At 35.9% G+C, this 144,179-nt stretch overlaps 5 protein-coding genes across 8 annotated transcripts in view; 3 read left to right on the forward strand and 2 right to left on the reverse strand.

Annotated features, from left to right (window-relative positions):
* LOC131428692 (iron-sulfur cluster assembly 1 homolog, mitochondrial) overlaps positions 1 to 39 on the reverse strand; it is a 13,093-nt gene extending 13,054 nt beyond the window's left edge. The window contains exon 1 of the mRNA XM_058592740.1: positions 1 to 39. This exon is cut by the window's left edge and continues 191 nt beyond it. The gene's annotated coding sequence lies outside the window, so the exon portion shown is untranslated.
* Positions 40 to 169: 130 nt separating this feature from the next.
* LOC131428687 (protein prenyltransferase alpha subunit repeat-containing protein 1) lies at positions 170 to 13,648 on the forward strand. The gene is made up of 3 exons (XM_058592735.1): positions 170 to 514; positions 980 to 1,413; positions 12,501 to 13,648. Exons 1-3 carry the CDS (start codon positions 420 to 422, stop codon positions 13,205 to 13,207), a joined length of 1,236 nt encoding a protein of 411 aa, XP_058448718.1. The 5' UTR covers positions 170 to 419; the 3' UTR covers positions 13,208 to 13,648.
* A 13,786-nt stretch (positions 13,649 to 27,434) lies between these two features.
* Positions 27,435 to 90,289, forward strand: LOC131428685 (GRAM domain-containing protein 2B-like). 3 transcript variants are annotated; one of them, XM_058592730.1, is made up of 9 exons: positions 27,435 to 27,570; positions 31,150 to 32,548; positions 64,118 to 64,261; positions 82,141 to 82,343; positions 84,010 to 84,113; positions 84,173 to 84,545; positions 84,611 to 84,936; positions 84,995 to 85,114; positions 88,087 to 90,289. In XM_058592730.1, the coding sequence occupies exons 2-9, from the start codon at positions 31,749 to 31,751 to the stop codon at positions 88,231 to 88,233; spliced, it is 2,217 nt and encodes a 738-aa protein (XP_058448713.1). In that variant the 5' UTR covers positions 27,435 to 27,570; positions 31,150 to 31,748; the 3' UTR covers positions 88,234 to 90,289. The 3 variants fall into 3 exon arrangements, with proteins under 3 accessions (XP_058448713.1, XP_058448716.1, XP_058448715.1); XM_058592733.1 differs by having other exon boundaries at positions 27,452 to 27,570; positions 31,361 to 32,548; XM_058592732.1 differs by lacking the exon at positions 27,435 to 27,570 and having other exon boundaries at positions 30,786 to 32,548.
* A 16,626-nt stretch (positions 90,290 to 106,915) lies between these two features.
* On the reverse strand, positions 106,916 to 111,009 carry LOC131428688 (probable isocitrate dehydrogenase [NAD] subunit alpha, mitochondrial). 2 transcript variants are annotated; one of them, XM_058592736.1, is made up of 6 exons: positions 110,851 to 110,972; positions 110,542 to 110,661; positions 110,181 to 110,345; positions 109,947 to 110,125; positions 109,540 to 109,891; positions 106,916 to 107,766 (listed from the first exon to the last, which is right to left on the reverse strand). In XM_058592736.1, exons 1-6 carry the CDS (start codon positions 110,875 to 110,877, stop codon positions 107,425 to 107,427), a joined length of 1,185 nt encoding a protein of 394 aa, XP_058448719.1. In that variant the 5' UTR covers positions 110,878 to 110,972; the 3' UTR covers positions 106,916 to 107,424. The 2 variants fall into 2 exon arrangements, with proteins under 2 accessions (XP_058448719.1, XP_058448720.1); XM_058592737.1 differs by lacking the exon at positions 110,542 to 110,661 and having other exon boundaries at positions 110,851 to 111,009.
* Positions 111,010 to 140,209: 29,200 nt separating this feature from the next.
* Positions 140,210 to 141,519, forward strand: LOC131428815 (uncharacterized). The gene is made up of 3 exons (XM_058592854.1): positions 140,210 to 140,970; positions 141,026 to 141,258; positions 141,503 to 141,519. Exons 1-3 carry the CDS (start codon positions 140,210 to 140,212, stop codon positions 141,517 to 141,519), a joined length of 1,011 nt encoding a protein of 336 aa, XP_058448837.1.
* Positions 141,520 to 144,179: the final 2,660 nt, after the last annotated feature.

A 144,179-nucleotide genomic window follows, 5' to 3' on the forward strand; every position in this document is an offset into this window, starting at 1 on the left:
ATAAATAAGTCAAATTCACCATCAGCTGATTTAGAATTGTCAGAATGATCCATTTCCCATTTTGTTCCAAACAGTACACGTGTGGAAATAAGCACGTGAGTGCATGAAAATAAATGAGAAAGGAATAGTAATGATGTATGTATAGCTGTACTTTTCTAATGTCAAATCAAATGTCATTTCAATTAAAAAGTCTGGTCATCAGCACTCTACGCTCTACACATTATCAAAATACGGATGAAACGCAACAACGGAACATCATCTTTTTTCATACATATATATTAGCAAAATTCTCGATAATGGTGTTCATTATTTGGTAGCATTTTAACTTGTGTGGTTCGATACTAGAAGTTACGCTTGCATTAGGCGCAGTAGTTTTTATTGCAGCGCAGAATTTAAATTTTCAAAAGAGGAACATCAAGATGAATTCGGATGCTGTAGACTTTCATGATGATAATGCCTTCTGCGAGAGAATCGTCAGCGAAATCTATGCGGTTTTCCTCAAAGATCCAGACTTGTGAGTATGCACCTGAGGGTTCAATTGTTAATTAATTGGAAGTTGTGTGACAAATGTGATTAATGTAAAAAGCAATAGTTGAGTTTTTATATTCTGATGAAAGATCGTTGAAGCATAATACTATTTTCTGAATGTTAACTGTTTTAACAAAAGATAAAAATAATTACAATTGTAAGTTAGATTTGAATGAATAATAAAATTTAAATGTTCGCTCTAGATAATATTTAAAATTTATATGCTACGTTGTGCCTAAAAATACATGCCCTTGTTATGAAACTGTTCAACAGAATTGACATTAATTCATATCAATTGATTGATATAATTTAGCTCGTTAGTGTTCGCACAGTACACAACACGAAACCTATTGCATGAACATCTTGAAGGATGCGAATGGATGATGCGAATTAAATTTTGCTTAGCTTAAGACAGTTGCGAATTAAACTAAACCATTTATTTCCATTGCAGATCGGGATTTGAAATTATTCCCATGCCCTTAAATAGAAATAAATCACCTGTAGTTCATATGGAGCACAATCTAGGACTTCAGTCGTGGTGCGTTAAGTATGTGTACGAGTATTCCCATCGTCTGATACTGCAACATAAAACCGATTGTTCGAGGCTTCAAGGAGGGAATTCTGCGCCTTGTGCATCTCTGAACAATGGATCTGGTTTGCTGTTGACATCTAGCAATCCAAATAATAATTCAATCATCAAGTACCTAAACTGTGCCATTCTCATCAATCCAGATGTGGCGACATTCTGGAATTTGCGCCGGCAGCTGTTTGCAAAAAATAGGTTGGAAATTACCAAAGAATTTCAATTTGCTACAGTTGTATTGAGCAAGAAACCCAAATCAAACGAAGCGTTCGCATACAGACGTTGGTTGTATTTATTCCAGAGTAAGTGTTATAACTTTTATCTACAAAAACAACTATTTTTTTTCAAAGTTTAATATATACTCACTGTTGTTAGTCATGCATGGATACCAGATTATAATTGTGTGAGGATGGGGGTTGTTCAAATATTGTGCAGGTTGCGCTTGAAGTGCAAATCAGACGTGGCTAAAAAGCCGCACCTATACGTACTTGTGCTGGTACGGATAAAGAAAACAATGCAGCTTTTGCAAACGACGCCCGTTGTGTGCGATTTCCTATTCGCGATAAAGAAAACAAAAACAGATACCGTTGCGTGGTTTTGAAAACTCAACCGAGCCTATTCTTACCGTGATTAAGAAACCAAAACCGTGGTGCAGGTACTGTTGTTCATTACCGGTGTTTGGTTTTAATTGGAAACTGAATAGCGGTTGGGAAAATCATAGCCACTTTACATGAAGTGCGGCAAAACGAATAAAAGAATCTCAATAGATTTGAATTATTTTAAATGACATGCATCGGAACCTCATACTTCCCGATGTAATTTCAATTTTTACAGAAATATCACCAATAGAGTAATATCATCAATAAAAACTGCAAATAATATTTTCATACATGTTGCGATTATTAATCATTATAATTAAAAAAAACAATGATCCAATCACCAAGTATGTTCTCATGAGTGCATGAGAGTAAATCAACCAGCTTTAATTTAAACAAAGTCTTTGTCTCTGTAATCAATATTCAGATTAAAATCTCGATAAACATTAGATTAGGTGCTAAGTGAAAATAACAGATTCTCTGTTTGTTTTTGATTATTACTTTACTCTTAGCAAACTTTCTCTTTAACTATTTGCATAGAATAGTTACTGAAACTATTATCTTTTACTCTGCACTTAAAAAATCGAAAAATGAAAACTTTATCCGCTTGCAGTAAAAAGTTAAATATTAAAAAAATCCTTACTCACGTGAACCAAATTATCAACACTTGAACAAAAAGTAAAAAAATATTATTTTTACTTTTTGTTTAAGTGTTAATAATTTGGTTCTATTTTACAATTAAAATGAATTCCCAAAATAAAAGACTCTTTAAACGCTCGTGATAAATCTCGTGAGCGTTGATAAACTCGCGCATCGTAATGTTCGGCGCGTGTGAAAACTGAAGTGGTTTCCGAATAGGCCAGAAGGAAATATACATAAAAGGAAAGTCCGCGGAATACTTTAATGTAAAATTAGCTTTTATTTCAAACGCATGTTAGAATAGTAATTCAAAAACAGGAAGTTCACTTGTCAATAACAGAACAACAATATACAGAGAAGTACCAATAAATGGGAGCACGCAAAGGGGTAGTAGTTACACTCTCAACACCCCTGCTTAACCACTATGGCTTTCATTTCTTATTAAACCAATTTTCAAACAGAGTTCTCTAAAAACAGCGACTGGTAAACTCTTCGTCATGATGTCCGCTTGTTGATCTGATGACCGCACAAAACGAATTTCAATGATTCGCTGCTGCACAAGGTCACGGATGAAATGAAATTTAGTGTCCACATGTTTCAACTTGCTGTAGTCCTTCGAATCCTCCGCAATCCGAATCGTAGACTGGTTATCCTCAAAAACAGGTATAGCCAAATGTGCAAAGCGCCGCCAGTTCCGCTTCAGTCGATGGCAGTGCCACCGTTTGTTGTTTTCTAGTTCCCCAACTTACAGTGCATCTGTATACCTTGCAAATATAACCGCTAACTGATCGTCGACTCACAGTGTTGTTCGCCCAATCTGCATCAGAATACATTTCTAGCAATGGTACCACTCGCTTTCTGTAAACGAGCCCGACCTCCAACGTTCCTTTGACATATCTCAGCATCTGCTTCAAGTAGTTCCAATGCTCTTCGCTAGGGCAGGTTTGAAATTGGCTAAAGTAGTTGACGGCCGCTGACAAATCCGGTCTAGTTGTTATCGATGCATACATTATACATCCTACTAGCTCTCGATATGGCATATTGGTTCTTTGATTTTCATCCGTTTTATCAAGTTTCAATCGATTCTCAATCGGTGTAGATTTCGGTTTGCATTCGCTCATCCCGAAACGTTTGAGCATTCGTTCAAAGTAATCTCGTTGGCTTATTTTTAGTGTTCCATCATCGACATTTCGTTCGATAGTCATACCTAGAAACTGTTTCACTTCACCTGTATCCGTCATCTCAAACCGCTCCGTTAATCTGTGTTTTATATTTTAAGTGAGGGGCTCGCAATTAAAATATCATCCACCAATAATACTAAAATCACTTGTTTTTCTCCAGATCCGAGAGTATATAGACATTGGTCGTTAGCACTTCGCACAAAACCCATCTGTTCCACAAACTGATCAAATTTATCATTCCATGCACGCGAAGCTTGTTTAAATCCGTATAGTGCTTGGTTTAAACGACACATGAGTGCTTTCTTTTCCCTCAAACCCGTCTGGTTGAGTCATAAAGATCTCTTCTGCTAGTTCACCGTTTAAAAACGCAGTCTTCACACCCATTTGATGAATGTGCATTCCGTTCTCATTTTCCAACGCTAAAACAACTCGCAAAGGATCCATCTTAACTACAGGAGAATATGTCTCGGAATAATCAAAACCTCGCTTTTGACTGAAACCTCTAGCGACTAGTCTTGCTTTGTACTTATCCGGCATGCCGTTGTCGCTACGCTTCATCCGAAACACCCATTTGTATGACACAACTGATTTTTATTTTGGTTTCTTTACGAGTGTCCAAGTATTGTTCTGCTTCAAGGAGTTCATTTCGTCCTCTATGGCAGCTTTCTATTCCTTCCAGTCTTCACGCTTTCGAAGTTCGGCTATCGTATCCGGAATTTCGTCAATATAGTTCATGGCATTCAACGCAAAGCTTGCATGTTCCATTTCAAAGTCTCTGTGTCACGTAGGTGCTCTTCGTTTCCGCTGTGGCCTTCCATTAGTTGATTCGGTTTCTTCAGAATCGCTTCCTTGCTCTATGGATTCGTCTTCAGCAAAACCTTCGAGCTCCTCGTCGAATGATCTTCTTCCTTACCATTCAATTCAATTAATTTCGCTTCAGGAACTCCAATCAATGGGTCGATATATTGATCCATCTTCATCGTTAAAATCGAATCTTCCACGAAATCCACATCTCGCGCAATCATAATTCGTTTCTTCGTTGGGTTCCAGATTCTATATCCGTTGTGACTGTAACCTATGAAGATACCACTCCAGGCTTTGGAGTCCTACTTCCGTCTCAGCTCATCCGGAATGTGAACGTAAACTTTACTACCAAATACTCTATATTAGATCTATATTAGAAACATTCGGTTTCCGCGACTCCCAGCGTTCAAATGGAGTTTGATTCATGTTTAGCGCGTTTGTCGGGCTACGGTTAGTAAGATAGGTTGCTCTCAGCACTGCCTGTCCCCAAAAACACTTTTTGACTTTTGAATCCGCTAACATCGCTCGTGCCTTTTCGACCAACGTTCGATTTAGTCGTTCACTCATGCCGTTTTGCTGAGGAGTATATGGAACGGTCCATTCTATTTTAACTCCTTTGCTTTCACAAAAATTCAGAAATTGTTTATTTTTATATTCTCCTCCGTTGTCGCATTTCAGACGTGAAATTCGCTGTCCAAATTTCGCGGTAATCCACGCCTCATATATTTTGAAATATTCCATCACCTGATCCTTGGACTGCATCAGATATACAGCCGTAAAGTGACTCCAGTCATCCGTAAATGTCACAAAATATTTCTCTCCTGACAGTCCGACCGGCGTAACAGGACCGCACACATCTGTGTGAACGAGTTCGAGAACACGCGATCCGCGTTTACCGATCGACGAAGAAAACGGTTTTCTTGTTTGCTTACTGACAACGCACGATTCACATACGATCATGTCGCGATTGTCACTTGCGAAATTCACATTCATTCCCGATACCATTTCGTTTTGTATTAGTTGTTTCAGACTATTTTCATTGAGGTGACCGAATCGTCGATGCCACAGCTCTGAGTTTTTCCGAATTCGACCGCACGATAACAAAGCATCATCAGTCTTTTGCTTTGCAGTATAAAGATCAAGCTCATACAGTTGCTCTTGACGAAATGCACTCGCGACGATTTTTGAACAGCGATATACATCCAAATCTTCTAAAACAGCACCTGTCGATTTATATTCTCGTACCAGCTTATCAAACCAAAGGAAATGTTCCCGTAAATTTCCTCCTCCGAAACGCAATTGAAGCATTTCACGTTTTAAATGCATTCGACTCGCGATGCTGCGAAGTTAGATTACTCGATGCAAAGTGTCCCATATATCTTTCGGGAATTGCTTACCCTGAATGTATTCAAGTTGTGAATCTTGAATACTTGAAACCAGCAACGATTTACATTTGCGTTCCTTTTTAAGGCGATTTTCCAGCATTTCCGCCTTCGCGGCCTTTACCTCGTTCGTGTCGTTTTCTTGTACAATTAACTCCTCCACTTCTACTGCATACGTTTCAATGCACTCTACGAGCTCGTGCTCTTCCAAGCGTATCAGCATCCGGAACTTCCAAGCAGCAAAGTTCGAGCCATCGAACAGTGGCAACAACACGCGATCAAATTTTTTCTCCTCCATTCCGTAAACGCGAAATAACAGCACTTCGTATTACTTGTACATTCAAGCGCTATCTGGGCCCATAACCTGAAGTGGTTTCCGAATAGGCCATAAGGAAATATACATAAAAGGAAAGTCCGCGGAGTACTTTATTGTAAAAGTAGCTTTTATTTCAAACGCATGTTAGAATAGTAATTCAAAAACAGGAAGTTCACTTGTCAACAACATAACAACAATATACAGAGAAGTACCAATAAATGGGAGCACACAAAGGCGTAGTAGTTACACTCTCAACAAAAAGTACATGTGTGTAATGTCAGAGACATAACTGGATGTCATAAATACGAATAAAACTGACACTCTTACTTTATACTTTAGAATATAAATTAGTTGAGCGATAGCGTGAATTGTGCAAGTTTTGCCATTTTATGCTACAAGAATTTGAAACGATACACCTAAACCACAGACTAACACACATGACAGTATGAGTAAATTCTTATAAAAATATTTTTTCGTGATGCACTAGTTCCACCTATATTGTACTGCGCGAACTGTTTACTATCTGTACACCCCTTGTGTTATGTAAAAGTTTTTTGCCTTTCTCATATAGAAAGGCTATGCAATCACTGTGAAAATCGACTTTTTAACCGAGGCCCGGAGAGCCGAATGTCATATACCATTCGACTCAGCTCGACGAACTGAGCAAATGTCTGTGTGTGTGTGTGTGTGTGTGTGTGTGTGTGTGTGTGTGTGTGTGTGTGTGTGTGTGTGTGTGTGTGTGTGTGTGTGTGTGTCCGTGTGTGTGTGTGTGTATGTGTGTGTGTATGTAACAAAAATATGCACTCACTTTTCTCAGAGATGGCCAAACCGATTTTCACAAACAAAGATTCAAATGAAAGGTCTCATAGTTCCATAGCCTGCTATTGAATTTCATTCCGATCCGACTTCCGGTTCCGGAGATATAGGATGATATGTACCAAAAAAGTGAAAAAAATATGCATTCACTTTTTTCAGAGATGGCTGAACCGATTTTCACAAACTAAGATTCAAATAAAAGGTATTATGGTCCCATAGCTTGCTATTGAATTTCGTTTGAATGTGACTTCCGGTTCCGGAGTTATAAAGTAATATGTGAAAATTTGAGAAAAAGTTTACACTCAATTATCTCTGGAACAACTCAACCGATTTTCGCAAACTTAGATTCAAATGAAAGGTTTTATAATATCCTAAAAGTTTGTGGAACATTTTATCTAGATCCGACTTCCGGTTCCGGAACTGAAGCGTGATAAGTGGAAAATTACCAATTTTATTAGTATTTTTCCACGAACGATGGTTAAAAACAGATACAAATCCCATAAAACTGTCTGATAAATTCTTCCAGTTTGCAGAGCTTGTTAGTTTGTGGGCATAAAAACTTAATTCGGCACTACTGGTCCCCTCTTTTCCTGTTCCGAGAGCACCGAAAGTGGAGAAGAAAAACTCCTAAAACTAAATTCACTTCGATTTCTCTGCGATGCTTGAACCGATTTTCACAAATCTTGATTTGAATTGAAGTTCATACTGTCATTAAACCTACTGTGAAATTTCATCCGGATCCGACTTCCGGTTCCGCAGTTACAGGGCGATGAGTGTCAAAGTTTTCAAATCGCCATATATAGTGACAATATGTACAACACCGAAAGAAGAAGAAAACACAAAACGAACAAGGCGTGCTTGTTCTATTTCGTACACGTTGTGTAGTGATGTCAATAATAATAATAACAATCCTACTACATGTTTCATGCTGCTGATTCATGCTGTTTAGCACGCAGTAGTAACAGAAACGCAGGTTCGTTTCGTTCAAAACTGTTCCAATTTGTAGGTCATATTTGTTGGTAGCAAACGAACCAACTTCGGCTATTCCGTTCATCTGAATCCGGTTTCGGGAGAATTGGAAATTGGGATTAGAAACTGCAAAAAGGATCTCACTCACTTTTCTTGGAGATGGCCGAATAGATTTTCACAAACTTATAGGTTCAAAAGAAAAGTCTTACAGTTTCATACGGAATTGCTTAATTTGTTGTGGATACTACTTTCGGTTCCGGAACTACAGGTTAAACAGGATTTATAGAGTTTGTGAGATTAGATCCGAACAAATTATCCTATTCCTATTCAATAAACAGTTGTTTTTGCGAATTTCACGCTTATATTCATGGTGTAATGAGTAATATGAGAAAGGCATCATTACACCACTAGGTGGATTAAAATAGGTTTTACTAGTTGGTTTCCCCTCGTTTGTCAACATCGATCAGCTGCTTGCAGGGATGCCTGATTTCATCAAAATATTTGAAAATGAATCGTCACAATAAATTATTAGCGGCCCTTACACGAGTCATTAAAAATGTCATTACTAAAAAATAATATCATTTTAATGAACGTGTAATGGTGCACTAATGACGAAATTTCTAACAAATTTGAAATACATCATTACTTAGTCATCATTTAAAATGACATTTTTATTGCTCGTGTAAGGGCCGCTATTGGATTACGTTGATAATATATTTAACTATTTCGCGATGTTGGAAGGTAACCATTAATTTGACTCAACGTTGTTCATCTAGACTTTTTTTTATTGTGTTGGTAGTTTTCACCCGAAATTAAGTGGCGGCAGACCAGAAGCAAGTAAATATTGAATCAAAACGGGTTCGATTCTGTATTGCGTTGGAGGATGAGAAGTAGGCACAATTATGTATATAGTTTTGGCAATATGTATTAAATCTGTATCCTGCATGAAATTCGCATAGACGTATACAAATCAATACATTACAGGTAATTCTGTATGAACTGGCAACTCTGTTGGTAAATGAAAAAAATAAACACACCCACATTATCGAAATGACGGAATGCGTAATGAATTCTTACTCGACTGCATGATTTTTCAGTGCTCGATCGGTTCAGTGCTAGAATTTTCGCCTGAGTTGGCTGCTCGATCAACCTGATTGACAGTAACATTATAAATGTCATTGAATATTCGCTCATTTTATGAATGTGTTAGTGTAAAATGTAGGCGACTTAAGCCATTACATTACACTCCAGCTAGAGGAATGCATGATGCTGACTAAGGTAGGCCGTTTTGTTAATTTCCAGCGAATTTCAACAGTTTATGTTGGAATTCTAAGAAGAACTGGTTATTTACTAGTTCTGTATATCCGAAAAACATGAAGATTTCAATGTGTATAATCAGTTATGTAATGTTTTCATTTAAAAATAAACTGAAAGTCAGCACGAAAACATGCAAAATCGGGAAAGAAGAAGAAGAAGACAAATTGACAATTCAGTCCGCATCTTCTCACTCAATTCCGACTGATTTCCGAATCAACCGGTTGTAGGCGAAATTCATTCGGAATCGGTTGTTGCACTGGAGTTGGAATTGATTCGGAATTCATTATGATTTCCACATGAAATTCCGAATGAAAATTTCTCGCCGATTCGGAATTGATTCGGAATCCATTCGGATCTGATAATGTGGGCAGTCGAGATGACAGACAGGATGTTTTTGATAGGGTAACGTAGCGCCATCATGGCACATGTGAGTACTGTCCTAAATAAAGGAATACTCGGAATGACCGTTAAAATGATTGAAGAATCTAATTTGAGTGTCCTGTCTGTTAGTCTGTGCCTAAACTACACTACAGTACAGTGCTCCCGACGATTGAAGTCCAAATGAAAGCACGACCTAAGCGTTTGAGGATCTATACCACGCAAAAGGTCTGCTTTCATTGCCAACTGCTCCACTGGACGACTGAAGTCCAAATGATAGTTGCGACCTGAGCGTTTTAGATTTTTAACCACGCAGAAGGTGCACTCTCTGAAGCTGCTGGTTGATTAAATCATTCACACGACGTCTGCTTCCATCCAACGCACAAGCAGAAATGATCGATTTTCGACCACGGTTCCCCTTTTATAAGCAGTCAGTTGAAGATATATGCCTGACTACCTCAAAATCGTCGTCCTTGCGCGAAAAACCCAAGCGAAAGTAAAGAGTTTTCCGCGTTGTTTTCAAATTTTGAGAAAACCTAATTTTGGAGTTGTTTGTGGTTTTCTCACACTATTCAAAATATTATCCTAAATTCCTGATCATATTTTTGATGAAATAGTGAAAGAATTATGTTGCTGCCGTTAAAACAAGTTGAGATATTCACGATTAAGTTCTGCCCATTCTTCCATATGGCTAATTTTGAAAAGGCACCCCATAGTAAAGTAAGTCGTATTCACGACAAAATGCAGAACAAAACTTTTCATTTTACAAAAACTTTCAAAAATAATTTTTTTTTCATCGTTACTTTCAGATTATTATTTCAATGATCAAATAGAACCAAATTATCAACAGTTGAATAAAAATGATAAGAATAATAATATTTTTGGGCGATTTTACGAAGCCCACAGTTTGCTAAAACTTCGCACCTCCTCATTCTGCTAAAAACAGGAGTCACCAGTCATCGTTTGAGTTCGGGTAGGCATGAGCTCGGGGCTTGTGACGTAGTATGATATGAGATTTGTCGCTACTCCCGGGATATCGTGCACTTTTCACCTTCTATGTAGATTCTTTGATAAATTAAAATAAAATTCAAAGTTTTTTGAATTAGCTTACTTCCCAAATATACGAGAAATGCAGGAGTACTATTTATAGCTTGCAAAACCATAGCAGAAGCATTATGTTATTGGTAAGAACAAATCAGTTTTATTTTATCTGTTAATAAACCGTATGAAAAAATATCTTAGTAAAAATAATGTCATAATAATAGCATTCAATTTTTGACTTTCTCTCTAGAACGTCTACAGGGAGCATCAGCAGTATTTCAATTCTCATTTTTTCATCGATGTATTGAAAATCTGTTACGCTTGGATATAAAGAGTGACTACAATATTACGAATGGATGTAATTACATTCCTGAACTTCTTTGTAAACCAAAACTACTACAAATTCGAGCATCAACTGGTAAAAGTTCTTGTGAAACCTTTTTCTGTCACTTTCGATTCTCAAAGCTTCGGTTGAATAACGACACTGCATACTATGGGATTATCACTGAAAACCGCAAATGACTGTAAGGGCAAATGAAAGAAAGAACACAATTTTGAAACTACTGTTCCGCTTATATCATTGACTGGACATGGACTTCGTTCTCATAGTTTTCAAGCGAAGCTGACATTAGTTTCTCGTCATTTTCGTCTATTTTGAGTCAATAAAAATGACTTTTATTAGCTCTGCTCGAGACCACTAGTGTTATACATCGTTTGACACACCTCGGCAAGATCGGAAAATGTTTGTTTAAGTGTATGTTCAAGTACCTTTTAAGTTCGTTGTACCTTTCCGCTCAATTTGTTCGGAGAATTTGATTGAACCGATTTCAACAAGCTTACGATCGTTTGGAAGCGACTATTGGGTTGTGGATGATGGAGGTAGTGTGTGTAGGTGTGTATATATATATATGACAAAACGGCACTGTTGTCCCATAAAAATTTCTTAAATTTCGTATGGATTCAACTACCGGCTCCGTAATTACAATAAAACATGTGGCAAAATTGCTAAAAATATACACCCACTTTTCTGGCGAGATGGCATCGAATTTTTTTGAATTTTATTTCGATCTGACTTACGGTTCCGGAATTACTTAGTTGCCAGTAAAAAAACTGCAAATTCAACAGTATACTTTTAAAGAAGAATATGTAAAGCTGTGCTAATTTCTTGAAAACGGTAAAAAAAACTTCTCTAGTTCAGGCCTGGAAAATTGATAACCGAATATACCGGACTCCGGTTAAAGAAGTAACGAAAATAGGGATAAAAATCTGCCGAAAGGAACTAACTCACTTTTCTCCGAAATGGCTCAATCGGTTTTCACAAGCTTTCGCTTGGCCCAAATTAAATCTTCAAATTTTGACACAAAACTACTTGGATTTGTAGGATATGCTAGTTTACGCTGGAACAAACTTTTACGTTTCTTCTCAATGAACATATTTTTAAAGAATACCATAGTAATATTTCTGAGAATATGAATAATATTGGAAATCATCGGATTAAAACAGGATTTTTTCTATACGCTCAATTTCCTCGGAGATGGCTAAACCGATTTAAACAAGATTAGGCTCGTTTGTAAGCTACTATTAGATTGATGATCTAGTTCGAAAAGCATGCGGCTAACACTTGCGGTTCCGGTGATATGAACGTATAAGTGGCTCGATAGACAAATCGCATTTTCCTGAAAGTTGTCAATGAACAAGTTGAAATGTATTATTGCTCATACTTTCGGATTCTGGAATGTTTTCGCATGTTCGAGTTAAGCGCTGAGGCATGCTTTTGTGTCAAAAATTTTCACAATGAATAAAATGTGTTCCATCCGGTACACATGATGCAATTATTTGCTGAGATTACAATTTAGCTCGACTAAGAACCATCTTGCTGTATCCAATCATACACTAAAATTTTTCATTTTATACAGTGACATTTATTTAATCATTTTGTTTAACTTGCAGGTTTTGACGCTATCGATTGGTCGTTTGAAATAAGTCTATGCGAAAAATGCTCCGATAAAAGTACCACAAATTATCACGCATGGTGTCACAGGCAGTGGGTCATAATGAAAGCGCCTCATCTATTGAAATTTGAAATACTCAAAACTGAAAAATTTATCCGTAAGCACATTCACGACTACAGCTGCTACAACCACCGTCAATTTGTATTGACGAAGATGCTTGAGGGTACATATTTTGATGAACATGACGGAAGTGATTTCACAGAGATAATGGAATATGTGGGATCACTCATGGGAAACACTATCGAAAGTGTAGATACATTGCTTCGATGCATTACCCCAAGCGTGAGTAAAGATCAAATTCATGAAGTTAAGTTGCGATCTTTTCTGTTTTGCCTTAACGTTGCGGCGTACGATTTAAGATTTTGCGATGAATTAAAGTTGCTCTACGGCGAATCACAGGCATTCGAAAATCATCGTCGATATATGGTGAAGTATATAGTAGATGGATGTCGTCAGGCTTCGTATTTTCTTACATCGAGTTCGGAGGGTCAAATGTCAGTATGTTGTCAACCGATGAATAAAATGACAAAATTGGATAACCAAGACAGTGCTTTTCTGCAGGCTGTAAGAGATAACGAGAAAAAGCGTGATGCTCCTCAACATAGGACGTGGTGCAAATTGTTTTTGGGATTTGATATTGATTGAGTTTTTACGGTATTTCGGTACAGTGTCGTTTTAGTTACAGCATGCTGTGTTGAACCGTTCCTACTTTATTTTTTTACCAATTCGACCAAACAACTCATCTTTACTAGCGTTACATAGTGGAGGTCAAGTAACAGGTTTTACATTTATGTGTTAATTTTATTTGATAAAATTTTTACTTGTTATAGTTGAAATAACATCTGACGTATCTATGTCAAAGTTAAAGTAGTTACGTATTTTCTTTGGTTAGCAAGTATTACGTTGTTGTGAGATGAATTTTCTCAGCTGTAACTTAAAAATAACTAAACCAGCCACAGATGAAGTCATTATATTAATGATAGTTATTTTGCTAATATTTTCTTTCAATGTACTGTTGAACAATGCTAGGATAATATGTGAAATAGCGAATAGGCTCAAAGCAATAAATAATCTATTGACAATTAATTTGACCGTTTTTTCTTTGCATGAATGTGTATGTATGTGTGTAAGTTATTGGGAGTACAAATTAGTTCGGTCCGTTTCAAATGATGGTTCTGGCTGTTATGAATATTGAACAGTAACAGATGAAGTCGACAGTTTCAAGAGGTTAGACATCTGTCATTATTATTCAGTTCAAATTACTTCGAGTTAAAAAAATCCTTGTTTTTCACTGTGTTCATTATGAGCAACTTTGTGTTAACTGAGCCGCATTTTCGGGAAGTTTTAGTTTTCTGTTTTAATTGGAAGAAAAGTGCAACCGAAGCGCATCAAATGCTTGTGGATGTTTACGGTGAGAATGCTCCAACTGATAAATGTAGGGAATGGTTTCGACTTTTCAAGAATGGAGATTTTAAGCGTTGAAGATAGGCCTAGCTCTGGACAATACAAAAAAATGAAGACAAACAGTTGGAGGCATTACTCGATGAAGATCCGAGTCAAACGCAAAAGCAGCTTGCATAATCATTGGAAGTGACTCAGCAGACAGTTTCTGCTCGATTAAAACCCATGGGAATGATTCAAAAGCAAGGCAGTTGGGTGCCTTATGAACTGGAACCGAGAGATATTGAAAGGTGATTTTTTACCTGTAAGCAGCTGGTTCAAAGAGAACCAAGGGAATGATTTTTATCACGTCAAATTGTTACTGCTGATGAAAAATGGATATTCTGTGATTACCCCAAAAACAAAAAATACTATACGATTTGTCTGGTCAATTGTTGCCAACACCTCAACATCAACACCAAAGCCGAATATTCATGATTCTAAGGTCATGTGCATGTGGTGGGACCAAAAGGGTGCTGTGTACTATGAGCCGCTACAACCAGGCGATACTATAAAAGGCGATTGGTATGGGCTGCAATTGATGCACTTGAGCCCTGCATTACGAGAATAACAGCCGCGATACAAACAAAGACATGATAAAATTATGCTTCGGTCTAATGTCGCAAAAGTCGTGAAATAATATTTGGAACCGATCAAGTGGAACATTTTGCCGCACCCGCCGTATTTTGCTGACATTGTTCTTTCTGATTACTGGTTGTTCCGATGGATGCAGCACGATCTGGCAGGTCATCGGTTTACTTCTTTCGCAGAAATTGAAAAAATTGGCCTCTAACTTGGATCACTTCAAAAGACGCAGATTTCGAGATGGAATTCGAAAATTACCCGAGAGGTGATAGTAGTAACTAGCGCTCGACGATTATATGATAAATATTTCAATTCTTTTTATTTTGAAATAAATGGATTTTTTGACCCCAAAAAAAACCCACCGAATGAATTTGTACTCCCAATACAAGTGAGTACCAATTCCGGCATAAACCCTAAAATCGGAAAAGTGCACAATCTTTTAGAACAAATTCCAAATAGTATGTATTTGCTCTATCTAATCTACCTATTTTAATATTCATTTTGATTTATCAAAACGGACATGATATTTTTTGCTAAATCAAGGGAATCAAAAATCTCTACAACTATTCGGCTCTCATTTGACCATTACATCAGGTAAGATAAGTTGGAAACAGGCTTTTTGGAAATTTATCCACTAGCTTTGATGTTTATTTAGCCAATTATTTAAACAAAACTTTTCGAGGATTATTAATTTAATAGGTATCTAATAATTTGTAATAGTTACATTCAAATGTAATTATATATCCACTTAGTAGCTTTTAATGGTTCATTTTCTGTTTACAAGTAAAACAATTTCGGTATTATAAACTCTTTTTCAATTATTTGCCTCCTTCTCGTGCCACTATTATAAAAAGTAATCAGTACTATATAAATTTATTGCTAACGTAGGTTAAGGATGACCATAACTTTAATGTCAAGCATTCTTTGTATACAAAGTAAATATGCAATGATAGGAAAGTGAATTTATTTAGGTTGAATGCATTGAGAGAACAAACATGCATAGGCGAAGGACGAAACTCCATTCTCTCTTCTCTCGTTTTAGTTGATAGGATGAATGTTCACTAGTTTTAGGTTCATTTCCTTGTATTCAGAGAAATCATATTATATCGGTATCTCTTCCAGTATTTCCATCACAACAATATTAATGGATTTTGTTATTGGATCTATTGATCTTTCGATATTCGCGTAACTTGAAAAACTACCACGCTAACTAGTAATTTTCAGTGATGTGCTTATTTTTCATTCAAAATGAAGATCAATGCTAAGCAAGAGCTAGTAAGAAAGTGAAAGGATGAACGGATTTTCTCTTGTGTAGGAAGAGAATGTCAATATTTTTCAATAATTTTTCGGTGGTGATAATTCAAAAAAAAGTTTGAAAACCTTTGCAGAGCAATGTATTATTGCTAGGAACTCAAAATAAACGAGGAAATCAAAAGGTTTGAGAAGTATTTCCGATTTCAGCTGATATCCTGAGCTGTAGAAGGTCAGTGTCATATCTAATGAAGTATGTCAATTTCTTCTTATTGCTCTTGATTCAATCAATAATCTTGAAATCTGAAGAAAACACAAGATTTTGATTGAAATATACCTCGATATCTGAATCGCTAAGCTCTGACGTGAAATTCATTGCTGAGTGTTACAGAAGTACTATCATATTTATAATTATGTATCAGAATCAGAAAAAATAAACATTTAAATTGTATGCTTTTGTTGTGCATAATCCTAATGTGTTTGCTATGTCTGCTATGCTATCATATCACTCCAATACAGTATAATTACATAAAGTTAATATAACAGTGGACACGCCATGTTGATTCAAATCATGTTGTCTTAATTCTGGATTCATACATGAGTGGGTTTCATCAACCGGTCATATATCAAAATTCAAATAAAGATTGATTACATACATCGAAAGGATCATAAATCACAGCATAAAAAGCGTGAACACTATAGGCTAGTTAACCTACACTGATTTTCCATATAAATACTGGTAACACACTGTATAAAGGGCTAGGTGTAGATATCGTGGGTTAACGGTAGAAACTTGTCATTTCCCCTCTCTCTTTAATACGTTTCTATAAGGTGCCTAGATGGTCCCTTCCGATTCCCTGATGTTTATCAATGTAAAAATAGTTTCAATAAACACTATAATAAGTTTTAAAATCCTATGAAACATCTTGCTTTTCAGTCAGATCCAACTTCCGGTTTAGGGGATACAGGGTGATTAGTATAAAAATGTCTATTTCACATAAATTTATCAGGTTTATCGGGTTTGCAGATTTGGATAGTCGATAACCAAATAAACTTATTTCATTTTTAGTGGTATTCAGTTTTCGATTCGGATTTAATTCGCACTATGATTTCTCAAAGATGTCTACACTGATTTTCAAACATTTTGAAACAAATGTAAACTATACAGCTACTCAGGTGAATTTATCTGACTTCGGCTACACCGATTTTCGAATTTCGGTTCCAGTATCGAATCGTTTCTTCAAAGCTCAATCGTTTTCTCAAAAGAAAAGCCAAATCGACAAAGACAAAATTAATTAATTTTTTCCAATTTTGACTTCCGATTCTGGAATTACTGGATGATGTATTTTTAAAATTCGAACCGATATAGAAGATGACAATCCCGAAAAGCTTTAAAGTTGGACTCGAAACTATTGCAATTTATTCGTCATATGGCCATACAAATCGGTTTGGGTTATGCTGGTTCCTGAATACCGGCTCTGGGAATACCTTAAATAACCGTAAACTCTAAAGTGGAATTTACTTCGACATATCATGGAATGTTCAATCGATATTCACACGTTCAGATTCAAATTTGATCCGATTTGTAGTTTCGACATTACAGAGTAATGAGTAATACAAATCTGCTTAGCGGATCCTCGAGGTGGAATTAGCAGTCCAACATAATCTGCTAATGCACTGATGAGCTGAATGCGAAACGTAAAACAATGATTATTTCATTCAGTGTCCAAACTGATTTTTTTTATTCAGTGTCTTTTTATGGAAAACTAAACCAAACTGAAAGTCTTTAGTTTAAGATTCCATTGAAACTCAATTTGTGAGAAAATTACTTCGAATACCCTATTGCTATAAGCAGAACGTATTAGTGTTGGTTAAGAAAAAGGTTTTGTTAGAAAAACTTTTCTTCCTTAAAAAATCCCCATCTTGCAACATATGGAAGGTTGATAGGGAATAAAAATACTGTAAAAATTACGTATCGAACCCTACACTGAAAATATCAATCTTAAAACAGTTCGCTTTCACATCTTATCCTAGTCAGTCGATAAAACAAAACCGCTTACGTTGGGGACGGAAGAAACACAGTACAGTATTGTGTAGTGAACAATAGAAAGATCTCGAAATGAGTGAGCCAAACGAACAAAAGCTACCGTCGCTACGAAAGAATACAACCATTGTTGACTTCAGGCAGTGCAAAATTCGACCTTCGGTATGAGAACTTGAAGGTTTGCTTAAGGAGCAAATACATCTTGATATTAAACGTGTTAATTTACTTCAATGCAACAAGACGAATAATGTTGTTTACATCCAGGTTTATAAAGAATTGGATGCAATTCAATTCGCTAAAGACAATAACAATGTGCACTATGTGTATCATGAAAACATCAAGTATATATGTAAGATAGTGCCAGAGAAGTGCGTGTGCATGATCTACGCTCCAGCATCTGTGATCGTTATATTCGCCAAACTATGTCCCAGTATGGAGAGACTCTTTCATCGAAAAAAAAGGTGGAAGAACTTTTTGCCCCGGTATTCAAAATGGCGTACGTTTGTTACGCATGCGCTTAAAAAAGGCTATACCTTCTTATGTGATTTTCGGCCATGATACAAGGGTTCCGTGCAAATCACTTGTTACCTATGACAATCAGATAGCCACATGTCAATATTGCCAAAAAGCTCTTCACTGTGTGTGAAAATCTGGACAAGAAGACTCAAATGACAACAGTGCTCCCTCCACACCAACCCCAAAAACCCCCAGTACATCGGAAACAGTCATCAACAACAATGAAGCATCCTCCTCAACGAAATCTATAGCCGCAATCAGGCCCGTGCGTAGGGAGGGGGGGGTTTAAGGGTTTTAACCCATCCCCCCCTCCCCTGGAATATTTTTCAAAGGTAAGTTCCAATAATAATAGAGTACTTTTTATATCAAAGTTCAAATAACTTGACTTTCATTTTAAATTTTTGCACCTTCCTCACCTTTTGAATTCCCCTCCCTCCCTTGAATCCCCACCCCACTTGAACCTCCTCCCTTCTTTTGACCCCCCCTTGAACTCTCTCTTGAAGCCTCCCTTGAATCCCCCCCGCCTCCCCGCCCACGGGAATTATTCCTGCGCACGGGCCTGGCCGCAACACATGCAGAACAAGGTACACCAGTAGCAGCTAACAACGCACCCTACACCTGGACAAATAAAAGTACAAACGATGATTCCAGTGACACCGAACCAATGGATGGGAGCGAGAATAGCGATCTACATCTCCCCCTTAAATTGCTGGATGGTAATGAAAACGCTTCTCCTCCTATGAAAAAGATGACAACTAGATCTAGCCATAAGAACTTTTTTTTATAAATGTTAAATGTCAAGCTTAAGTGCACATGAGCCAAAATATAAAATCTTAAAGAAAAAAAAATCAATATTGAAAATTTTAAGTCAAACTACAAAGCACCATTCTTTATTTGAATCAAAGTCCCAACATAGATAATTATGTTCTCTGTCAACCTTCCATATGTAGCAAAATGGGTATTTTTCAGGGAAATTTTTTTTTAACAAAAATATCGGGCAACTAGCAATAAGGTATTCGAATTTCGTTGAAATCTTGGATAATAATGACTTTCAGTTTAGTTTTGTTTTCAATTAAAAAAACAATAAATAAAATTAATATGGACTAGAAAAAGTTTTTGTAAAACAAAATTTTTCCTTAAAAGAGCACATCTTGCAATGTGTGAATGGTTTAAACATAATTACCTACCTGACTTATTTTGTGAAACTTACTAGTGCAACACTTTGTTGTATGATTTGTCGTTTATCCACAACAACTGTTTGCTTTATTAATTGGATTAATTTTTTTTATATGTTTGAGAAATTTGAATAAGGAGAATTTGTATTGGAAAATAGTTAATCAACTATTGATTGAAGATTGACTAGCTAGCTTATGAAAATCATGAAACATGGCTTCTTATGAGATCATGCTTATTACTGATGATTCTATGAGCAAAATGATGAGTTATTTCTCAGGATATGAATCATTTTGCTTATAGAATTATCAGTGATAGGCATGATCTTATAAGAAGACATGTTTCATGATTTGCATAATTTCCTAGTCATGGTACCGGTAATGGATTTGTATCCATGTAGTGAAACGCTGATCAGTTTTTTGTGATATTTGGATGGTTTCAGTGCCTGAGATTCCTATGCTAGTTTCATGTTCGATGTTTCGGTTGTTTGAATTTCTCAATATTACTCAAATTTGATAGAAAACTTTTAAGATAATTAGAAACCCCCTCCGGGAGCAACTTGAAAACTTTTTATTTCGCGAATTCTTTGGAAACATAATAGTGTTCCGCAGACCCAAACCTTCAAATTTATTTTGTTACATGGAAACAAAATAAGAAAAACTTTTTTTTCAAGAAAATGCAAATTATTATGAAATAAACATCAGTTGAATCGAATACTTGATTAGGAACCGTCATTTCAGTAAACCTAAATCGGAATACATTGATTTCTCAATGAATAATATTGTAAAATGTACGGTCAGCTTTGCTTCAAAAAATATATTGAAATATATTGAAAAACAAAGAACTTTGGTATAACTTTTAAATCAATTTCCTGTTCAAAATATGTGCTTGAAAAAAGATGTTAATTTGTCAAATATTTATAAATTTATATATTGTTATATTCAATTGCAAAAATTATCTAGTGTATACGGAAAATGACAACAACCCTTATTATATTGAAATTAAGATAACACAACAACACGTACTTCTTGAAAAAAGTGTTTATCAGCACCGCTTTTACGTATTAATGGGCCCGGGGGTAAGATTTTTTTGTGTGCCCCTAACTAACTGAATGTCTTTTTATTTTTACTCGGTTGGTCCTCCGGGGCCCCTAAGACCGTGGTTCGGGGTACTTGCCCCCATTGTCCCCATGTAAAAGGTTTATAGCAAAAAAATAAATGGTTGAAACTGATTTGCACCTCTTTCAAAAAACAGCTGACCCTAACAATTTGCAAATATTCTTGTCCAAAAAAAGTATATTTTATTCCCTGAATCTTTTGAAACTGAGTTTACTTTTCAACGCAGAATTTAAATACAAGATCAGAATCGATATTTTATCCCGATGATATTCAAATGAAACGTTGTAGTATCAGACGTATAAAGAGTTCACTTTCATTTGGTATCTGGAAATACGAATCCGATGGTTTACGTATACGGAAAAAAATCCATTTGCGATTTAAAGTCTTTTCGCACTATTCCGGGACGGGACCATCCGGGACGATCCGGGACGTTTTTTTCCTCATCGACGATGATTGAGCTGCAGGCATGTGCATGTATTGGAATGCCGGATCCGATGGTCCGACGGTGCGAAAAACTCGGCGAGGAATATCGGTGGCAGCGAAATGGATTTTATGCCGGATCCGGCATTCCACTACATGCACACGCCGGTAGCTCAGTCATCGCCGATGAGAGGAAAAAAACGTCTTGGATGGTCCCGTCCCGGCCGTCCCGGAATAGTGCGAATAGACTTTTATACATAATCTTATTGATTTGTATACTATCTTGACACTCAAAATCATTCAGCAGTTGCTTATTTTGCAATTGCTATCCATTGCTTTAATTATACATGTGTATACATAGAGCATCTGATGCTAACGCATTTTCCCTTGTGCGGCTATACTTAGTGGTTTCGCGATTGAATGTAGAAAAGTACCAAAACACATTGGTTGCACCTAAACAGTTTTTCCTCATAAGCGCAAGGGCAGCATTTAATTCTACATTTCCTTTTATTTATCGAGTGCTTTTTTTGACTTCCATTGCTTGCGTATTCTTCGAAGCTGTCCTTTTCGTCCAGCAATCCAGTGTGATTCAGAATGCCGAAATAAAAGCATGAATGCGCTGCTTCCCTGATAGGAAATGCTATGAAATAAGATCGCTTTCGTGTTTAGATTGTTTTCAAGAACAATTGAAATAACAAGTGATCTTGCCGTGCTGTAAAATGCTAGTGGTAAAAGTGAAAAGTTAGTTTGATTAATCCCAATTAACTATTTGATGTTCGATGTTGCGGAAGAATCGAAGTTTGGCTGACCTAAAGGGGTTCGTTGATTTCAAATGCTTAATATGATGCCCGTTATATAAGTACTGGAAGACTCAAATTGATTTTTGCATATCCTGCACATGTTTATTATATTGGCCTAGTTTTGTTAGTATTGCTAACAATTGAAATTGTAAGGAACAAGACACCAAACGTAAAAACCTTGTATTTATATGTTTTTGTTTCGCTCAATGTGTGTGAAATTATGCTCAATGTATGCAAAGTTTATTTTCCTAACCAATAATTAGGATAAATCAGAAGATAGTTGTGTTACTAAGTCAATTTGACGAAAGTGTAAATTCGTGTCGTATCGAATGAATTATTTCAAATACACACATGTAAACAAATAAAAGAAAGTAGTCTATTCTAAATTTTTTTCTCGGATCATAACCACATACAAATAGTAGAGTTGTTATAGGTTTGGTTATATTTATTTTTCATATTCATTTTGTCTTTAAATTAGCCCACTTTGTTCGGCGGGACTTATTTATTTATTTATTCGTCAAACAATCGTAGGCACATAATGGCTCGCAACGTTTATTAATATACTAGGCAATATTTCTGTTGTTTGAATCTATCAAATTTTCACCGACAGCATGTGCTTTTTGTGTGTAATAATAATTTATTTGCTCGATAATTGCATAATTTACAGAAATCCTACTTTATGTCGATGTATTTATTGGTCAGTAATTAGTGAATATAGTGTAGGGTGAAGTTGATTCCAGAGCAAGAAAACCAAATTTATTTTCATCCGTGCAAGAAGAAAAAGTTCTTTGAGTTCTGTTCGTAATGTCTACCTACATAATGCAACACTCGTAATATTTGTAACGTAATTTTCATATTCAAGAACTCATTTGTTTTTCCGTAGAAAAATGAATTTTTGAACGCTAGTTTAAAAAAATCTAATTGTTAAAACTCTTGGTTTACAAATTTCGCACCTAATATGACGCTTCCAATATTGTTAAAAGTTCATATTTATTCATTTTTTGTTTTTCGAACACTCACTACGCCATCGACAAATTTAGCTTAACTGTTTGGGTTTATTTGAATTTCTGATTATTCATTTTTTTGTGATTCATGCTCTGCAAATATTTCTTTAATACGAATAGTTTTTGGAGTACTGGCTTTCATTATGCGAACCTATTTTCCGTACCCTCGACACTCTGGAACGCTTCTAAAAATTGTCGATATTATTTGTTATTTTTTTTTCAAGCGTGTCGGGTACGTGTGCCAATTTTTTCATTTTCTACGGGTACGGGTTGGGATCAGGTTGAAATATTTGGTCGGGTTTAAGAACTTTTTTCGGGTTTGGGTCGAGTGCGGCCACTCAGAAAGCAAGTATATTTTATTGGTCGTTGAATGCTTGTTGAACGGCATACTGCACGGAACAATCGTTCAGTTTGCTGGAACGGTTTGTTGTTGTTTATTCTTTTGAAAAAATAGTGTGAAAATTAGGTGTTTCCTTTATATAGAAAGAAAATGTGTTGTTATTCTACTTGAAGTAGAAGTATTGTACAGGTATATAGTATTAGTTTGAAAAAATAAGTGGAAGAAACTTCGAAGATTCTCCAGTAAAACTATTCCAACGGGGCTCCAACTCCTCATATTAAAAATGGTTCTATAGTGGACCTCTGTCTGCGGGTTTTGTTGAACGAAAAAATGGCATTCGGTTCAACGGTCTGTTTCAAAACAAAGGTCCCGTATTGAACGATTGATTGGACTTTCACTGGACCAACGATCCAACGTATTGGACCAACAAAGGACCACCGTTAAGCGTTTTTTCTAAGAGGGTTTTTTTTTTCATCGGGTACGGGTCGGGTTAATTTCGGATTCGGGTTTTTTAGAAGTATTTTATTTTCGACCGGGTACGGGTTCGGGTTTAAAAAAATGCTTACTCGATCACCTCTATTGAAATGAACCTATTCTTGCGGAAATCGGTTCAGTCGTCTCCTAGCAAATTGCGTTTAGTCGGTTACGTTACTTATATCATTTATCTCCGGAGCCCGAAGTGACTGCCAACCGATCTTTGAAATTGAACTCAATATAAAAATAGCTTTCAAGCAAGTCGAAGTTCGTTAAAATCGGTGCAGCCATCTCCGAGAAAACTGAGCTGGAAGAAAATATTTCGTATTGTCGGTTACGTCACTAATATCATTATATCTCTGAAACCAAAAATGGCAGTCATTTGATCTTCGAACTTTTTTTTAAAATAACTATTTCTTGGAATATGAGTTAAAATTAAATTATTAAGATTTAATTTGGGTGTTCAGCCACAAGTGGCGACTTTTCAGCCCTATTATATATATATATATATATATATATATATATATATATATATATATATATATATATATATATATATATATATATATATATATATATATATATATATATATATATATATATATATATATATATATATATATATATATATATATATATATATATATATATATATATATATTTGGTTGTTACCATGAGGACATCATTTGCTTCCACAATTCTGAGATTTTTGTGTAGGGAAAATTCTAAACCTACTTGTATTGTGTAATGGGGAAAAGGAACTTATATACTAACATACTAACTAATACAGAGAGCGAATCAATTCAATTGAAGATTGCATCGATTTTTTTCGGAATTTGCTTATAATATTATGTGACATTACATCTAATGGTTCTATATTTGTGAGTATGTGTAACTCATTTGTACTAAACCAGGGAGGGCGCTTTAAAATCATTTTCAGAATTTTGTTCTGAATCCTTTGAAGCGTTTTCTTCCTGGTGGAACAACAACTTGACCAAATTGGTACTGCATAAAGCATGGCTGCTCTGAGTATCTTCGAACTTGATTCCCATCTAAAGATTAGCTTTCACACGGACCTAAGCTTGTTTCTATAGAGCAAGGTAAAACATGTTTTTTAGAACTGGACTTGTCTTTCAGCTTCTTCTTGGAAGAGAGGCACTTTCATAGCAATTCAACAAATTAGACGAGAACAATGATTCACTGTTTAAGATCTCGTCCATGTTCGGTGTCGCTGTTGTTGTCGGAAGCATATTTTTACAGAAGTAGGGTTCGCTGTTACCGATTGCAGACGTACTTCGTTGTACATTGGATGCTGTTTTGCTGTCTAGTGGATAGGAGGGTAGTGTTGATAAATAAGTATGTTTTAAATGTCCATTGATTACTTGGGGCTGGGTAGAAGATATCTTGTAATCTATTTTCCTTCAAGATTTACCACAGTGAAACGTAAGCTTATGTTACCGGGGAAGTATTTTTCTACACTTACTTTTCGATGGAAAGAATCTCTTCTTGCTGGGAAATTGTTTTAGAATGAATTCAGCTAAAGGAAGATAATACTCACGCATTTCTATAGTTTGTATTCCATACAAACTGTAATGTTATACTTCATGTTTTTATGCTTCAAATAGTGTACATTGTTGTTCCCTTAAGCTAATTCAATGACTTTGCTTTCTCCAAAGAATTGAATATATATATATATATATATATATATATATATATATATATATATATATATATATATATATATATATATATATATATATATATATATATATATATATATATATTTAATAGTTTTTTTTTCAGTTGAAGAAATTTTATTCGATTTAAATCGAGGTACATTTGTTTCTTAAATAAAGTTTCATCATTCAAGTCGAAAATTAGTAAAAAGAAAGTCAATAATGAATGATATTTGCATGATGGAAATGGATCCTTTTGTTCGTTTGGCTTACTAATTTTTCATAACAATACATTATTCTTTGTTTCTGTCATCGACGTTTTATTGTGTCGATTGTATCGGGTAAAGATATTGAAGCGAACGAATTGCCGAAAAACTGTCTTATAAATTAGCAGACATAAAAAATTTTGTAGCGGAAACATCGGCAACAGCTCGGTCTTCTTCAAAGGATATCCCAGCAACATAAAATTAACAATATTGAGACTGGCTTTCACGCTAATTAGATAAAAACATATAAGATAATTTTTTAAAGCATGCCTTGTTTCATATTTGTCGATGATTGTGTAGTTTCGTTATTGTGTTTATTTATAAAGTCAAACTATTTTACAGATCTCCACGGAAAGGCATCGCTCGAGGTATTCCTGGACGAGGAGGAATTGTCGCAGCAGAATGTGTTCGGTTAGATATTGAAGGGTAAGTATTAGGGGTGTTGGTGTTAACGCATAATTGTCTTATGTTGTATAGGATTTCCTTTCTACTATTACTATGGCCGAATTTTCACGGTAGTGTTATGTTCTACCTGTAGTCTAACAATTATTAGTAAAAATGAATAAAATTTTACATATTTTTGAATAGAAAATAATCCGCATTACCATAAAAAATAAGCAATTGGATTCTTTTTTTAAAGAACGTCCAATTTTAATGATGGTGTTTCTCAGACCCGAACGGAATCCTCTAGTTGATATTTGGTTTCACGGTATTTAATGTATTTCCAATGTGTATGGCTGGATTTAAGCATTGAAACTCATTGAAAGCCATTGGGCTTTCCGAAAAATTCTTCTATGCCAACTGAGGTCTTCGACTTTTCCATCGCAAAACAAATGGAAACCCATCTACGGTATACTAATAATGTGATTGTGTTATATTAAAAGTCCATAGGAAATCTTAGAAAATTTGTATCTCTGACATCACTTTTGACACCACATAAAAAACAGCAGACATCCGATAATAGCCTTTAAAAAGCTAAACTACACTAGTTTAAATTCTTATTTTAATTCCATAATCTTAGAATCCCAATCATTCTGTCGAATTGTGCCAAAAAACAGTTTTCAGGTGGGCACACACTGCTTTCAAAGTCAGCTGTTAGTGAAAGAGGTAAATAAAAGACGAGACACTAATACAACTATCAGTTTGAATCGTTCAGCTGTGACTTTGTACACGCAGAAATAAGTTGAGTAAACATAAACTACTTTCTGTTCATTTCCACTTTTTATTGTTAACATTGTGACAATATTTCTGGTTTCATTGAACAATAGTGTGAAGGAATCATGGAATTGCATTCTTGTTTTAATCTCTTATTCACATATAACTACAAAATGTGCTCGTTAAACTTTTCTGTGTGTATTTTGATGAAGTATAATGTGCTTAACAGAGGGATTAAATTAACTCACTGTCAGGCATTTATTGCAATTATTAAACAGTGTTTCTTATCGCATACAGCTGGTCTGGGTCAGTCAGAACTCAACGTCGTTTGAACAGTTAGTATTGCCGACGTCATTTGTGTTAGTGAGAGAGTGAGTTCATTCTGGATCAGGAAGGGAAGCTTACTTCATATCGACTTGTAGTCGCATTCCAATATGTAGATGAATCGTTTCAACGTTGCATATTCGATGGTGTTTTGATGTGCCTCACCGTTGTCGAGTGCAAAAGAAACGGGTGTGAATGAACGCTTTTTCTTCACCTACATTTTCCACTTGCTTTTCTCTCAATTTTTTTTCTCTCTGACTAGAATACTCAAACTTTGCCATCCCGACAATCTCCTATAGTGTAGGTGAGGTACTATCAGTAGCTTCATCATGCGGGAAAACATAGATATATTGCGCGGCTCAGAGAAACTTTTCAAAATTAAAGTGTTAAAGGAATCGAATGGAATACGTTTATATTCTCTGGTATTATGTTTACTGTGATTCAAGCGAGGAAAATGACGATTTGCTGTGTTATTTTTAGCTTTGTCAGACCTGTGAAAACGAAAATGAAATTGTGTTTTATGTGTGAAAGCTGCGCTGGAAATCGTGCCTCTATTTGATAGTGTGCATTGAGCATGCCAGTTGTGTTCGTGTAGATTTCGTTAATATAGCAATGAAATCATATTCTGGAGGGTCTTTTAAAATTTTGTTTAGCTTGTTAGATATGTGATGAGCTGATTATTGCTAGATAAAACCATTAGTTTGTTTGGTCGGACTTTAGCAACATCAATATATACAAAAATAATGTGTAGGTGATAGAAATGGAGTGTCGATTGTTTGCACATGCTCGTAGATTTGTGTGTAACGGTGTTTGTTTTTATCATCATTGTTGCCAATTTAAATTTTATTCAAAAATTTGTAATCAATTATGTGGTGTAAAAAAAAAACAACGTAAAATTTATCAAAAATTTGCAGTTTGTACATTATAGTGTTATGGATGGATAATTTAGAATTATGTGAAAATGATTCCAAAAGATATGAAGACAAACACGAGAAAAGGTCCTAAGTACAAATGAGAGTTTCTTTTTGCTTACTTTCTCTTTCGAGTATTACGGCTCAATCAGCAATCTTTCCATCTAACACCTCACATAGGACAATAGCAAAAACCATCAACTTTCGATAGAAACTGTAGAATTTGTTGGAAATTACTGGAATTTACAGTAATAATTGAAAGAGAAAGTAAACCAAGAGAAACTTTCATTTGCTCTTGGGACCTTTTCTAATGTTAATCGAGATATATTTGTAGACAGTTTATCGGCCGTTCTCGAATAATGTGTCTCACAAAAACTTTTATGAATACACTTTCACTTTAAATCTGTATTTCAACGTAGAACTGTATTCCAACATATGAGGTTCAAAATGTTGGAGATATTACTGGGAATATTGCTTTGAACACACAGAAAAAAAGTCATTTGAAATAGTCGTGTAGCTATAGTAAAAGAAACATGAAGTGATTTAGTCTAAAATCATGTGCTAGAGGTGTAGGGTTCTAAAAAAGTATCATCGTCAGTAGGGTTGGTAAACATTTTCCTGACAGTGGGGGAATTTTCTGTTTATCTGAGCTTTCCAACAAAACCCAACTTAATATTTATTCATTTTATTTTTATTTGCCTATTAAGAAAGGCTATGCAATCACTGCTAAAAACGATGTTCGAAGGGCCGAGTGTATAACATCCTTCGATTTAGTTCGTGGAAATCGAAAAATGTCTGTATGTGTGCGGAACGGAAATTTGCACCGATTATCACAAACTTCGATGCGACTAAAACGTCTTATAGTTTTAATGTAAATATTTAGTTTTCATCTGGATTCGGCTTCTGGTTTCGGTATACAGGGGGATACTAGCAAAAATATTCACTCCATTTTCTGACAGATAGTTACATCGATATTTCTTAAATTTAGATTCAATCAAATGATCACATATAAAATTACAGTTTTTTTGGAGTCCGACTTATGGTTCCGAAATTACAGGATTATAAATATTCAAAATTCCAATTTCTAGAATGTTTTGTAATAAGCAACTATGTAAAAAGAAACGGTTTCCTTAAAAATTTCTTTGGTTTGAAGAACTCGTTAGTTGATGAGCAAATGAATTCAATCCAGTTATACCAGTTACACCAGCCAAACTTACCGCTTTCGGTTATACCGGTTCCCGTTTTTCATTTCCGGTAGTACCGGATTTTAATGGAATTAGATTCAAATGAAAAAACCTCATTCCCATAGGTGAGTATTAGAGATGGCTTGAATTTGGGCAACTTATTGCAACTTTTAATGAATGCGGATCGGGTTTGGGGAATCAGGTTAAGAATTTGCATATAGAGATCCGGGTTCAATTATCTGAATCCCTACCAAAAAAAAAACTTCACGGGTTCGGGTAGAGATTTTTATTTTTATTCGGGTATGGGTCGGGTTCTGGTTACGAAAAAAATCGGGTTCGGGTCGAGTACGGGTGAAGATTTTTATTTTTTAATCGAGTACGGATGCACTTCCACACTCGACCATGCAAGTTTCAGTTCCGATATAATAAGAATAGAGGTTCATCGCTCAATGTGACGATGCAAATAACGTATAAACATTTTGAAACTGCACTTGAAACTACTCTAATTGGAGAAATCTGTTAGTTAATAATGTTAACCTAGAATCCCATAAAAGATCTGATGATCCCATATTTTGCTGTTAAATTGTTAATTTCTAAGTGACTAAGACAACATCCAATGGATACATAATACCTTTGATTGTATTCTACCAATAGCTCTGTGCAATCTTTAATAAATACTTCTGGAATTGCAGGAATCATAAATTCCCGAAATGCTTTTATTCGGTCATCAACTATACTGATCACTCTTTCTGGTCAAGGTAAAATGCCTTTTCCAAAAGTCTTAGAATTGCATAAAACGTGATTTAGTGTCATATCGAAAAAATTTTTTTTGAGAAAATTGACTTTCTGCATAAATCAAATAAACATAGATTTCCCAGTGTAATAGTAATGTAGTTGAGCAACCCGTGACACCAAAAGCACCGTCTGGTGGAGAATGGGTGCGTAAATGCTCCTAAAATGCATGCAAAAAGTTGCCTGCGCATTTAACACAACCACAGTAGCTAATGGAAAAAAGTACACCCGTTTGTCACTAGAGGTGCTGTTAGTGTCACCGTACAGTGAGAAATCTATGTTTATTTGATTTATGCTTTCTGGGATTTTTATTTGCCAGAAAGTCGATTTAAAAAAAATTTTTTTGAGATGACATCTCGACTTTTAATGTAATTCTAAGACATTCGGCATCGAAAATTTTTTTTTTCGATGTTAGAAATTCCATGTAACTTCCCCCTATGGTGCTTTTTCAAGATCGAAAATGCCAAAGTTTGTTAAAATCGGCTTGAGCTGTTAAAATATCTTTTAAAAGGGTACACACATACTCACACGCACACATACATTTTCCGATCTCGTCTAGCTGAGTATAATGGTATACACCATTATGGGTCTCCGAAGCTCCGTTCGAAAGTCAGTTTTTTTCCAGCAATTCTAATACCTTTCTATAGAGGAAGACTAAGAGACTCGTTGGAAATTTTTGTAACATGCTCTAACTCTTCAAACTTTGGCGACGATTTTGAGCTAGCGTTTGTTCAGAATAGGGTCTCGAATCCGCAACTTTCTTCTACCCGAAGAAAATTGTTTTACCAATTAAACTACTCTGATCACAATAAAATGTTAAATGTTAAATTAGTCGAATTTCGTAGAACTTTACACACATTTTCGACTTTACATGACCGATATAATTTTAATCAAAATTTCGAATATCATTATCCAGCGGAGGCAAATGGCAATTAGATTGGTGATTGCATGTGGAATTTCTTTTTGCGGAAAGATAGCATATATAGGGACGTTACAAACAAACAAAAAACATCTCATTTTTTTCGATTAGGCTTTAGTACAAAACACCTGTGCAATTAGCAGTTTCGTTGTGTAAAAAGGATTAGTTCAACATCTATTTTGTTTTACTTACCAGAGATATCAAATACTCTAGTAGTACGTTATGACACGTTAATATATCAATACGGCAATAGATAAGTTTCACTTTAGATAACGCTACGTTAAGGAAAAATTGAAAAATGTACATTAAAGTGAATGTGTTACTTTTTCCTATCGTGCTACTACGAGAATTGCTGAGCGGGATGCGTGTGTTGTGCTGAGAATCAAATTTCATAATTATTGCCCAGGGTTTTATGAAACGCACATTACTAGACCAGCCGTGCAGTGTAAATTCAGATATGTGCCATGATAGACGTGGCTTTACGGCACGAGTAATTGATGCGGTGGTGGAACTGTGCTTGAAATGTTATGAATTAGCACAAGTAAACAATCGACACGTTAAATTATATGTTCGCGTAGTTTTTGAATAGTCTCAACATGAGGATCGATTTCGGGTACACCATTAGTACAGGAAGCTGACTAGAGTAAGCGAAAAAAATCCATAAAAATAGTTGGAGCTGATAAATTTCGGTGCAGACAAAAGTGTTCTTGGAGACAAGCCAATATCGATCGCTCTTGAAAAGCCTTACGGGAGTGTTGCAGAGTTGGTGCGGATTTGTTTAAAGTATCGGCAACATGGTTTCACTGTCCGAGGAGTCTAGTGGTACACAGCGAAAAACAAAATTTTTACCTCAGTTGGCACGCCGGCTAGGAATTGGTAAAAATAAAACTACGATTAAAAGTACACCTGAATCTGAAGAGGAAGTTTGCCTGAGGAAGAAAATTGTATCGTTCGATTGCAATAATGTAGATTGTAACAACTGTGATGGTTTGGGTGCAATGAATCATGATCGACCATCCAGTTTGCCGATGATTGTAAAAAATAATGATGTAGTTAGGATGGATGGTAGGACAGAAAAATCAATAAGTTTTGGTTATGAATCGAATGTCCGGTTAACGTCGATACTAAAGCTTGGAAATCAGGTAAATGGAATTGATAATAACGAACGGGAAGCAACGGTTAAAGTTAAATCAAACGGTCGGATGTTAGAAGAGTTTAGTTCTGGTAATGAGTCTTCTTCATCGCCATTCAAACGAGGATCTTCATTTCGCCAAAGTCTCAATTATCTTTTTAAACGAAATAAGTACAAAATAAAGGATCGATCTTGTACTAGTGATAGTGATTCCAATGTAGTTCTTGAACTAGACGAAGATAACGTTGGCTCCACACCCAGTGAACCGTTGTTAGATGCCTTTCTACCTGATAAAGTGCCTAGTAAACGTGCCAGTACTGGAGATATTTTCGATGATATTGTGATTCAACTAAACGACGACTTTGGTGTGAAAAATAGGAATAAACACCATCGTCGAATGTATTCGGACTCACTGTATATTGGAAATGGCAACTTGTCAAAGATAGACGGGTGCTGTGACAGGTAAGTGATTTATGACAGCACCGAGCTGTAGTTGTCTTCGGTTTCATTCGTTTATTTTTTCGGTGTAATGATGCCTTTCTTATTTATTCATAATGAAATTAATATTTTTTTCTTTAAGAAACTATAACAAAATTATTCATTTGTAATTTTAATATCAAACCGAACATACGGTTCAGCTTCTTGTATAACTTGAACCTCTGGATCGCAAGACCCAATTGTATGGTTAGCGGTTCAAGTTGAACTGCTACACACAAATTTAAATCATTCTTGTAAAAACCTTTGCTATTTAAAGAATTACTTTTTATGAATTGTGTTATATGTGGGTTTCCGTCACCTGTAAATTTCATATATATGCATTGTTACCTGGTTATGTGCACCCAAAACAGGAAATAATTATTTTGAATTGAATCTAGATAAAAAATAGGGAGAAATTGGAACATACATAACATAGGCTCGAAATATATCGTTATTTTTTATTTTTTCATAAACGCATGTTAAATGAAAGGATTTCTAAAATTAGTATAAATCATTTGTTTTGTTCATTTAAGGTTTACAGAGAAATTACGAAAAAGCAAAATTTATCCAATGAAGAAATTATGTTATTTCAGCGCAGTTCAATTCAGCTAACTTTGCTTAGTTGACCGCCCGCGAGAATCCCGTGATTGATCATAAACCGGTTGAAATGGCATATTGAAACAAATGCATGACACATGATAGCTCAACGCAGTCACGTACCCAGAGGGGGGGCCCGAGGGGCCCTAGCCCCTCCCGAAATCAAAAATAGATATATAATTATTTAGAAGATCTCAGACATGTGTTACAGAAAAAACAAGACAGTAAACGTAAAGAAATGTAACACAATAACAGTTCCAGTGGAAAAGTTTATGGTGTCTGTTAAAAACACCCGTAAAAGGCACACCGAAAATTAGGTACATAAGCAATCTTCAGTAACATTATATTTTTTATCTTTGGGCCCCTCCTGGGTACGGGCCACCATAACAACTATTTCCGGAATCAAGATCAGAAATGAGTTATCAACTAACAAGATATGTTAATTAGAAGATTTTATCAACCAGTTTCAGATAATCCAATCGAATTTTTTTCGATGCTCAAAAGTCGGTCAATCAATGTCAAAATTAAAGGAAATGGTACGGGATGACCAGAAAGTGCCATGAGGATTAATACTGAGCAAAATAATCATACTTTTAGCAAGATTCAGCGAATGAAAAAGATGTCCTGCCGCTGGATACCGCACTTGCATAATCAGGATTAAAACGACGAACGCGAGCCCACGTCGGAAGCATGTCCGCCTATGCTGATGATGTCGGTTAGTTACTGTTGACGAAGTCTGGATCCATTATTATACACCAGAGAACAGAATGATTAACCGACAATAGACTGAATTCGGCACGAGTGCTCCGAAGTGACCTAGGTAGGCTAAATTGGGCGGAATGGTTATGAAGTCGGTTCTTTGGGTTTGTCTCCGTATACTTTTCGTGGACTACCTCAAACAAAGAAAAACACCTTTGACAGCTAGTATAAGTGTACATTATTGGAGCGATTAAAAATCGGTTTTCGAGACAATGCACAGAGCAGAGTGTGAGCTTCATTTTGGAGTTCTGACCGCTTCTTCCGAACCTGTTCCGAAACCTGGAATTGGATAAAATAGCATACAAGTCTATGAATCCATAAGACCATCCATTCTTACATTTGTGCAAATCGTCCTAGGCATCTCTGAGAAATTTATGTGAGTTCCATTTTGGAGTTTTTGACTACTACTAAGAAGGTTTTTCTGTTATAGCATCGTCACTTCCAATGACGAATTCAAATTTTTATACTCATCACCCTGCATAACCAGACCAGAGATGTAAAGTAAAAATTTTTAATATATTCATACAGGGTTAAAGAAGTCTGTAAAAAGTTTGCGAAGTTGTCTTCAAAGAACGATGTAAGGAATTGGTATAGTGAACAAAAAAAGACCTCGGCGATTACGAAAGTCTGTAAATTTTTACAAACGTCTAAAAAACGTGATTTTTAAAAGCCTACAAAAAAGTCTGCAACTGAAACATGTCTGCAGCTTATTCTATAAATCTGCTGATTTACAAACAAATCAGCAGGTCTGACATCTCTGATCCAGACACGGAAAATGACTCGATGAAATTAAATAGGATCATCCGGGATTATAAGGCACTTCATTTGAATATAAATTTATTTTATTCTGCTCGACCATCTGTTCGACATATAATCAACAAATTTTGCAAATTAGAAGAGCTTGAATAGTTTCAAAATATTTGTTTCTTTTTACATCGTGAACACATAATAACATCCTATTTACATAAAACACACCTTTAAAATTGAAGGTTTCAATACTCATCACTCAGTTTTTCTGGAACCAGAAGTCTATGCCGAACTATGGGACTGTATTATAAAAGAAATGTAATAAATCGATCCCTTCCCTTTGACACATATAACTTCTTGCTTCAATCCGTCATTGTCCAATCCAAAATATGTGAGTACAAATTAACTTAAATTTATAATTACTTGCACTCACCCTTCAAAAAAAAAAAACAAAAACTACTTAAGGCACAAGAATCATCAGTTAGATGCGTTATTTCTTATTTGTGGGCCCCTCCCGAAACGAAATCCTGGGTACGGGCCTGGCTCAACGTGCAACCTAAACCCTTGCAGGTCACTGTGGGAAGGGAAGGAATGTTAGTTCAACACTTTTGATATTAGTGATCGAGGAATTCTCTGCATCATCGCAAGTATCACAGGAAAGGAGTGGCGTTAGTGGTACCAGGAAATGATCAGGATTTATCTTGATAGATAATACTATCTAGTTATTTGAAAACCCACCTCAAAATGAATAATATATAAAGTTTGAATTCTCAGGGCGGTAGTCAATTGATTTGAAACCTACCGAATCCTCAATCGTACCTCGAAACGCGAAATCAAGGGTAATGATTTTATAAGAACAATCCACAAAAATGGAAATTAAAACTTATATATAAGACGTGTCTGATTTTAAATAGCGCGCGCGCGTGTGTGTGTGTTTTTCGAAGATATTTTAACGCGCTCAATTTTCTCAGAGATGGTTGAATCGAACCAAGTTCGAAGATCAAATAGCTGTGACTTTTGGTTCCGGAGATATAATGGTATAAGTGACGTAACCGACAAAACACGTTGTTCTGTATCGCTCTAATGTATATAAGGGTGCCCATATTTTGGGATCACCTCTAATTTCGTTAAGCTCAAAAGTTTAAGCATCTCGAAAAAAGTCCCCATGCAAAATTTGAGCTAAATCGGACATAGGTAAGGGGTGCTACCCGGCGCACAGTGATGCCAAGGTGGCAGAAATCCAAAAAATAAATTTATTTTTTTCTTGCACTGCATTAATTTTTTTGAATTCTCAGATAAGTGAAGGATTACAGTTTAAAGTATAAAAATTTTTGAATAAGAAACAATCTCTCCATATCCTCTCAAAGATAGGGTATTGTAAACTTTGATTTCATCCTTCCATACAAAATATATGGCGCAATGATGGTGTTTTGCGATTATAGTTCTATATATGTAGGAAAGGGCTGCCACTGTTGAATAGTATTTGATTTTATAGCATTTTTTCTCTACTTTTCGAAAACCACTATGCGATCCTGCACATCTCTGCACCTTGAAAGTTATTTTCAATTGTTTGCGGGGTCGACAATAAAAATCACAAAAACAAGGGCTATACTTCTGTAAATGAAGTCGGTGCGAGTGAAATTTAAATACACTGAAGTCTTTTTTTATGCGAGTTTACGTACCGCATAAAAAAACGCATATAAAAAACCGCATAACTCTGAAACTTTGCATTAAAAAAACCGCATAACTCTGAAACTTCGCATAAAAAAATCGCAGAAGGGAAACCGCATAACTCTGAAAATTCGCATAAAAAAACCGCATAACTCTGAATCTTCGCATAAAAAAACCGCATAAAAAAGACCCTAGTGTAAACGGCTATATTATAAATAAAATCAACATTTTTGTAACATACATAACATAAAACACCTATTTAAATGGTTTTATATAGATCTATATAGTTCTTGATATAGAATATATCAGGCGTTGGAATAAATTAGTAGCGTTCTTTCTGCTAAGTTTCATGATTTTCAGTGAGAGTGTCATTGCAGTACCGGTTTTCAAAATATAGTCCAACGTTATGTAATACTTACTGTCATCTTCCTGGTAATACTCGGATACCACATTTAAAAAAATTCCTTTTCCTCAGATTCGATGAATGAATCGATCCAATCTTTGGTGGTGTCGTAGTTTTTTAAACTGACCTGACAAGTTATGCGCCACATTTAAAAATTTCGAAACATGGAGTCTTGCATTGTCATGAATTAAAATTCTATTCCATGCAATGCTCTGTCCAAACGCAACAAGTGTAATATGTGATGGTGTCACCTAATTTGAGTAGCTTATAATAAATAGCACCTAGTCGATCCCACCACATGCAGTTTTTTTGTTGACCGAAACTTTCTTGTAGTCCATACAAAAAATTTCTAAATTTGAACCGTGAAAACCACTTTATACATGCTTGCTCAGCGTCATTTTTCATTTTACATTGATTGATAAGAAATTTTAACATAAAAAAATCCACTATTATTAGTAAACCGATAGTATTCAACCAAATTCTGTTTTGTACTTCTTTTAATGAAAAGTTTGTGTTCTTTCATAAAATCGAGTCGAAAAACTTAAAAAATGCAAAATGCAGAACATTTTCCAAAAATCAATATTTTAGTGAAAAACAAAATAAAACACTTTTTCGTTTGTTACTCTCCCATCTATACTCATAGTGCAATAAACGTCATCAGCTGTAAGTTACATCATATCAGAAAATAAAAATATAAAGATAAGCCCTTTTGGAGAAAATTGATGTTTTCAAGATACAAGGAAAAAGTTTTTTTTTCAGTGTATACATTTTCCACACAGGTTTAATCATTATCTGAAACATTAGTGAAAACTTCAAATCAATCACGAAATAAAAAAAAAACACCCAAGTTAATTTATTTAAAAAAAGTCGTCATTTTCCGGTCCGTAGCGAATGCATCATGTCACTTTTAGGTGGATCGAATATTTTTTCATAAATTATCAAAATGGAAATATATCCAAATTATTATTAAAAAATCATCCAGCTGACGTTTATCGACGAATTTATGGTTTTTGCCAACTTTTGTATGGAGAGGCATCACTGTGCGGCGGTTAAGGTTTGAAAATTTTCGATCTTGAAAAATTACCATAGGGGGGTGTACATGAGATTTCCGAAAGTTTTCTTATTAACATGCCCGTCATCTAAAAAAAAAAAAAAGATTTTGTTCTAAGTCCCAGAAAGTCAAATTTGAAAAATTAAACAGTCTTCAATGAAGGCTCTAAAATCAGTTTCAGAATCAATTATTTGGTAGGTTAGGGTGGTCCTATCCCGATCTCCCGATGTTTCTATGTTCACGCACCACCACAAAATTAATCGATGGTAGTTTTTGAAAGCTTATATATTACTGACAATTTGGAAGTATGCCGCCAATTTTGGAGCCAGAGGAAATTTGCGTAAACTAGCGTACTACTTATAATCACAAAATTCCAAACGCATGTTTTTTTTCGATTTGCGCTCCGAAACTGACCTATGGAGAGAAGTCCGAAGTCGATCCTCTCGATTTCCCACTTACAAGATTTGCCCGAGTATGTTTAAGTAATATTTTTTAAAAGACTTCCAAAACACATACTTTAACATCGGACATAGAGTTCCAGAGAATCACAGAAAAGAATAAATATCCACCCACCTGCAGTTTGCAGTTACATAGAGGTGTAACATTGTTATTAAATAAGTTACTCGAAAAACAAATGTAGTCCACACCAGTGCCGCTTTTACGTATTAGTGGGCCCGGGGGGTAAGATTTTTTTGTGTGCCCCTAGCTAATAGAATGTCCTTTTTTGCTCGGCTGGTCCTGTACGGGGCCCCCTAAGACCGTGGGCCCGGGGCACTTGCCCCCACTGTCCCTATGTAAAAGCGGCCCTGGTCCATACTATAAATATAAAATTATTCTACAACCATTGTGTTTCTCTTCAAACATGAAGGATCCATTTTCATTGTTATTTATTGGTTTTTCTTTAGTTTAAATTGATTGTATTGTATTTGAATTTGTATTGTTCATCTCGTCGCGACCTGGTAGGAAAACATGCATATTTTAACAAATCACAGATTGGGAATTATAGCTGAAAGTTGAAGCTACACAACTTACTTATAGTGCCCGCCATGTAGCTTTTTTTTTAAACATGCAATAAAACACAAACGGTTCATCCGATTTCAAAATTTATTTTTTCATATTAAAGTACAATCCTTCCGGTTAATTGTGGAATATAATTTCATTCAAATGGCTGCTTCGGCTGGCCTTGCAGTACGTCATACGGTCGGTCTAGTTTTTTAGTACATTTTCGATTGTATGCAGCTTTATTTCAGCTATGGCTGCACGAATGTTGTCCTTCAAGGCTTGAATGGTCTCTGGCTTGTCCACATAACACTTATCTTTGGCAGCCCCCCCCAAAGATAATAGCGAATTTCGACTGATAATTCGATCTTCGAAGACTGTACGCAGAAGATCGATCGTATAGCATTGGTTGTGTGGCACGGAGCGCCGTCTTGTTGGAACCAAATGGTGTCCAAGTCTTCCACTTCAAGTAACGGGAAGAACCAATCGCTAATCATGGCGCGGTAGCGCTCGCCATTGACCGTGGCGGCGGCTCCTGCCTCATGGCTTCTCCATGATAACGTGCGGATTTTCCGTTCCCAAGATGCGACAATTTTTCTTATTAACATACCCGTCGAGATGAAAATTTTCTTTTAGATAATTTTCGCACACATTCCGCAAAATTACCATGATTTTCAAAGTAAAACTGCACTATTTTCACGCGTTCCTCAAGCGTATACACAACCATTTTCGTTCAGCGGATGGATAAAACTAAGTTTCTGTCAAATCAGAAGTGACATTAAGGTTACCAATGTCGAAAAAACCGCTAGTTAAAAAAAAGTTAGATGGCGGACCCTGTTTAATGGAAGTTATTTTTTATTAAAGTTTCCGGTTTAGTTCCGGTCTCTGCTACATTTTAAGTCATCTGCGGAATAGTTCGATTATGTCATTGCAAGGGAAATCATATTCTCCCGGTGACGATAATCGAGCTTACATAATTTCTTATTAAATTTTGATGTCCCCAGTTTGTCATACTAAACAAACAGTATGACAAACTAGGAACTTGTCCATTGGGGAATTCATGGTGCGGGGAAACATGCATAATTTAGTCTGGTACTCTATAATGATTGCTTCTCGGTTCTGATGTGAGTTTGTTTGTTAGATGTGTGCGCGATTCCACAACGCGTTTTGTTGGTTACGTCACTTATACCATTATATCACCAGAATCGAAAGTGACAGCCTTTTGATCTTTGAACTAAATCAACAGCCCAATAAAGCAAATAAAACTTTAAGGCGAGCCTTAGCTTGAGAAATTCGGTTCAGCCATCTCTAAGAAAATGGAGTAGTAAAAAAGCAGCCGTCTTATCGGTTACGTTATTTATACCATAATATCTCTGGAACAAGAAGTCACAGCCATTTTATATTGAAACTTGATTAATAGCCCAACAGTAGCTTTCAAGTTTACTGAAATCGGTTCAGCCAGTTTCGAGAAAATTCGGCGGTAAATTCGTTGAAAGATGCACGTATAGACACACACACACACACACACACACACACACACACACACACACACACACACACACACACACACACATACACACAGACATTTTCCGATCTCGTCGAGCTGAGTCGAGTCGATTAAAAAATACTATCCAATTTAGCTTGAATATCATACGCAGAAGTAACAGGAGCGCAGACTATTCAAACGTTGCGCTAACTGTGTGTTCGAGGTATGCAAAATGCTGCACTCCTGTTACTTATATAAATCAAATTCATTTAAAATAGCGTTTTACTAGATTTAATCTAAATAGTGCAGTGTAATCAACCAACCTTTCGTCGCTATAATCACTATTCTGAATGTGGAAAAAATATGGTTCTCTATGTTGACCACCTTACGTGCATCGAAAATATCGCAATCATTATTTCTCAGTAGTGAATTTATTCTGTAGAGATTGTTTTATTGATGACAATATAATAATTAAATCCAGCACGAATCACCTTGGTGTCGACCTGAAGCATAGATGAACATATACAGAAATTTTGCTCAATTTGGTCGAATTATGCGTTGTGTTTCATATGCAGGGTAGTATAATTGGTAAAAGGACTTCCTAGGATGGGAAAAGTTATGGGTTCGAGTCTTGTCTCTAGGGACTTGGTGGTGTAATGATGTCTTTCTCATTTTCATTTTCTCCTGTATATTATAGCAGAAATTCCCCGAAATACTAAAATTTAAGATAAGTTTAGAAAAGAGTTTTTTATCCCGGGCTGGCGGTTCAATGCATAGGGCACTTGTCTTACAAACCAGTTGTCGTATGTTCGAGCCCCGACCTGGAAGGATTCGTAGTGTCAGTAGGATCGTAGCACCAGCCATGCAATGGTTATGTACACTCTGAATCGGCTGTGAAGTCTGTTGAAACAGAAGGTCAGATTCCACTACAGGAATGTAATACCAAGGTTTTTTAGACATAATGAAGATTTCTATTGTATAATACTACTATATCGATATACTACATTTGAACTTAAGTTAGTGAAAATCTATTCAATCATATGTAAAAAGTGAAGTGAGCTCCATTTTATCACATTTGATTATTATTGTCGGTACTTCCGAAACCGAAAGCTGGATATCGGCAGAGTGACGTTCGGTTCATTTAACCATACACTAATATGACCTACAAATTTATTTACGATTCGCTATGAAGATTCGAATTTTGGAAAACAATGTACCGGTAGTCGGACTAGGATAATAGATTCAGTAGATCAATCATGAGATTATAAATGGTTTGTTTGGTTAAAGACTCTCATGGTCTGCAAGCTAGGGAATTAAAGAGGTAATTCGGTAAAGCAATCTCCGAGAAAAGTAAGTGACATTATTTTTACATGAACACACACAGACAGTTTGTCGAGCTGAATCGAATCGAATCCAGCTACACCCAGACATTTTCCAGGAGTGGAGTTCAGTATACTCCCTATAGGGCTTCCGCTGCCCCTGTACACTTGGTGCCTCCGCAAGTAATGATCAAAAAGCGTCGAAAAGAAACTAACATTGATTTTTCATCTATGTCAATGAGAAGGCCTCATTGCACAACTTGGAGGATTGATTTAGATTTTTACTTTGGTTCTTATCTTCTGCGCGTCTTATGAGGAGCTGTCAACATTGAATAGATATTTAAAATCTTCTAACTTTCAACAACCTGATTATGATTAGGTTCAAAAGGCTTGGTCGGGCCATTAGATGAATTAAAACGTGTTATTAATATATTGTTATTTAAACCAGCAGGTTTGGATACGTCATTACTCAATTACTTAATTGAATTGCCTATACGAGTATCATGTAATTTTGATAGCAAAGTACTGGATACTCAAAGAGGCTCAACTGTTCATATGGAGTCACCATTAACTTTTTTTAATTTGTTTACTAAAATTACGATTTCTTGATCTGTGCTGAAGAAGGTGAAAAAAAAACGTTGAAACGATAATACCATACTAATCAAATAGACGCACTCATTTGCGGATCATTTGTAATGTATGTCTTCATGTATTCATATGTTTATGATTTTTCGTGCAGTAAGCACTGCCGGCATGGACAGCGAAACATCAACATTGAAACTAGGTATGGGTGTTATAATTGTAGGATTAAAGTTGAAAAGGAACTGACAACATGTAACCTGTCAGTGATAGACCTACATGCTGTTTCACTTGTTTGTGTGTTTGCGTTAGGGTTTTAGTTGAATTATAATCAGTGGTGTTCAACATACCTTTCAACGCAAAGGAAATATTATGTTTGATCCTTTTTTGTGCGTGGTAGTAGTCTTTAGTTGACATAAAGTCTGTTTCGTTCAAGGTCTGCTACTTTATCAACTTGATTTTAAATTCTTAAAATATTGTGAAATAGAACCCATTTTTTCTTTCAAGCTGTGAACTCAATTTTCAAGGAACGAATTTCAAGAATTAAAAATAAGTTGTAAGTTTATTTGTACAGAAAATTTCATTGTGGTGAAATCAGTTATTCGTACACATTTTCGATAAATATCTTATTTTCTAAAAATATACAACAATAATATTTTTTTCCTTAGTTATATTTCATTCTACAATAAACTTAATACATCCAATTTCGTGAATTTATAACCATTATCAACCATTATCACCATTTAATCAACGATGGGAAGTATGCGGCATTGTAAGTAAATAAAATATTCGACTCGATAAACATGGCCAGACTTATCGCGTGTTAAATACCACTGTTTTAAATGTAAACCGCTGAGCTACTGTTGATGGTCGTAGCAGTCAGCCGTTAGTCTGAATGTGCCTGTGCTCGCTTTGGTTGGCAAAAAGTAGCGAGTATGTTGTAGCCGGTGTCCACTTCAGTGTTCGGTGTTTGCTCTTATAACATTTTAATCGGTTTTAGCAGTAACATGGGCTCTACATTTACGTACACAAATTTTACTAATTTACCGTTACATAAGAAAGAATGTGAAAGAAGTATGTTACGGCGATGAGCTAACTTAAAAGTGATTCTAATATGTATTGATTTTTGAATCTGAGTGAAATAGTGCGCATATAGTACTCAACTTTGAACGAAATCTGATTCGAAAAGTAACCTAATTTATCAATGTTTATTGAGATATCCCGGATCGTGAAGCAAAATTTCTACGACGCTCATTCTTTATATTGTAAGAAAATGAGTTTAGATAATGTGAATATTAGAAAATCAGAATGCTACTTTCGTGAAAACTAGTATATCAATGAATAGTGATGACTAAATATAATGAAGAGAAAACTCGTTTTTACGGATTCTATTGCAGCCATAGTTTCGGGGCATTTAATCAACCAAAACACACTAAAATCAGCAGTTTATAACTATTTCAATAAATGGTGAAAGCCTTTTACTATCCGGCATGCAAGAGACCCATATGATTTGCATTGTTGACTTTTTGCTTCGAGGTATATTTTTTAGAGTGCCAATCGATTTCTTGAAACTTCTTCTTCGACACTATTTTTGTGCAAATAACATTTTCCGAGATACAATGATATGAAAAATGTGCATATAAAAATTATTCGACCGTTTTAAAAGTCAGTCTTATTTTGAATAGGTCTCTACATCCGTGAAAAATAAATGGTTTGTCATCTTGAAGAACAAAGTTTCATTTGAATCGGAGTATATGGAGTCTGCTACACAGTTCTGGAATTGCTCATAGGGGTATTGTACCATTAGTTGAACCACCACCACCACCACCAATATTTTACTCGACCTGCAACCAACAGATAGTAATGAATTGACGTTTTTAGTTGTTTGACAGTTCAAAGGTGTAATAATTACTGAGCGAAATTAATGTCGTTTTCGCTTGAAGCTAAAACTAACCCAGTGGCAACCCTAACTGTTGTTAAATCCATGCATTCAACAGCAGTTAGTGTCGAAACTGGGCTGGGTTTTGCTTCTAGCGAAAACGCCATAAGTGTATAACAACGATGCCTTTTTCATCTATATGATTTGAAAGCCAGCTCTAGGAATATGTTGTTAGATTTCTCTTGTGCTCTAAACGAGTTTGTAGAATATGAAAAGAAACAAATATATCACAGAAAAGGCTATGTTTATGAGTATGCCATTTCCTTTAAACAAATCTATAAGATAATTTTTATGACTTTCATTAGAGAGATGGTTGGGAGTACCATCACCCTAGTGTTGTAAAAGTATTATTCTTTGATTTCCGGTTAGTTCCCAGAGTACATTATAACAACGAATAATTAAATATATTAGAATAAATTCAGATGTATTTATACAAAACATTATTTTACGTTCGCCAGAGCCAAGGAACTTAGTCCATTATTCGTTTTTTCAAATGCCAATTCCTATTCATAACTTTTCATGGAAGAAGCGTTATTTGATTTGTAGTGGAACATGTTCGGTTGCCGGCACTCCACCGTAACTTTTGACATGAAGCAGATAGCGTCATTCCGACAAATGGCATGTGTGTGTGTAATAGTAGCACGTTCTTTTTGCGCCGAATACCAAAACAAACAGACGCTTGTAGTTTTTGCTGCGTTCAAAACAAATTTTTATTGCGTGAAAATCAACACAAAAGTTTTTTAGGACTTTTTTATAGTATTATAAATTGAAAAGCATCAATCGAAAAGGTGAGGTGGAAAATTGAATATTTATGAGGTGAAATCGGTCTATATCGTGATTCGATACCAGATGCTATCAATATTTTCGCAACCAAAGTTTTTTCCGTCATTTTCAAAATGTCTACCGATTTCGCTTACCGGCACCCCATTTTTTCGACAAATCGGGAAAAATTGTCAGTGATATGCAGATATGCCAAGTCTGCAAATTTGTCTGTAAATTTTAGAATTTCCTAGTTAACATGTAAACCTTTTTTTGTCTAAAGACTTTTTACAGACTTTTGAAACTTCGATTTTCGTCAGAAATTATAGAAAATTGGCGCGATCTTTTCATGTTTGCTTGCTAAACTTATTGTATTACCTGGCATCTCTGGTGAACAACTTGACGGTTTCAATACATCCGTCATATACGTATAAACTTTGGTTCTCTGGTTCTGTTAGCCATGGCGACTTCAAACAAATCGTCCAAGTCAAGGAAAATGAACTTTAATGCAGTGTTTATTGCCATTAAACGTTGCTTAGTGGATAGAAGCCAATAAATTTGACTGCAGCAACGTATGCAATCCCACGAAGCCGGTGGAAGACCGGCCTAATCAACACCAAGGGGGCCACCATCCAAATCATTGGCCAAGAGAGCCAATGTGAAGTTATCATCAGACAATGAAGACTTTTGCTCAAAAGGCCTCCGAAAAGAATAAAATCCGTTTTTTCTTTGAATAATTGCAGTCTTTACTTATATTTTTCCATTTTTAACGAAATTTCTTAGGGTGCCGGTAACTGAACACCTTTTTTGAAATGGCCAAAATTTATCACTTAACTAAATTGATAATATTTTTTTTCAATTTGCTGTATATATGTCCGCATAATGTGCACTTATTCAGAAGTTATAAGCTTGATAGAAAAGGGTACCGGTAACCGAACACTCTCCCCTATCATTTTGATAGTAAAATCATAAATATTGGTCATGATTCCAGATGATTTTATGGAATCGCGAAGTGACGTTAACCATTCAAATTAAACTGCTTATACACTGATGTATAAAAAAGATAATTTTGTTTTATTGTACCAAAACAGAACAAAACGACAGAAATCCAAAAATATCTGTAGATATGAGGTTGAGGATATAAAAAATATTTTTTAATAATGAATACATTCAAATGAGCATAATAAATTGTCTTCTATTTCGAACGCTGTCATCCGAAGTTGAAGTGTTGTATATAAAAATGAAAAACAATATTAACCAAGAGACTTGACTCAAGTGCGTAAACCTCAAAAACTATATGAATTTTCAAAATTGATATATGAATGAGAAACTCACATATAGATGATTTTTTATTGTTACATCCAAGGTTCTCGGAACGGGAAACCTGAAGCGGTATGATCAAAGCATCATCCAACAAATTTCAAACCAAGTTCTGAAGATGTCATTCCTATTATTAATTGAGTTCTGAAAATTTCTTGCCCATTATCAGTCGTTATTTTGAGCATGAATTACACTGTAAATTGGGAACCAGAAATCGGGACCGAATAAAATATTATGGTAACCTAAGGAACCATGAAACCTTTCTTTCGTGTTTAAGTTTGTGGAGCCATATTTCAGAAACTGATGTGAGTTTAACTTCGTGTTATTTTCTCTAATGTTTTCGATCTTGATAGGCAATCAACTAACAAACTAGAATGTAAACTAGAATAAAATACTGATCAGCTTCAAGAATCAAGATTTTATCCTATTTACATTGTCACTGATAGAAACACGTTTTCAAAACTCATAACCCTGGTTCCGAAACTGATAGTTGGCTCCACACTTTCCATACATACACTTCTTTTCTAAAGTTTGAGCGAATTCTATACCTATTTTTAATATTTATAAAAAAAGGTAAAAAGGGAAATAATAAAAAAACTTTTGAGATTATAAAAATAAATCATCCGAGAACTATTCGCTTTTGTTTTATATTCATTATTGCCAAAATGGTAAAAGCCGGAATAAAATAAATTATATATAAAAAAAATTCACTATTGTTAGATAAAATGTGTACTGTGAAATGTACTGTATTTTTTTTATTTTTGCGCAAAATGTACTGTTTTTCGTGAAAAAACATAAAACATGCGAGCGTTAAGTATGCATGGTACAGGGTGGCAAGTGACCGGGAAAAAGTCGGGAATTTGATTTCACCGGGAAAAAGTCGGGAATTTTAGTGAAAAACCGGGAAAAATATTACTAACTCACCTATGAGTCACAGTTGTTAACATAATGATTTTTTTTTCAACAATTGAAAAGTAGGAGACAATACCCAATTTTGGGTTTGAGCGAAATGTTCAGTACAAGTGTTGAAATAAATTATTGTCCATTGGAAATTGGGCCAACACCCCATGTCTCGTCCAACAATTTTTTAGAGGCTTGAAGGCAGTTTTAAATCAAACAGGAAACATTAGAGTTTTTTTTAGTTGTTATCAATAACAGTAAAATGAAAGCTCATTTTGAAAAATAAGGATAATTTGGATGCTTCTGTTAGATTTTTATTAAATTTTTGAATAAATATTCAACACACCTGCAAAATTTATGACAAAATCTCAAGGTAATATAGGGAATATTTTTAATAAAATTATTGAACATTTTCAAGAGCCTTCATGTTTTTAAGTTTGCTAATGATTGCCCTTGTTTTTCATAATTTGTCTCAGTAATGTCATCTTGAGACAATACTTGTGTTATGCTGTGAGATGTCAAAAGGACTCACAAAATTGGAAAAATTTTCGATTTTGACCTTATTCACCGTTTACAGGAAGTATTTGAGTTCCTTTTTTGAGAGTCGAAACTGGTTTCTGAGGACCAGTATAGAATCTTAGAAAGATTAAGAAAATGGATTGATTTGTTCAGTGAATCTATGTTTAATTTTCTTTTAAAGGTCCTCAACTATTCCATAGTAGGATCACAAGAACGTTGATATTGATGTAGATGAAGGTGAATTGAATTTGGTTTGAGCTTTTGGAACTTCAATAAAATAACGGTTTAAATTATATACGGCTATATCTATATTTCCCAAAACAATTTCAGGGTTTACATTCGATAGTATTCTAGTCTATTAGTTCTAAGCTTGTAGAATATATAACTAAATTGCTTAATTTGAAACCCTGAATGTTATTGATTGGTCTGCTACAATCAGATCAATTGTAGAAAGATTTCTCATATAAGATAAAATAGTTAAGCTATTTCCAAAATAAAAACTGGTAGTTTGAAGTGGAAAAGTTTTTTACCCCCAAATTTATGCCAAGCGCACAAAACATATAAAAAACTGGCTTAAAACCAGCTGAGAGTTCATCATGAAAAACTCGTACTTTCTGATTATTTTTCTTATTACTCTACGAGCAATTGAAATCTTATTGAAAAAAAAAAAACAGATCGATATATTGTGCATTTTAACAGTTATCATTTGATTTATTTGCCCATCAACGCATTGAAATCGTAAAAATTGTTTATTGACTAACAGATACATTAGAAAAAATGGTCGAAAAAAGAGCAAGTCGTGGTAGCCGAACGGTTTTACGACATCTTAGGTATACGTACATCAAATGGTTTTAAATTTAATTCTATTTCATGAAAATTTCAAATTTTTGGTATGACAGGACTTTGTTAATAATTGGTTTTCATCACAATCACAGCATGATTATTCATATGAGGGTATCGTTCATTGAACAGATGTGCTTGCAAGCGACATAATTTAAACAGTATATGTCCATATAACAATTTATATACCATGGCTGAAGCCCTGGCAATGTTATGACTAACTGATCTAACATAATGACGACATTATGTTAGATTCGCTGTGCCATTATCAGTGTTGGTGATTGCCGATAATTTGGCAGAATTTGCATGAACCGTGAGAAATTTTTTCTACATTTCTTCGCTCCCCTTCATTCTCTGAGCATTTCACAGCCCTTAACAAAATATATACAGCCCGGCAATGATCGACGCTGTGAGGAATTTACCAAGAGAGAATCGCAAGTTGATAATTATCGTAGATAATTCGACTTGATGATTCTCATAATACGTAACAATATACAATATTTCAAAACCCTGGTCTGGAGCATTCACAGTTATTTTCATAGATACAAATTATACAACGGTTATAGTTACATAGCACATAGTTAGAATAAGCGGTAATAGTAAAATGATTCTATCGTAACTATCAACTGCCCGTATAGAATTGGATCGCAAAACGAGAATAAGCGACCGTTTGTTGCTTCAGAGAGAATCCCCACAGCAACGTGCTAACTCGTGATGCTCAGACAGGTCATCGAGAGAAATTCGCTTTCGCACTGGTGTCCATTCTATGTTATATGAACCATGACGGTGTTTTGTAGCTGAGATGATATCCGTCTCACTTTGATGGCACTGATTGAATCGTGTGAAGAGTTGGTAGAGAACGTTCTTTGATACGATAAAAGCCATCCTTGGCCATCATGCCGTTTATAATTTTCCCGCCGAACTGAAATTTGCACTTTCACTTTCGGAAGGAGCGAATAGAGCTCTTTACAAAACGATTTGAAGTTGCAAGTTTAGATTGTTGTTATTTTTTCCGAGTGGCAAGCGTCCGTTTTTGGGATTGTCTGGAAAGTATTTGAATCCTCAATTAGTGGGCCTATTACAATGATCCTTTTTGGACATGGGATATCTGTTTAAAGTTTGAATTAAAAAAATATAAAAAGAACTAAACAGGGGCGATTTGAGCCTATTCCAAAAACCGGGAATTTTTATTTATAAAAAAACGGGAAAACCTGGAAAAAACCGGGGAATTGAAATCGGCTATACACTTGCCACCCTGATGGTAAGTGAGTGGAGCATAGGTATGGAATTGAATGAAAGTATCGAATATCTGAGAAATTAACAAGCATTCTACAACGCAATCTAACGCATTTAACATGCAACCAAACTACTAGGTGTGCAGATTTCTGACGATGTCGTACACGCAGTTTGCGTCTCCCATAGGTAGCAAAGAGGACATGATTCGGTCATTATAGGGACAAATTACTGCCAACGAGAAAAGCTTTGATTTTGGTATAGTGTGATGGGTTAGTCGATGCCTTTCACGCAACCTGCCAGGGTTCGATTCCCAACCCTATACATAGGGTAAGAAAGTTTTTCTGGCCCGAGAAGGCGAAGGACTCTAAGGTTAAAACCTCTATAATCAAAAACAAAAACTAAATTTGATTAGTACATCGCATCTCTTCCATAGATCAAAGCGTAGTATTTGTTCTAGCATGAACGATGTCTCTCAAGATTAGTATACAGGATCCGGCACTCGAAGTGTAACCAATTAAAAAGGCCATAAATTCAGTTTGGAAAATTCTTTTACTTAATTCAAAGTACAAAATGTGTAAAAATAATACAAAATTCAGAATCAATTCACTTTTGCTCGATATGACCACCTTTTGCCTTGACTTGATGACTTGAGAGAGCGAAGGAGTTGCTTCGTTTGGCCGAAAGCGGTCAATTTCCGAACATTGTATTTTCTGACGAGAAAATTTTTCCAATTGAGCAATTCGTAAACTCTCAAAACGATAGGGTTTACTTGACCGACCGTTCATACGAGAATTTGAGTAATCGATTGGCCACCAGGAGGCAGATAATGGTTTGGGCCGCTGTAACCGCAGATGGGCGCTCTCCAATCGTTTTCATCGAGCCTGACGTCAAGGTAAATGCGACATATTATCGGGAAAGTATTCTGGAGGTTGCTTTGAAGCCGTGGGCAGACAAACATTTCGGTGGCAGACCATGGACGTTTCTCACAAAGCTCGAATGAACCAAGAATGGCTGAAAAACAACGTTCCGAACTTCATCACGTCCACACAATGGCTCTCGAATTCACCAGATGCGAATCCAATGGATTATTCTCTTTGGGCCAAGATACACCAGTCTCGAGGCGCTGAAAAAAGTTATTGTCCGCGAGTGGGCCAAAATACCTGCAAGTCACATTCGGCCAAACGAAGCAACTTCTTCGCTCTCTCAAGTCATCAAGTCAAGGCAAAAGGTGGTCATATCGAGCAAAAGTGAATTGATTCTGAATTTTGTGTTATTTTTACACATTTTATACTTTGAATTAAGTAAAAGTAATTTTCCAAACTGAATTTATGGCCTTTTTAATTGGTTACACTTCGAGTGCCGGACCCTGTATTAAAAACAACGAATATATTCATTTTATTGTCTTCCTTCTGTGCCTCTTTTTATCAGAAATCACTCATGGCACCATTGGTTAAAGTTTGAAAATTTTCGATCTTGAAAAATCACATGAAATTCCGGAAATCGATTTTTTTTTGATGTCAAATGTCTTAGAATGGTCTAAAACGTTGAGATCTAGTGTCATGCCTTGGAATTACATGACACGTCGAGATTTTGTGTTATCCTGAAAATCTTTAAATCGAAGAATATATTACCTATATCCGATTCAGTTCATATTTTGCATAGGAACTTTTTTGAGATGCTTAAACCGCTTTACGAAATTAGAGATGACCCCAAAATATTGGCACCCTAGTGTGCATCCTTCTCCGTTTAGTAAAGATACAGACAAGCTCCGGATCGTGACAACATCATTCAATCTGTCTCAAGGTTATGCTAATGCCCAGGGATAAAGTTTTACAATGTCAAATAAAATCATGAACCAATTAATAATTTGATTGAAAAAGAATCATTTTTTTGGCACGTAAATGTTTCATAATAATTCCATGATCTTCTAATTCCGTCTGCAAATACTCTACTCAGTTTGCTCTACTCTTTTCATACATCTGGGGTTCAATTGTAATTTTATTTATTTGATTGCATACTGCACCACATATAGTATTACCTTCAATTTAAAGTGCATAGTTCTTTGCATTCATTGAACTTGATATACATATATGATATGCTCATCTATCGCTTCGAATGTATTCAGCGAAAAATCGCGCAACGGTAAACGTTTGCTAATAGACTCTATCAAATAGAATTTGCATGATGCTAGACTTCATACAGGTAAATATTCAGTTGATTTATTATGTTTTGGACTGATTTTAGTCACTGCCACGATAAATCAGAACACCAGTTTCGATTTCATAGATATAATCGGTAGAATGGAGAGGTATTTTGAAAACATCTAGGTTAATTTGCAATCAAACAAGTTGTTCCTAGGTGGCGACCAGTTTCCGGAAACGGTGAAATTTGATTGTGTTGAAAGTAGCCTAGAAAGAAGAAGTGCATTCACAAATATGATCAACGGTGGTTGGATTAATTATTCATTAGTTTTTTCGGGTTTGGAAGTTATACCATTCAGTCACATACAACAGGTAGTGTCTTTTACCAGACAAGTGTAACGGTGTATAAGCAGAGAGGTGAAACCTTGTAGCGTATAGTCGTCATTAAGATAGATTTTAGTTGAACGAGGTGATGGCTGTGTCGTAGTGGTCTGATTCTGCAGGATTTTCTACGCTCACATTACCGGCTACGAATCGTGTAGTACACACTCTGCTGATGTGATCGAGTGAAGTCGAAGAGAAGTAAAAGTGCTCGAAACTCACGTTTTATGACTCGTAAAATTTCTACGACAATGTTGTGTCTCGTGCAAGGTATCGCCGGAGCGACGACAAGCGAGCGAAATAGTAAAATTAATTCCTCAGATGGATCGCATGTTGAAAAACTCGACAGTACCAATGGTCACAGCAAATGGGGAATGTTGCGAAAATCAAGGTATTTATACCTAATAGTTTTGTTTCTTAATATTTTGATGTTATGTTGTAATATAAGTTATCATTTCTATTGATTTAATCTAGGACTCACTTATTTTTATTTCCATGGCTAAACGTTTATCTATTAGGGATATTTTCTTGAGAGTTTTTCTCACCGAGACGTCATTTTTGTTCACATCTAATATTGAAATTTAATTATTTCTTTTTATTTGTTTTCATGTTTGTGTTTATCTTCTAATTTAAACAATAACTGCATGTAATACAGGAGAGGGAAGAGAAAGCTATAACCGTAATCATGTGACATCAGTCCCAAAGGGAATTGATATCGTTGTACCATGTTTGAACGAGCTTGAACTGGAGGCAATTTTGGCGAAATTTCAAACTTTAATCGGAAGTGTTGAAAAATTAGTTTCATAATTTTTCGACAATACCTTAAACAGCCCCCTTGTTTCCAGTCCAAGCTCTTTCAAATGTTGTGTTGAAATATGAACTTTCTTTGGGAGCAGAATCTCATGCTTACCCGGTTAAAGCCTTTAGATATTGTGATAAACATATTATTTATATTGAAATTGGGACTTGTGTTTTCTTAAGCAAATGATATATGAGGATCATGAATGGGAGATATCATCATGACAAGCCAGAATGACTCGAAAAGGACTATTTTCTGGTGAGTTATAGTATATCTTATGTTACAGTTCTGGTGTTGAGGTATAATCTGGATATCATATTACCAAGAATGGCTGAAAAACAACGTTCCGAACTTCATCACGTCCACACAATGGCTCTCGAATTCACCAGATGCGAATCCAATGGATTATTCTCTTTGGGCCAAGATACACCAGTCTCGAGGCGCTGAAAAAAGTTATTGTCCGCGAGTGGGCCAAAATACCTGCAAGTCACATTCGGCCAAACGAAGCAACTTCTTCGCTCTCTCAAGTCATCAAGTCAAGGCAAAAGGTGGTCATATCGAGCAAAAGTGAATTGATTCTGAATTTTGTGTTATTTTTACACATTTTATACTTTGAATTAAGTAAAAGTAATTTTCCAAACTGAATTTATGGCCTTTTTAATTGGTTACACTTCGAGTGCCGGACCCTGTATTAAAAACAACGAATATATTCATTTTATTGTCTTCCTTCTGTGCCTCTTTTTATCAGAAATCACTCATGGCACCATTGGTTAAAGTTTGAAAATTTTCGATCTTGAAAAATCACATGAAATTCCGGAAATCGATTTTTTTTTGATGTCAAATGTCTTAGAATGGTCTAAAACGTTGAGATCTAGTGTCATGCCTTGGAATCACATGACACGTCGAGATTTTGTGTTATCCTGAAAATCTTTAAATCGAAGAATATATTACCTATATCCGATTCAGTTCATATTTTGCATAGGAACTTTTTTGAGATGCTTAAACCGCTTTACGAAATTAGAGATGACCCCAAAATATTGGCACCCTAGTGTGCATCCTTCTCCGTTTAGTAAAGATACAGACAAGCTCCGGATCGTGACAACATCATTCAATCTGTCTCAAGGTTATGCTAATGCCCAGGGATAAAGTTTTACAATGTCAAATAAAATCATGAACCAATTAATAATTTGATTGAAAAAGAATCATTTTTTTGGCACGTAAATGTTTCATAATAATTCCATGATCTTCTAATTCCGTCTGCAAATACTCTACTCAGTTTGCTCTACTCTTTTCATACATCTGGGGTTCAATTGTAATTTTATTTATTTGATTGCATACTGCACCACATATAGTATTACCTTCAATTTAAAGTGCATAGTTCTTTGCATTCATTGAACTTGATATACATATATGATATGCTCATCTATCGCTTCGAATGTATTCAGCGAAAAATCGCGCAACGGTAAACGTTTGCTAATAGACTCTATCAAATAGAATTTGCATGATGCTAGACTTCATACAGGTAAATATTCAGTTGATTTATTATGTTTTGGACTGATTTTAGTCACTGCCACGATAAATCAGAACACCAGTTTCGATTTCATAGATATAATCGGTAGAATGGAGAGGTATTTTGAAAACATCTAGGTTAATTTGCAATCAAACAAGTTGTTCCTAGGTGGCGACCAGTTTCCGGAAACGGTGAAATTTGATTGTGTTGAAAGTAGCCTAGAAAGAAGAAGTGCATTCACAAATATGATCAACGGTGGTTGGATTAATTATTCATTAGTTTTTTCGGGTTTGGAAGTTATACCATTCAGTCACATACAACAGGTAGTGTCTTTTACCAGACAAGTGTAACGGTGTATAAGCAGAGAGGTGAAACCTTGTAGCGTATAGTCGTCATTAAGATAGATTTTAGTTGAACGAGGTGATGGCTGTGTCGTAGTGGTCTGATTCTGCAGGATTTTCTACGCTCACATTACCGGCTACGAATCGTGTAGTACACACTCTGCTGATGTGATCGAGTGAAGTCGAAGAGAAGTAAAAGTGCTCGAAACTCACGTTTTATGACTCGTAAAATTTCTACGACAATGTTGTGTCTCGTGCAAGGTATCGCCGGAGCGACGACAAGCGAGCGAAATAGTAAAATTAATTCCTCAGATGGATCGCATGTTGAAAAACTCGACAGTACCAATGGTCACAGCAAATGGGGAATGTTGCGAAAATCAAGGTATTTATACCTAATAGTTTTGTTTCTTAATATTTTGATGTTATGTTGTAATATAAGTTATCATTTCTATTGATTTAATCTAGGACTCACTTATTTTTATTTCCATGGCTAAACGTTTATCTATTAGGGATATTTTCTTGAGAGTTTTTCTCACCGAGACGTCATTTTTGTTCACATCTAATATTGAAATTTAATTATTTCTTTTTATTTGTTTTCATGTTTGTGTTTATCTTCTAATTTAAACAATAACTGCATGTAATACAGGAGAGGGAAGAGAAAGCTATAACCGTAATCATGTGACATCAGTCCCAAAGGGAATTGATATCGTTGTACCATGTTTGAACGAGCTTGAACTGGAGGCAATTTTGGCGAAATTTCAAACTTTAATCGGAAGTGTTGAAAAATTAGTTTCATAATTTTTCGACAATACCTTAAACAGCCCCCTTGTTTCCAGTCCAAGCTCTTTCAAATGTTGTGTTGAAATATGAACTTTCTTTGGGAGCAGAATCTCATGCTTACCCGGTTAAAGCCTTTAGATATTGTGATAAACATATTATTTATATTGAAATTGGGACTTGTGTTTTCTTAAGCAAATGATATATGAGGATCATGAATGGGAGATATCATCATGACAAGCCAGAATGACTCGAAAAGGACTATTTTCTGGTGAGTTATAGTATATCTTATGTTACAGTTCTGGTGTTGAGGTATAATCTGGATATCATATTACGTACATCTTTTGATCGTCCTTCGAATATGATTTAAAATGGTATTTTTTTCGCTTCCGTTTAAATCTTAAGATCACTAGACCCGAATCCGACTTTTTTCTGCTTCGGCTGTGGCTAAGCAGCACATGTACAGCAGAAAAAAATCGGAGTCGGGACGGCCTGGTGCGGATTGATTTAATCACCAAAATGCACTGCAATCACTTAAACAAATGTGGGTGCCAGTTCGCTTTCACATCTCATCCAAGTCAGTCGATAAAACAAAACCGCTTACGTTCGGGGCGGAAGAAACCAAATACAGTATTGTGTAGTGAACAATAGAACGACCTTGAAATGAGTGAACCAATCGAACAAAAGCTACCGTCGACACGAAAGAATACAATTGTTGTTGACTTCAGGCAGTGTAAAATTCGACCTTCGATACGAGAACTTAAAGGTTTGCTTAAGGAGCAAATGCATCTTGACATTAAAGGTGTGCATTTACTTCAATGCAATAAGACGAAGAATGTTGTTTACATCCAGTTTTATAAAGAGTTAGATGCAATTCAATTCACAAAAGACAATAACAATGTGCGCTATGTGGAGCCCTAGAGCATTAAGTACAACATTCCAGTATATATGGAAGATAGTGCTATAGAAGTGCGTGTGTATGATCTTCCCTCAAGCGTCACCGATTCATATATTCGCAAAACTATGTCCCAATACGGAGAGATTCTCTCTATAGAAAAAGAAAAGTGGAAGAACTTTTTCCCCGATATTCTAAATGGCGTACTTTGTTACGCATGCGCTTGAAGAGGCCTAAACCTACTTATGTGACTTTCGGTCAAGATACAAGAATTCCGTGCAAATCACTTGTTACTTATGACAATCATATGGCCACATGTCAATATTGCCAAAAAGCTGTTCACTACGGTAAGCCATGTGATAAACTGGACAAGGAGACAACCACACCACAGGACAACGGTGCTTCCTTCACACCAATCCCAAGCAATCCCAGTACATCTGTGACAGCCACCAACAACAATGAAGCATCCCCTTCAATGAAACCATCAGTATCCCCTATTGAACACCAGCTGCAGTTAGCAATTTACCCTCCAACCAACCAGCAACTGCAACTAATGTACAACGAGGCGCATCTACAGCAACTCTCAACGAGCCCAAGACTACGATCAACAAGGAAAACGAAAAGAAAACGGAAATTACACACAACACCGACGATGAAGCAATGGATGATGAGATAAGCCGCGGACGAAGTGACCCCCGATCCTCGTTTGATGGAAATGGAAACTCATCTCAACCCCTAGAAAAAGGGTGACAACGAGATCCAATAGTAAAAAAAATTTAAGTAACAAAAATGTAAATGTAAGTAAGTAAAGCTTCTACGCAAAAGGCCAGAATAAAAATTTTATTATAAAAAAAAATGTGGGTGCTTTCAAGTTCATTCATACTTAGGCAGAGATGTCTAGTCCCCGTAAGAAAAAAATTGTCCAACGAGATCCCTTTGTTGGACCAATGAACGTGCAGACTCGATATTTTGGGTGAGATTCCTTTCATGGGAAGATTGAAACATTTTTACTTTTCTCTTATAGAAAGGTATGAAAACCAAATTTAGAACCGAGCCCCGAGTGTCATGTACCATTTGAATCAGTTCGTCGAGAAAGGAAAATGTATATATGGGTGTATGTGTTTATATGTATATATATGTAACATTTTTGTGCACTCAATTTTCTTAGAAATGGACCCGATTTTGACAAACTTAGATTCAAATAAAAGGTCTTGTCACATACAAAGTTCCTGAATTATTTTAGAATCCGGTTCCGGAATTACAGGGTAATTAGTGTAAAAATTACAATTTCAAATTACTTCCTCACTTTTCTCAGAGATAGCGTGACTTTTAACTTATGTTAAATGAAAGTACTAATGGTCCCTGACAAAACACCCAAATATCACCCGGATTCAACTTCCGGTTCCGGAATATTGAAAATTTCAAAACTGGGCTCAAATCATTTATAAACGATAGGCCTTGTCAGTTGACGGCGAAGCGAATCGACTTTGGCTTTACCAGTCCCTGGCCGGGGATATTGTTCACAAACTTTAAAATCGAACTCACTTTTCTCAGCGATTGCTTGACCTATTTTCAAAATTATTTGCAACTGAAAGGTCTTTCGAGTCTATACCCTAGTAGCACGTTAAGTTGCTGTCTTGTGTTTTTCTACAGACTGTGCAATTTATCAAATTAGTTCATATTACTATTCTAGTAACTGTTGTGTTATGGAAAAAGCGCAATTTTTCTGTGTTGTGCAACATGTCTTTAAGTTCTTCCGTTGTCACGAACATTTATTCACAATTATTGTGCAACCAATACAAAAACTCATGCATCGACCCCATTACAAATGCAGCAATTAAATCAGCGAAAAAACAATTGCGAAACTCATGGAAACAACTACGTAATGTAAACAAGAATTGAATTGATGTTAACAAAAACATAGCAAACATAATTTCTAATGAATAAGTTTCACATTTGATTTTCAATACAACTGCCCGTAACACAAACATGGAACTTTAAAAATATTCTGCACATAAATAAATGGTGATACTACATATTGTAGAATTGATCTTTTATGTTTTAGTAAATAGAAAATCGACAACGAACTGCATTTTTATGGTGAAACACCTTCGTACGTTTGAAATTTTCAAGCGCCTTCGAATGTACGTGTTTTGATGATTGCACATCAATTTCTATGAAAATAACAATCTATTCTTTTCAATGAATATGATCGGGAGAGCATTTGAAATATGTATTAAACATTCATACGCCTTTTCAGACGATTTTAATCATATTGATGTTTCAATTAATCTGAAAAATCTTGAAATGATTTTTCTTCAATATTTTACAATATGGCATCGAGGATAACAGTGTGTTTTAAAAAAAATGGTTCACCCAACGTAATGATTTATTTTGCCTAAACAAATAGAAATATAAACATGTAAATATTGAAAAGAGAAATTTTTGTTTTTATTTTTATCAAAATAGTTGTTTTTATTTTTATCAAAGTAGTTGACTTAAAAAACAACACAGTTTAGTCATTCATCTTAGTAAATTCGACATTTGTGATACGCACTGTAGGTATTGTTTTGGTGAACCCATGTACTTTAGTTGCAAAAACAAGTTGCTCAAGCGGTAATATATAACTATGAGAGTAACTATGATGAACTTAACTTTTCGTTCAATATCTTTGAAAAGTGATGTCAGGTCTGTTCATTTTTTCGCGAGATGAAAACCGAATACAAATTATCTGATTTGATTTTTGTTTTCATTGCGTATGTAATGCTGTATTTCTGAAACTTTCATGATAATATTTTCATGTCGGCAAGTTTTACGTTCATTTCAAGCAGATAAACCTGGCACAACTTATTTACAAGTTTCAAATTGTTTTTCGAAAAATGAAGAAAACTGCACACACTGACCTAAAATTTCATAAGGCAGTCAAGACAATGCGGACTCGGCAGCAAGATAGTTTTTATTGCGAGGTTTTCAATTCGGCTTATCCGTTTTTGCCATATCACTATTTTTTCTTCACAAGCGATATACAGCCATTTCGGAATATATTGAGTCCGATACAATTATGACAGCCATTTGGAAAATTTCTGATAAGTTGAACAATTGTTTTAGTTACTTCGTTTTTACATGACGATGTGAAAATTCTGGCAGGGCTTCTATTACTACTAGTGCAACGTGGGCAAGTTGGTGATTTGCTGCACAATTGTTTTAAATATACTTAAAATTGTTCTATGGTGATTTTTTCGGTATTATCGTGAAACTTAACAGGTTTAAGTTGCACAACCGATTTTAATATATTTAAAAATCTTTTTGAGCATATCTAACATAAAAAACAATTCTAAAACAATTGTAGAACCTCTTGAAAGTTACATTTGTTACTTGGGTACGGATTTCCTGAATTTTATCCTGATCCAACTTCCGGTTCCGAAATTATAGGACTATGAGTTTCAATAATTCCAAACTTTCATATAAAGCGCACCGGTACGTACATGTGCTGGTACAGAAAAAGAAAACATAACACAGCTTCTACGAACGATACACACATCTTTCTGTGTTCGATCTCACACACGAGGTAAAGAATACGAAAACTGACACCGATGCTCGGGTTTGAAAACACAGGCGAGTCCATCGAACCGAGCGCGAATGAGCACAATTTTTCAACCATGTCGATGAAACATATGCGCTGGAAGACTATAAGCAGCTTCCCGGAATGTCTGACATAATGCATTTATAATATTTTTTAAATTTGAATATGGGTTTTCGGTCAATTAATTTATTTTATTTATCAAATATTAACTTCGAGTTGCTGGCTTTCGTTTCGTAAGTTTATTTTATCATGTTTTGGGTAGAACAACCCAAATCATTTTTCGTCAAGTAGTGGATTGGCATAAATCTTCGACATCATCGTGTGAATCTTTTGGTGATAACGTCAAATTTTACAGTATTTTGTAATGTAATTTATAATTTGTCACTTTACAAACGATTTCCAAAACTTAACACAAGAACATAAGAAATATAAAATAAAAAGCATGTAATGAAGTTGACTAGACATTCCTTGTAAACTATCCGACTTTGATATTATTTGTATTGTAAATATGAAATGAATAAGCACCCCAACAAAAGCGAGAGACATACAAAAATAAGTAGAGTAAATCTCGCTTGAAACGTTCATGAGAAAAATTGCTCAAATTGCCTCGATAATACATATCGTGACATTTTTTCTGATAAATAATCTATTTTAAATTTAAGCTATTTGCTCAAAATTACTCAAATTCTTTCATTTAATTAATATATCCAGCACAATCACTATGCCTAAGTTCACACTATATTGACATGATTTTCATATACTTAGTTTTAAATCTGTAGAATGATTTTCATTCTCGACGTCACGAACAATTGAGAAAAATTTCTCAAGTGCAAAAATACGCAGGGTGGCACATAGACTTTCGATAGGTAGAGAGAAAATGCTACAAATTCAATTTCTAGTGAACAATTACAGCCGTTTCCTACCCATTTAAAGTTCTAGATACAAAAAATCGTCTTTGTGCCATACATTTTACATGGAAGAAATAAAATATAACTGCGATTATAACATTTTGGAGAGATTATTTCTCATTCAAAACTTTTCAAATTTTGAACCACGATTATTGATCTTAATCTTCGAAAATATAATAGCATAGCATAGAATAAAAAAGCTAATTTCCCCAAAAAAATATTTGGCATGTCAGGCAATATGCAGCTGTGGTCGAGCAAGCCAAATCTTCATCTTTACCGGAACGTAAACAAGAAAATATACCGTGAAGAATGTCTAAAGACGCGATGGTTACCGTTCCTACGCTGCTATGACGCTCCCTCGCTATTATGAGCTGATTTGGCATCTTGTGACGTCAAAGATAATTTGGTATTGGGCTCTCGTAAAGAGAGAACTCTCCCCATATACAAGACATAGAATGGCAATATTTAGTGCACTGAAAATCCATTCGCTTCACCAATTAGTCAAAATTCAGTTGTCAACAAAAACTTGATAATTTTTTGGACGAGAGTGAAAAATTTTGCATCCTTTGCGCACACTTACTACGATTTTTCTGAATCGACCAACATTGCGTACAATAAAATTATGTTTGAAAAATAGTACACTGAGGTCTTTTTTTATGCGGTCTTTTTTTATGCGGTTTTTTTTACGCGACTTTTTTTATGCGAATTTTCAGAGTTATGCGGTTTTTTTTTATGCGAAGTTTCAGAGTTACGCGGTTTTTTTTATGCGAATTTTCAGAGTTATGCGGTTTGCCCTTCTGCGGTTTTTTTTTATGCGAAGTTTCAGAGTTATGCGGTTTTTTTTTATGCGAATTTTCAGAGTTATGCGGTTTTTTTTTATGCGAATTTTCAGAGTTATGCGGTTTTTTTTATGCGGTACGTAAATTCGCATAAAAAAAGACTTCAGTGTATTTAGGTTACCTTTTGCCTCTATATTATTTTATTAGCTCTTTATTTAATAACAAAATTTTAATGGCACATTGCTTAAGCTCTAAGATGCCGAGAGCAAATTCTATTAGTTGTAAGCCCTACGGGTTTATTGATTCTTCAATCTTCTATAAACAGACTACGCTGTTATCAGTGTTAACGACTTTGCGTCAAGAAATAATACTACCGTTAAATGTGGAATACATGCTTTCAGCGGGAGCAAAAATTCGATTAGAGTGCATCATTGCTTATATTACGATTTGAGCCGAATCGAAGGAAATAGATGCCACAACGGTCCTCGGCGAATGACCAATAATGGTTAAAACCGGGGTGATAAAAAATAACATTACTAATAATTAATGCCAAATTCTAAGATCAGGTGAATGGAATGTTTTTATGTATTCAATCATGCATTTAACAAGGCTCAAGATTCGATAAGCTATACAGAACCGAGTTATCATTATACATTTTATAAATAAAAAACATTTTGTTTTTCTGATCACTGTGAGAACCAACTTCTGAACCTAGTATGTCATATATTTTTCGAATTAGTTCGCCGAGATCGCAAAATGTTGTCTGTGTGTGTGCGTATATGTGACAATAAAATGCACATGATTTTCTCGGACGTAACTGAACCGATTAACACAAACATACACCCAGGTCTGGTGGTCCCCTTAAACGTTGATGATTTTCTGGATACGTCTCCATGTTCCGTAATTACGAAGTAAAATTTGAAAAAAGATGTTCCTAAACAATATACTACTAGCTCTCTTAGAAGTGACTGAACCGATTAACCGATTTTTATTGCTTTTCGATTTAAATTGAAGGCCCTATAATCTTATAGAATATATGACTGAACCGATTTTACAAGCTTGGATTAAAATGCATTTTTTTTTTATTCAATAATATAATATAATATTAAGGCACACTGCTTAAGCTCTAAGATGCCAAGGATATTTACTAATCTTAATTATCGTCTAACTTAAAACTAGAGTAGTATCATTATGTAATATAGTATCTGGCGATCGGTAGTGGCCGATGAATTGAATTTAGGATGAGATGATTCCAGATGGCGATGGTAATTTTCTATGTTGGCCGCATTCTTCGGTCCGTGAGGGTCCGCGGACCACATTAAAATGCATTGTAGGTTTGTACTAGAGATGGTCAGGCAAGCATTTTTTCAAACCCGAACCCGACCGGACCCAATCGAAAATAAAACACTTTTACCCGTACCCGATGCGAACCGGAGATTATTTTTTCTTATATACCCGAATTGATAAAATATATGAAAAAATTACCCGTTATCGACCCGAACCCCGAAAAAATACAGAAAACCGAAAAAAACCCGACAAAATTTTTTAACCTGAACCCGAGCCGTGCTCGTTGAAAAAGAAAAAAAATGGTATCCGCACCCGACTAACATATCTTTATTATTTACCGGTCGGGTTTCGAGTACAAATACCCTAAACCCGACCATCCGATATCGTCGTTTTAGTTATCTTCTACCTTTTAGTCATTTATTTTATTTTATTTTTTGGTTGCATGGGTACTTTTTTGTCAATGTTCTATCCAGGATTATCGTAGTCAGCAGGTTACAGATATTATTGACATGTAAACACACACAAAATTTCATTCGGTATTTTTTTATCTTTTGACGAGTTTAGAACAGCCGTACTACCAAACACTCTCATTCCACTGATATATTATCACAAATAAACCATTAGTTGACAGCAGTACCTTAAGGTACCGCTGTGATGAAATATGGCCCAATAGTAGCTTTCAAACGAGCCTAAGTTTGTTGAAATCGGTTCAGCTATCTCTGAGTAAATTGAGCGGTAAACATATCTTCGAAAAGTGCACACATATATATACAAACACTGACATTCGACCTTGTCGAACTGAGTCGAATTGTATATAACACTATGGGTCTACAATGAGCGACAATAGAAGGTATAGCTATCGTAACTCGTGTCACAAAGCATTATAGGTATAGTGCGTTAAGTTCATTCCACTAACGTTTCTATTTTCTAATTCAGAATTCAAATGGATTTTGGATAGATAATGTACGCAAATCGAAATATTGTTGATTATAAAATTTTAAATGAATACCGTTTACATTCGTTTTACAGATCTACAAGTAGCGTAGGTTCGGGACTTCGGACGCTTCCTATTTCGTCAACCATCGAACCACTGACTTCCAATGTTCATAGCCAAAGTAACAGTCAACTATCACGAAGTCCGAGCCACAACACATCCGTGAAAAGTGATCAAAAGTGAGTATGCATATCTTACTACAGATGATTGAATCGACTGTCGAAGCTCGGTAGTCGGAATGTTGAAGAATGGAAAACTCAAGTCCGAGCGGTACGATTCGTAATTGAAAAATTCACTGCTGCGAAAGTATTGATCTTTCCACTCTCAAACTTTGCCAGGCTTTAGTCCAACTCCTAAGGCTACTTCTTTGAAATAAAAACAAAAATAGGCCTAAGTTTGAAATTTATTTATTATTTTGTTTGTTTATGAACGTTTAACTTTTTTCATTGAATAAATAATAAGGATGTTTTTTGGAATCGCTTATTTGCAAGCTAAAAGAAAGACACACAGTTCATGGCTTGGACGAATTTTAGTATCTTCATTAGATTTTTCAGTATTGTGGAGAAAAGACCCGTTTTATCTTTTTTTATATCAATAAAAAATAGGTATAGAATTCGCTCAAACTTTAGAAAAATTTCCCGAGGCCCGGAGGATCGATTCGGCTCGACGAACTGAGCAAATGTCCGTGTGTGTATGTGTGTGTCTGTATGTGTGTTGTCAACAAAGAGGTCAAAATTGCAGAGATGGCTAGAACGATTTTGATCAAACTAGTCGCAAATGAAAGGTCTTCCCGTCCCCCTGAACGCTATTGAATGGTTTTGAGATCGGATGTTTACTTTTTGAGATATATAAAATTTTATGTCAAAATTTTCAGTTTTTTGACAAGATCTGTCACCTTGAATTCAGAATATTTTTTTAGACTTAGATTCCACACGGTAATAGCTATCCAACAAGCCATAGATTGTTAAAATCCGTCCATGTTTAACGGAAATATGGATATTTTTGTGTAAGCGACTTTTTCCCCTATTCCAGCAGTAGGAGTTTTGAGCGTTGTATGACAAAGCAATGCTTGGGAGTAACGGGAAACACGATTTTTTTATACTGTTACATAGAATTGTTTCTAAGTACCAAAAAGTCTGTGTACAACATACTTTTTCATTAAATTTTGCCTCGGGCCGATTTTAGCACGGTTCGTTTTTGGCAACATAATTGTTCGAATATGATATATGTAAATCAGATGATGGTAAAGATGGCATTTCAGTCTCAGCGGTATTCAGTTTTCGATTCGGAAATTTAATTTGCATTACGATTTCGCAAAGATGTCTGCACTGATTTTCGAACCTTTTTAATCAAATGTAAAATATACAACTCCTCAGGTGATTTTCGAATTATGGTTCCAGTATCGAATAGTTTCTTAAAACGCAATCGATTTCTCAAAAAATCCATATCGAATTTCAAAACAAAAATTTAAATTAAACGATTTATGGTCCCATGCAAAATTAATGCATTTTATTCGATGCTGTTTTCAGATTCTGGAATTACAGGGTGATGAGTTTTTTAAAATTCAAGCCGATATAGAAGATGACAATTCCAAAAAGCTTCAGCTTCAAAGTTGGACTCAAAACTATTGCGATTTCGTCATATAAAATTTTTGGCATACGAATCGTTTTGGGCAATGCTGGTTCCTGAATACCGGCTCTGGAAGCACCGTAAATAACCGTAAACTCTTAACTGGAACTTACTTCGACATCTCATGGAGTGTTCAATCGATTGTCACACGTTTAGATTCAAATTCGATCCGGTTTCGACATTAAAGGGTAATGGATCAGGGTCATTTCGCCGAAAGCCATTTTGCCGAAAGGGTCATTACGCCGATTTTTGCAATTGTCTTAACATTATAATTGGAATTGATTAAAAATAAATACAAATGAATGATAATACGTTAACGCCCGTTTTGTTGACCTACAATTGTACTTCTTGAATAAAGATTGATTCATGAACCTCAGAACGAATTCGTTACGTTTAGACTCGTCAGTGCAGAGCAGTTCAAATTGAACTGCTTATTGCAAACTTAAACAGTTCAACTTGAACCGCTAAGCAGACGTAAAGTTAATGCTACTTGCAAAACACATTTATTTAGTACCGAAGTACCACGTCTTTCCTGACGTGCCGAACGAAAACGTTGTTTTCGGCATATACTGGCTGATTCAGGTATGGTCATTTAGGGGTTCGCCTATGTTTGTGCTTAGGGCCATACCTAGCACTAAATTTCAAATGACAGCTAAATGGATTCCATCCGCACTCGGAATACGTCGTCTAATGTCCAGTTTCGGGGCCAGTTGTTTCAGCTTGACGGCGTAACGCCCGAGCAAAAATTTAAATGCATGAACATGTTCGGTTCTTCTGTGCAAATTGGGTTGATTTCAGTTCGGTTGTGTTTTTTGCTGGTACTCGGTTATGTTTTTTTGTTGGTACTCAAATATTACACGGTACATGGTTTAAAAAATAAAAAAACCGTAACGCGGCGTGGTGTACACGTTACTCGGTTGAAGTTTCGTGTCTCGAGCTAAACACAACCGGCTGCAAAACCGAACACGGCGTGCAGTAGACGAGAACATGTGTTGAGAGTAGGTAAACCGTACCGTACCGACACCCGGTATTTTTCCCAACTCTGCTGCAATGACGTAATGAAAAGTCATCTTCCTGATTGCTCACGGATGATACGTCTTTGTTATACTTGTCTAAAAAAATGCTTTCTCTAAACCTACAAAAAACTAAATACATGATCTTTAGATCGTCAGCGATAAATTCTTCCAAATATTCTCGGAACTTTTTTCTTCTGGTTATGAACTGCAATACCATCGAATAAGTAGAGGTTTTTTAAATATCTAGGTATCCATTGTTTTAGGAATATCATCATTTTCCAAATTCAAAACGTGTTAATAACCACGTTCTTACTTGCGTTCTATTTTGCCAACATTCTCATCTCGCTAGAGCTTTTTGATAATTATTTGGATAGAGCCTGTAAATCAAAATTTAAATACTTCGAATTTATCAAAACTCTCATAATATTACGAGTACTTCTCATTTGTGTTAAATATTATGTCTTATAAGCTTATTATCGATTTCGAAAAATCTTTGTAGTATTTAGTGACTTTATATATCAAGTTTTTGTATAATTGTAGTGTTTGATAAGTTCATGAAGTGCAAGTTTCGTTATACGTTTAAAAATACACTATGGAAACACTCATTTAACAGTTGCAATTCGTATTTTTCAACAGGTGTTGTTCAAAAACCTTCATGTGATGTTCCGAAACGAACTTATAAAACGACTAGGCAGGTTATATTCATGGTCATATATATGTGGCATACCCGGGGCTTTTCAATCAGATCCGTTGATGTACAATCTGCATTCCATAAATAATCGTTTGTTGATATTTTGTATTACTCTCTGATATTTTGGCCAGGTGTTCGAAATTGTTAAGACAATGACTTTTACAACTCATATAAACCAGATCCGTTTGATTTGCTGTTAGAAAAAGATAAACAGTACAACACTTTTCACCTGGTGTTTTTCAGTCGTAATCGATTCATTGGGTGTGGTTCTTCTGAACGTTTCGAAAATCACCACTTCGGATGTGATTCAATTTTCCTCATGCATAAGTTGCGTTCAATCGACGAGCATCTGATAAGCTCTATCTTATCAGTCTAGAGGGACTTCCTAGACACATTTCAGTGGTCGTATGGTATAGTGTGGTGATTCTCATTTACAGCTCATGATCATCGGTAATGTTAGAATTGAATTTAACTACCAGTTGTGTTGCTACTTTCACAGCCGGTGGTTTATCAGATTCGTTCTTGAGATTCGTGATTAAGGTTGTTCGCGCATTCAGTCTACTTGCACATGTGTTTCTTTTGTTTTATCTAACAAACAGGTGTGATGATAAGCAACGAAAATAACCAAAACCTTAAAGAGCAGCATATGATAAATTTGTAACTACGAGCAAAATACTACGATTTCTGTGATCTTAGCTGTTAACAATTTAATTAGGAATATTTGTAAGAATTACTAAAGGATTAGTGAAACATGTTTAGTAATAGTCCAGTGAAAAGATAACTGTAACATATGTATATATATATATATATATTATATATATATATATATATATATATATATATATATATATATATATATATATATATATATATATATATATATATATATATATATATATATATATATATATATGTATATATATATATATATATATATATATATATATATATATATATATATATATATATATATATATATATATATATATATATGTATATATATATATATATATATATATATATATATATATATATATATATATATATATATATATATATGTATATATATATATATATATATATATATATATATATATATATATATATATATATATATATATATATATATATATATATATATATATGTATATATATATATATATATATATATATATATATATATATATATATATATATATATATATATATATATATATATATATATATATATATATATATATATATATATATATATATATATATATATATATATATATATATGTATATAGATAAATGATGTCAAATTACAGTATTGCTATTAGCACTTAAACGTAATTTGAAATACTAAACGGAGTAGTTTAAAGGAATAATCCAAATCAAAAAGCATCAGCTGAACAACTTTTCGTCCTACATAGATCCTCCTGTCGAATTTCAGTCTAATCAGAATAGTTTTCAGCAAACCAAAACAGAATCGTTTACTCATTTATTTTTTGATTCTTAGCTGTTAGCAATTTAATTAGGAATATTTGGAAGAATTACTAAAGGATTAGTGAAACATGTTTAGTAGTAGTCCAGTGAAAAGATAACTGTATCATATATATATATATATATATATATATATATATATATATATATATATATATATATATATATATATATATATATATATATATATATATATATATATATATATATATATATATATATATATATATATATAGATAAATGATGTCAAATTACAGTATTGCTATTAGCACTTAAACATAATTTGAAATACTAAACGGAGTAGTTTGAATACTCCGTTTAGTATTTCCAATCAAATCAAAAGCATCATCTGAACAACTGTTCGTCCTACATAGATCCTCCTGTCGAATTTCAGTCTAATCAGAATAGTTTTCAGCAAACGAAAAAAGAATCGTTTACTCATTTATTTCTTGATTTATTGGATCATTGTTATAGAAAAATTTAAAAAAATGTGAATTATTTTCTGATTGAAAGGTTTTAAATTCCACCGCCTAGGAAGATGAAGTTTTAGAAGAGAGCACAAATTGATATCTCGTTTTGTGCAGAAGCAAGTATTTTTGGAGAAATTTGTCACTAAAACATTTTGTCGTAACTCCTGAAATTTTCGGCAGCAATCGAAATGTCTTTAATGTAATTATAAATTGTAGTGATCGTCTTAGTTGTCTCATTGTTTGTAATCAGGCAAAATTTTCGCATATATTCAGACAGGGTTGCAAAAGTCTGTGAATCCAAGAAAATGACTGCGGGCTTTCATTTCTCTATAAAGTATGACAAACAAGACTGGACTGGCGAGCAAAAAAAAAAAAAGAACAGCGCGACCAATTGAAAAGTCTGCGAAAAACTCGATTCTTAAAAATCTGCAACAAAATATGTCTGCAGAACTTCACAAGAAATCTGCAGAAAATCTGCAGGCTTGGCATCTTTGTTTGTGATTACCGTTGTGATCTGCCAATGCCATGAATACCTACACTAAAAGCCACTTATTCTAAGTTATAATCAGAAACGCGCAAACGAGCCAAACGAGCAAAGTAAGCAATATTTGTTGTTGAAAAATTCATTCGGAGTATTGTTATCAAAGCTAAAAGAAAAATCAGCCAAAGAATTTAATTAATGAAATGATAAAGAAAAGATTTTGTTTAAAAAATATCAACTTCATTTGAATTTATTGTATTGATAATCAAGTAACATGGATCAAGGTGCGTGTTCACTGAACCAGAATCAGAACTAATTGGCTCAATTGGCACGTTCCTCTAGTTATTTGAAGATTTTTGCCTCGTGGTAGAAATTATTTCTGTAAAGGTAAGCTTCAACTAGAATTGGTTTTTAATAATGGTCATAGCTGGATAGCTTACCAAACGTTCGCTTAACTTTGTTTTGAAACCCTCGATAGCGATATGTAATCAGCTTGACATACATGATTAACATTTCATCCAATGCATAATACCGGTTGGAACATTCCGCCATTTCTTTTGTGACTCTGCACCTGCATTACAAGTGAGCAAAATGGGAACAAACCTCTCGTGGTTGTTTCTGTAAACACGTAGCTCCTTGAACCAACATTACTTTTCTTCCTTCGGAAGCAATATATAAATCACATTCATTGACGTGCTGACTAAAATTTTCTGTTGATTCGCCGGAATGAAGTTTACAAAATTGTACCCATTGATCTGTTAAGTTTGTATTTTAAGTAAATAGAAACGATTTTTTGTAAAATTTAACAGTCTAACTATTATATTTTCACTTTTATTCTAGAATATCAAACCAAATACGGACACGAATTCAAGTATTTAAATTTCAAATCAAGAGTGATTTGAAGTTCACCAAATTAGTCTAGTTGCCACAGCAAATTACAGAAAGATTGTGCAATGGGCGGGGTCCCAGCTTGACAAATTTTCTCTGTGCATGACTCCAATTATAACAGGGACTCTGGTACGATCACCGACTTCAGGTTTTTGTTTTTCTCATATAGACCGGTTATGCAATCACTGTGAAAACCGACTTTTGAACCGAGGCCCGGAGGGCCGAGTGTCATATACCATTCGACTCAGTTCGTCGAGTACGCAAAATGTCTGTGTGTGTATGTGTGTGTATGTGCGTATGTGTGTATGTAACGTTTTTTTGCACTAACTTTTCTCGGAGATGACTGTACCGATTTTCACAAACTTAGATTCAAATGAAAGGTCCTGTGATCCCATACGTAATTCCTGAATTTCATCTGGATCCGACTTCCGGATCCGGAAATATAAGGTGTGTTAAAAATTGTATACCATCACTGAAAAGGGCGAAAAACCGTAAAAAGTTTTCTAAATCGACCTCAAATCTTCTCCAATTAATAGTTTTATCCGTAGACGGTCAAACAAACCGATTTCGGTTATTCTTTTTAGGAATCGAAGAAAATTATTTTGAAGAATACCACAGTATTATATATGATGGTATGATTGATATGAGAAAGGCATCATTACACCACTAGGTGGATTAAAACAGGTTTTTTTAGTTAGGAGAGCACTGAACCGTAAAATCATATCGTAACCGAAAAAAATATCCACTCTTCGATAGGTATTGGTTTATTATATTTTACAGATAAACCCACAATTTCTGTTCTAGTCAGTATAACTAGGTGTACTCCTAACTAATTTTCGGTTTGTTGAAAACAAAAAACAACACAGTGCTCTAGCATAAAATTTGGCTAACCTCTGAATGAACACAGTAATTGTTAGGGAATCGTTCTGTTATTTCTTTCGAAGTGTTGAATACGGGTGATAGCAAATAATGTTATTTTAAATTAAATGTGCTGTTTTTGATCAATTCAGTTCTTGTCTAAACATTTGTTTTGCGTTAGTGACCAACGTCTCGAAGGTTATGCTTTCATCTTCAGGCAAAACAACTACAAATATTTTTCGTCAAGTATGAATTTTTTGGATCAGGTTTCATATCTCATCCAAGTCAGTCGATAAAACAAAACCGCTTACGTTCGGGACGCAAGAAACCAAGTACAGTATTGTGTAGTGAACAATAGAACGATCTTGGAATGAGTGAACCAAACGAACAAAAGCTACCGCCGCTACGAAAGAACACGATTATTGTTGACTTCAGGCAGTGCAAAATTCGACCTTCGATACGAGAACTTGAAGGTTTGCTTAAGGAGGAAATGCATCTTGACATTTAACGTGTGCATTTACTTCAATGCAATAAGACAAACAATGTTGTTTGCATCCAGTTTTATACAGAGTTAGATGCAATTCAATTCACAAAAGATAATAACAATGTGCACTGTGGTATTTCGGTCAGGATACAAGAATCCCGTGCAAATCACTTGTTACCTATGACAATCAGATGGCCGTATGTCAATATTGCCAAAAAGCTGTTCACTACGGTAAGCCTTGTGATAAACTGGACAAGGAGACAACTACACCAAAGGACAACGGTGCTTCCTTCACACAAACCCCAAGCAACCCCAGTACACCTGCGACAGCCACCAACAATAATGAAACCATCAGTAACCCCCATAGAACAAAGTACACCAGCTGCAGTTAACAAATTACCCTCCAATCAATGAGCAACTGCAACCAATCTACAAAAAGTACCTACATCTACAGCAACTAGCAATGACCTCAAGGTGGAAATCAACAACAATACCACCGATGCGGCAACGGCAACGAGACGAGCCACGAACAAAGTGCCCCTCAATCCTCGCAGGAGGGAAATGGAAACTCCTCTTCCCCTAGAAAAAGGGTGACAACGAGATCCAATACAAACAAAATTTTATTCAAAATATCGGTTCAATCGGCCACGTAAAGCTTGTACGCAAATAAGCCTGAATAAAAATATCTTTTAAATTATAATTTCGCCGAAAGCTATTTCGCCTAATGACATTTCGCTGAATGCCATTTTGCCGAAAGGGTAATTTCGCCGAAAGCCATTTCGCCGCAAGGGTAATTTCGCCGAATTCTTCATTAGTCTTAATCAGAGCTTGAAATTGTCACGCATTCTCAATGAAAGAATCCAATCCAACAGCCTTATTTTCAATATTTTACTGTCTCTTTCGTAAATGACCGACACCAGAAAAAAACGAAGAGAGAAATGAGAGAGAATAATTGCCAACGTCACTCTTTTCTCTATGACAAGACGAAACCAAACTAACGTCTTCAGGTAGCATTAGCAGAATTTCAATTCTTATTCTTTCATCAATGTATTGAAAATCTGTAACGCTTGGCTATAAATAGTGGCTAAAATATGACAAATCGAAGTAATTACATCCCGGAACCTCTTTGGAAACCAAAACTACTACAAATTCGAGCACCAAAAGGTAAAAGTTATTGTGAAACTATTTTCTGTTATTTTTTATTCTCACAGCTTCGGTTGAATATCGACACTGCATACTATGGGATTTTCACTGAAAACTGCAAATGACTGAAAAGACAAATGAAAGAAAAAATACAATTTTGAAACTACTTTCCCGTTTATGTTATTGACTGGACATGGATTTCGTTCTCATAGATTGCAAGCGAAGCTGAGAGTGATACTAATTTCTCGTCATTTTCGTCCATTTTGAGTCAATGAAAATGAATTTTTTTTAGCTCTGGTCTTAATATCGTGATTGGAATTGATAAAAAAGACAAAAACCAGTTAGTTTAACTTCCGTTTAGTTGACCTTCAATCGTACTTCTGAATTGATCCAAAGACTTGAATAATTTTTGTAGGTTTATTCATGATCCTCAGAACGAAATTTCCAAAAAAGCTTGTTGAATTTATTAGTGTACCTATCAGGCAATTGTTTGCGGTGTTTTCTGATAACTGAGTGCAGATGAAAAATATCTAATGCGGCTTCGCCACATGGTTTTGTTTGTATGCTATCCGACATGGCTACAGCTCGTTCGAATTTAACTGAAGCAAAGAAACCTAGCTTTGAGTAGACCGGGCAAACGAGGCGGTTGCAGGTTTGTATGCAAGAGGGTACCGCTTCCGACGGCAAATCGGCGGCCGACTCAGCTGGCGTCCATCTTAGCTTCGGTTATGTGGCTGCGCCATATCAATTATCCAGGAGATATAAAAAGAAATAGATATTTTTGGTGAATAACCAAAGTTTGCAGTTTCCTAATAAGTTATGTTATGTATTCAAAATTACCCTTTCGGCAAAATGGCCCTTTCGGCGAAATGGTCCTTTCGGCGAAATGGTCCTTTCGGCGAAATAACCCTTTCGGCGAAACGACTTTCAACGAAATTACCCATTCGGTGAAATGACTTTCGGCGAAATGACATTCGGAGAAATGACCCGCTCCCAATATTTTAACCCTAACCGACCCGTACCCGTTGAAAATGAAAATAAATAGGCAACCGTTACCGACGAAGACACTAACAACGCTTCTAGTGAGGAACGGCTGTACTTTTTTGCTTTTGTGTATTCAATTTTTGTATTGTGTGTGCAGGCAACTTTTACATACATTTTAGGGGCATTTACGCACCATTTTTTGCACCAGACGGCGCTTTTGATGTAACAGACTGTTCAATTACATTACTATTATACTGGGGAATCTAAATGTATTTAATTTATGGTTGGATTCAGAACACATAAGATTAGTAATTTTAAAAATGGTTTGATTATAGTTGAGTGCGCAGTAAAAAACCTGTTTTCATCCACCTAGTGGTGTAATGATGCCTTTCTCATATCAATCATACTATCATATATAATACTGTGGTATTCTTCAAAATAATTTTCTTCGATTCTTGAAAGAATAACCGAAATCGGTTTGTTCGACCGTCTACGAATAAAAACTATCAATTGGAGAAGATTTGAGGTCGATTTAGATAACTTTTTAAGGTTTTTCGCCCTTTTCAGTGATGGTACAAAATTTTTAACGGATCCGGATGATATTCAGGAATTACGTATGGGACCACAGGATCTTTAATTTGAACCTAAGTTTGTGAAAATCGGTTGCGCCATTTATGAGAAATGTTAGAACACATATTTTCATTTTTTTGCACATTTCACCCCATAATTCCGGAATTGGAAGTCGGATCCAAATAACAGTTCGACTGAAAAGTTCGTATCGTTTAATAGAAACACACATTTTTTTGCCAAAATTCGTTTTTATGATTCAACATAATTGCCATCAGAGGCGATACAGCGATTATAGCGATCTTCCAACTTTTCGATACCATTTTTGTAGTACGATTTGTCCTTCGCCTCAAAATAGGCCTCAGTTTCAGCGATTACCTCTTCATTGCTTCTAAATTTTTTACCAGCGAGGATTCTCTTGAGGTCTGAGAACAGGAAAAAGTCACTGGGGGCCAAATCTGGAGAATACGGTGGATGAGGGAGCAATTCGAAGCCCAATTCGTTCAATTTCAGCATGGTTTTCATCGACTTGTGACACGGTGCATTGTCTTGATGAAACAAAACTTTTTTCTTCTTCAAATGAGGCTGTTTTTTTGAAATTTCGTCCTTCAAACGCTCTCATAACGCTATATAATAGTCACTGTTGATGGTTTTTCCCTTTTCAAGGTAGTCGATGAAAATTATACCATGCGAATCCCAAAATACAGACGCCATAACCTTACCGGCCGATTGTTGAGTCTTTCCACGCTTTGGGTTCGGTTCATCGCGTGCAGTCCAATCAGCTGACTGTCGATTGGACTCCGGAGTGAAGTGATGGAGCCATGTTTCGTCCATTGTTATATATCGACGAAAAAAATCGGTTTTATTTCGATATAACAGCTCCAAACACTGCTCAGAATCATCAATTCGTTGTTGTTTTTGATCGATTGTGAGCTCACGCGGCACCCATTTTGCACAAAGCTTTCTCATATCCAAATATTCGTGAATAATATGTCCAACACGTTCCTTTGATATCTTTAGGGTGTCCGCTATCTCGATCAACTTCACTTTACGGTCATTGAAAATCATTTTGTGGATTTTTTTCACGTTTTCATCGGTAACAGCCTCTTTTGGACGTCCACTGCGTTCATCGTCTTCGGTGCTCATATGACCAGTACGAAATTTTGCAAACCACTTACGAATTGTTGCTTCGCCCGGTGCAGAGTCTGGATAACACTCATCAAGCCATTTTTTGGTATCGGCGGCACTTTTTTTCATCAAAAAGTAGTGTTTCATCAACACACGAAATTCCTTTTTTTCCATTTTTTCACAATAACAAAAGTAGCTTCACTCAAAATGCAATATCTCACAAATTAATAATCAGACAGCTGTCAAATTTATACACGTATCTTTTGAAGGTTGGTACTAACTGAAAATGGTATGGATTTAATTCTAGTGGCGCCCTCTCATAGAAACGATACGAACTTTTCAGCCGATCTGTTAATATTCAGAAATTTTGTAAATTTTGACAACTGGTTTGTAAGACCAGTGCCCTATACAATGAACCGTCAACCCGGGACTTAGAGGATGCATGCAGATGGGAAATTATGGAGTTGCATACAACTCTTCAAGTTCAAGCGAACGCCAGTTTCTGGAAATTATAGAAAACAGGTGGGAGAATTTCGTCGATTTAGGTGAACTATATATTGTTGCTGGAGATTTCAGAACATTAAAAGATGTACTTGGTGTTTATTCAAATGTGAAACCCGATTGCGAGATTTCAGATCATGAACCAACTGCAATTTCCGTAACGAGTAGCCCGAGAAAGTCGCCGTCATGTCTCGATTTGTATCAAGAAGCTTGGGTTGTACACAGTTGACTAGAAATTTGGATCGCAAGGCATCTATTTTGACTTACCGAAACAGCTCAAAAAGTTGGTACTCAATAGATCTCTTACAGTTGAAACGAGAGAGGGATGAACAGTAACAGATCGGTTGAAAAGTTCGTATCGTTTCTATGAGAGGGCGCCACTAGAATTAAATCCATACTATTTTCAGTTAGTATAAACCTTCAAAAGATACGTGTATAAATTTGCCAGCTGTCTGATTATCAGTTTGTGAGATATTGCATTTTGAGTGAAGCTACTCTTGTTATTGTGAAAAAAATGGAAAAAAAAGGAATTTCGTGTGTTGATGAAACACTACTTTTTGATGAAAAAAAGTGCCGCCGATACCAAAAAATGGCTTGATGAGTGTTATCCAGACTCTGCACCGGGCGAAGCAACAATTCGTAAGTGGTTTGCAAAATTTCGTACTGGTCATATGAGCACCGAAGACGATGAACGCAGTGGACGTCCAAAAGAGGCTGTTACCGATGAAAACGTGAAAAAAATCCACAAAATGATTTTCAATGACCGTAAAGAGAAGTTGATCGAGATAGCTGACACCCTAAAGATATCAAAGGAACGTGTTGGACATATTATTCACGAATATTTGGATATGAGAAAGCTTTGTACAAAATGGGTGCCGCGTGAGCTCACAATCGATCAAAAACTGGAAATTATAGAAAACAGGTGGGAGAAATTGAACGAATTGGGCTTCGAATTGCTCCCTCATCCACCGTATTCTCCAGATTTGGCCCCCAGTGACTTTTTCCTGTTCTCAGACCTCAAGAGAATGCTCGCTGGTAAAAAATTTAGAAGCAATGAAGAGGTAATCGCTGAAACTGAGGCCTATTTTGAGGCAAAGGACAAATCGTACTACAAAAATGGTATCGAAAAGTTGGAAGATCGCTATAATCGCTGTATCGCCTCTGATGGCAATTATGTTGAATAATAAAAACGAGTTTTGGCAAAAAAATGTGTGTTTCTATTAAACGATACGAACTTTTCAGCCGAATGTTACAAGAGGTTCTGTAGAACTAAGGATGATAGTAGCTGGGGTGGATATTTATTCACGCGCCCTGAAGAAGACTAAAAGTGAAAACATACAGAGTAAGATCGATCAAAATCAGCAGAACAGCAGAGAGTTATGGAAAATTTTCATACAATTGATCAAGCCTACACATAGTTCATCGAAAACCATAACTTTTAAAGGTATAGAAGAGCATATCAGAAATTTAAGCAGTTATTTCATAAATAGTGTTCAACAGATAAATCACAGTATTGAATTGGTAGGTGAACTTGTTGAAATAATACAGCCGATGAACTTTAAGCAACTGAAACCAAATGTCGCGAAAACTAAATATATGATTATTTCTTGCTGATCATGACGCCAATGTTTTGGACAATTGGTTTCTCGTCAAAATATCTATTATTCGTTAACGACCAACGTTATACCTTCATCTTCAGGGCAAAACGACTACAAATATTTGTAGTCAAGTATGGTGTAACATTTGAAACAGTTGATTGAAAACGGCTACTCTACAACAAGTGCTTCCCACGCACCGATGTGCGTGTTAACTCCCCTTGAATGACTCCTGCACACGGGCCTGATGTATTTCACACATAAAATCAGTTTTGTAATCAGATCTCTAGTTGTTTTGTAAAATTTGATTTTTGCCTTTCTCATATAGAAAGGCTATTATATCACTGTGGAAAACCGATTTTTTAACCGAATCCTGGAAGGACAAATGTCACATACTTTTCGACTTAGCTCGACGAACTGAACAAATGTGTGTGTGTGTGAGAGAGAGAGAGAGAGAAAGTGTGTGTGTGTGTGTGAGAGAGAGTGTGTGTGAGTGTGTTTTTGTGTGTCTGTTTGTGTGTGTATGTATGTGTGTAGATTCAAAGAAAGGTCTTTGGGTCCCATGGATTGCTGATTAATTTTACCCGGGAATAATGGGGTAAAATGTGCAATAAAAATAAAGAAAAAGTGCACTCGATTTTCTCAGAGACCGCTCGAACGAATTTCTTCAATTTAGATTCAATTAAATTTTAATTTTGTCCTACTTCCGGTGCGAGAGTTACGGAGTAAAATGTGCAAATTGAACTAAAAAAGTGTACTCGATTTTCTCAGAGAACGCTAATCCAATTTTCACAAACTTGGGTTCAAATGAAAGGTCTTACAACCTCATATAACACTACCAAATTTCATCTGGGTACCGCTTTCGTTCTCGGAATTACAGAATTACGTTAAGCAAGTTGCTGATCAAGCGAAACGATTTCAGCTATGCCCGTTCCCAGCTCCCGGTTCCGGAAGTACCGGAAATAGTAGCCGAAATGTATGCCGAAACAAACTTTTTTGTTCCTATTCAATATTAAAAGAAATTTTTTTTATGAATCCTCTAGTAATATTAATAAAAAGATGAATTATATGAGAAATGCAATATAGCACCACTAGGTTGATTAAAACACGTTTTATCTTTCTTACGTATTGTTTTTTTTATTTATTATCGTAAAATGTAACAAGTTATTTTATTTGGTATGATGATGATGGATTTTTATTTTGTTTGAGAGTTAAAAAAAATGAGTAGTCTACAAACATTTGAGCTTCGCGCGTGAAACCGTTAGATACTATTTGGAAAGTGAACATGACTGATCTCTCGTTCCAGTTTTCTTATTATCGAAGAGCTTTAGTAAGTGTCAAGTTTGACTCCTGACCTTGATCGAAAAGTTTGATTAGTAATTTGTTGAATAGATTTAGGAAACTTATTGTGATAGAAAGTTGTTCATGGAATCGGGCTTGGCTCTGCTTATCCGCAGTCTGGTTACTCCATCGTAGCCGATGTTTTCTAGCGATGAACTGATCCGGCGGAAAGGGCCAAATGAATTACTATCTGATACTGGTAAAGACATCGGGTTCAATTTACCATGAGGGTCAAGGATCTTCTCGGGTTGGAAATTTTCTTGATTAACCCTGGATATTAATTCATAAATATTTAAATGTTATTTTTTGTCAGTCGTCCTTTTGAAGATTTGTGCTTTGTTTGGGTCTGTGCACGAAATTTCATGCACATCGAAGCTCAAACTTTCTGCGAGTCCATGTTCAAGTTCATCTCTAGCTCCGTACACGAACGAAAACAGTACGTGCACATGCATCGTGTACGTATATCGGGCACATGATGGTTAGGTCAGACCTTGTCAGCTAAGAGCAACAACAGTCTTCAGTTCAGCTACGCAATCGCATGGCATCACATTTCATGTCAATTGTATGAGTACGTACTATTTTGGCACGCACGGACTTGGCATTTCTCTCGCCTACTTGTATGTACGAGTATGTCGCTTACGATTTTTTCGTATAATGTGAGAGCTATATCTTGATAATATGATGTCTTTGGCACGGTTGAACCAGTGCCCGCTTGTGAGACATTCTGGCAGCTGGTAGAATTCTCTCTGCGGACGTGTGTTGCAAATGCGCATTTGGTAGTGCAACAGTTATGTTGTTGCCCTTCATATATATATATATATATATATATATATATATATATATATATATATATATATATATATATATATATATATATATATATATATATATATATATATATATATATATATATATATATATATATATATATATATATATATATATATATATATTTCTTATAGAAAAAACATTAAACCAAAGGTCGGCGAACGACCGTAACTAGGTTAAAGCCGGGTATAAATGAACGATATAAATAAAATAAATAAAACTAAAAGCATTAAACATTTTGAACCAATTGAAAACGGTTCTGCCTGTATCGTATGGGAAGAATCTGACAGAAACAAAACCTTTAATAACTGCTAGGCAAAATTCTCTGCCGGTAACGGAGTATAATGGGGGCTTAACAAAACTGAGGATGTCAGTGTTGCCGTTTATTTACATTCATTTGACACAGGAAGAAATCCAACAGCAGTGTTTCGAATTTTGTTTAAGTTCAGTAACGGTACCGTGTTCTTTGAATTTTTAGATCTTGAACTGGAACGATCTAAAGTATGATTAAAGCGATACATCATCCAATAAATCGTTCATCACGAAACCTTCAGAGAATTAATATTGCACGATTTGGAAGATACTGAGAGGTTTTACTGGAATCATTATTTTAGTGATCATTGAAACCTTCGAACATAACAAGTGCGAAGCTCTGAGTTTATTGAGAAAATGAAAACAAAATATATTCAAACGGCAGTAAGTGAAGTAAATGTTGATTTCATTTTTCATTTTCTCACTTGAAAACTAATTTGTATATATTGCTGATATACTTGCCTATCGCTAGTAGCCGTTTGGAAATTGTTTGTTTTAAACTTCGAAGTGTTTGAGCATGATCAGCATGATCTTGTTTGAACACAAACAACAGAATGCAACCAACCGAAAAAAGATAAAAATCAATTAGGAGCACACCGGGTTTAACATAAGTTTTTAGGATATAATTTCTGTATAATTTATATGTAATGTTTTTTTTAATTTATTTATTATATTCAGAGCCTTCCGCACTCTCCGAAATTATTGAATATTTTGTAATAAATCAATCCTAGCATACAATCAATTTACACTAAGGATCTATTTCTCACAAAGTTTGAAAGATAACCGATTTGAAGGCCAACAAAAGAAATATGCCTATGACTCCTGCATACTCAACACCCAACATAAATATTTCGTCTAACTCCGGTGATGAGGAGGGAGTTGTCTTTAGGCGTAAAAGTTCTGTTTTTTATTACGGGTAAGTCAGTTTTATTTAATAAATCTTTTTTCAAACGAAATCACTCAATTGAAATGTATTCGTATTATCAATTGGCTAATATTCGCTAATGTTTGAAAATAGAACAATGACTGCACGAGGCGATTGCAGTTCGACGCGTCTTGAATTTATTTCAAGTAAATATTTGATATCGCATTGACACTATGGATTTTGTATTTGCATTTGTTATTGTCGGTCGCTAATGAAGTGGTAATGAATTATTTTAACCAACTCAAGTATCACATGTTGCAGTTATTTATTGTGTCTTTAGTATGCATATGGATTTTCAAGTATTAATTTTCTTATAAGATAAAAGAAATATATCAGATGAACCTAATCGCAATGTTTATAATTTTATTGATTAATGGAAGTTCAAAAACGAAATAAAAAGCGTTCGGATAGTTCCGTTTTATTAACTTTGGAAATTCCGCACAGAAACTTGGCATACGAAACAAAGCTTTGCTTGACGTGTTAATGTATTGCTATAGATTGCTTATCTCTAAGCACATGTGCTCTATGTCATTCCATTTGTCTTGTTCATCATTTTTATATCACCTACTCAATCAATACTTCACTGTAAAGAAAAATGATCTTCTAATTGCAGTGTGGGAGAATTTTTTGTGATGAAATATGCCGTTTACTTTGAGTCCCTGCAATACCGATTATTTGTACCATTAATCTTTAACTAATCTTTATGTGTCATGTTCTGTTTTATCATTTCAGATCTCTAAAATCCTTAACGTCTTCTCCACTAACGATATCGTCAAACATAAGAAGCTCCAGCCCTTATCCACTAAAATCGGCCACAAAGAATGATGGCCCTGAAAAGCCCGAGAAAGAGAAAAAGAAAAAAGAGTTCAATAGCTCGCGACAGAAAAAATTCTCACGCCATTTCACTCAAGTGGAAGATGAAAAAGTTATAAATTGTAAGTATGAGTATATAAAATTAATCTAGAATAGAATAAAACCGGTTTTAGAAATTAACAGCGAAGTCATCGATGCCTTTATTTCACAAAAAGACTAAAGAGAGCATTTGTACTCTGTATCCCACGATAACTAAATAAAAAAATGATGAAGGAAATATCAGAAATGAAAAATCTGTGTTAATTAATTTCAATGTCATTTGATATTTCTCTAATGTTATGTATGTTCATTAGAAAAGTACGTAATATATTTACGGCTACTCCGATGTTCATTAGTTTTGATAGGAGGGGGAACATTGCGTGCTACTGATAAACCGCACTTATTGCCACTAATTTCAATACTTTCACTGAATGCAGAGAAGGACTTTCTTTAAATTCATAAATGCTGATCTATAGCATGTAATATAGGAAACAAAATTTCTTCAACTATAATTGTTGTTTTAGTGTAGAGTAAATTGGAGAATTTTAATCGAAATACAAAATGGCTTACAAGGCAGATGGTGAATTTTAAATGGTAAGTAAAGTAATGCACGTTCACATCTTCTTCTTCGTTCTTTGTTTGATTGCAAAAGGTTACAATGACCATACATCCAGCGGTTTCGTTTATAGTCACATGGACTTTACTGTACGAAAAAACTTTCTTCCCTTTTCCCGAATTATTCGAATTTCTAACGCATTATCCGCAAATCAACGGTCTTACACGTTGAGAGCTCCACCGGAAGTGACGTGCACATCAAATAACTAGATAAATGACTTTGCAAGTCATTTGGCTTTGGTGTCTGAGTTTATCGAAAATAGTTAAAAAATTCCTGAAACAATGCCATTTCAAATATAATATATAAAACATAATGTTGAGCAGAGGAATAAGCTGACAAATATTTGAACCATGACAAATGTTGTTGTTACTCTGAAAATAATTTGCACGCTAGCATCATGTGCAAAGCATTTGAGCTATCACCAAATACAAATAAAAACTCGTTAAAGTACATTGTCACTCTGACAGTGTATCATGACAGTGTACCGCACGATGCAAAATGTGTCCTTGAAAATTTGTCGAAGTACTCCGTATTATAATTTGTATTTGCTATCACTACTTGTAGAACACATGAAATTCATGGAAATATACACTTAACTTATAAAATGAATGTAAAAACTGTCGATATTTAGTGGAAATCATGTTACCTACATTCATCTGAAATGCACATCAAACCGATAAGATATATTGTTACCTCTAGATTCTATATACGAACGAATGTCACATTGTTTTCCATACAGATTTCAGTTGAAACACAGTTGACCGAATCAAGTGCACATACATTTGTGCTGTACTCATTTCTACTAGAAAATGAAGTGTTTAACACATGTAGTTCGATTCAATAGCAAAACACATCACATCCAAAGGAAAAACACATCAAAGCTAAGCGAAAAATTATCTAATCTTGCATCTTAATGAATTTGTACATGAAATCTTAAAACAAATAGCTTTGGTTATGTATTGAAATGAACAAGCATATTTAATTGAAGTGCTGTTTACATATGAATCGATCGTGAAAATTTTTATCAGTGTAGGGTTTGTCAAATTCGAGAAAAGGTAGTTTTAAACATTTTATTAAAACTCATCTGAAACAGTCAGATTTTAAAATAAATTCTTAAACCTGTTTCTTTTCAGATTTTTCCTGTGCTCTAGTAAGTGACATTTTATTGCAAGGTCACCTTTACATTACGCAGAATTATTTTGCATTTTATTCCAATGTTTTCGGATACGTAACCAAAGTAACAGCAAATGATTTTAAAAACACTTGTTCATTGCTAAATATTTGTTGACCTTTCAGCTTCTAATACCTACTGTTTCCGTGGTCAAAATTTCTAAAGAGAAGACAGCAAAAATGTTTCCAAATGCGGTTGGTGTGCAGACCTGTGACGATCGACATGTGTTTGGAAGTTTTATGAGCCGCGAAGCTGCCTACCGGCTGATGTGCAGCGTGTGGCGTCCTGTCGCTCCACCGGAAATAGAAGAACCAATCGCACAGAAGGTGCCCGATGTCGAGGTGTCCGAAGGCTCGATAGAGGATGACAGTAGCTGCTCAATTAGTGGTAATGAAAGTTCTTCCCACATAAAAGATAAAAAGTCTGACGTAGTCGATTCGGGAGACTCTATAAATGATAAGCTCACAGTAATAGATGGCACTAAACGATCCTCAGACGGTGAGTATATATTTTGATAGTCATACTCAATTGCTGGAGGTTGATTATGTACAACTTTTTTTCAGTCACGAAAAGTATTAAATCAGTTCAAATAATAAAATCACCGGTTGCATTAATAGCATCTGCAGCAGTTCTGAAGACAGCGGGAAGTGTGATTAAAGAAACCTCCCGTATTAGTGATACCCCCTCTCAAAGTAGTACTAGTTGTAATGGCAACCATAGCATGCTAACGAGAATTAGGACTAGGCTACAGCAAATCTTTCCCTCCGATTTTGGTGTTATACACGTAGGAATAATTTTAGCAATAGTTCTAGCACTATTCTCCTGTTTTCTCATGTACAAAATACACTATCTGCAGTCTCGCATCTATAACTTAAGCAATTTTCGTTGGGTAAGTCAATGTAGGTCTGACACTTATATTCCATGTCAAAACCTTTTTATTTTTGTAGGGAGATGATGATAATATGGATGTGTATGCAGAAGTGTTGAAATGGCAAAAACAAATGCAGGATAAAAGCAAGCAAGAGGCTCATATAGTTCTTAACTCTAATTTAGAACAAATTGCAAAGGTATGTAAAACATGGATTATTATTCATCAAATTACTCTATTTTTATTTGAAAATATGTGTACTGTAACAACTGTCCGTCAACCATGAAAAGATAACAACGAATGGCTGTTTTTGGTTTGGGTCTCCGAAGCACTGAGATTATTTGTGAATAGGTGAATAAATGCTATATAATCACTGTGAAAATTCAAGACTTGGCGCGAAGGGCCTAGTGTCATATATCATTCGAATCGGTTTGAATCGTTGAGAATTTTCTTCGATTCTTGAAAGAATAACCGAAATATGTTTGTGTGGCCGTTTACTGATGATGGCTACCGACTGGAGTAATTTGGAGACCATTTTTTAACGTATTTTGTTTCGCCGCTTTATGCGACGGTATATCATTTTTAATACACTTTACCCTATAATTCCGGAATCGGAAGTCGGGTCCGAATGAAGTTCATAAATTCCGTATGGGACCACAAGACCGTTCATTTGAACCTAAGTCTGTGGAAATCGGTCAAATCATCGCCGAAGTAAGTTAGTCCAATTGGTAAAATATGGCCACTATTTCCGGTGCTTCTGGAATCGGATAGTCTGAATTTGTTACGCCGTCTACTGTTAATGACTTCCTGTTTTACCCCTAGTGTTGTAATTATGCCTTTTTTATGACTACTATTCTCAACAATATACAGGGTCCGCCATTTAACTTTTTTTTAACGAGCGGTTATTTCGACATTGGTAACTTGGTAACTCTAATGTCACTTCTGATTTGACAGAAACTTACTTTTATCCTTCCGCTGAACGAAATGGTTGTGTATACGCTTGAGGACCGCGTGAAAATAGTGCAGTTTTACTTTGAAAATCAGCTTGAAGATCTTCTCGGATGAGGCACATTTTCATCTCGGCGGGTATGTTAATAAGCAAAATTGTCGCATCTGGAGGACGAAATCCCCGCACGTTATCATGGAGAAGCCGATGCATCCTCAGAGAGTGACGGTTTGGTGCGGATTTTGGTCTGGCGGACTCATTGGGCCATTTTTCTTCGAAAATGAGGCAGGAGCCGCCGCCACGGTCAATGGCGAGCGCTACCGGGCCATGATTAGCGATTGGTTCTTCCCGTTACTTGAAGAGGAAGACTTGGACACCATTTGGTTCCAACAAGACGGCGCTCCGTGCCACACAGCCAACGCTACGATCGATCTTATGCGCACAGTCTTCGAAGATCGAATTATAAGTCGAAATTCGCCGTTAGACTATTATCTTTGGGATGCTGTCAAAGATAAGTGTTATGTGGACAAGCCAGAGACAATTCAAGCCTTGAAGGACAACATTCGTGCAGCCATAGCTGAAAAAAAGCTGCATACTATCGAAAATGTACTAAAAAACTGGACCGACTGACCAGCCGAGGCAGCCATTTGAATGAAATTACATTCCACAATTAACCGAAACGATAAAATAAATTTTGAAATCGGATGAACCGTTTGTGTTTTATTGCATGTTTTAAAAAAATACATGGCGGACCCTGTATTGTGGTATTCTTTAAAAAACTGCTTCCTGTAGTTTCGGATTACCGTTTATTTGTGAAAATAGTTCTGTTTTGTAGTCTTTGGCCACAATTTCAAGGGACCAGGTATATCCAAAGTCAGTTTATATGACCAGCAACTAATATGACCTACAAATTTTGGGCCCAAGTTAGAAGTTTGTTTCTTTTTTGCACCGACGGATTGAAATTTCAAACACCCTGTAATTCCGGAACCGGAAGTAAGATCCAGATCAAATTTTGCAATTCTATAAAGGATCGTAAGCCCTTTCATTTGATTCAAAGGACTTTCTAGGGGACCCGGAAATTCGAAGATTTGAAATGTTTTTCATTGCTCATAATCAAATCATACCTTGGGACCTTTTTTTGTTCGTTCAATCATCCAGAGAATATATTGCAATTCTACCATGATCAAAAAGTTTCCGGAATTAACACCGTGTGGCGCTTTCAGTCACCCGATTAGATTTTTTTAGATTGCCTCATCTGTCATTAATATTCTATCAATGTCATCAAAATCAGTATGATATCTGGACATTTGTAAAAGTTACGCTGAATTGAGTACATCTGCGATTGTGCGTGTCCTAGATTCTGTACAATTTTCGAAATGGAATCGAATTTGCAACAACGAGTTTGCATGAAATTTTGCGTTAAAAACGGTTTCAATTGTGTGACGACATTGCATATGTTAGAAAAGTGTTTCGGTAACGATACTCTGAAGCAAACAGTCGTTTATAAGTAGCACGAACGTTTCAGAAGTGGCCGTGAAACTGTGAATGATGATAAGAGAGTTTTCAGTCGAAAAAGAAGACGATGTTCATAGTTTTCATTCTACAAGGCCAGATCGTCAACAAGAAGTATTGTTTTAGCGTTATGAAACGTTTGCGTAAAGCAATTCACCGAAAAGGCCAGATTTGTGGGCAAACAACTCGTGGATCTTGCACCACGATAACGCATCGTCACACAATGTCATCGTTATCCGTGAGTATTATGCTAAAAACGAATCGAATACCATTTAGCAACTACCGAATTCATCTGATTTTCCTCTCTGCGACCTTTTCCTATTCAGTCGACTCAATAAACTGCTTCGTGGAACGCGTTTCAGAACCCGAGATGAGATTTTGGCTGTTGGTCATACCGAAAACTGAATATAAAAAATGTTTCGAGGATTGGATCAAGCGCTGGCATAAGTGTGTTGCAGTCGACGGGGAGTACTTTGAAATGGACAGTATCGATTGTAATGAATAATCTTGTCTTTTTAATTTCCTGAATAAATTTCGAGACCTTTTTGATCAAGGTAGTATTTACAGTAATAGGACCCAATGAAGCATCAATGATATGATACATACACACATATGTACCTACTTTATAAACATATTTATTGCATAGATTTATACATTCACTATTTATATAACTTTTCATCAACAGTTTAATATTGTTTCATTTTGGTTTTTAGGTTCGTAAAAGTTTAGAAACTTTGTCAATTCTTTTACACGATTCCACGAAGCGATACGGTGTCGCGGCAGGTGACTCAGAATCTAACAGCACGCCACTGGCAACAGACAGTTCAGTTCTAGAAACTACATCTGAATACGGAACGTAGCGAGTATCCAGTTTCGGTAAGCTTTTGGTTTTGGTAGACATTAGCCTTCCTTGTTGTATTTATAACTTATTGTCGTGATATTCGTGATAGATTATTTTAAGTATTTATTAGTGAAGATGCATTTAAACAGAGCATTATAATACAACATACAACCAAGAAACATACGCTGGCTCGGTATATAATAACGACAGGAAAAAGTTAACAGGCATGTAAAAGACAGACGATAGATAAAATATCATGCAAAGGGTAGTTAGTTATTATTTCTTTTGGAATCTACTCTTTTGTTGAACAAATTTTGGTAATTTGTTCTGTTTCACCGAACATAATCATGATTTTCCTGTACGATACTCTGAAGTAACAAAAGGAATATAATAAAACAAACTAGTCATAAGTAAACAGTATGACCTAAGTGAAGAGTCTGTTGTAGAGTATAGGATATTGGCTTGATGTTTTCGATAGTTACATGTTATTATCAATGAAATGGTAACATACTTCAATCGATTAAGTGTAACCTGCTTGAACCTGGTATCAAAAGCTTCATGAAAGCTATATTAAATGCAGTAAATGATGCGACTTGTCCCATATTTCCGAGTACCGTACACCAAGGTTAGAAAATATTGGTAGGATCGATTATCCGCTCTTATGTTGCGGTTTTGAAAATCACAAAATGCGACTCTAAGTGCTCAAAACATCGTTTCTGAAAAATGATTTTTCTGAATGTATTTATTATCGTATTGATTATGAAGAAAAAACAATTCTATGCGCGATGACGATGTTTTTCACTACTCTGTAGCACAGTTAATCGAATTTTGCAACAGTTGAATCTAATTTCGTTGCCAAAGGACGATAACATATCGCCTTAGGGTCGTTCATGCATGACGTAGTAAATATAGTTGGCTGAAGATTCTTGTTACAAAATGAAATAATACAAACGAGGCTGCTAGGTATAGAACTATAGAAAACGGACATTAAAATTCTTTCCAGTTAAATCAAAAACATTTATACATTGGATTCCGTAGAATAAACTGTTTTATTCTCTTTTTTTCCATCGCGGACTTCATGTGAATAGTATTTAATATAAAATGCAGAGTTGGACCTACTGATCAAAATTTTTATGCTATAAAATTGGAGATAAAAATGTATATTGTATAATTGTATGTAAATTGCTTACATGCACACAGCTGCATATGAAGCTCAGCCATAGCCGCAGCAAAAAATTGTCGGAACGATCGGATCGGCCTAGTGCGGATTGATCTTAAGCGTACATAATAATTACATGACTAATGCTATGATTTTTTTCGACATTATTACAAAAAAGAAAAAAGCTTTGGTATTACAATCCTTTTGTGGAATTTGACTTTCTGTTTCAACAGACTTCGCAGCCGATTCTTAGCGTACAGAAACATGCATATTCTCGAATATACGACAACTGGCTTATAAGACCGGTGTTCTATGTATTGAACCACCAATCCGAAATAAAGAAAAAAATGGAACTACTACGCAAAATGCCGTCATGACAAAATAAAAAGGCTACGTCATTAATGCACTACCCTACTAGGTCTGATCAGTCTATACATCAATCTCTGTAGGATTAACCAGAGTATACCCACCTAATAACTATTGTTTCGATACAGTTAATATTCGTGATCCAATCTAGGTTGAAACAATATAAGAGCATTTAATCATCAATGTGAAATTAGCAATTTTCCAAATCCGTATTAAATTGTTTGTTGCAAGATGGTTTTTCGAGAGTTTTTAAATTATCACAAGTTTCGAAATTTTTGGAAACTTATTTTTTCAAATTCTAATAGTATTCTTGATATTCATTTTTATGTAATTTAATGTAATTAGTAAGTTACCCAAACATTTCGTTGGCGAAAACCTTTTAAGAAAATCGCTGAGAAGGTTGGTTTAGAAACTGTGTAATCAGCATTACAATCTAACTAGTACGACTCATCAATATTAATATGTTTGAGAGGCTTTTTCACTGAAATGTGTTGATCTTGTTACGTTTATCTGTATCGTGAAGTTATGCAATAGAAAGTAATAAATTCCAGTTCGATGTCTTTTCTATTTTCATCCGAAATCCATGGCAAAGGAAATTATATTACCTACAAGTTACTCATTTGAAATTTTTATCAATATTCTCGTGGGTCAAAAAATATTATCAGATCGAGCAATATTGGTAAAAAGACAATATTTTTTCATAATTCGGATTGTCTGTTTTGAGTTAAATATGCACAATTTGGTTCTATACTTTATTGCCATTTAAAGCTTTATGCCTCTCTTATAGAAGTCTCGGTCTCTGTGAATAATCTCGTACTTGTTTTTCACAATCTTCGTATTTTTTTGTTTTGATTATAGAGGTTTTAATCATAATGTCATTCGCCTCTTCGGGCCAGAAAAACTTTCTAACTCTATGTACGGGGTTGGGAATCGAAGGCATCGGCTAACCAAATCACGCTATACCCGTCCCCAATCTTCGTATTATTCCCTTTTTATCAGGAAGGAAGTTTCGCTATGCAAGAATAAGATTTTAATCGCATGGTGGTCGGTTCGGACTATATGGAGGATGTTTCATTAACGAACCAAGCTACCGGAGTTTCTGACAAGTCACTATAAACGTGTGTGGCCTGGTATTGTCCTGGAGGAACATGGTACCTCTTCTGTTTGCCGATTCTGGACGTATTTTTGGACTGTTTTTGGTTCAGTGTATTTCGAGTGAATACAAGGTCAAATTGTCCGCTCTACAAATAATTGTCAATATACAGTGTTATACTACTCCGATTACACTAAAACTTATCCCGTTAAGTGAATAAACGCGCACCGGTGACATAGTGAATCCGTCCGTCGTGTATATATTGTGAGCATTTATCAGAAATCATTTATTCGTTCGTTAATACAAAGGCTGCTATTCGCACTCATCAAAGACGATAGCACTCACGATCACTCAACGAATCTCACGCATCTGACATCTGTCCAACGCATACCACTACAATGACAAAAATCAAAAGAGATGCCAACGTTTGTTTTGCTTCTTCTAGTTCGCGAGATGCCAAAATAGTTTGCCGGGTTTGCTCTAATAGTTTCGATGTAAAGTGCGCTAACTTGAACAGCTCTCTAGTTAAATCCATTCGGGATTGCCTGGGAGTCTACTACCAGTGCCGGATATAATCGCATTAAAACAAGTCAACTGATGCTACTATGCAGTTGATCCTCCAGTGTACTACCTCAGCTCTGAAGTTGATCGGCTCCTTGACAGATACGATGCAACTTTTCTGTCGCATGTACTCCAACACTTGTATCCGACCTAGCTGCATGAATCGCTCTGGATTACGAGACCAACCAGATAGCTCTATCAACGATGGTAATCGCTTTTTAGAACGGCTAGACGATCTTCACCTGGACCTCACTAATTATTTCGAATCGATACTCGATGACAACAAAAAGCGACCTCGTACTAGCAGCACCAGTAGACGATCCATATCTCAACCTGACAAAATTCCGCGATTCGAAGTTCCATCATGTACTCAACGCACTTCGAATTCTATAGTTCCACTCGTTTCAGACCCGAACAATAACGACCACTGTTGCAAACGCTTACACTGCTGTCATTCGCAGCCACCACTCGCTGTGCTCCTCCACCACCGCCAAATACTACAGTTTTACCACTAGCACCTACCACTACCAGTACCATCGTTTCAAACTTATCATTACCGACACTCTTGACCAGCAACCACATCAATACCGCTCCACCTCCTCCGTCACCCGTCAACACCACTACGACTATTAATACAAAAAATATTGTCATCTGCAACCAACCCAACACTGCCACCTGCAACAAACAATCCTGCCGGAACTATTGTTTATTCAACTTCACCACATATTACGCCTAATCCTGTCAACTTCTCGCAAACCGATTTAAGAACTTCGTCAACATTTCAGCCGTCAGCTACTCAATTTAACACTAACAGGCATGCCAATACCATTTCTATAATATCTAATGTGCCTTATGTAGGACCTAGTCAACTTAGGACTTTTAACTCGTTAAATGAAAATAATAGAATGAAAACTTAGAATACTCCTTTGTTAGTAGCATCCACAGCACAAGTGCTTCCAAATACTTGAGCAGTGTTTTCTCCGCAGAAACTTTGACGAATCAACAAATCCACATAGCAGCCAACAATGTTCCTCGCCATCCTTCGATTGTGTCTCATCCTATAATTATGACAGACATCGTCGAAAACGCTTGTCTTAAACTATCTTAAACATCTACTAACGCTGGCCCTGTTGGTATACCATCTTTCGTTCTGAAGAAATGCTCAAGAAGTCTCCTAATGCCATTGACTATAATGTTCAATGAATTTTTCCTGCTTCATGGAAGAACGTTTACATTTTCCCTGTAGTTAAGAAAGGTGACAAAACTATTATGTCAAACTATCGAGGAATTGCTGCCTTATGAGCTGTATCGAAACTATTTGAAATAATAATACTGGACTTCATCACTCTTCACTGCCCCAGCTATATATCTGATACACTACATGGTTTCATGCCTAAACGGTCTACGTCCATGTTGTATCAGCGTTCAGAATATTAAATTCTTTCTGTGTAACTGCGCTTTACTATGAACTATTTATCTAGATATTATGTAACATTCAATTAGTGTGTTTACGACAATGACTACCTGAAAATAAAAGATAAAAGTATGGTCTGAGAAAGAGCCGGTCTCTTCTTCGATTGGACTTCAAGCAAACAACATGTTTTATTTAACAACTACCGAAACACCCGAAAAGTTCTTCCAGATAATTATTGTTTCGGACATAATAAGTGGCGACGAGAAAAAGTGTTTTTTATTGCGCGTGTATGGTTGTAAGCTACGAGTAAAGATTTTCGACGTGTGAGGAATATTTATGAAACGGCCATACTCTGTGTGTCAGAAGAGGATATAGTGGCATGAGTTTTCTTTTTCAACGGCAGTGGCTGTGTATTATTTTTTAATTGGTAACGGAAAAGGTTCCAGCCAGAAAGTTAATAAATGTACGAATTATTGTTCGAATTGGAAGTGTTTCATTGCTTCGATCACTTTTATTGCGACGTCAGAAACACTAGTTTAATTTTTCTTTCCATTGGTAGCGGAAAAAGTTCCGATCAGGAAATTGGTGAGTGTTCAATAGTTGTTCGACAGAGGAAAGGAAGTACTCAACATTCAGTGACAAAGCCGAAGTGACGATTTTTTGTATGTAGAACGCCATTTTGTTCAGTAGCGTCTTTTTGTTAGTGTAGACAGTGGATTTCTTTTGATGAGTATTGCCGAGCCATTTCGGAATATGACAAAGCATTGCAGCTAACTGGCTAAGGACAATTCCAATTGAATATTGTTTGCTTGTTTGGATCTTTTAGAGGTTTTCAAGGCTTCGTTCAACGATTGTCACAAAGATTGGTGACATAAAAGTGAAGAGATATTCACCAACTCTTAAGGAAAGGAGTGTGGTGATGGTTCTTCGAACAACTAATAGATTGCCTAATATGTGGGGCCGACTGAACGGAGGGTGGATGCTTTCACCTTTGACACAGCAACTGTTTGTGACTGTACAAAACGCTAACGATGTTTCGGAGTTCATTGGGACAGCCATAACGGAAACAAATAGGAAGGTGTACTCACCGAAGCAAGAATCAAAATGGAAACAATTCATTTGATGGTACAGATATATAATTGTAATTGTGAATTCTTAGTTCAATGATTATAATGGTTAAATGTATTCAGATTGTGAATTTTGTAATATCTCCTTAAGGGGGAAGAGCTGTTGTATCAGCGTTCAGAATATTAAATTCTTTCAGTGTAACTGCGCTTTACTATGAACTATTTATCTAGATATTATGTAACATTCAATTAGTGTGTTTACGACAATGACTACCTGAAAATAAAAGATAAAAGTATGGTCTGAGAAAGAGCCGGTCTCTTCTTCGATTGGACTTCAAGCAAACAACATGTTTTATTTAACAACTACCGAAACACCCGAAAAGTTCTTCAAGATACATATTGTTTCGGACATAATAGTCCACAAATCTAGTGTCGTACACATCATACATCATATAATCTATGCAAGCGCATAATCAAGTCAAGTGCCATTTACACTGATTTCTCTGCTGCTTTTGACAAAATTAATCACCAGATTGTAGTTGCAAAAATCGAAAGGCTTGGGTTCAGCGGTTTCTTCCTCAAATGGCTTGAATCATATCTGACAGGTCGAAAAATGACTGTGAAAATAGGAGACAACGTTACTTCACCATTCGTTGCGAGTTCCGGAGTTCCACAAGGAAGCCATCTGGGACCGTTCATATTCTTATCGTACCTCAACGACTTGAATTTTTCATTGGAATGCATGAAGCTATCATTTGCGATGATTCCAAATTGTTCCATCTCATCAAGGATTCTGAAGGTCCCTTTTTCTTATAAACTCAGTTAGATATATTCTATAAGGGCATGTTCAGGAATGTTCTAGTTCTAAATGAAGAATTCATGTCAGTTTAAAAATTTAAATCTAGAAATTATAACAAAATAAACGTTTTATCTGTGTTTCAAATATAGAAAAATAGAACGGCAGCGTATACCAGTTTTAAATTTGACAGTAGAATTGTTCGAATAAATAAAACTAAAACGACTGGCTGGGGATATGTTTGTTTCAGTTTCAGTTATAGACCACCCATATGAATCATGCAGCTGCTGAATTTTCTCTAAGGGCATATTCAGGAGTGTTCTATTTCTAGATGCATAATTTAAATAAGTTTTAAAATTTAAATATAGAAATTATAACAAAATAATCTGGCAGCCCCAGCAGCGTTTTATCTGTGTTTCAAATATAGAAAAAATAGAACGGCATTGTATACCAGTTTTAAATTTGACAGTAGAACTGGTCGAATTATTAAAACTAAAACGGATTGCTGGAGATACGTTTGTTTCAGTTTCATTTACATCATAGACCACCCATATGAATCTTGCAGCTGCTGAATTTGCTCTAACTGGTGTAACGTTAACAGGATGGTACTAAATGCCTCAAAATGTTCCGTCACCTCTTTCTATCGCAAACGAAACACGATCACGTATGACCACTCGACAGCGGTCTTGGAACAGGTTTCATCAATCAAGAATTTAGGAGTGTTATTAGATTCTAAGCTCAATTTCAAAGATAATATTGAGTATACTATATCTAAAGCTTCTAAGATTCTAGGACTTATGTTCCGCATTTCAAAAACCTTTAACAACATGTTTTGCCAGAAATAGCTTCATTGCGCTTTAGTCCGCTCTATTCTTGAGTACGCTGTCGTTGTTTGGGCACCATATTATCAAACCGATAAGCTTCGCCAAACAGCTTCTATTCGTCCGTTTTGCTTTCCGTCGTTTGCCTTGGAGAGAAGCTTTGATCGAATCTCGAACTGATTGCGTGGATCTTCTTCAGCAGCTAAACTTTAATATCCATCGTCGTAGCTTGCGGTTAAACTCTTTCTTCAGAATCCCTCACTGTAAAAACTTATTTTCAAGATTTTTCGCCAGCCAGCTTTTCTTATTAATTGAGGGTTAAATTATGGATATTTAGAGAAGATAGTATGATTAGTTTACTATAACGTGTAATATGTATCATTTGGATAAATTTAATCTGTTGGTACAAAAGATGAGAAGGTTTTATGTCTGATGGAGAAGGAGATATAGAATCTCAACTCCACTGGGCTTTTGACTTGCTCCTAAATAAATGAATAAATAAATAAATAAAAAGGTATCAGACACAATCGAACACTTTCTGAACCGCAAAATTTTGAGTACTTTCTACCTAACTTCGGGGTTCCGTTCAATAACCTAATTTTTGGTAAAGGTGTTCTAAGTACTTTCCATGAGGTAATTGCAAAAATATACTGAAAAGTGAATTATATCTACTCACTCATAGTATAGTAAGCTATATTTACTCAACGGTTGAGTATTATCAATTAACTCAATTTCTGGCTGAATATTACATACTTTTAGCTTATTGAACAAAATTCTGTCTATTGGGTAATTTGGCTCCTTGTGTTTTAACAATAATGGAGAGAGCGAATGAAAGAAAAGATTCCAAACAACTTAAACCTCCGTCTGGCAGATATTTTTATACCTTCGGTCTGACTCATGGGTCTGGCCAGACCCCTATTCATTTACGTGTATTTTTACGCATTTCGGTGTAAATTAGAAGGTTCATTTCTATACAAACCAGGTATATTTCGCGTCTTACATTTCTTACTTGTCATGCCATATGATTTTCTGAAACCTTGTAAAAGTAAAGATATTACACGGAAAAATAGTAATAATAAAACCAATAATGTTTTTGAGCGTTTTTAAAATCTTATTTTATAGAAACGTATATTGAATTAACAAAAATAGATTTTTCATGAAATATAATCTGAACATTTTTGTGAGTTTGTCGTTGTAGTAATTATGCCAACAAAACATATGTATTGAACCTTTGAATGCTAGGCTCGCTTGGAAGATGATCATTGATCAAGTTGGAATGGCGGACACAGCTCTGGAAATATAATGGTATCTTGATTGAAACAACCACAATCGGATTTGTATCTACGATATCTATGATAGCACATTAGTTGTTACAAACAATAGGGATTTTTCTGCGTATAGTAGAAAGTCTTTCAATTCCGCGAGGAATGTACAAGAAGGACAACTCAAACGAAAGCTTTGAATTGATGATTATATTTTCAACATAGGTCCGGAGAACTGTGTGTATATGAGATAAATATGCATTTAGTTTTCTCAGCGATAATAGGGCCTAAGTTGGAGCGATTCTCACTAACTTGGAATCAATCGGTTTGAGGCAAAAATTCTTTCGGAATCGGTTGTTGCACTGGAATCCACATTGATTCGGAATTCAAACTTAATTTCATACTGAATTTCACATTCATGAAGGAAGATTTTTCGTACATTCGTGTTTCTCGAATATATAGACAACACTCACTCGAATGCCCTCTTTTACCTCACACCGATTTTGTGCGGTATCGAGTTGTGTGGGAAATGTAGAATACGTTTACACCCATTTTCAATGGAATAATCGCTGATTCAGCGTGATAAGTTCACTGGTTGAAATCTAACAAGGTATTATCTCTTGATTTGACATTATCTATAATAGCATTTTTCTATCTCTGAAATTGTTAATACACATGAAGCTGACTTGCGTAAATAAACCGATTAGTACTCAATGTTACTGGCAGACGCCATAAGTATATATCATGTCGTTTACAGAAAATGTTAGAGTCGTGTACTATGTGTCTTGTAAGTATGATAGTAAATTATTTTTGGTATTCAGGAGCATAGCTACTTTTCAGGAGCATAGCATAGTTTTGATTTTGATTATGTTAAGCTCCAGAACACTTCAAATTAATATTTGATTGTTTCAAGTGTTTTCACTAATTTTCAAATTGTTAAGAGACAATTTACAATCTTAGGAAAACGGCTATTGTTTCAAAACATAAAAGCAGTTTTCTTAGCTGTCGTTGAGAGCAAATTCAAAAAAGAAACATCAGTTTGTTTGGGATATTTTTCTGAATAAACTAATCTTTTTCTTAAAGATTATTCATCAAGAAAAGCGCGTTGGGTTTTTGCAACAGTGGATGTTTTTCCTAAGATTGTAAGTAGAACCTTGAACTTGAACAGTCGCTCTAAGTATTCATTTTAATATGTATGTTCGAAGCGTAATGGAAGGCACTCTCATCCAATTTTTAAAGTTTTGTACAAACTAAATGGGAGCTCTAGAAGGTCTAGAAATTATACGTTATCGGAAACACTGTGTCCTAATTATGTGCATTTGGAATCGAACCTTAAAAATTTAAAATTAGGTTTTGCACGATGATGACACAAATGAACTGCCGATGAATCAAGTTCATCTTTGACAGTTGCCGTGTACTTGTTTTGTTTTGCGACTGCAAGTTAAAAATTGAAACAATGACGAAAAAGAGCCTGTTAAAAACGTATTCCACAGTGAAAATAACTAAAAAGATTGCCGTGTATGTGTTTCCAGCATCAAGGAGCGATATATGTATGAATCTATTGAGTGTGGGGCGACTTGCAATTTTTACATTCGAACGATGAACTTCTGATGAACTTTTAAACTGTAAACAAGTACACGTCGACTGTCAAAAAAAGTTCATTCTGTTCATTTTTGTGAGGTTATGTCATGTTCATGCAAAACCAAATTGATATTAGGTCACTGCTAACCTCAATCGGATGAACACATTTTGACAGTTCAGCGGTACTGTTTGTAAACAGACTTTTTTTTGTGTGCAACCGTTCACGGTCCATGTCGCCTAAATAGAGTTTAAAAACATTTGTTAACGATTCGATACGGTTCGTTGCAAAGATTCATTAAATAAAAGTGGCTAGTTGTGAAGTGTAAAGATGATTTTTTGAGATATGTTCCTCGATTTTGTTTAAGCTTGTTTGTAAACAGTACCGCTGAACTGTCAAGGAAGATTTTTTGTTCATTTGTGACGTCAGTTGAAAAATCTAATGTTCAGTTCAGCGATGTCAGGTCATTTTTCCAAAAATCTGTATTCGGCGCAAAAATCTATCTGTACCATATCGGTATCAGAATCCCGTTGCATAAGTACCAGGAAAATGTCAGGTCTCACACCAACCTTTTCTCATGTGTATCCAAGCTAAAAACGAAAATCGGTATTTATCTGGACGATCCGTGAATTATCGGTATTTTGGGAGTACAAATCTGTATTGCGGTATAGAGGTCAAATATCTGTATAAATACCGAGAAATTGGTATACCTGGCAACGTTGGGTCAGTTCCCAACCTCACAGTTCGAATTTTTTTGTAATTCGAGAGGCCACAAAATAAAAACAAACCTTTAATCCAAATAATAACAACCTGTTTCAATCCATCTAGTGGCATAATGACCTGTTTTATCACTACCGTGAATATGGAGCATCGATGCAATTTTCTTTTTTTAACACTATTTCTGATATTCCCGGAACTGGAGCCCAGAACGGACATAGCCGAAGTAAGCTATCTTCTAACAAGACTCACGTTTGAAAATGTTTTAATGATTTTGAAGTTATTTTTAACATCTTTAAATGGTTCATACTGGAAGCCAGATCTGGATAAAATCCTATAACTGCTCATATGAAGTAAACAACTTTTGAAATGCTGAGGTCTTCGATTTGAGTTCGATATACGATCACTAAATTCAGTCGTAAATCATTCGAACTGAGTGCCTTCAAAGTAGCTGGAGGTTGGAATCAAAATAAATTCGTTTACCACTCATAATCACTTAGAACACTGCTTGGTACACAGCTTCCACAAGTGAATGCGACTCCTCTAATCTAATTTCACGATAGTAGACACCAACACCTTCACGACCATCCAACAGAAGTCTGTATGACGACGTCGTTTCAGTATTTCGATAGCATACTATTGAAAAAATGGTTGGAATCGACCTATGTTTTCATCCACCAATCCCTGTTGTACAAAATGACGTCAACTTCTTGTTCGGCATAGGAGGCTTTGCGTCATGCATAAAAAACACCTCATCGTTATGCGTAGTATGAAGAGAAATCTATAAATATAGGCTGCACAATATTTCTTTGCCTAGTTGATGTTTGACTGTGAATGAAACAAGTAGCTCGTCCAGTGAGCTGATGACTGGATTGTATATGCGTTCACTTGCTGGATTGTCGCTTTTGCATTATGTGTTGGTGAAATTTCCTGTTGTCTGTGCAACACCGTGTTCGCTTGAGTATCTAGCTATTGAAGAACCCGATCAGCGTGGTTACCGATTCTTTTGAAATATCCCATGTATTTAGTAAATTTTTGGTCAATTTTGCTATTAAAAATGCCTTACACTTCGCTTCCCGAGGCTGGGTGTCCATTTAAAACATGCAAAACCAATCGCGTAACCTTTTTCTGTCATAATTTTGAACGCTTAGAACTTAGATTAATATAATTCAACAAACAATCGATTCGAAAACATTTAACTTAAACCTACGAGATAACGTCATTTGAATATTTCTATTGCATACCATTGAAAAATTGATTTGAATTGAGTATTTTATTTTGGTTCTCTGGTAACTATCAGGCTAATTTAGAATTATCGGCGATAGATTTTTCGGATCTAATTTGCAGCGCTTGTTCCTCGATGATTTGTCAATGGATTTTCCTAATTTAAATGATTCCAAAGCTTCAATATTGTAAGCTTAAAAATGTTTTAATTTGTCAACGGATCGGTTTGCATACTTAAATCTCCATTCCCATACGAACAAAACGTGGCAATGTGACTGAACAAGTTGTTGTCCCACCAGGAATTAAACGCTTCAAAAGATTCAAAATTAAATTCTGAAACTTATCTAGAAGCAGTCTCCTCGGTTTAGTAGTATAAATGAGTTCCACAGGCTCATATATACAGTACAATTAGATGCAATATCATATAGTATCAAAGATAAACTCAAGGTAAGTTTACCTACGATTTTACATGTATAGTTTTAATAGGAACCCTCGTAAAATTTGGTTAACCGCCAGTTTCAGTTCAATTATTATTTGCTTCAAAACAATAAGCGTCTGATGGCTACACGCGTTGTAACTATGACAATGTTCATTCATGTGTTAATAACATCAAGTTACAATATAAACAAAATTTCGGAATTTTGTTGCGTATCCATTCCGTATATTCCTAATATGCCAAAGCGAAAATCAATGTAAGTAACTAAATATTTTATGCGGACTGTTTCACATGTTTTCTTCCTCGTATTGTTGCCATATTATTTACCGACACTTTCCGAAGATTATCGACGATTTTGAAGGATTAATAAAATTACACCATTACTGAGATTACTGGTACAACATTCTCATGGATCGAATAACTGTTTATAAAATTAATAAGTTCACCCAGTGAACGACCATTATTAGGTTAAAACTGGGGGTAAATAAACGACATAATACAAATCAAATTAATTAGTTTGTACGTTTCTCGAAAATTATCATCATAAAATAAAATAGTTTCATTTGTTCAGTTTTAAATCTTTAGGTTGTTTGTATCTACAATTGAGATTTCAAGTAACTTTGAAGTGTAGTGAAGTTTAGTGTATCATCATCATTATCATCTTTATTTTTGTATTTATTACGAAGACCCTAGAAACGTTTTATTTTTAATGTTATTGTGCTCGGTCGTGTCTTGAATACAACCCTCTAATTTTTTTCAAATGAAGGCAGTCTATTGTCTTAAAGTAATATTCAGTAACAATTCGTCAATAAGTGCTATCAAAAAAAAACTTTTTCAGAACTCTTTGCGTCTCGACCTCGACATCGCGATGAATATTGAGTGAGGCGGCAAGGCCATTCAGCCGGTCTTCAGACATTGTCTACCTGCGGTAAGTTCTAAGGCGACGCAATGTTGAAAAAGACCGTTCATTTGCCGCCGTTGTTTCGCCGTTTTCGGACCAGTCGGATAAGATTCAAGAACCATTTTCACTGGGCTGTCGTCCGACATCCTTATGACATGCCCAGCCCATCGTAGACGTTCGATTTTAGTTGTCCGTACGATAAGTGGTTCTCCTAGCAGCTGTTGCAATTCGTGATTCATACGCCGTCTCCACGTTCCGTCTTTCATCTGCACTCCGCCATAGATGGTCCTCAGTACCTTTCTTTCGAAAACACTGAGGGCGCGTTGGTCCTCTGCCAACATAGTCGAGGTCTCGTGGCCATAGAGAACAACCGGTCTAATGAGCATTTTGTAGATGGTCAATCTCGTGCGGTGGCGTACGTTTCTCGATTGGAGGGTTTTTCTGAGTCCAAAGTATGCACGATTCCATGCCAAAATACGTCTATGAATTTCTCTGCTGGTGTTATTATCGGCAGTCACCAGTGAGTTCAAATACACGAACTCATCAACCACCTCGATATCGTCTTATCGCGAATTTGTGATCCGTAGTGGCGCGGGCTCCAGTTAATCCTGCTTGGTACGGCCCTACGAATTCCTTAGCTATTGGTGATAGACGACGGCAAAGGATTTGGGAGAGTACCTTGTAGGCGGCTTTCAGTAATGTGATTGCGCGGTAATTGCAACAGTCTAACTTATCGCCCTTTTTGTAGACGGGACATACCACTCCATCCATCCATTCCTGCGGTAGAGTCTCCTCCTCCCAAATCCTAGAAATCATCCAGTGCAGCGCTCTAGCCAGTGCCTCTCCTCCATGTTTCAGCAGCTCGCCTGGCAACTGGTCTTGTCCGCGGCTTTGTTGTTCCTCAGCTTGCCGATCTCCTCACTTATCTCCGACAGATCAGGGGTTGGGAATCTGTCGTCGGCTCAGCGTGCACCCGGATTGATTCCTGTGTCGTTCTCTGTATCCTGTGCTTCGCCATTCAGATGCTCGTCATAGTACTGCTTCCACCTGTCAATCACCTCACGTTCGTTCGTGAGAAGGTTTCAGGAATCAGGAATCAGAACAAATTGGCTCAAATGGCACGTTCCCCTTGATATTTGGAGATTTGTGCCTTGCCATCAATTTGTTTTTAGCATCATTTTCCCGATATATAAGAAGGAAGGATTGAAAGGAAATGGTAAGGGTTGGACTAGGAGGATGGGAAAAATTGACGACACAAAAACACATAAAAGCAGAAGTAAATTCTGCACCCCTAAGAGATGCTGAACAATCTGCTGAGGATCACATTTAGTGAAAGCAGAAGGAAATTCTGAACCTCTACGAGGTCCCGAACAGTCTGCTGTTAATAAAACCTCCAACCCCCGAGAGGATTTAGAGATCTTACAAAAGCGACACCATTCTGCACTCCCGGAAGAATGCAGAACGATTCGCAGTATGTACGAGCAGAAGTAAATTCGGTACCCCCTAAAGGATGCCAAACAATCTGCTAAACCCTATTTAAGGTGAATACAGAAGGGATTCATTCACTCGAGGAAGAACGATGAACCCCTCTGACTATAGCGTCTTACCACATTGGGTGAGAAACGAGAGAATATCCTTCAATTTTAGCTCCGCATACACAGACCATGTATGGAGAACCAAAAACCCGGATACGTAGCTGCGTCAATGCGGGACAGTTACATAATCAGATGATATGAAGTACCATAATCGCATTCACACAAATCACACGAATAATACTCAGCACGTTGAATAGTAGCCATGTGATAATTGAGTTTGCAAAGTCCAGTCAGAGCTCTGACCAGAATACTTCAATGATACTTAGAGAAATGCAGTAGACACTTTGACATTTTCAGATTTAAATCTGGTAGAAATGCTTTTGTCTGAGCGCAAGTTTGCAAGCTGCGCCAGTAGCTGGCATGTTTGGATGCAGCCCAGGAACGTATCTTGTGCTTTATCCAACTAGTTGAAAGTGGTAAAGCTGGTTCAGGACCAACGAAATCATTCATTGCACCAGCTCTAGCCAACTCATCAGCCCATTCATTTCTAGTAATACCAGAATGGCCGGGTACCCATAAGAAGTAAACAGCATTTGAAATGCTGAGGCCTTCAATTTGAGTTCGACATGCGATCACTAGATTCGACCGTGAGTCATTCGAACTGAGTGCTTTTAAGGCTGCCTGACTGTCGGAACAAAAATTAATTCGTTTACCACAGATCCTCTGCTGAAGTGCCGATTGTACTCCACACAGAATTGCGTAAATTTCTGCTTGGAACACAGTACAGTATCTACCAAGGCAATGAGACTGCTCTAGCCTCATTTCACGACAGTAGACACCAGCACCAGCACGACCATTCAACAGAGAACCGTCCGTATAACAAACTATGTGTTCATCAAGTTGTCGTTCCAAACAACCAGACAACCATTCCTCACGAAGAGGATAACTCACATTGAATGTTTTGAAAGGAAAACTGCATGTGAGAGTTAGGTCACTAGGAGCGAGTAAATACTCATCCCATGTAACAATTTGAGACCACAAGCGAGTGTGGCTGGTAGCATAATCTAATGGGTTACTGCTCCAAAGCCCTGTAACCTTAAGACGGTATGCACAAGATAATGCTTTTTGTTTTAGGAACACATGTAGTGGTTTAATGTACAGTAGCGCCTCTAGAGCAGCAGTAGGAGTTCTCGTGAATGCTCCTGTCATCGCCATTAGGATCATCCTTTGGAGATGATTTAGCTTTGACTGAACTGTCGCCACTTCTCCTTTCTGCCACCATACAAGACATCCGTATGCTAAAATTGGTCTAACGATAGTTGTGTAGATCCAATTAATATATCTGGGTTTGAGTTCCCATGATTTTCCAAAAGCTCGTCTGCATTTGCCGAAAGCCATGCAAGCTCTTTTAATCCTGAAATCAATGTGAGCAGACCAATTCAGTTTTGAGTCAAGAATAATCCCGACGTATTTAACTTGATCGACCACAGTAACCTCTGAACCGAAGAACTATAACGGACGAGCTCCTGTGATTATCCTACGATGAGTGAAAAGCACCATTGATGTTTTTCCCGGATTTACAGATAATCCACCCTGACAACACCATTGTTCAACAGATCGCAGGGTTTGTTGCATTATATCAAAGAGAGTGTTAATGCTTATACCGGTCATCAATATATGATAATTGTCGGTAAAACCATAAGTCGGAAATCCAAGGTTATTAAGTTTCCTTAACAAACCATCAGCGACTAGGTTCCATAAAAGTGGGGATAGTACACCACCTTGAGGACACCCACAGACACTCAGCTTTCTAATCTCTGGCCTGCCGAAGCGATGATCAAAGAAGTTGATTGCTAAGCATTGCGTGTATCCAGTAAGGGAAAAACCCAAGATATTCCGTTCACGACTGCAATGTTTAACCTCCTGCAGCCATTCAGCCATCGGCACGGAAATACACCTTGACTTAGGAGTTCCTATTTTTGTGGCCTTTTACGACATGGAACAGGAAACCAGTGGATCAATTCTTGGTAAAAAATAATTCCGCCGGATGCCACACGGCTTACCTGTTTGGTGGACTTATACCACCGGTACAGGTGGACCATAGCGTTATTCTTAGCCAGTTGGGAAACCGCTACCGACACTACACGGCTATCTAGGCTGCTCAGAGAGAGAAGTTAATATTGATGGTCAACTTCCTTCCATGGATGGCCGAGCAGCCTCGTGAGCAGTTCGTGAGAAGGTTACCACTGATATCTTTGCACATTTCGGCCTGTGGCGTGTAGCCTCTACGTGAGCGGTTCACCTTTTCATAGAACCTTCGTGTGTCATTTGCGCGGTACAGTTGTTCCTTTACTTCGCGATCTTGGTCTTACTGGTGGCGCTTTTTCTTCTGGAAAACCGTGTTCTGTCTGTTCCACGCCTGGCTGTATCGTTCCTCGTTCGATCTAGTGCGGTGTTGCAGCATCCTACCCTTGCTGCATTCTTCTCTTCGACCAACTGCTGACATTCGCCGTCAAACCAGTCATTTCCTCGATTCGATAACCTCGTACCTAGAACGGTTGCAGCAGTGCTACTCACGGCGGACCTTATGTTCTTCCAGCCGTCTTAAAGAGTCGCCGCGCCAAGCTGCTCTTCCGTTGGTAGCACTAGCTCCAGTTGCTGCGCGTATTCCTCTGCAGTACGAATGCTACGTAGCTGCTCGAGATTGAGTCCCGGCGTTCCTGTTCGACGAGTATTGTAATAAAAAAACGAGTATCATTGTAAAAGAAGCTATCGATATTAACGGAGTAAACTGATTGAATTTTTCAACAATGTCTGTGTAGAAGCGAACAATGCGTGCACACCAGAGAAGGGTTTACTGAGTATGTTAGGCATGTTCAAAGGCAGAATGTATTGTATATGTTGAAATATAATACTTTTGTTTCTTTTGCGTTAAAATCATGACCTGTTTATTAAATAATTAAAGTGCTTAGAAGAGTTTGGAACAAGAAAAAGGTGGGTGGGTGAAATAAGACTTAACCGGATTGACGTAATTATAATAATAACAATGGCTCGTTGAAACTCAAACTTTGCCCTGCTAAAGCACGATATCAACAGTGAGTGAGTTTTTTAAAACATATATAATAATGATAAGTTCAATATCAAATAACATACAACGAAAGTATAGGAAATATTCGAAAAAGGTTCTTTATAATAACGCATGTGTTATCCAATATAATAAACATTTAAACTAGAGTATAGTTCAAAACATTGGAAATATTCTGTGAAGAATACCAAACATTGCACCATAATTTTGAATTTTTTATGATTATGTCATACTACTGAGAATGTTATCATGAATTATTGATCATATTTCCGATGACATGTAGAAAAAAATATGTTGATAGGTTCGATACAACAAGAGAAATTTACGATCAAAAACTTATCACTCTCTCAGAGGGTAAATTTTGAAAAGGCGTCCCATAGTAAAGTATTCACGACAAATTTATCAGTAAAATTGCGTTGCATTCTCCCTTATTCGGCATTTTAACCGAATCGGAATATTTTGATCGAATGTAGAAATTTCCATTCTGAATTTCGATCGAGTTGTGTTGTATTGTGGAAAACTCGAACTCGACCGAAATACAGAACGAAAAATCACATATTCCATCGAAATATTTCGATTCGATAAAGATACAGAATAGGAATAGCTCGCTGTTAGACTATTTTGACAAATCAGCCGAGAATTGTTATGGATGAATATGGGCTTCGAAAGTAGTAAAACGGCATAGTTTCATACGGATTTGTATTGTTCGAATAAGTAACATTTTTTTGTAATTTGAAATAAATTAGTTTCCAACGTCGCACATTTTATACGCCTTGCTTAATTCCGTTGATAACAATAATGCTTAACAGTTATCCTGGCTGGTCATCAGGCAGAAAATTAAAATTATATTCCCATAGGAGTAAGCTGACTGCTCAGTGTCAGAGATTATTGTCTGAGAATTTCTGCAACCTAAGAAAAATAGTAGGTAACTAATCGGAAGGTCGATTCTATTTAGGACGATACGGTTCCGTAATACTGCCTGCTCGAAATAAATATTTTGAAGTACTACTGCGCGGTATATAGGTCAGATTCTGGCATTGCTCGATCGAAGTACACTAAAATATTTCATAATAAATATTCGTTCATCGTATTTGGCGGCGGGTACGAGTAAAATTAAAATAAAACAAAAACGACTCCAACGTATTTTAGCTTGCTCTTGTTTTCCGAGCACTGATAGAAAGATGGCATCGTTTTCTACTTAATCCGGTCACAAATGGCGTTGGTGTACTCCGAACACTTTGCTTTGCCTCCTAGATCACCGGTCAAATATTTTGCTTCTTTGATAGTTTCAAAACAAGCATTCTGTATTTTATCGGCATGTTGGTTCAACTCCATGTGCCTCAACATCATGACCGCAGAAAGTAGAAGGGCAGTTGGATTCGCTAGATCTTTTCCAGCAATATCAGGCGCAGTGCCGTGAACGGACTCAAACAGTGCTCCGTTGAGTCCCATGTTACCGGAAGGAGTTAGACCCAATCCGCCTACCAGACCAGCGCACATATCAGACAGAATGTCACCGTATAAATTTGGCATGACCTGCAAAAAAAATTGATTATGCTTAGATAGAGTTATAACATGATTCTATGATTTTGATAGAGTTATAATATGATTCTTATGAATTTGTACATAGCATTCCTGTTAGCGGGAAGAATCAAAATAACCATGACGCACATGTCATGTGCCGGAGATGTTTCTGGATAGTACATGATGCGAAGAATATCAGTGGGAACATTTAAAAAAAAGGTGAAATAATAAGCAATGAAACATCAGCTCTGAGACTGTTCTGGTATTTGTTTCAAATCTTTTTCGAGGGTTGTAATTTATTTCAATCCGGAATCCGTGAAACACAAGAAATTTGAACAATATTTTTAGGATATGTTTACAACAAATTTCACTGCAGTTTGTAAGCATTTTTATCCCGTACACCAATTCTAATATATAGGTCCAATTAAAAATTCGGGAGCAGGGAATTTTTCTGTATCAATTATCTCGGACGACATTGCTGCAAAGTTTGATACGCCGAAATGTAAAAAATTACCCGGCCATTCGAGTATTAGTGGAAATGGATGAGCTGATTAGTTGGCTAGCTTTATCTCTGTCAACTAGCTGGGCTTTTTTCTTGGACTTCATCTGAACATGCCAGCTATTAGCAAAGCTTGTAACCCTGCGCCCAGACAGAAGCAATTTTACCACATTTTAATGAAAATCCCCCGGTGAACGACCAAAAAGGTTATAGCCGGGGTAAAATATATGATATAAAAAAATCTGAAAATGTTAAAATGTCTACCGCATTTTTCCAAGCATCATTGCAATACTCTGGTCAGAGCTCTGACTGGACATTGCAAACTCACATGGCTACTATTCAGCATGCTGAGTGTTATTGTTATGATTTGTGTGAATGCGATTACAATACTTCGAGTCATCTGACAAATAACTGTCCCGCATTGACGCAACTGCGTATCCCAGTTTTTGGTTCTCCATTCATGGTTGAATCTGTGTATGGAGCTAAATTTGAAAGATATTTCATCGTTTCTTACCCAATGTTACAAAGATCTACAGTCAGAGGGGTTCAACGTTCTTCCTGGGGTGAATGAATATTGACCTTAAAAGGTTTGAGCAGATTGTTTTAGATTGTATGAAGTACCGAATTTAGTTCTGCTCATAAATATTGCGAATCGCTCTGTAGTCTTCCGGGAACACAGACCAGTGTCGTTTTTTAAACCTTTCGGAGATTGTTTTTATTACATGTGCATTTTGGCACCTGCAGATCATTTAGCATCCTTTCGGGGTGCAGAGCGATTTATTTCTGTTTGTTTCGTGTTGTTTGCCACCTTATCCACTACACAATTCCTCTCCATGTTCCTCTTAGCCATCCCTTCCTATCAGAAAAATGATGAGAAGCTACGGCGAGGCACAAATTTCCAAATAATCAGTACTATAAATATCAATATACATTAACTCATTTCAGTATTACATATTTAGTATGTAATGCGTTACATATTTTACTTATGCCGAAAAATGATGCATTATAACCAACCAAGGGGCGGTCGCTTAGAACAGTGAGTCAATCACAACTTAACACACATGTCAGTAATGCTCTGGCACTAACCAGACAATTTTTTCTCATAGATGATACACTTGATCACATTCGTTCCCATTCTGAGGTACAATACGTATTACTCTGAGACACAATATCTGCAACAGTGGCACAACCAAGAGCACAATTTAGCAGGTAACCGTTTGTGTTAAGCGGTTATCCCTTGATTATAACTAATTTGTTATTTTTAGAAATAGAAATCTTCCACTTACCAAAACATCAAATTTGCTTGGATCCTGCACCATGTTCAGGCACACCGTATCCAGATATTTTTCTTCAAACTTAATATCGGGGTATTTTTTAGACATTTCACGGCAACACCGGAGGAACAAACCATCAGACATACGCATTATGTTTGCTTTGTGAACAACAGTAACTTTTTTCCTGTTATTGTCCTTGGCATACTTGAACGCATATTCGGCTACTCTGGTGGAAGCTTCCTCCGTAATCAGTTTGATACTCTGCACAACACCATCTACAATTTCGTGTTCAATGCCAGAGTACTCACCTTCCGTATTTTCACGAATGGTCACGACATCCACGTTATCGTACAATGTTTTATATCTGTAATATACAATGATCGCTAAATTCACAAGCTATTTTAGTATAATAATCTTACCCTTCCAGACTTCTACATGGACGTACGTTGGCGTACAGATTGAATTCCTTTCGGAGCGCTAAATTGAGTGACCGGTGACCTTTGCCGACAGGCGTCATTAAAGGCCCTTTTAAGCCAACTTTGTTGCGATTGACTGAATCTATGGCACCTTGCGGAATACCGAATTTCCCATCAGGATTCTGGAACCATGCAATAGTAAATTTTGCTCAGCAGATCCAATCTATCTTTACTTACCCTAACCGGAGTAACATCGACCGCCTCCCATTCGATGGGCACACTGGCAACTTGAAAAATTTTTTGTACTGCCTCGGAGATTTCCGGGCCAATTCCATCGCCAGGAATTAATGTAACTTTTTTGATTCCGGAAGCGTAGCTACGATGTCCGAAAGGCGTTGCAGACTATTAAGAGTTTATGATAGTAAATAAAAGGTAACGTGAGCAATTAACAAGGTCTGTCGTAGCATTCATATTGTCACACAATGGTTACGTAATGTTAATTTTGTACAATGAAAATATGATTCGCTGTATAGATTTCTCATATCGTAGCGGTTCAGGTAATCGAAATAACTAGCATAATATTTAAAAAAATATTTACATGGACAATTGGCTCGTTTTTATTATTCCTCGGATCGGAAGACGAGGTTATGTAAATTTTGACCCAATTGTCCTTCAGTTTTTTTGAAAAATTATTCCATTGATTTGGAAACGTTTCCAACTAGAATAAAGAAAGATGTAGTGAGGAACTATACAATTGTATCAAAAGTAATTATTCACTATGGTTGGTTTACATAAGATTTATACGAAAGTTAGCTTAGAATTAGGTTTTTCTGAAGAACACAACTATATTAAAATTTAAAATTCTTTTATCGCTTTTTAAACACTGGTGTAAACAAAGCTTTCTTACGAATTTCTTGATAAAATGTGCTGCCATTATGTGCACTATTTTTTACACCAGCTAATGCAATAGTACTACACAAAAATTCTTCAAGTGTAATCCAGAGTTCTGATGGCAAGAAACTGATCATGCATAAGGATAAAAAATGACAGACACGGAAAACAAAATAATGAGATAGAGAAATGGCAAATGTCAATTACCAGTTGGCGTGTTTCACCCAGCGTTATGTCAAAAGTATGGTGTACGGATTTCCCAGGTGGTATATGTTTTCGGTACACTGAGAAAAGAACCATAGTAACCGCAAACTGTTTTTCATTGTCATTTCTACTATGCGCTAAAATAGTAGCAAAGAGCATGATATATGACTATTCACCATCTGTATTGTATAAATTACTAGACAACAAAGACTACGACTTGACTAAACTATTTGTATTTATGACTTTTCTGGCATGGTCATACTGACAATGGTAGTCATCTCAAATATAAGAACAAATAGTTAAACTCACAATTTCTAGTAAGGTGAAATTGCTCTTGAGCCTTGATATATGAGAAGCGCAATAGTTATTGCTACCATGTGAATTTGTTCACAGTATAATAATGTTACCATAAATAGATACATGGTTTGATAGACGATTATGAAGTTTGAAAACACTATTCATGTAGTCCATATCAACAGAATTTATGTAGTAATCACATTATCGTGTATTTTTTGTTTTTTAACCGACTATGTATTTCATTTGTGCTGACTATACAAATTGTCAATAAACGAATGTTCTATGTTATTGTCACATAAAGTTTGATTGATATGAAAAAAATATTTTATATGATGACTTTGTGTAATTTGGTAGGTCTTGCAGGTGAGTAAAGTTTGTAGCCTTAATAGTTTCCGTCATTGAAATTCAATTTTTCAACCATATTTCCGGCAACGGCTACGTTTTCCAGTGAAATCAACGTCTCGTATACGATTTATTATTCATTATCGGTCGCTGTAGAAATAACATCCAACATATCGCAGGTGGGTAACGAGGTTTACATCTGGACTTGGCTATTAATTTCTTTCATGCTGCTCATTCCTACTTCAGGAAAAAATCCACCGGACATCAGAGCCTTTGATCAACTGCTGCTACCAAACAATGCTCCTCAGTGTCCACGTTGCTATTCAACATTTCACTAGGCATGTCATCATTTAATATGATGTGAAAATAAAATAAAAATCCATGAAACTATTTTGTTCTTGTTCTAGAATTCAAATTCATAAAACTTTTTAACATTAGCTCATGTTCTGCTGATCTTCAGCATTGTTGAATCAACCACTGCCTTTAGTTTCGAAATAACTAGAAGTGAAATGTTTAGAATACCATGGCTCTGGTTATAGCGAAAACTACAATGTAAATAAAGATTCGGTCATGGTTAGCCTAACCATCTCAATCGTATTAGTTATTCATACAATATACTGTTCAATATTACTATTCTAGAGCCGATACCATTTATAGTAAACATGAACTTGACTATTGTTGAAATCATCTGATTTAATAGTCGGCTGAAAATCACTATACTCGCATGGTCAGGTTGGCCCTCTATATAGTAACTGTTACCATAATATTTTTCTGAGTGTATGAGAAGCAGGAAAATACCAGCTCGGTGGCAACAATAAGGCGCTCCAGCTAGTGCTATCGTAACCAACATTTCAGTCCTTCGGGGCCATCAAAGCTAGCAAATCGGTGAGAGCAAAGTAAACAAAATGAAGTAAAATACAACACTTCATTGATTGTGAAAGTCAGTATTACAATTTGGCAGCGCACGTTTCATAACGATATCACATTTATAATCAAACAAAAAAATAATAAACTTTCACAGCTGAATATCACAGATATTTAGCAACAACGAACTTATATACTTCTTCGTTGTTTTCGTCTTTGCGGAAAAGATGATGGTCACGAAAACATGGCGGCCTAGCAGGGACTTGGAAAATACACCTTATATAAAATGAGTTTCTTGTTTTACACTCATGCAAAAAAATATATGGAATTTCATAGTGATAACATATGGTTTTTTGCCACAGGAATATCGTATGCGAATCATAAGATCGCCCAATGATGTCACGAAAATTGAAATTCCAAAAAAAGCCTTATGAAATACATACGAAATTTTTTTGAACACTATGCACAATTTCTATGACAAACATAATTTCTATACTGTGGAATTCATAAGTTGTTTGTAATAAAAATAGAATAGTATTAGATGAGATGCATATTGCAGAGTCTTAAACATTATAAAAGTGGCATATTTTTCATATTAAATATATTTTGAAATGCTGATTTTGGGCGATTTTCCTTATGATTTTCACTACTCATTTTGCCTGTGTATAAAAAAAAAAGAATCATAATATTGTAATTCCCAATCGATGTGAAAAAATTACAGGGATCGGCCCCATTGATGTGGAACAAGGCAACCAAAATTTCTAATGGTCGACATTTTCAATCAAACAGTTCAATCAATCGTGACACTTTCGAATCCGCATTTGGATGAGAGTTTGCTCAGATTGATCTTTATTGGAAACCAACACCCAACACGCGAACCCAGAATATAGACTCTGTTTGTTTCGATTTAAGTTTCTTTTTGCCAAGCTTGTGTTCAAGTTTTGTATGCACACAGTTATTTTTATAGTGTTAAGCTTCTCTACCATTATTACCATTCTACGATTTCGGTAGAAGCGATAAACTTTTTCTCATTATTAATCGTCCATCTTATATAAACTAGAAATTAATCTGAAGCACTCAAAATTTCCAGAGTAATTAATCTTAAGCACTCAAAATTTCCAGAGTAGTTGCAAATTTCTCAGGCAAACATAACATGGAATTTCATCCGAATTCGCATGAAACAGGATCAGGTCATACCAATTAAGCTTCAAATAGTTTTAAAGCATGCTGGCATGCTACACGTAGGCAGTGATGGCATTTCACCAGAGTGATACACGCTGGCGTCAGATTTTTGTCTACACCGGGGATGCAAGAAGCGAAAGAGGAAAGCGCACTTCTTCTCAGTGTTGAATAGACAGCATTTGAGTGTGTGCTTGTGTCATGATGAGTGAAAACTTTATATAACAATGGTGTATATGTGTGAAAGAAACGAGCTCTCGTTGATGTTGTTAGTGCGAGGGGAGAAATTATACTTGCTCTTCATCACACAGAGGAGATGGACATCTCTGCGCGTTGGACTGAGACGTTAGCCATAATTTTGCTTATATTTGTAGATTCGCGTGCTTCCAACAGCTTCGCTTTTGCATCGATACTCCATCAAAACCGTCGTCTACGTTAGAGAAATCTGGTATGCCGGAGATTTTTAGCAGATAAAATAGGACACAGCTAGCTATTAATCAATATTTCAATGGTATATAATTGAAAATACCTGGCAATGAACTTTCAAATCAATATGTAGAAATATTTCCTATCGGTTAGTGAAATAATATTACTGGTTGAAACTAAACTGACTAAGTTGTAAGTGTACAAAAGCTGACCACATTGCTACTTGCATTTATCCTTGAAATTCTAATTTGCACCCCTATATATAAAACAAAGATGTGTTCCACATCCGAAATTTAGACGTACTGAACACTTTTGTGATATTACATCGATATTGTTGCATATAACTACTCACTACTGATGTTCAGCAATTATGATGTAATATCACATTAATTTCGGTGTCGCAAGTCTATTGTAAGTCTATTCGCAACGCTGTGATAGATAGATGGTCTAAAATGACAGGCTTTCATATAATTTAAAACTGTCAAAAATAAGCTTGATGATCTCAACACGAAGATTTAAAATTTGCTCTATATTTTCTGTAAATGTATTGATGTTTTTTTTTTCAACTCACTATGATGTTTTAAATCAGATATAAGCAAACAAAAAGTATGATCTCGAAAACGATATGAATTTTTGGCACGACCTTCTAGAAAAATTTCTGGATGATAGTGAGTGACTACATCTAAATGAAAATGTATTATTCAGTGCAAAATATTTCGTTGTACATACTCAAAAAAACTAGATCTCACGTAGATATGTTTAGTCTTAGATCTAAAATAGGTCAGCCCGCTTGAAATAAAACAGCGTTGCAGACAACCTAATATTACACGACAAAATGCATCATTTCTTATCCGAATCGTATCGTATTCAGTCAAGTTGATATAATATACACGATTCTACACGATTCAGAATTATCTATATCGGTTATAGAAACTGGACGTGATTCCAGAGAAAAATTTCAAATATCTTCAAACAGGGTTGGAAAAGTCTAAATATCCGAAAAAAATCTGCAGTCGGCAAGTTTGTCTTGCTGGCAGCCATTTCTATATAAAGTATGATACGCTAAACTGATTTGGCGAGCAAAAAAGTAAAAGTCGCAACAATTTCAGAAGTCTGTAAATTTTGACGAAAGTCTGCGAAAAACTCGATTTTTAAAAGTCTGCACAACAAAAAATGTCTGTAGCACTATGTACGAAATCCGCAAATTTACAGATAAATCTGCAGATCTGGCTTATCTGCGTGATTCAACGGATGATCCTGAAACGCTCGATGTTTACACGTCTTTTCTTCCCCAACAACCGCACTCACACATAGAAAAATTTGCCACTTGTTCATTTACCATCGTGACTCAATACGTTGTTTCGATGTAATAACGTGTTTCTTATTTGCAATGTTTCTCGAAAATAAAATTATTGCATTTAATGTTCAGTATGTCAGCACGTCGATTAAGCATCACATCGAGATTGTTACAGTTCATTTCTTTACTGTGTAATTAGAAATTCATTGTTGACAATAAAGAAACTTTGCAGAAATAACCCGGCAATCGATCATTTATGTTTAACCCGTTCCATCTATTGCAAGTGAACGAATTACATACGGCATGCGGAATAAAAATTTTGAGATGCTCTTGGTGGATCAGTTTTTATTTAATTGCATATCAATTTTTATAAAATTGTGAGTCTTAGAAACTGCAATAAGTTCAAAGAGAGACATGGGCCTAGTTTCAAATAACCAGCTATATAGTTGTATTTGAAATTCTGTTTTTTATTGAATCAATTTTAAAAATTGTTGGTTTTAAACAAAAGTTTACAGTTGATCCAAACAGTTTCAATGGGCTTCAAATCACATACTCAGAACAATATAATAGTGCTTCTTAAAGTACTAGATTTTGCATTTGAAAAAAAAAAAGAACAACTGTGGATCGGAGGACAAACACAACTAACCAAAAGTTCGGATAAAAGGAATTGATTTGGCTTAAGGTTCTATTCACAATCTTAAGAAAACAACCATTGTTGAAAAACGCAAAAGTAGTTTTCTCCGCGTCTGCTAGATGAACTCTCAAGAAAAATACATCGATTTATTAAGAAAAATGTATCAAATAAACTGATACTTCTCTTTTGAATTTACCCTAAACGACAGCAAAATAAACTGATTTTGCGTTTTGCAACAACTCCGGAAGCACTTTACTGACGAAATGGATTCCCACCATTTCAGTGATGCGTCAGTCGATAGCGATACATCGGAGCCGCAGGTTGCGCAGAGCGTACACCTGTTTCCGGTGTCAAGTTATTCTGTTCTGCTGACCAGAGATGGCATTTCACCAGAGTTATACACGCTAGAGTCAGATTTTTGCCACACCGAGGATGCAAAAAACAAAGCACCGCACAAAGAGGAAAGCGCACTTTTTCTCAGTGTCGAATAGACAGCATTTGAGTGTGTGCTTGTGGTTAAAGCAGCTGGCGCGAGTGAAACACATTCTCTTCGCATGAATCGCTCACACGCGCTCTCGTCTAAATACACCCAAGTGACCACTGGCGCGTGATGGTGAGCGAACACTTCTGTGAACTTCAATTAATAGAGAGTAGATCTGGCCTTGCTATGAAAAATTTGCAAGGAAAGCCGAAAATTTTACGATAAATTGTTTTATTTTGCTGATTTTGCGTGTCCACGCTTCATCTACGAAAAACATACAGCAGAGTGCTCACCGGCGTGTATACCTCTGTGAAAGTATCTGCATCCACCTCAGAGAATTTATTAGCTAATGCTCTAGCACTTTGGTGCGATTCAGTGGAAGAGGTAAAAGGAAATAAACAAACGCACTCATGATGCGTGCACACTTTATACAACAGTGGTGTATAAATGTGAAAGAGAAGAGCTCTCGTTGAAGTTGTCAGTGCGAGGGGAGAAATTTTGCTTGCTCTTCGTCACACAGAGGAGATAGACATCTCTGGGGGTATTCACAGTAGATGCCCCTCATGCAGCTTACGAAGTTCATGAATAGCATTCTAAGCAGCCCGTTTTTTGAATAATTACCCACATGAACGAATACAATAAACTAACTATAGTTTATTACGCCAATCAAATGGTACTTTTACATGTGGGTATCAACACCTCAAAGTTCGATGCGACGCGATCGAATGGACTTCTAAGCAGCTTCTAGAATACATTATTTAGTTTCCATGCATCGAGGAAGCTCACGCATTGTTATTTTCAAATTGACAAAAGTTTCACACGTACTTTTTTAAAATAAATATTTAATTGTGTTTTTTGCTGCATTTGATGCAATTTTCCATTTTGACAGATAATCACTGAAAATATTTAAGCTTCTTTGTAGGCGACTGCAGATCACTCTTATATTTCGACCTATGGCTAACAGACTTGTGTCGTCATAGAATAGCGATTTCTGACAACCAACGGGTAGATTTGGAAGATCAGAAGAGAAAATATTATACAAGATTAAATCTATGCTCGAACCCTGCGGAACACCTGCTCGTACGGGTAGCAATTCAGATTTACAATTTTGATAGCTAACCTGGAAAGTACAATCAGTTAAATAATGTTGAATCATTTGAATCAAATAAACAGGGAGCTGGAAGTCAGACATTTTTGCTATTAAACGTTTTGCCATACACTGTCGAATGCTTTTTCCATGTGACACTTCGCGTGACGCTTGCATTCTGGTAGCCTGCAATCAAAGACATCATATTAACAAGATATCCAGCTCTCACATTTCCCGAACAAATGATTCTGATCAGCTATTATGGTACGGGAACCGTGTACAGATTTTCACAGACAGGTTTCTGGCTTGATCACAGATTTTTGGAAAAATGACCTGGCATCCCTGATTCGTACGTGCCAAAATAGCAGCACTGCGCACTCATACAATTGACATGATATGTTGAATGAGACGCCGTGCGATGGCGTTGCAGAACTGAAGATTGATTTCGCTCCAAGCTGACAGGGTCTGCTGCAATGCCAGATAGTTGTAATGTCATTTCCGTAGATTGACATTTTCCTCGGAAACTCTAGCGGTGCAAATCATAAACCAACCTTTTTCTGGTCGCCATGCAAACAGTTTCCTTAGATTCCCGTGCAAAATACCACTTCAGGCAGATATCCGTAAAAATATTCCAATTTTCGTTGATTATATTTACGGATCCGTACATCCATAGACAATCTCGGAATTCGTAGATCTACGGAAATTTCCGTTGATCTGACATCGCGCTGTAGCAACCTTAAGCAGCGAGAAAGCTCACGCGGAACTTGTTCTGTACTTCCCAGCTGTCAAAAATAACCACGTGTTTTCTTAAATAGCAAGAATGTTCGTTTTTCGCTGAACTCGTAATCATGTTGTCATTTCTTTTTTCTGTGAAAATTAGAACTATCAAGAAGAATGTGTCAAATTTCTACATCAACCGCACTACAAACCGAAACTTACCAACATATAAGTGACGTTGCTTATTTATTTAAAAAAATAGGAAATAACGAAATAGAAATTCTGTGTATTAATAAAACATTGACTTTTGAAGGGAGAAAACCGTGCAAGCATGACATAGATCTTGCCTTGTGCCTTGTTGGTTCACAATCGAAAAAAAATCGCATCAACGAATTTTGAATTCACCATTTTCCTTCGTAATCATATAAGCATTCAGACGGGGAAAACCGTCCAATAGCGCAATAGATAAATGGAACTATCATCGCATCAGGCTATATATGCTCGAGGTATAATTAACATCGACTATCTTGAAAAGGAACGTACCATCAAAAGTAATTATTGCATTGAATTATTGATGAGTTTAAAGCGCGAAATCGAGAAAAAGAAAAAGAAATAATCTTTACCCAATAAATATTCTGTAATCTGTTAATACAAAAGATGATGAGGTTTTATGCCTACTGGAGACATAGTGATGGATTGATAATAACTTATCTCCAGTGGGCTTTTCCTTGCTCCAAAAATAAATAAAAAAATAAATTTAAAAAAACTAAGACACGAAGCGTTGTCTTGATAAAGGATAGTTTAAACTCATAGATGCCTACACGGAAAGACCGAAATCAGCATTTTGGCGAAAAAATTAGTTGATTTTCTGATTTTGATTAGTTATTTTTTGAGACAAACAAAAAAATCTTACTTTTGCTAATTTAGAATTTTTAATTCTCATTCCCTTAATAATAATCAAATATTTGTTGAAATGGCTATTTTCTTAGTTCAATTAAACGTGCTGTCATTTCATAGCTAAGGCACATTTCATTTCCATTCAACTAATTTTTTAGTTGAATCAGAGAAAGAAAACGTTGTTTACAACTAACATAAATGGTTGAATTGGTTTCTGAAATTTGCAGCTATATGGCGCACTGTCACCGAACAAACGTTAATACCGAAATGACTACTAGCCACTACATGGCACACTACTACCGAAAAGAATTTTTCAGTCGCGGTTGTCTTTTCTATATTGGCAGGTATAAATACGATGTTGTATTGTAGAAAAGACATAAACGAAACTTAAACTTCTTTTTGAAAATTTTTCTTCTAAATCGCATTTTTCTTCATACGACTTCGCGGAATCGACTCTCTCACTGAAAACTTTGAGCACTCGAAAAACAAAAACCGAATACAAGTAATACACCGGACAGCGTATCCCGGAAGTTTGGAAGATACAAAAACATCATTTGACATATACAATTAGATTGCAACATTCGAAACTCACTTCACTGTTCCGCGTAAAAACGTTATTACGCACAATCGCTTCAAATGCGCACAAATTCTGAATAAATACACTTTCCACTACGAGTTTACTTCATCTTTACATATCGGTTTAGAAATTTATATATGGATATATCGTAACACATGCTAAAACATCTAAACAATTTGCAAGCAGTTTCATTAAGACTGGCATTTTTAGCTTTTTGATGGATTGTTTTGCTTTGACACTTCTCATGAGTTTTTGGCTAATAAACTAGTTAATAAAACCAATTTCATTTTTGTTTTCTTTGTGCTGTCCTTCAGTAATGATGGTGATAGATAAATAGAAACAAATTTTCTGATTTTAATAACAAAATTAGTTGTCAATGAGAATTTCGTGTTGGATTGAAATGTTGCTGGTTTATGTCCAGGATATTCGCCAACTAAACACATTCTCTAAAAATAAGAATTTTTTCAGCAAAGTAAATTCTCAATTTTAACTAATTTTACAGTTATTTTGGAAATTTTGTTGTTGAAATCAACTAATTCAAAAACAGTAATACGAATTAGGCGCAGAGCTAATTTCGGTCGTTCCGTGTAAAGATTTTCCATAAATATCCAAATATTCAAATGCATCGTACCACTACTAAATCGAATAAATCCCTTTTTTTCGAGAAAACAACATCGCATTTATTTTCTTCCTTTTATTTCATTCGACTTTCTGGGAAACAGTATATAACAGTATATAAATCTTCTTTGATATAATCCATTCTGTAATTAAGATTTCAATAATTAAACTCTCCAATAATATCGAATAATTCCTTGAACCGATCGACGATTCGAGGTAAAATATCTATTCGCGGGAGATCTTTGAGCGACGTATCGTCTTTCATGGCGGTTGATATTGTAGATAGTGTTCCACGGTATTTGATAACCGAAGTAAACTGGTCGTGAAGCTGATTTCACTCGATTAATAGATGCAGGTTGAATTATGTACCAGTTGATTATAGTACGTGGTATTTGATTATTTGTAGGAGGTGGCGTAGAAGGACTGATTACCACTGGAGTGTCAGTGAGCACCTCGTAGTTACTATAATCAACAGTCGTATCATCTAGCCCGGGATCAACACCGTTATTCGTTATGGACGTGCCATCTGATTGATCATAGTCTGACGTTATGTAATCGTAGTCCTGAGGGTTTTTTGTGCTGATATCATTGTAGTCATACTGAGCAAAACAATAACTCTGAAATATAAACTCATCTGTTAAGTAAATTAAACATGGAAATAGCAAATTAGTTGTTACCGCCAGCATGCTAACGAAGATTAGAAATGATCTGATTTGTCCGTACTTCATTATCATACCGAGTTCAACATCACACTATTGCAAATAGCACTTGATTTGATGGTACGAATATTTACGACTCATTTAAAATCCATTACACTTCAATTGAATGTAGCGAATATAATTTATTAAAAGCAAAGTCCATTAACTTCGAGGCTTGGTTTCAGCTAAAAAAAAGTCTAATATTCTTGTTCAATGCATGACTAAGAAATTTATTTGGATCTGACTTTCGGTTCCGAAAGTAAAAAAAAAACAATCGATTTCAAGGGTACGTTTCTATACATGGATAAACGAATGAATCATTTAAACTAGCCATTCCAAACCGTCATTTAGAGCACCGTACAAAAAATATACAAAAAAAAAAATTGTTTAAATTTTGCTCAAATATTTTACAAGGTTATGTTAGTTTCTGGCGAAACGAGGTGACTTCGGTTATACCGATTCTAAGTTCCCGGTTCCAAAAGAGTCGAAAATGGTAAAACTCCGTTTTATTAGAAATGGAAGAACCGCAAAGTTCGGTTAAAATAAAAGGTCTTGCGGTAAAATAAAAGGTAATGACATTATTTTAATGACTGTCGTTTTAAACGACAGTTTGAAATTTCAATCACTCGTTAATATGAACGTGTGACAATCGATTGAGCATTCCATGAGATGTCGAAGTTATTTCCACTTTAGAGTTTTTCATCATTATTTACGGTTATCTATATCGGGGTAATTTTAATTTATGAAATTCGATTTGATCTATTTTGAGAAAGCGATTGAGCTTTGAGAAACGATTCGATACCGGAACCGGAATTCGAAAATCGGTGTAGCTTAAGTCAGTTAAATTCACCTTAGGAGCTGTATAGTTTACATTTGATTCAAAATTTTTGAAAATCAGTGTAGAAATCTTTGGTAAATCGCAGTGCGAATTAAATTTTTCTGTACCTTTCGGATCAAAAATTGATTACTAGTCATCAGTGCTGAAAATGATCGAGCACTTTCAATGAAAGAAACCAATCCAACAGCTTCATTTCCAATATTTTACTGTCATTCAGTAAAAACCATTCATGCGAAGAGGTTGTGTTTTGATTATACTGCTCGTGAGTTAACGGATGCAGGTAGTTAAAACTGCTGGTGCTAATCGCCAAAGCAATATTCGGGGCGTTTCCCGACTGGAAAGCTAGCAGCGAAGGCCATCCCGTTCATACGCACGGAGGTGTAGAGACACTGAATAGAAGTGACGAGTCACAGAGGTGCCATCGCATAAAGGTGCGAAGACGAAGGGGTGCAAAGGCACAGAGGTGCTAAAGCAAACCAATGCTGATCTACCAGACACCAACATTTGTACGCTGCGTAGGATCGAAAGAGACGACATATATCGTGAGGTGCTACACTGCAAGGATCACATTTGATCGCCACCAAGAGCAACATCACTGTTCCTGGGGTCAGTTACAGGCAGCACACCAAGTTCAGTGGTGACCACAACGATGGCAGAGCAACTGAGGTAGCAGAAAACGATACCAAAAGACTGCCAATTGGAAATCGTTGGATGATTTTCACGTCGTTCCTTACGATAGAGGAACAGAGACAACAGCAACAAGGTAGATTTAATTTAATTTATTTTTTTCTCTTTTAACTGAAATTTTACTGTACATAAGTTTTCATTTTGATATTATTAATTAAAAAAAAAACAGTTAAGTTAACAGATGATCTTATGGAGGATACTAACAGATGATCTTATGGAGGGTACCACTGGGCCATGGATAGTCTATTTTCGAAATAAAAGAAAAGGTATTAAATTTGATGCAAATTACAAAGGAATTGACATCACATTTTTCAAAAGTTGAAGAAATCTCTAAAGTTAATAGAGATAAAATTCGAGTTGTTGTTAACGATTTGAAACAGGCGAACGAAATTGTAAGCTGTAAATTATTCGCTGTTGAATATATAGTTTACATTCCATCGAAGGAGGTGGATTTTGACGGTGTTGTCACTGAATCAAGTCTGACAGCCGATGATATACTTAAAAATGGAGTTGGTCGTTTCAAAAACTCCCTGCCCTCCCTGCTCCACGATTGATTCTGGGAGATTTCAATTCGCACGGGATTATGTGAGGTTCCGTTTACAATGATAACATATCATCCTTAATATATAATATTTGCGACAAGTTCAGCATGACGGTATTAAATATGGGTAGCATGACACGGATCCCAAGACCTCCTGTACGCATTAGATTTATCTCTTTGCTCGACTTCAATTCGACTAGATTGCACCTGGACAGTATTTCCTGATTTACACGGTAGCGATAATTTACCAATCATCATCTCAATTAGCAGTAACAAAGGCATTGCTAATTCAGTTAATATTCTATATGATTTGACAAAAACTGTTGACTGGATTAAATACCAAAGTAGTATCTCAAGTACCTTGAACTCAATGGAAGAGCTCCCCCCAGTTGAAGAATATGACTTCCTCGTTTGTTCGATTCTGGAGGCCGCAGAACAAGACCAAACCAAACGATTGCTTGGTCCATCGTCTAACAGAAGGCCTCCAAACCCTTGGTGGGACAAAGAGTGCTCAGATGCTAAACACTGCAAAACCGTTGCAAGATACCTTAGATAAATTGTCCGTTTGGCTGTTCATCTGGGCATCGAATTCTCTGCGGAGAAAACAGAGCAGGTTGCCTTTTCAAGAAAGCATGATCCCGTGCAGCTTCAGCTTCATATGATGGGAACAATGATCCAACAGGTTTTGACTATCAAATGCCTCGGGGTGTGGTTTGATTCCAAATGCACGTGGGGAGGACACATTAGGTATCTGATAACAAAATGCCAATAAAGAGTAAATTTTCTTCGAACAATTACAGGATCTTGGTGGGGTGCTCATCCGGAAGATCTAATAAAATTGTATCTGACAACGATACTTTTAGTGATGGAATATGGATGCGTTTGCTTTAATTCCGCTGCAAACTCTCATATTATCAAACTGGAGCGAATTCAGTACCGTTGTTTGCGAATTGCTTTAGGCTGCATGCATTCGACACATACAATGAGTCTTGAAGTTCTGGCGGGAGGTCTTCCATTGAAAGATCGTTTTTGGGAGCTTTCATCGCGACTGCTAATAAGATGTGAGGTACTGAATCCCCTGGTTATTAATAAATTCGAAAGGCTAGTTGAGCTTCAATCTCAAACAAGATTCATGAAAGTATATTTTAACCATATGTCACAGGAAATCAACCCTTCAAGATATATTCCTATCCGTAAAGCCTCCTAAATGTCCCTGACTCAACTTTTTTTTTCGACACATCGACATTCGCGCGAAGGGCGTGGAATGCCGGAACACCTACGCACGATAGAAATCCCAAAAATATTTACAAGTAAGTTCAGGCATATTGACTCTGAGAAAATATTTTACACGGACGGATCACGAATAGAAGAGGCTACTATATATATGGTATATTCAACAATAATGTTTCGGCTTCATTTAGGCTTCAAGAACCTGCATCTATTTATATAGCAGAGTTAGCAGCAGTCCATTATAGTTTGAGTGTAATCGTTACATTATCTCCAAACCATTATTTCCTCTTCACAGATAGTCTGAAAGTAATTGAAGCCTTTCGCTGAAACGCTGCCAGCTGGCAAGCTTCTTGGGATAAAGATGATCTGGGTCGGTGGATTAATTATTCCCAAAATATTGACAAAGGCATGATTCAGGGGACTGGATGTGAGTAGGGACTTCGTTCGTGTGATGTTCAGACTCATGTCCAATCACTACACGTTAGATGCACATCTTCTTCGAATTGGACTTTCCGAGACTAATCATTGTTCTTGTGGCGAAGGCTATCGCGATATTGATCACGTCGTTTGGACATACGTGGAGTATCGTGATGTCAGATCTCAACTAATAAATTCCTTGCGTACCCAATGTAGACTATCCAATGTCCCAGTTCGCGACATTTTTGCTTGTCGTGACCTTCCTTACATGAAACTTCTTTATCATTTCATTAAGTCGATTGGAGTTCCAATTTAAATTTTATTTTATGTTAGACTGTTTTCTCTTCCATGAGTTCAACCAATAGCCAACTTGATATTGAATAGAGGTGATGAACTGAAACAGTTCAAAGATCATGTACAAAATAAATGTGTTTTATTTAATGTAATTTATAATAGCAACTCGCTTGATAAAAACAGTGTTCAGATTAACTAATGAATACCAACATACTAATATGATATTCGAAATGTATTAGGTTTAAAGTACCATGTATTGTGGATGCCACGGCGAAGAAAAACTTATATTGCCTATGAAATAAGCGTATTTATAGATAAAAAATATTTTACTGTCTCATTCATAAATGACTGACACTAAAACAAATGAAGAGAGACGAAGCATTTTCGTTTGTCATTGAAAAAAGAGAGAGTATAATTACCAATGCAAATAAAAAAAACAAACTTATAAAACCGATACACTGAAGAAGGATGTAAGTAACATTCCGAAATACGCGTATCTGTATTGTAACGTTTGTTATGCTTCATTAAAGTATAGTGACTTTGTGAAAGTGTAATAACGTGACAGTGAAATAGTGAAATTAAATGGTACAAAAATAGTGCAGCTGTTTAAAAAAAAGAACACAATTTTAAAACTACTGTTCCGCTTATGTCATTGACTGGACATGGATTTCATGGTTTTCATGCATTCATAGTTTGCAAGCGAAGCTGAGAGTGGCATTAATTGCTAGTCATTTTCGTCTATTGAGTCAACTGACTTTTATTAGCTCTGCTAGTCACCTTGTATCTCCTAAACCGGAAGTCGGATCTGACTAAAAAGTAAAATGTTTTATAGGATCTTAAGACCTTTCATTTGAATCTTAGACTTAACCATGGTATTCATTTTCAAAATCTGAAATGGTATGCTGTCTCGATATTTGTGTGATCGAATTGAAAGAGGAACTGATTTGCATCGGTACAATACTAGAAACGCATCTGACGCTAGAACACCAAGCTTTTTGTTAGCCAGATCGCAAAACTCATTATAATAAGTTTTTTCAATTCGATGTCAAGACAGATCAAACTCGCAACGACATTGGTGGAGTTCAAAAAGTTATGTATTTCACACATAAAGTCCGTTTTGTAGTTAGGTAGTTCAAATTTTTTAAATTTTTTATTTTACGTATTACGAAGATTGTGATTTCTTTTTGTTTATATATGTTTTTGTGAGACGTATTAAGTTACTGTGTTCGGTAACACAGTAATTTATAATAGCAACTCGCTTGATAAAAACAGTGTTCAGATTAACTAATGAATACCAACATACTAATATGATATTCGAAATGTATTAGGTTTAAAGTACCATGTATTGTGGATGCCACGGCGAAGAAAAACTTATATTGCCTATGAAATAAGCGTATTTATAGATAAAAAATATTTTACTGTCTCATTCATAAATGACTGACACTAAAACAAACGAAGAGAGACGAAGCATTTTCGTTTGTCATTGAAAAAAGAGAGAGTATAATTACCAATGCAAATAAAAAAAACAAACTTATAAAACCGATACACTGAAGAAGGATGTAAGTAACATTCCGAAATACGCGTATCTGTATTGTAACGTTTGTTATGCTTCATTAAAGTATAGTGACTTTGTGAAAGTGTAATAACGTGACAGTGAAATAGTGAAATTAAATGGTACAAAAATAGTGCAGCTGTTTAAAAAAAAGAACACAATTTTAAATCTACTGTTCCGCTTATGTCATTGACTGGACATGGATTTCATGGTTTTCATGCATTCATAGTTTGCAAGCGAAGCTGAGAGTGGCATTAATTGCTAGTCATTTTCGTCTATTGAGTCAACTGACTTTTATTAGCTCTGCTAGTCACCTTGTATCTCCTAAACCGGAAGTCGGATCTGACTAAAAAGTAAAATGTTTTATAGGATCTTAAGACCTTTCATTTGAATCTTAGACTTAACCATGGTATTCATTTTCAAAATCTGAAATGGTATGCTGTCTCGATATTTGTGTGATCGAATTGAAAGAGGAACTGATTTGCATCGGTACAATACTAGAAACGCATCTGACGCTAGAACACCAAGCTTTTTGTTAGCCAGATCGCAAAACTCATTATAATAAGTTTTTTCAAATCGATGTCAAGACAGATCAAACTCGCAACGACATTGGTGGAGTTCAAAAAGTTATGTATTTCACACATAAAGTCCGTTTTGTAGTTAGGTAGTTCAAATTTTTTAAATTTTTTATTTTACGTATTACGAAGATTGTGATTTCTTTTTGTTTATATATGTTTTTGTGAGACGTATTAAGTTACTGTGTTCGGTATGATGATGATGGATTTTGAGGTTGTTTGAGAGTTGAAAATAATGAGCAGTCTACAAACGTTTGAGCCTCGCGCGCGAAGCAGGTAGTGACTATTTGGAAAGCGAACAGAACTAGCCGAAGAGCCTTAGCATTCAGTGTGTGAAGTTTGACTCTTGACCTTGATCGTTTGGTTCAGTGTTCGAGTTGATAGAAGTTGCAATTTTTCGCTCTAGTATTATAAGCCTAATAATAGTGTTAAACCACCGCAAACTTTCAGTTTTTCCGTTGCGTTGAGTGTGATAAAGCCTATTTTGCATTCGAGTCATAATTCAACCGATTTGCTGGACATATAGTGCGCTATTGTTATTCATTGGTGAACTCACAAGACTGCAGTTCTTGTTACGCTTGTCAAGGTTGCTACCACTCACACACTCGAGCGAGTATTTATTTGACATCTACCGTACGCCGCAACCAATGGTGAAGAACAAATGTGATGCCGTCGTATGTTTTGGTTATTCTAGTACCCGAGGTACCAAAATAGTTTGCCGTTTCTGCTTTAAAAGTTTCCACGGCAAGTGTGTCAATTTAAACAACTCGTTTCCAATCGCAACGAGTTATCCGATGAAACTATACAATTGATTCTCCATCGTACTACCTCTGCCTTGAAAATGCCTGCCTTGACGGATACATTGCAGTCGTTTTGCCGCTCATACTCCAATGTTTGTACCAGATCAAGCTGTATACATCGTTCTGTACATCGTGACCCAGCCGAACGTTATGTCAACGATAGCACTCCTTTTCTCGAACGTCTGGATGACCTACAGCTTAACCTAACCAATCTTTTTGAATCTATAATGAAAGACACAAATAAACGGCCTAGAACTAGCAGTATCAGCTGACCATCGCTATCGCAACCTGAAAAAATTCCGAGATTTGACGTTCCAATTTCGAATCTTTCTACCTCAAATACTATAACTCCACTCGTTTCAAATCCGAATATAAACAATCATTCGGCTAATCTGATAACTTTCTCCACTGATGAAAATGTTACTTTGACAACAACACCAATGCCACCAGCTACTGCTATGACTATTGAAAACATCAATACTGATCTTCCGTCGCCATCATTCGCTGCTACAATAGTACATCCAGCACCTATCGCTACCTGCAGCGCTAAAACCGTCCTATTGCCACCGCCAAGCATCACTACCATATCTACCAACCCCACATATGATCATATCAACGCTCCAGCACAGCCCACTACAAGCACTGTTAATTTAATTCCACAACCACCGCCAACCGATATCGCCTCTGTGACAAGTAGAAATTCAGCAAGCATCATCAACACAGTGAGTACATTCCATGGCCATGGACTCGCCGAACCTAAGTCGCAAATGAATTCTATTCCACGACACCGATTCATCTCATAGCAATCGGATTACACAAATTCCTATGCTACAAACACTATGGTATCATCTAGTGGTTCCAGACCCACATCTGTTATCTCAAACATTCAATATGTAGGCCCCATTCAGTTCCATATAGCTCCTACAAGGCAGAAACAGATAAATTCTAAAGTTACGCCTAGCCCATCACCACGCTGAATAGCACGCAGGCCTCAATTAATACACAAAATACTACTCTTCTAGTAGTTCCAAACCAGACACCAAGCAACATAATCAATCGAAACTGGTACTATCTAACTAAATTGTTAGCAAGTGAAACAGAAGAGAATATTATTAGCTATATTCAAAATGTAACTACTTGCAACCGTAGCGACATTTTGTGCTTTAAGCTTGTTAGTCAGCACCAGGATAGGCCACTGTCGTTTATTTCGTTTAAATTAAGTGTTCCGCAAGCTTTTGAGGAACTTTTCACATCTTCTAATTTCTGGTCAAATGGAGTGACAATAACCCCTTTTTAGAGCGCAAATCCGAAAGAAGAGCAGAATCAACTGTACAATCGTTACCTCTTCGCCGACCGAGTTTCTCTTGGCCCCTACCCAAACGATCGCAAAACTATCGTATGACCAGCACTCAAATTAAATCACCTCGACTGCTTCCCCCCGTTCCTCGTCTCATTAGGCAAACCGCACCAGTTCTTCTTCATGAAATCGCCCCCCACACACCATCGATCTACTCACAATCACCGACACCGTATCAGGCAGTAGCAGAGACACTGGTTTGAATATCTACTACAAGAATGTTGGTGGAATGAATCGCTCTCTTGTTGACTACTATCTCGCCTGTTCCGATGCTGCTTACGATATTTATGCTATCACTGAAACCTGGTTGAATGATAACACGTTAACCAAGCAGATTATCGATAGTTCCTACTCCGTGTACCGACAAGAACAAGAGCGTAACGAAACTAACAGTTGAAAAACGAGCGGCGGAGGTATTTTGATTGCCTGTTGCTTCAAATTCAATTCGCGCTTGATATCTTTCTCAAATTGTGGCAATGTTGAGCAAGTTTGGATTGCTCTTTTGTTCTCACATCATACGTTATACATGTGTGTGCTTTACTTTCCGCCTGAGTTTAAACGACAAAATCGGTATTTTGTGAGACTTTAATCAACCTGGCATTAAATGGATTCACGGCTCTTGTAAATATCTTCACCCAGATGCTACATCTTCTTCCAAAACGAATATTACGTCACGGCTCCTGGACGATTACAATACTGCCGGGTTAGTTCAGCTGAACGATAACTACAACAGCAACAATCGGCTTTTGGACCTATGTTTTGTCAGTTATGAATTATCGGATAAATCGCTCAACGGTCTGCATTAAGGAAATTATCTAAACGGCCTTCGCTTCAATTACGATCTCACTATATCTACCTCAACAACCGCTATAAACGACTGAACAGAATGTTACACGATGCTCACCTCCTTCGAGTACAAAATAATCTAAAAATCAACCCTAAAAGATTTTGGAATCACGTGAACAAACAAAGGAAAGAATCAGGACTACCCGATCCGATGTTTCTTGATGACGTTGAATTATCGGCGGTATCTGATATTTGCTACTTATTTCAACGACATTTCAGCAGTGTATTCTCCAATGAAATTCTTTCCAGTGATCAGATCTCCAAAGCTATCATCAATGTTCCTAGACGCTCTCCAACTAGTTCTTACCCTTTCATAACAACTGCTATGATTGAAAAGGCGTGTATTAAGATGAAATCATCTTCCAAAGCTGGGCCGGATGGTATTCCTTCGTTAGTATTGCTACGTTGCTAAATTGGCTCGAGTCGTATCTAATTGGTCGCGAAATGTTTATGAAGATCGGAGACTTCATTACAGTGCCTTTCGCTGTCAACTCTGGAGTCCCTCAAGGCAGTCACTTAGGACCATTTTTATTTTTACTCTGCCTCAATGATCTCAACTTCATGTTGAAATACCACAAACTATCCTTCGCAGACGACTTCAAGCTATTCTATTTAGTTAAATGTCAAGAAGACACTATATATTTGCAGTCACAGTTAGACTTATTCACAAACTGGTGTCAGGATAATAGAATAGTTTTGAATGCCTCGAAGTGTTCCGTTCTGTCGTTTACTTGTAAACGCTCACTGATTACCTACGACTATAGCATCTCGCACAATATACTGGAACGTGAATCTTCCGTGAAAGATTTGGGTATCATTCTTGATTCCAAGCTGGACTTCAAAATTCACATCGATTATGTGATTTCAAAGGCCTCCAAGCTCCTGGGTTTCGTCTTTCGTGTTACCAAGAGCTTTACTAGAATACTAGAATATGCAGCTGTTGTCTGGGCACCTCACTATCAAATCGACATTGCACGCATCGAAGCTATCCAGCGTAAATTTGTTAGATTCACTCTGCGCAATTTACCTTGGAGGGATCCCACTAATCTTCCTAGCTACAAAGATCGTTGTAAGTTTATTGACCTGGATCTGCTATCTGTTCGTAGGAATGTCTCCAAAGCCGTTTTTGTTGCTGATTTATTACAATCACGTATCGATTGTTCCGAACTTCTGCAATTGATTAATCTGGACATTCATCGACGTAATCTACGCTCTCATCGTTTTTTGAGTTTACCAATTGCACGAACAAATTATGGTTACAATGAACCATTTTCCAGTATGTGCAGAACATTCAATAGCTGCTCCAATGTTTTCGACTTTCATATATCTCATATATAAATATGATCAAACGATTGTTTCATTGTCACTTGTTAGATTAAATTTGGATCAGGATTAGTCTGTAACTGTTTGTATTTTTGTTCAACCATCACTAGATCTTTCTCCCATCACCGTTGGAAACTAATCAGATTTGCTCGCTGATACTAACCCTTTCACTTCCCCTCTCATTTTCTTCGTCTTCTTTATTTCTATTAGAAACTAATCAGATTCGCTTGCAAATACTAACCCGCTCGCACTTCCTTCTTTCCTCCGTCTTCCACCATCTTTTCGATCACTAATTAGATCTACTTGCCGATTTTAATCCCGTCTTTCTCTTCGTCTTCCACAATCTTTTCGATCACTAATTAGATCTACTTGCCGATTCTAACCACGTCTTTCTCTCCGTCTTACACCATCTTTTCGATCACTAATTAGATCTACATGCCGATTCTAACCCCGTTGTTCGCCCACGCTTACTTTCCACCCCCTCCACCTACCTTCATCATACATTTACCTATCCATTTTTCTCTTCTCTCTCCGTCAGTTTAAGCAAGAACACTATTGCTGCCCAGTAGTGCTTGGTGTCATCAACTAGATATAGGGTTATAGGTTTAGTTTTAATTATTAGTTATAATTGTTAGTGTTAAGCCTTATGGTATCTGTTGGATCATTGTAATCTGTTTATACGAAAGATGAGGACGTTTTATGCCTGCTGGAAAGAGAGATTGCCAAATTTCATCTCCATTGGGCTTTTCCCTGCTCCCAAAAATAAACAAAAAAAAAGCAAGGTTTGATAAGTAATTTATAGAATAGATTCGGGAAATTTAATACGGATCGACAGTTGTTGATGGAATTGGGCTTGGCTCTGCTCATCCGCAGTCTCGTTACTTCATCGTAGCTGATATTTGTAGCAATGAACTGGTCCGGTGGGAAGGGCCAGGTAAATTACAGTCTGATACTGATAGATATCGGGTTCGATTCCTGATGTGATCAAGGATCTTCCCGGGTTGGAAATTTTCTTGATTAACCCTGGATAGTAAATCCGAAATATTTGAATGTTATTTTGTGGTCAGTCGTTCTTTTGAAGAAAAATCTATACCTGCTAGATTAATCAGATCGTTTTCTTTAGTTTACTGATTAAGATACGTGCTAAAATATTACTTATCATTTAGATAACTCGTTCTGCTCACACCTTTGTATGGGTATGAGGTGGGACCATCATCATCATTATCGTCATCATCAGATGGTTCAGGCATCTACGATAAAATTGATTTACACTATTTTAATTTCGTATCACATATCATCTTGTAGTTCCGGAACCAGATGTCCCATCCAAATGAAATTCAGGAACATTGTTTGGGAGTATACGACTTATCATATGAATCTGAGTTTGTAGAAAAAAGGTTCAGCCATCGGCGAAAAAATTGAGTGAAATTATTTGTCACACACGCATTTGTTGATCTCGACGAACTGATTCGAATGGTATATGGGTGTTATGTTTTTGTAGAGTTTGTTGCTGTAGGTAGTTTAAATCAATATAATTATGGAATTGCATTGAACTCGAAAATGCTGCCGTCTGGTTTATATATGTCATATACGAACGATTATGTTGCCAAAAACGAGCCGTTCTAAAATCGATCCGAAGCAAAATGATACGATAAATGATGTTTATTCTCCATAAATTTTCATAGGCAATACACATAAGTTTTTCTTCATATCATATTATTATGTTGGTATTCATTAGGTAACCTAAATACTATTTTTATCAAGCGATTTGCTATTATAAATTACATTAAATAAAATACATTTATTTTGTACATGATCTTATAACTATTAAGGTTTGTTTGTATCAGTTCATCAATTCTATTCATTTGATATAGCTGGCTATTGGTTGAACTCATGGAAGAGAAAGGGATCTAACATAAAATAAAATTTAAATTGGAACTCCAATGGACTTAATGAAATGATAAAGAAGTTTCATGTATGTAAGATCACGACAAGCAAGAATTTCGCGAACTGAGACATTGGATAGTCTACCTTGAGTATGCAAGGGCAAAAAAAGATTTATTGGAGTGGCCATGCCCCCCCAATATTTTGGCAACTGGAATAAATATTAGAAAATTTGCTAGAAATATCTTATGATATAAATTTTTTTTCGGTTATCCCCGTAGTTCGTCTCCGTAATCCTTCATATTTTTTAACTAAACTACTAAAATTTTAATTCAATTTACTACAATGTGAAATGTGGTATACTTTAACACTTTCGAATATTGGTTATTACTGATATAGTAGGGAAAATGTTCGTGATTTATACTAGGTTGCTTTTTATTTGCTCTAACCTCTCCGTGTCCTTTATAAAAAGGCTTTATATATTGCCAAGTTCAATGGTTAATTTTTTGTTTTCCTCTTTGCGTATTTATCGCTACAAAGTTTAAAACATCCCGATCATAAGGAAAGAGCAAACGAATATCATAACTATAGTTTATTTAATTATCATTGCTTATTTAGCTATCATAATGGATTGCGAAATGTTGCAAGAATTGCTGGAAATAGTAAAGCAATGAATAAATTTACAATGATAGATCATTTTGTTATTATTTTCCTATTCAGACAGTGAAAAACCTATATATATATATATATATATATATATATATATATATATATATATATATATATATATATATATATATATATATATATATATATATATATATATATATATATATATATATATATATATATATATATATATATATATATATATATATAATATATATATATATACATCCGTGTCCGAATGTCTGATACGCATAATGTTCACGAGTATCGTATAAAATTATAATACCTTTCAGTATATGAAAATCCACTCATTCATTTCTGAGAAATCTCCACTGAGAAAATTCACTATTTTCCTGTACTTACGGAACCAGAAACTGGGAACCGGTATAACAGTAGTGAGAGTATTTGGAGATCTGTCAGCAAGATCGAGTAACTAGAGAAACTTATGATAAATTTTCAAGCGAATCGCAGCCCTCTACACGGTCACTTATGAAAAGCACTCTTATAATCAAAATTTTTGCACGTCTCTCCCTGTAACTCCGTAACCGGAATTCGGATTCAACTAAAATTCTTGAGCATTCTATAGGATAAAAAGACCTTTCGTATGAATTTAGGTTTGAATCTTGTTTATGAAAATCGGTTCAGCCAACTGTGAGGGAAAGTGCACTCAATTTGTTGTGCACACACATACAGATTTTTCCGATCCCGACGAACTAAAACGAATGTAAAAACTAGTTTATAACTTCTGGTTAGCTGGTTCTTCCGAAACAAATGCCTATATCCGATTACTTTTGGGCCGACTGTCGTTCAGGAACGTAGCGTGGATCAAACCCCGTAACAAATCAACAAATTGTTCTTCGTTCGCGGCGAAACTCGGTCAAAACTAAACTCGTTCTTTCGATATAAATGTTTGTTCGGTTCTCGCAAAATACATGTTTTCTACACGATTTTAGTAATGTCAAGTCTGTGTTCGGTTTCTGCATTCAAATATACATATTTAAACTACTTTCCTACATTTAATTGTGTTCATCCGATATTAACATATTAAAATTTGTACGTTAATTTAGTGACATGATAAATATGTATATGCTTTTGGTTGTAAATTTAGGTAAATTGAGACGTAAATTTACATGACTTTCCCTTAGTGTGTCCTTTCCTTATAAAAATTTACAAAAAGGCCTCTTTCGAAATGGGATAGGCGAAATGGATTGCGGTTAACATATATACTGTTTAGTCCTTACAAAATGTGTTTTTTGGGGGAGGGACTAGCTCCATGCTAGTTCCAAGAACATTTGAGATATTTCCTATATTAGCCGTCCGCACAAAAAAACTTCGTTTATTATCTTCACATTCGAAACTACTGCAGTGTACCGCAAAATGGGTGACGTAGAATAGCATTATAATTTGTATATTTTTGCATCACATTTATTGATGAAAGAAAATGAGAAAATGAGATTAGAAAGTTGCTTGTTGACGAAATTTTAATATCTGTATGACCTCATTCATATTTAACATTTGCAAAGTATTTTTTATACTCGAGAAATGATTGATTTTTTCAGATTAATAATAGTGAACGTTTACCTGATTTTGCAATTCGATTATTCATTACCACGAAAAACGAAACGTCGAACAAAAAGAAATAAAAACATCTAGACGGAAGGAAAGAGACAAAAAATTGAACAGTTCCGAAGCAGCTATGAAAGCGTTCTCATATCTGTGTGTCATTTAGTAGGACTTATAAAAGGTGATTTTTTTGAGGTTAGGATTTTCATGCATTAGTATTTGCTCAGATTTTTTGAGGTTATGATTTTCATGCATTATTATTTGCTCAGTATGCTTTGACATTTCATCATGAATAGACTTACTAACGAGCAACGCTTGCAAATCATTGAATTTTATTACCCTAGAAAAGTTGGCAGAAAATCCGCTTTTTTATCGACAAATTTTGTTCAGCGATGAGGCTCATTTCTGGTTGAATGGCTACGTAAATAAGCAAAATTGCCGCATTTGGAGTGAAGAGCAACCAGAAGCCGTTCAAGAACTGCCCATGCATCCCGAAAAATGCACTGTTTGGTGTGGTTTGTACGCTGGTGGAATCATTGGACCGTATTTTTTCAAAGATGCTGTTGGACGAAACGTTACAGTGAATGGCGATCGCTATCGTTCGATGCTAACAAACTTTTTGTTGCCAAAAATGGAAGAACTGAACTTGGTTGACATGTGGTTTCAACAAGATGGCGCTACATGCCACACAGCTCGCGATTCTATGGCCATTTTGAGGGAAAACTTCGGAGAACAATTCATCTCAAGAAATGGACCGGTAAGTTGGCCACCAAGATCATGCGATTTGACGCCTTTAGACTATTTTTTGTGGGGCTACGTCAAGTCTAAAGTCTACAGAAATAAGCCAGTAACTATTCCAGCTTTGGAAGACAACATTTCCGAAGAAATTCGGGCTATTCCGGCCGAAATGCTCGAAAAAGTTGCCCAAAATTGGACTTTCCGAATGGACCACCTAAGACGCAGCCGCGGTCAACATTTAAATGAAATTATCTTCAAAAAGTAAATGTCATGTACCAATCTAACGTTTAAAATAAAGAACCGATGAGATTTTGCAAATTTTATGCGTTTTATTGTTTAAAAAAGTTCTCAAGCTCTTAAAAAATCACCCTGTAATATAATGGTTGTATTTCCACTTACTAACAATCGGATGCCATGGCTTTGCGTTGAAGCTACCGACTCCCACATCAAAAGCGTAGGTTCGAAACTGCTTCATCTTTAACAAACATTTTCAATATAATTCATATCTAATTTAGCCTTAAAGTATGCAATCAAGCTCCTCCCCCTCATACATTTTTATGACAAATTTCATACGCCTAAATGTTGGCTATACATACATTAAGTTTGTGATTCTATTTTTAGATCAGCACGACTAAATCGTAGTAATTAAAATTGGGTACAAATAGACATCAAGACAGAAATAGGGTATAAACTAATATTCTAGTGGTATTGTTTTGGTATCTTAAATAGCTCAACTTGTAATGAATCTGGTATGAATGGTGTAAGTTTTTGGTATTCAGTTTTGATATAGCTCTCAATTCAACCTAACCAATACCAAATAAAACTAATTCGCTATTCTGAAAAGAATGACATAATATGGTCTTCGTTTGATTTTCTCTTCTGATCGGGATAGTATCATCACATTTTACCAATGATTATCAACATCATTGCATCAACAACTGAAAGAGAATGTTCACACGGAATTTTTTCTGTACTTTCATGTTGCCAATAGATCCATGAGTATTCTCGTGCATTAAACAAGTTCACTGGGAACTTGTTCTGTGCTTTTAATTCGTCAAATGCGCACGTATTTTCTATTTCTTAAAAGCTCCTCGTTTACTTTTGAGTAGCAAGTGTTTGTTGTAGCTCACCAGATCATGATACAATTTGTTCGTTCCTAATGGTGTGTTGGACAAATATCTTTATTGAAAAGTTAGCCTTTTAAAATGTATAGTTTTTTTTCCTTTCTCATATGGAAAGGTATATGCATAAAAAAAAACGTGTTTAATCCACCTAGCAGTGAGATGATACCTATTTTTATCAATCCGCATGTGTTTTTTGCATGAATATTCTTCGGTGTTTAAGTTTTCATGACATTATTTTAATGACCCTCGTTTTAAGCGACAATTTGAGATTTTAATCACTCATTACTCTGTAATGTCGAAACTGCAAATCGGATCGAATTTGAATCTAGAAGTGTGATAATCGATTAAACATGCCATGATATGTAAGTTCCACTCTAGAGTTTACGGTAATTTAAGGTACTTCCAGAGCCGGTGTTCAGGAACCAGCATAACCCAAACCGATTCGTATGGCCATATGACGAATAAATTACAACAGTTTTGAGTTCAACTTTGAAGCTTTTCGGGATTGTCATCTTCTATATCGGTTTGAATTTTAAAAATTCATCATCATGTAATTCGAGAACCGGAAGTCATAATTGGATAAAATAATTAATTTTTGTATATAAGTTTGTTTTAATTAAAATTTTTGTTTCTGAAATTTGATTAGGCTTTTTTTGAGAAAACGATTGAGCTTTGAGAAACGATTTTATACTGGAACCGGAATTCTAAAAGCGGTATGGCCGAAGTCAGATAAATTCACCTGAGTAGCTGTACACTTTACATTTGTTTCAAAACATTTGAAAATCAGTTAAGACATCTTTGATAGATCATAGCACGAATTAAATTTTTAGGTGCCTTCTGATCGACAACTGAATACCACTAAAACTGAAAAAAGTTAATTTTTTTATCGACTATCCAAATCTGCTAACCCGATAAACCTGATTAAATTATGTGGAATAGACATTTTTATACAATCCCCGAAACCGGAAGTTGGATCTGACTGAAAAGCAAGATGTTTTATAGAACTTTGAAACTTTTCATTTGAATCTTAGATGATTCTTAGATTTCATTTGCATCTTAGATCGGTTCAGCCATCTTCAAGAAAAATGAGTTACACAATTTTGATTTCGTTTCACATATCATCCTGTAGTTCCGAAACCAGAGGTCGGAACCAAACATAATGCAGGAACTTTGTTTGGGAGCATATGACTTTTTGTATGAATCTGAATTTGTAGAAAAGAAATTTTCCGAGAAAATTAATTGAAGTTATTTGTCACACACGCATTTGCTGATCTCGACGAACTGATTCGAATGGTATATGGATGTTATATTGTTCCAGCATTTATTGCTGTAAGTAGTTTAAAACAAAATAATTAAAAAAAATTCTGCCATCATCTGGTTTATATATGTCATATTCGAACGATTATGTTGCCAAAAACGAGCCGTGCCAAAATCGGTCCGAGGCTAAATGTCATGAAAAAGAATGCTGTACACAATCCTTTTGGTTCTTAGAAACAATTGTATGTAACAGTATAAAAAATCGTGTTTTCCGTTGCTCCCAAGCATTTCTTTGTCATACAGCGCTAAAAACTCCTACTGCTGGAATAGGGGGAAAAGTCGCTTACAGAAAAATTTCGATATCTCCGTTAAAAATGGACGGATTTCAACAATCTATGGCTTGTTGGATAGGTATTACCGTGCGGAATCTAAGTCTGAAAACATATTCTGTTTTCAAGGTCAATTGTGACAGATACTGTCAAAAAACTGAAAATTTTGACATAAAACTTTGTATAACTCAAAAAGTAAACATCCGATCTCAAAACCATTCAATAGCGTTTTGGGTGACGGGGAGACCTTTCATTTGCGACTAGTTTGATGAAAATCGGTCCAGCCATCTCTGAGATCTCGACCTCTTAGTTGACAACACACATACGGACACACACACATACACACACACACAGACATTTGCTCAGTTCGTCGAGCTGAATCGATTGGTATATGTCATTCGGCCCTCCGGGCCTCGGAAAAATTTTCGAAAGTTTGAGCGAATTCTATACCTATTTTTTATATATATAAAAATAGGTAAAACTACTAGAGTTCGTTGTACGTTATCTTAGTTGATGGTCCTACGAACCGATTTCAATTATACCGGTTCCCGGGTTTCAGTCCCTGAAGTGCCTGCAATAGTGGAACTTACCTCGTTTTCTCATGGATGATCTAACCGATTTGAGAACTGTTTCATTCTGTAGTTGATGCACACACAATCTATTTTTTGGTTTCTTTCAAGAATCGGATTACCACAGTATTATATATGAGAATATGATTGATGTGAGAAAGACGTCTTCACACCACTATGTGGATTAAAACAGGTTTTTATGTGCGAGAACGCACGTCCCGAATACCAAAAATTTCACATATGAGTTTTCCACATGAGGTATAAGTGTATAACGATTGATGTTAATAAGTGTATAAGTGTGTAAAGATTGATGTTAATCGGAAATCCATTATACATTTAAAGGTTGTAGTTAGCACGTTATCGTACGGAGAGTTACTGCCACAAGAAAAATTCGCATCGAGCGCATACAAACGGCTTCCAACATTAAAAATCAAAAACTGAAATTGTAAAGATTGGTGTAAATAATGAATATTGCTTGCGCTTTGAAGGTAGGACTAATACCTATTGCACCCGCTATTATTGCCAAAAAGATTAAAAATGAGTGGCATTATTCTGGTATAGAAGTTATATTAGTCAGAACAATCGCGAAGCATTTGAATTGTACACTTGAATTCATTCAACCTACTGGTAATCTTCGCTGGGGAGATTTAAGAGAAACAAACAGTACTGGATTGATGGGAATGATTCAGTCAGCTAAAGTGGATTTTGGAATCGGTTCTCTTGATCGATCTCTTCAACGCAATTCGATATTGAAAGCAGGAGTGGTGAGTTTCTACGACGAGATGGTTTTTACCGTTCCAGCAGGAATCCAATTTGAAGCCGTTGAAAAGCTAGCACTACCTTTCGCCAATCAAACCTGGTTATTAATAGTGATATGCTGGTTGATAATGTCTATGTTGTTAGGAATCCATTCCATAGGATGTTTAAATCGAATAAAATTGGATAAAATAACAGCTCCTGAGTTACAAGTTTGGATTCTACTTTTGGGAGGTGGACTTCACAAATCACCGAATACTAACGTATGTAGATTGTTAGTGTTAAGTTGGATTATGGCAACACTGATCCTTCGAACGTGGTATCAGGCATCGTATTTTGAGCATTTGCGAGATGGAATTGTACCTAAACCTATACTTTCATTGGAAGATATCGACAAAGCTGGATTACGTTACTACTTGTATGATATATCTCGGAGATTGTTTCTTCATAGTCCTCATATTCTGGAAACGTACGGTAATGTGTTATGTTTATTAAATTACCTACACAATATACTGTTTTTCTAGAGCTATACCCGTGCCTGAATCGACAGGGGCCGAAGAAGTTATGACCCAAATAGCAGAGAATCAATTAAATGGGGTGCATCCTTATGCTCGGTTCTACATAGCATTCTTCAACAACCAAAGAAAAGGACAAGCACAGGTGCATATAAGTAAGCACGTGATTGAACTCTATCAAACAGCCATCTATTATCCCAAAAAATCTACTTTGAATCGTTTGATTGATCCCATCGTTCTTCGTATTCAAGAGGCTGGCTTACCTCAATATTGGAAAAAACAGTATGAGCAAGGAAAAACTAAAGAATCGAACCAACCTGAACCGTTGGATATTGTAGCACTTTTAGGAGCCTTCGAGATTTATTTAGCTTTGTGTGGAGTGTCAGTGTTATTTTTTTTAACAGAAATTATTGTTCATAAGTTCTTGAGATAATGTATTATTAGGTCCAATAATTCAGCTTCTTTAAAAGTTTATTCTTTTTATAGGATCTCAAGTGGAATAGACCCAACCAAACATCATTCAGTAAATTTCTCAGAAACGTAGTTATTGTAAAAGTTTATGCTTGTGAAATGCTGGTTATTAAATAAGATAAAAATTTATAACAAGTGAAAAATTGTTTAGTTTTTAAATTTCTCATCTTCTATACTTCTTATTACATAAAAAATCTAAATATGCCATGTGTTTATGCTTGTAAATGATGAATCGCATTCTCCGTGTGAATGGGGCATATTTGGAATGAATATTACAAAAATTTAAATCACTTATCAATGTAATGATTAAATAAACTGTATTATACTGAGTTGTATATTACTTAATAAATTAGATATGGTAATGAGAGCAATTAATGAAACGTTTATTTGGTGGTACGCTTGATGGTGTTCATGGTCGTTTGAAAGCGCCACTAATTCGAGGTACTACAGATAGTTGTGTTTAACAGGTGTGGGTGCATTTTTTCAGTTTGGTTAGCTAATTGTCCTATTTCTGGGCGGTTCATATTCCGCCTTACGGGTGGGCAATGTCAAAGACATAACCGGATTGATGTGAATAGGAATAATTTCCTCTAATTTAATAGCGGCCCTTACACGAGTCATTAAAAATGTCATTACTAAAAAATAATATCATTTTAATGAACGTGTAATGGTGCAGTGATGATGAGATTTCTATCAAATTTGAAGTACATCATTACTTAGTCATTAATAATTTAATTTTTAATTTCATTAAAAATGACAAAAATAATGCTCGTGTAAGGGCCGCTAATGTAGATGTATGAACAATAAAATATCTGACTACACTTGCATATTCTGAAGTCACCAAAACGCATTTAAACCTATACACGTGCCTGTGCGGCTCAGCCATAGCCGAAGTATGATGTAATTGTTCTTGTTTGAAGTGAAACTGCGTGAACTGCGAACGTACAAGGCAATATGCTTAATACCGATTTGCGAATACTAAATGAAGAAAAAAGGTGGAGGTTCTGAAAAGAACCGATTAATTAAGTCACTTCGATTCTTTAAAATTTTCGAATGTACACCGCAGAGACAGCATGATATTCCTTCTCCATTCGAAACTGAACACTTGACTCTGGAACTGGATTCTGTATCTGAAATTGAATTCTAAGCCTGAAACTATATTTAGCAACTGAATTCTTGAGGTGTTTAGGATGCACCTGCATTACTTCCTGCTTAGTCAGCCGCGGAGACTACAATGAATGAAAATACATGCCCAGTGCTGATATTTTTACACGCACGAGTATGAAATGTTTCTCACCACTTTATATGTAAGAGCTTTGATGTGGTTTCGACTGCATATCTTGGTAATATGATGTCTTTGATAGTATGTAGTTCAAAGTGCACAAAGTTTCAGAGTAAACAATAAATTATTCAGTGATGTATGCATGAGCAACTGGATAAATTGTCAATAAATCGAAGGTGCGTTGTGTATATCCATTTATTTGCACTGATTAGTATTATAAATTGAAAAGGCATTGTTTTCACGTTTAACGGACATTGGGGATAGAATTCTGTTATTCTGATCACGTTGATTACTTTCCAATTTGAATAGTATTCGATGATTTTTACTATTGTGCATTGTTCTATATAGTTTCATGTGAGTCTCATTTTATAGTGATTGTTTTAATTATGCTCATTTTTACCATGTTTTTATTACTTCTGAGCTCAGAATTTTTTTTTTGGTTTTATATACGAGGGTTATTATGAATCAATCTCATTGCTCTTATTATTTTTTGAAAATAATATGGGGAAAACTAAAAACTATATGTTGATCTGAGCTATTTGAGTTTCGGAAAATAGTCACGTTAATATTAGAATAAAATCTAACGTATGTTTTTGAAGTGCTTCAAATACTGTTTTTGTATGCTCTGGAATGCCTTTTTACCCTATAGGAGTAATAGCGAAGATTTTATATTGAAATTAGATTGATTGGAAATACGAATACCTATTAGTATACGGCTGGTACTTCTTTCATCAAGTAAGCGCTTAAGAAAGGTAAAAGTGACATCTCCATTTTTTTAAGCATCAAGTTTCAGATCAGTGAAATATTTTTGGAACTATCGTGGCTTTGTGACGGAGCTTGATACATATGTGTATTATTAAAAAATGTGTTTGGACTCCAGCCAAAGTTTAATTTATTAAGTTCAGGCAAGGTAGAATCCTTTATCAGACAAGCTAGAATCTAATATCAATAATGAATACTGTTCGCACTTTAAAAGTGGGACTGATACCTATCGCACCTGCTATCATTGCCACGAAGATTAAAAACGAGTGGCATTATTCTGGTGTGGAAGTTATTTTTGTCAGAACTATTGCGGAACATTTGAATTGCACAATTGAATTCATTCAACCTCCTGAAAATTTTCGCTGGGGTGAGTTAAGAGAAACCAACAGTACTGGATTAATGGGAATGATTCAGTCAGCAAACGTGGATTTTGGAATCGGTTCCATTGATCGATCTCTTCAACGCAATTCAATATTGAGAGCAGGAGTGGTGAGTTTGTATGATGAAGTAGTTTTCACCGTCCCATCCGGTATACCGTTCAAAGCCGTTGAAAAGCTAGCACTCCCTTTCGCCACTCAAATTTGGCTATTGATAGCAGCAGGTTGTTTGCTAGTATCTGTTTTATTAGGAGTCCATTTAGTAAGATGT

This window comes from Malaya genurostris, chromosome 2 (genome assembly GCF_030247185.1).
Source record: "Malaya genurostris strain Urasoe2022 chromosome 2, Malgen_1.1, whole genome shotgun sequence".
NCBI lineage: Eukaryota > Metazoa > Arthropoda > Insecta > Diptera > Culicidae > Malaya > Malaya genurostris.

What these genes read in the sequence shown, in the direction of transcription:
- LOC131428687 (XM_058592735.1), top strand. Translation starts at nt 420, where the DNA reads ATGAATTCGGATGCTGTAGACTTTCATGATGATAATGCCTTCTGCGAG. An exon ending in TTCCTCAAAGATCCAGACTT is followed by an intron (nt 515 to 979) that starts GTGAGTATGCAC and finishes TTTCCATTGCAG; the next exon opens with ATCGGGATTTGAAATTATTC. An exon ending in TTGGTTGTATTTATTCCAGA is followed by an intron (nt 1,414 to 12,500) that starts GTAAGTGTTATA and finishes TTTAACTTGCAG; the next exon opens with GTTTTGACGCTATCGATTGG.
- LOC131428685 (XM_058592730.1), top strand. Translation starts at nt 31,749, where the DNA reads ATGGTTTCACTGTCCGAGGAGTCTAGTGGTACACAGCGAAAAACAAAA. An exon ending in CACTAAACGATCCTCAGACG is followed by an intron (nt 84,546 to 84,610) that starts GTGAGTATATAT and finishes ACTTTTTTTCAG; the next exon opens with TCACGAAAAGTATTAAATCA. An exon ending in ACTTAAGCAATTTTCGTTGG is followed by an intron (nt 84,937 to 84,994) that starts GTAAGTCAATGT and finishes TTATTTTTGTAG; the next exon opens with GGAGATGATGATAATATGGA.
- LOC131428688 (XM_058592736.1), bottom strand. Translation starts at nt 110,877, where the DNA reads ATGGCAGCACATTTTATCAAGAAATTC. An exon ending in TCGATGTTACTCCGGTTAGG is followed by an intron (nt 110,126 to 110,180) that starts GTAAGTAAAGAT and finishes GCATGGTTCCAG; the next exon opens with AATCCTGATGGGAAATTCGG. An exon ending in CCATGTAGAAGTCTGGAAGG is followed by an intron (nt 109,892 to 109,946) that starts GTAAGATTATTA and finishes TGTATATTACAG; the next exon opens with ATATAAAACATTGTACGATA.
- LOC131428815 (XM_058592854.1), top strand. Translation starts at nt 140,210, where the DNA reads ATGAATATTGCTTGCGCTTTGAAGGTAGGACTAATACCTATTGCACCC. An exon ending in AGTCCTCATATTCTGGAAAC is followed by an intron (nt 140,971 to 141,025) that starts GTACGGTAATGT and finishes CTGTTTTTCTAG; the next exon opens with AGCTATACCCGTGCCTGAAT.